This window comes from Thermobia domestica, chromosome 4 (assembly GCF_964235325.1).
Source record: "Thermobia domestica chromosome 4, izTheDome1.hap1.1, whole genome shotgun sequence".
NCBI classification, from domain to species: Eukaryota; Metazoa; Arthropoda; class Insecta; order Zygentoma; family Lepismatidae; genus Thermobia; species Thermobia domestica.
This window is the reverse complement of record NC_137457.1, coordinates 300,383,678-300,508,206: the sequence shown is the minus strand read 5'-3', so window position 1 is coordinate 300,508,206 and position 124,529 is coordinate 300,383,678. Positions and strand designations below refer to the sequence as shown.

Sequence of the window (124,529 nt, the reverse complement as noted above, 5' to 3'; positions counted from 1 at the left end):
TATTTGTATCTTTTTAAGAATCAAACTCATTATTTTCTCTTATGAGAGAGAAAGAGTAAAGATATTTTTAAAGCACACTGTACCAGTAGAAAATACAAGAAAATATTTTTTTTTTTAAATTTAAGATCATTGCTACATTTTAAGTCAGACTATGCAATAATGCTAATAATTCGTTAAGTATCTCTTCTTCTTAAGCTACAGTTTATAAGCGTGGGACGTTAAACAATGAGATTTTGCCTTTAGGTATCTTCTTAATGATATGACAAATAAAGAATATGTTATAACTACAACCGTAAATATGTTACGTCATGATTGCTGACTTCCGGAAGATACAACTGATTTCCTTGTTTTTCCTTCACAGATAATAGTCAATTTATACAGTGGAATGTTACCTTTTATTTACATCCTTATAATGCGACAACCCATTTTATCGTTACGATATGAATAATACGAAACTTTAACTGATAGAAGTGAATAATTTTATACAAGACGCGATCAAAAGTATGGCAAACGTAGGTGCACAGTGGCATCTATGGATGTTGTATCCATTTCAACTAGTACGCTCTGTATATTGAACTTTGGTACAGTCAGTGTCAAGTTTGAACGAGTTGTGACATGTTAGTTGGCTTCCAGAGGCAGAAGAGTAAGGACCTCTTGAGAGTGTATGTCGCATGCAACGTTAAATTTTGTTCTGAGCTGCAAAAAGGTGCCAAAGAAGCTTACAAAATCTTAAAATCAGTGTATGGCGATGAAGCGGTGGCGTTGAGGACTGTTTACAAGTGATACGAGCGATTTAAGAGCGGCAAGGAATCGGTTGTAAACGAACAACGGTCGAGACGTCCTTCGACGCCAAAAACAGATGAAAGCATGCAGAAAGTGGCACAAATTATTTGTTCAAACAGGCGAATGACTATTCGAGAGCTTTCCGAAGAACTAAACATCTCGTATGGGTCCGTGAAAAGTACTTTAACCGTCGATGAAATTGGCAAATTTCTTCCTTCTTCAACACGAAAACATACCAAACCACACCTTGCTTTTGATCCACGAGTTTCTGGCCTGAAAACGTGTTCCTGTCTGTCCATATCAGCTTACTCACCCAGATTTAGTACCACGCGACCTCTGGCTCTTCCCACAAGTTAAAACTGTGCTTAGAGGAAAACGTTTTGGCATTATTCCCCCATGCCGTAAACGTCACCAACACCTAGTGGCCCACTTGCCGGTAAATGTCGATCGTCGCTATAGCGACGCGTCAGAGGACTGCCGCTAGTGATCCACTGGCGGCAGGGTTTCGTTGAGTCGAAAGAGGTATCTAGAGTCGGGGTATTTAAGTTTCCACCGCGTAGCAGCGAAGACTTCATTTTGGTCCGCGCTTCTTCGATCGTCGCGAAGAATCGCTAAGGGACCAACACGAACTATCGACAGTCATGTGCATGATGTTATTGTTATATATTATTTTTCCTGACGAATTGTTTCTAAAGTGAGCTACGGGGGTCAAGAATAACCCCTGCCTTTACATCATAAACTGAAAAATCTTGAGATAAGTGTATATAATTGTATGAATTTAGATGACAACTGTAGCCGAACATTTGAAAGTGAATATGGAAGAATCATGAAATAAAGTAAATAGACGCGCGTCATTTTGTTGTAAAATTACATGGCGAACGGATTTTATCTAATCTCAAACGGTTATCGTAGAATATACACGATTACAGGAACACTCTGGTTAGCAAAATTAGAAATACCTCAGAGATTTATGCCTCTACAAGCGACGTTATTTCACCGCCTCCGTGTCCGAGTCGGAAGAGCACGCGTCTAGTAACCCAAAGATTGGTGGTTCGCGCCTACCTTGGGGCAAGTTTTTTTTTTTTTTTTTTTTACTTTTTAAAAAGTGTTTTCTAGACTCTCCTTAATGTAACAAATTACACATATAGGCGATTTAACATATTTTGGGGGAGTAATTTTTGTTCTTCATTGGAGTTCGTCGCGTCTTTGCCGCTGATGGTATAGTTTTTAAAACGGAAGTGGGACCACCACGGATCGTCGCTGCGAGGACGCCAATTTTTGGTGAGATATCTCTAGTTGTCCATCGGTGGTCCTCCGACGCCTACGGCTTGGGGTGCTTACATAGAGAGAGCCATGTCAGAGCAGCTGAACGACTTTCCAAAAGAAGCCTTCTGGAAATGCTTCCACTCATGGATTTAACGTTGTGATAAGTGTATTGCTAGCCAAGGACAGTACTTTGAAGGAAATTAAATCAAATTCTATTACTTTGTTTCTAATGAGTCACAGTACTTTTTGATCACACATTGTACAAATAAGAAAACTATACAGACACACGTGCAACGCATACAAATATATACACAAATAAACGAATGTTTTAATTATATATTGGCGATTGTCACATTTTTGAATACAAAATTTACTACTTTTATTGTCTTTCCAATGAAAATGTATTGATTATGAATCAATATCATAATAAATTATTTTACTTTTAGAGGCGCTGTTCATGTAATGAAAAATTTCATTTAAAATAATAATCCATCTTTCAAATTTTAATTGGAAAATGTGAGCGTCAGGAAGGATCAAACTGAATTCTTCTTTTCACTAGAGGTGAATCTTGTTTACGTTAAATGCACGATATTACCATGGGCGTCTCTCGCAGTTAAAATTTGGGAGGACGGAAACGACTACAATGCTACTAGACCCCAACTGAATTTACGACAAAATTACGAGTAAATGGTAATTTACTTAAATTATGAGCTAATTGGATCCTCACACTATTTTAACAATATAATTGATAGGTTAAGCATCACGTATTTCCGCCAGTATTCAGCTGGGTTCCAAAGTCGTGAGCTGCGTATGGAACTTGTGAACAATGATTATATTTTACATTACAAATATTATAATGAAGAACAGAATTGCATTTTTAAAGTTTCTGAAAGAGGAAACTTTAAACACCAAACAGATCAAAGATAAGTAAGAGAGGATACCCACCAGCCTCCATGAAAATAAAGTGGAATATCCATCAGCCTATGCTTTCTCTACGTCCCGGACGTATTGTTCGGAATCGAAACTGTAAGTTCTAGATCCTTGGACATATGCTTAGTGCAATAATGGTAAAATCATATAACTCATCTATTCACCATAATTTGCTTTCATTATTGCCATAAATTTAAGTTTACATTCGCCTTGACATAGGAATTACACTAAATTTCATATCCTCAATAAAATATTGGAAGGACACGTCTCCCCTCTCCCCCGCCATAGACGCCCGTGGATATCAGTACAAGATCATCCTATTTTTTTATTCTCACCGCTTATGGAGCAAGCTTTTCTTCGGCAGGAGTCGATATTGTGACCTCATGTTGAAAGCATGTTTGCAGTGCATGTTACTTAACAGAAACGTTTGGGGCCGCGGTGGCTCAGTGGTAGAGCGTTCACCTCTGGTGTATGGGGCCCCGGGTTCAAACCCTGCTCCCGCCAAGTGAACTTTGTGGTGGACAAACACCGTGTGCGTGGGTTTTCTCGGAGTTCTCCCGTTTCCTCCCATTTTCTTCATTCCACCATTTCATTCATTTCTCATAATCACCGTCTCCTTTAGCCTAACCGGCATAACAGTGGGACGTAAAACTCAAAGATTTCATTTCATTAATAGAAATGAAATTACCATTATTCATTATTCACATACAAATACCATTACCATTATTTACATACAAACATAATTCATGACATGGAAATTAGGCACCATTCGAACTGGGCCAATGAATTCCTATACCAAGACCGCATGTCAAAATTTGACCTTTAACTGTTGACAACCAAAATTGTGTTATGAATTCTCAATTTTTTTAGAGGTAAGGATACTTAGCCACTTTCGAAACATCTCTAAATGTTTGCTAATTAATCAGCCGAGATGAGACCAGTACCTGTGTAACGTCAGCAACGGAATTTGAGATGCACTTTACCGAAGTGTAAAAGTCCTCTACTTCGTTGCGTCTTCTCGCATCGTATGCACACACGGTCGCATCGTAAACCTGATTTATCATTTACGAATTCAATGCGCAATAAGACGAGTCAGATTAGTAAATTTAACTAAGGTTATTATGAATCCAAATATTAATAACAAATATTTATCTTGTATGGTATATCTTAAATAATAATATATTCAACTTTGTGTACTTTTTGTCAGTTTTTCCTACACTGAAAACTTACAATTTTGTATAATTTTTGCCAGTTTTGCTACACTCGAGACTTGTCACCCTGTGCAAATGAACGTGTTCCACAAACGGTAAAGCTGGCTCTTATTATGGGGTAGTTAAAGATATATTAATTTATGAAACATAAAGAAAATCGTTAGAATTGTTTTCGAGAAAATCTCATGTCTTCAATAAACTACTGTTACTTTTTAGGCAAGGCAAAATTTGAAAAATATCTTTAGGGAATCTCCTAAAAAAATATTCCGCCTTAAGCAGAGTCGTTTTGACGTATGATTAGCGTCATACTAAAGGCTTGACTACTGCAGGAAACATAGGTTAGTCGATCTTTTTAGTATGGCACTAATCACGCGTCAGAACGATCCTGCATAAGGCCCAATAAGTTTAAAATTTTGTTAGGATGCGTTAAACAGTATAGCCTCTAGGCGAATGTACATACGCGGAAGGATCAGAAAATAAGGTTTCAAGGTCGACATTTCTGAAGTTTCGTCTGTCATAGAGGACTGGGGCGTGTGCATGTAATTTTAATATATGAAGTTGACATCTGTGCAGAGTTTTAGCCCCCCTCCACTTCGACGCTAGTTGTAGGTAAGCACAAAATAGGACTCATTTTGAAAACTACTCTCGCATAGAAGTCCTATCAGTTATTCGATTTCTGTGTAGAAGACATGTATCCGCGGCTGAAATTCACCTGCAGCTGGTAGAGGTTTACGGAAAGACTGTAATGTCTCGTTAGCATGTCACATAAAGTTTTCGGCTGGTATGGAAAAGAGCCCATAAGACCACCACGCTGTTGAGGCAGTTTCACTGGGACATCATTGACCACCGTCCCTACAGCCCGGACCTCGCTCCAAGTGACTTTCACCTGTTCCCGCACTTGAAGAAGCACCTAGACGGCCGTCACCTCGCTTCAGACGAGTAGGTGAAACACTTCGTGACAACGTGGCTAAACACGCAAGGACAGGATTTTACCAGGAGGGAATCTTCAAAGTAATACTACGATGCGACGAATGCCCCAACCGATATAAAGACCATGTAGAAAAATAAACCTAATGCGTGCACTATCTGTTGACTTTATTGGTTGAATGAAATAATATATACATGTTTTACTGCAGGCTTTGTAACATTACTTTCTGATCATTCCTCGTACTTCAGGATGAACGGACAAAAAGGCAGACAAAAATCGAAAACGGAATATACAGACTATTAGACCTGTGAATCCTTCAAAAACACGAATTAGTATTTTTTGTGTGTGTGTGTGGTCAATATACTTTTTCCTAACGTTACACGAAATTAAAGCATCACTCACTTGTAACATCTTCAATAATAACAGCCCATTTTTTTTTACAATGATAAATATATATATATTAAAAAATAGCAATAATGCGTCCAACATAGTTTTCTAAAAATCCAGAAAGAGGATCCAAAACATACTACATATTGTAATACTGAAAAATCTGCACAACGTAAAACGTTATTTTTTCATTTCCTTTTTAAAATAATATTTAAATTGGTGCACATAATTATTTCATGTGGTTTCTATCAGCGTCCTATACCAATAGGCTTCCACCCAGTGCCGGATTTACGTGTAAGCTAAAAGAGCTATAGCTTTGGGCCCCAAGCTCTTGGGAGCCCGAAAAATTAAAGGAAAAGATTGAATGCATATTTCTAAAATATAAGAAAAACAATAAATAAAGTGAAATCTACATATAGCCACAGTGCTTCGTTTGTGTAAGTCCCTATGATACAAGTAATGGTGCCCCTTCTACTAGCCTGCCTCCTAAAATATCACTGGTTTAATCATTTCTGTATATATAGTGCAACATTTATCTGGACACATAAAGGGCCCCATTATCTTCAGTAGCTTAGGGCCCCACCAAATCTAAATCCAGCTGTGCTTCCTCCTCCACAAAGAAAAAATAAATTGTATAATTTGGTGCATTACTGTGGTCAGGATGTTATTGTAATTATGATTCTATTTAGAATAATTTCCGTCTAAAGCTGGATGAAACTATTCCACCAACTGATTTTAGTGTTTGGAGGAACAAAAAACCAGAATACTAAACATCAGGGGCCTTATGCAGAGTCGTTTTGACGTATGATTAGCGCCATACTAAAGGCCTGACTAGTGCAAAAAACAAATGTTAGTCAAACTATTTATTGTGTGTTTCAAATGACAAGCGGCATGGCCTTAAGTTGGCTTCACGCGGCGTCCAATTGGCTTTGAACTGTGTTGACAATTCGCGACAAGTAGTTCTGCACGCTGACTTCTCGCGCTACTGTGAACCTTGACAATAACAGAGGCGCTTATTAGAAATATTGTATTAGCACATCAACTGCTCACTTTACGAAGTAGAGAAAAAAATTATGAACACATACGTGAAAACTACATCTTTTTATGTGAACTTGACGTTATGATATACACTTTGAAAGTCTTCCATATAAAACAATTAGTAAAACGAGCGATGAGTCCCGCGTCTAATTTCAGTGGATTTTTCTTCAATTTAGAAATAGAACTCAACTTTTATTACAGGATAATCAGGGGTGTAACCAGCAGGTTGTTCTAGGGGAACATTACTTTCAGGGGGAGGAAATCTTTTCACACATTTAAAAGAGAACAAATGATCTCTTTCAGAATATGAAAGCATTTTAACTCACCATACATACTATAAACATGTTATATTTTCACGATGCTACCTTATCAAAAGACGGATCTTAACAGTACTGAAGTTGAAAACCGGATTGTAAGAGATAAATCAATAAGCTATTCATAAGAAAACAAATGCTGTTTATAGCAGTCTGTTTATCTGACTTTGTGTTTATGTGGGTTAAAATAGTAAAGGAAAAAACTCGAAAAAATATCAACTCAGATATTATTATGCAATAATATTGTAGAGCAGCGTTTTCTAACCTTTTTCAACTTGCGGCACACTACAGATATAACTTGAATTCTCGCGGCACACTTATGTAGATATTATTATTATTATTTGTAACTATAAAATACCGTGGTAATTTATTTCTTTGATTACTGATCTCCTCACAGAGAGGAAAGCTCGATGACTAGGTTTCGGTAAATCATTATGCTTATTTTTCACTCTAATTTAAAAACAGAAAACAATTGCAATGAGATATAAGACTCAGGTTTTTAAAAATACACTTTCTTTTTCGAAAACTGTATCCAACTTTTCACTAAGAAGGAAGATCACTAAATAACGAATAAACAAACAAATCTATTTTACTTTTAAAATACATTTGTATGCACGTTTGCTTTGTCGAAAAGACTGCAACAAAAAAACAGAAGCAATAATGGTCATAACAATGATAACAAATACTTTTTACAACCTTAAAAATGTACAGAAAAGTAACAGAGTACAATTTTTATGGAGGTAGTTCGATAGTACTTTATATCATAGGCCCGTAGTCAAATTCCCTCTATAAAAACTGTTGTGGAAGCACCTCAGGATTTTGAAACACGCATTTTTGGATAGGGCACATACTAGTTCCTAAGCGAAGTCTTGACCCGACCAAGGTAGGTCCCATAGTTTTGGAGCTATGAACCTTTGAAATTCATTTTTTCATGATTTCGGCAGCCTATAACATGTAAACGATGGGGTTTTTCGCCCTATGTTTATTGGAACTTTTTGTTTGTTTTACTCCCAGGAATTACTCCTCTACTGTTGTACAACGAACTTAGCACCATACTGTATATATATTCTTCCTTATTCGACAGAAGAAACGCAGTATGTTTTCTGTTTCTTTTTTCTTTTTCTTTCACGTTTTACTACCTAATTATGTGAGGACAGAAGAAACGCAGTATGTTTTCTGTTTCTTTTTTCTTGCTGTTTTACGTTTCACTACCTTATTATGTGCGACTTCTATTATCTCTTTTCTCCTCTACAAGGGATTCAAAAGCACCAGGCGTCTGAATGGTGTCATAAATTATCGTAACCCAAAACAAACTCGAGTATATCGAGTTGCTTAGAAATCAGAGGGATTGCTTTTGCGACACCTACACCAAGCCCAAGAGTGTTACTTGTTATGAAAACTGATAAGGAAACAAAGGGGCTAGTTGTGTAGGAACGTAACTTCTCTTCTAGCATTAACAGAATTCATCAGTGTCTGGATTGTTTTCTTTCGTGGTAATTCGTTTGTTCTCCAAAATTAGTTGACCATGTTTTTAAGCAAACCGAATACAAGTGCGGAGTTTTTTTTAATAAAAAAAGTGCTACGCACCCAGGCTCGAAGAATTATTTTTTTGTGTTTAGAATTTTTTTAGTCCATGATAACAGTTTACAAGACTCAGATTTAGACAATGACGAAATATTAACTGACATAGACGATAGTGGAAGTAGTGTTGAAGACGAGTGTTTAGCACATCCACTGGAAAAGTTAATAGGTAAGTAATTTAGTTGCTGTATATACTTCTAGGATGCACAGTCAAAATTCTTGAGTTTGCAGGAATAGTATATTTACATTGCGAATAATGTTGCCAATGTATGTGTCATAATCTCAACTGGAGGAAGAGCGAGAAGGGAAAGGGGAGTCCGTAATCTGGCAACACCGCGCGGAATATCGCGCACCATTGGCTACTGTCCGTGATGCTTTACATCTGAAACACACAGTAGAATGGCACTAATCACGTGTCAGAACGACTCTGCATAAGGCCTCACTGCAGTGGACCCAGTTTATGAGCCTCTCAGGAACCGATTTTTTTCTTAACCTACAAGGAATGTTTTGGGCTACGGACGCACATACACGTCTGTATTCACCACAGGGGTCCAAACTCACGAGCCCGACGCTCGCTATCTCGACACTCACTCTCAATAATTGAGCACGAGCCCAGTTATCTTATCAATTATCTTATCTTAATAATTAAGCCGAGCCATCTTATTTCGAACCCAATGAAATAAGAGCGCGAGCGCAGTTAAGATTATTGAGCACGAGTCAGAGTGAACGTGGGGTCAATTGAGAGAAGTGAGCACGAGTCAGAGTGAACGTGGGGTCAATTGAGAGAAGTGAGCACGAGTCCAGTTGAAACAACTAAGTGCGAACCCGAGTGAGCGGGAGCTCAGTTGAGAAAAGTGAGCGCGAGCCCAGCTGAAAGAACCGAGCGCAAGCGCGAGCGAGCTCAGTACAAGATAACCATCTATGGCACCCACAATCCCATCTGCCCAATAGTGCTTTAACGCCTTTTGTGCTTTTAGATCTCATACTGTTTTGTTCAATTTATTGTATTTTTATCTTTAAAAATGATAAATAATCTTTGATCTATATTCTTCATCATAAAAAATACCCAATAATATTTTAAATACATATATTACAATATTCCTTTGACTGTAAATGACTACTTGTATTTTTTTTAATACTTTCAATGGGAAAAATAATTTCGCTTAGTAACAGCGTGAGTGAACAGATTGATTTCGTAATCCAAGAATTCATTGCCATATATAAAAGAAAAAGTAGTGGTAGAATATGAATATGCAACGTCACAAATGTTATGACTAAACTATTCACAGTTAACTCAGGACTACGTTAAACTTTTTCTTATTCACCAACAAAACTGAATACACCACTGCCAAACGTTAAAAAAAACTCAAAATATGTAACGATTTAACTAGTTACAAAATGTCCTCAGTTTCCGTTATAACTAGGGGCCGGCAAAGGCGGATCCAGGGCGGGTGATCGGGGCAATCTCTCCCCCCAGAAGAGGAAACGTTCAATTTTATATGTAAATAAAACCCATCCCAGAGTTCGGAGCTCTTAAATGTAGCTGTAAGTAGCAGTATACCTCAGTCCAGCCCACCGCCCCCACAGAAGTCCATCCTGGATCCGCCCCTGGGTGCCGGATTTTTAGGCACTAAAAGTACAGAAAATATATACTTATAATTCAAACATTAATCAGTAACATCGGATCTAAAATCTAAATAAGCACTTATAATTAAAAAATAAGCACTAAAATAGACTTCAAAATCCAAATAGGAACTTCTAATTTCATAAATAAACACTTGCAATTAAAAAATAAGCACTAAAATAGACTTCAAAATCCAAATAGGAACTTCTAATTCCATAAATAAGCATTGTAATAAACTAAATTAAATATTTACTTGTAATCCTAAAACAAATAAAAAGTGAAATAGGCACTTAAATCTAAATAGACACTTACAATTCTAAATAAGGTAAAAAAGATACAAAGATTTAAATAGGAACCTTTAATTTCATAAATAAGCACTAAAATATACTGACTTCTAAACATTACTTATAACTCCAAAAATAAGCAGTAAAATAGGCACTAAAATCTAAATGGACACAATTTTAAAAATAAGCACTAAACTAGGCTCTAAAATCTAACTCGATGTCTCCACGTGCTACGGGATAATATTTTCCGGTCCTCCTTCTCCGTCTTCATATATAATTTCTACAAACTCGAACACCTCCAAAGGAATTAAGTACCTTGTACGGGAATTTAGTGAACTCTCCCCATTTCTTTTTCCCTCCTATATAGATCAAATTCCTGAAACACGTTTTTTTTAAAAAAAAAACCTTTTAAATGAACAGTCCAAATGTCAAATTTCGTGTCTGTAAATATTCGCCAGTGTATCTTACAATTGGAATGAGGTGCGGTGCGGTGCAAAGATTTGAATATTTTCTATTAGATGGCAACTACAGCATAGTTATCAAGAAACAGAAAACTGTGCCGTTGTATTGGGAATTGTTGTGCTGTACTGTTGTGTGCTATTGTGTGATTGTGATCGGGATACAGTAAGAATGGTGTACTCTTTGAAGCAACGTGTGTTTATCGTTAAAAGATTTTGGAAAACGAAATCTGTTGTTGGTACGCAAAGGGCGTTTAAAAACAAATTTGCCTCACGTTCTGCCCCAGACAAGAACACAATATTGTCCCTATTGAATAAATTTGAAGAAACAGGATCACTTCTGATTGAGACAGGGAAGCATCGGACCCCGCAGACGGGTGTCGTGGAAGATGTCAGTTATCGGCTCCTTAGTTGCCCAAGAAATCTCTGCGTCGTTTGTCACAAGAAACCGGCTATAGCTATTAAACATGTCAAAGGGCAGCTAAAATTGCAAAACTAAGGCCGTACAAAACTACAGTTGTTCAAGAATTAAAGTATCCAGATAAAGATAAACGTGTTGTTTACTATAACTGGTTTTTAATGCTCATTGTGCATAATCCTGATATTCTCAGAATAACGTGGTTTACTGATGCAGCCTGGTTTCATCTTTGTGGGTACATTAATCCGAAGAATACACGGTTATGGGCAATTGATAATTCACATAGCCTAATGGAAATTGCGTCGCATTCACTCAAAGTTGGGGTATGGTGTGCTGTCTCAGCATCACGTGTAGTGGGACAGAACTTCTTCAATCGAATAATGAACACAGAGAGGTACAGGGAAATTTTTATTGAATTTGTTGAAAATTTGGACGACATTGAAATCACACAGGCCTATTATCAACAGGAGGGAGCTACATGCCATACATCACATGACAGCATGGCCCTGATTGAAACTTTTTTTTTTTTTTTTTTTTGCCAATAGGGTGATTTCAAAAGGATTGTGGCTTCCGAGATCTCCGGACTTGACTACACCAGTCTTCTTTCTGTGGGGCTTCCTAAAGGGACGTGTGTACAAAAACCACCCTACATCCCTGGAAATGTTGAAGCAGAACATTATAACTGAAATTGTTAACATTAACCAGGAAGCATTACGTCTGACAACCCTTAACATGGAACGTGTTTGACTTTGTCTACAAGAAGGAGGCGGACATTTTTAGCATCTTCGCTAAAAGTAAGGTGTTATGTGTCTTCTTTGTGTCATTAATAACAATGTAACGTAACAATTTCTATGCTTATGAGTCTCGCCACTAACAGTTAATTTTTATTCTCACTAAAGTTAATTTGTATTCTGCAATTTTGCTTCAAAAATCCGAAAGCTCATTACAATTGAAAGATACACTGGTGAATATTTGCTGTTTTTCTTGAAGCGCGGCCGATATTACCCTCGAAGAATTCAAACTAATAAACATAGTCCCGTAAATCTCCTTTCTTTCCTTAATCATTTGCCGCAAACCACATGAAAATCGAACTTCAGTTAGAAATTCTAGACCCAAATGAAATCCGTGAGGTTTTTTAAAAAAATCGCCCTATATTATAATTGTATCTATGTTTCTGGTCGTTCTAGTAGTTAACACGATGCATCGACGAACGACAACGGGAAACATAATAGAAAGAACAGCAGCAGAAGCAAACAAGGATTGTGGTGCTCGATGTTGTCAATGACGGAAAAAAAACTACGAAAATCTGTTAATATTAGAGGTGTAAAGTTCCAAATATTAAGCAGGTAAGTCCAAGCTTTCAAGAGAAATGAGTCCAAACTTTCAAGAGAAATCAGGATACAACAATGAGTCCAAGCTTTCAAGAGAAATCAGTATACAACAATGAGTCCGAACTTTTAAGAGAAATCAGGATACAACAATGAGTCCAATCTTTCAAGAGAAATCAGGATACAACAATGAGTCCAAACTTTCGGGTTAATCACCGGACCAAGAAAAACAGCTTTGTTCGTGCATTATAAAGTGCTCAAAGCGATTGTACGGATATTCTTTGATAGAATCAAGACGCTTAACATTTCAACTAGTGTTGAGAATCAATCTGAGAGTACCACAATTGTGGAGGAAAGAACTAACCTCAGAGAGCTGAATAAAAATGTTTCGAAAAAGATATCCTATCTACCTTTAAGGACACTGGAAATAAATAGTTTAGGAAAAGCTACTGGTTTCAATAAACCTGCTGTAGAGTTATTTATTTATTTATTTATTTATTTATTTCATTTTCCGCCGTAAGAACTTAGCGTTCATGGCTTCGTCAAGAGATACAGTTACTATTACAAGTTATAATAATAATAATTGCAAGAGATACGCTACAATTAGTATTACAATTATTAAAAAAAATAATATATAATAATACAATATATAAAGTAATAATATAAAATATATACGTAACAATAAAACAAACTAAGTGTACTTTTAGAGAAAATATAAATTTACCTTGTTTTATATATTTTAAAATTCAAATAAATTTTGATATTTACATTATAAAGAAAGATCACAGTGAAGATATTCATCTAAACCATAGAAAAGATGTTTGAGTAACAGTAACTTGAGGTGTCTTTTAAACTGCAAGTTTGGCATTCGTTTGACACGATCTGGTAATTTATTATAAAGTTTTATTCCTATGTGGTGTAACGAATTTTGAGTTCTTGTTAGACGGAAATTTTGGATATGAATATGATTGGTTGTTCTTGTGTTGTATTCGTGTAGGTCCGAGTTGAGTTGAAAGTTTCTTTTATTCATATGTATAAATGATGTTGTTTCTAGAATGTATATACACGGCAATGGTAATATTTTAAGTTTCTGAAACAGTGGTCTACTTGGTGTATGAAACGGTACTGATAACATTATTCGTAACATTTTCTTCTGCATCGTAAACACTTTCTTTGCATAACAGGTATTACCCCAAAAAATGATTCCATACGATAGAATTGACTGAATCAATCCGAAATAAATTGTTTTCAATGTTTCTGTAGTTAGAATCTTACTAACTTTACGTATAAGATATATTTTTGCACTTAGTTTCCTCAACAAATCATTCACGTGATCGTCCCATGTTAACTTCGAGTCCAATTTTATCCCTAAAAATTTACAAGAGTCAGATACCTGTATGAGTTCCCCGTCTATACGTATTTGATGTATATTTAGAGAGTTCAGTTTTCCTTCATTGAAACTCATTATAGTTGTTTTCGCTGCATTTAAGTTAAGTTGGTTTGCTTTTATCCATTCTGTAATTTTATCTGTCGTGTTCTTAAATATGATTTCCTCGGAGCGAATGGAATTTCGTAATAATCTTTATGACGTCATGATCCGTGAGGCATTATCAGAAATGTTTCACGTGAGTTTAATCTGGATGAAACTGATGTTTCTTATGTCCAAATATGTTTGGAAATGTTGACTAAGAAAAGTGAGACGCAGGTTTGTAAAGCAACTAGCGAAGAGCGCGGAACAGTAGTCATTACTTGTATTGTGTGTGCCACAGGAAACAGTATCACCTTTTATTATTTTATGCAGAAGGGAGTGTAAACAATCTATGGTTATTGGTGGTGCGCAAAGCAGTAAAAAATTTGCGGCGAATTGTGGTTGGATGAACTCCGAACGTTTTATTGTACTTACTAATCATTTTAATAAATATTCTATAGGTTCGAGGGAAAATCCTGTTCTTCTTTTAATCGATAATCTCCAAATCCATTCAACAGTCGTCATTAGTTGTGTATAAAGAGAATAGTATCATAGTGTTGACACTTCCGTCTTATGCCATAAACGAATTTCAGCCTCTTGATGCTGGACAACTGAAATTTTCCCATATTCTTATGATGTTGCTATTGATTCTTGGATGATGTCTGAACCTGAAGAAAAGTTGACAACACACAATCTCGCATCTTGCGTGGGAATAGCATATCCACAAGTGAAGACTCCTTTCAACAAAGCGTTTGGTTTCAGGAAAGTTGGGATTTTTCTGTACGACAGACACATTTTCTGTGACAGTGTTCTTTCCTCAAGCACAGTCATACCTATGGAATGTAATTCAGAAAAGGACACAGAGCTTAGGCTTACTTATCTCCTGATTTATTTCCGTGCCTTCTATCAAATTCATCGTCAGTGTCAGATTCAAATAGTGAACATGTGTTTTATGCTGACCCACATTTATAAGATGATTGTGATTCCGTACTGCAAAGGTCATCATGAGTACAGCTTCCTATCTGTGAACTTCAAACATCAAAGAGTAATACATCAGTGAGATTAAAACTAAGATTCTCTCGAGTGATTGAACCTTATGCTAAATTATGTTGGAGAATAAAGAGTCAATTATGAAACTATTTGAATCAGCCGCACATTACTCAGTTCTGAAGCATTAAGGGCCTTCCCAGAGAGAAAAGAAGCAGGCAGTATGATGAAAATAGTTACAATTGGGACATGAATGGTTGCAATTGACACAACCGTAAAAGAAAAACTTACAAAGAGTACTGAAAAAAGAAAAGTTGTTGTTTGAGGAGGAAAAAGAGGAGATTGATCTCAAGCTCTTTCTTCAAGATTTCTTGTCAAATGATGATGCAAGTTTTTTTGGTCCTGAGTCAGATCTTTTTGGAGACTTCTAAGGAAATATAGAAGTAAATTATTAAGTTTCAGTTTAGTTCGTGTTGAGACAACGAAAGGAAACATTTACTGTTTTGGTTGAATTTGAAGTAACATTTCTACGAAAAGACATTATGTATTCCAGAAAATTCATACTTCTTACTACTGTAGACATTTCTATTGTTCAAAGAAATGACATGAAGCTTATTCTAACTAACCTAAAGAGTTGTTGGTAAACAATAAAGCAGGAGTTATTTTTCTGATCTTTTGTAAAGGTTGACTCTTTGAATGTTCATAATTTAGCGTTATGCAGACATTGTTCCGTTGGTAGTGAACAATTCTGATTTTTTTTATATGTATGTCTCTTTTATTATAATAAATGTTTTTCTTTTCGATGTTTAATTACTATGTCTGGGTAAATTATCTAAAAAATGAAATGGAATCTTTGAGTTTTACGTCTCACGGTTATGCCGGTTAGGGAGAACCCCGAGAAAACCCACGTACGCGGTGTTTGTACACCACAAAGTTCACTTGGCGGGGGCAGGGATCAAACCCGGAACCCCAAGCACCAGAGGTGAACGCTCTACCACTGAGCCACCGTGGCCCTGTATTATCTCAAGTCTCAGATCTAAAAAATATATATTTTTATTATTCTTACACACAGGTCATTAATTTTAGTACTGGAACAGTGAGATAATTTTTAAAATTATATACATATGGAAAATCCTACTAAACCTCTAACCAGTAGTGCTATTCAGCCGGTTCGCACTAGTTCGGTACAGCAGGTTGTTAAAGTATTTTAAGTTTGCAGAACCGTTTGTTATACCCAGATATAACAGTAAATTTTACCCAGGAACAGTAAATTTTAGTTTAACTACCTTTGTTTTTAGAACTTTCTTTAGCTACACGGTTAAACACATAATTTCTCAGGACAAGTAATAAGCATTTATTTCTTAATCTCAAGTGCTCAGATATCAAGAACGAGAACAGGGATCACATGAGTATAGTGGTGAGAGTTTTTTTATGTTTGAAACATATGGCATTATGAACAATAGTTGATCAATTGCCGGATTAGGTCTTTTTGAGAATTATCTATCTTTGGCCAAGTCAAATTAGGATTTTGGTTTTCAAAAATTAGGGAAAAGCTGGAAATGATTTTAATTCACTTGGGGCATCCTAAAGAAGAGAAAATTGAGTTTGCACCATTTTCTGAATGGAGCTTCCGACGCTATGGCCAAAAAACGGCCGAAAGTTTGGCTTTTCAAACATTTTCTTCAGATTTTTATTTACGTAACTACTGCTTCCACACTATGTGTCCGAATTTCATTTTTAGTACGTCATTCTCTTCAGAATAAGGCAGGCTTTCAGAAACAATAGAGAATCGGTCCGTATCACATGTGAAGAAAGGGAAATTGGGGAAAATTTGGGAAATTTCTCTGCAAAAATTCCTTTTTTTTTTTTTTTTTTTTTTGAAGTTTTGGGCCCTCTATCTGCTCTAGGTCAAAGTATGAAAACGTAAAATAGACTAAAAATATACTTAAATATTAGTAATGTTTTTGCCAAATATCACTCCAATACCTTATCTAGTAACCGGGAAAAATATTTCCAAATTTTGTCTCAAAGTAGTAACTATAAGAATAATAATAGAGATAACGAGGATAAAAAAATTAGGGACTGAGTAATATTCATACAAAAGGTTGAGTGACAAAAGGTTGAGAGAGTCGCCGAATTCAAAGGATAACAAGAAAAAGAAGCAAGGTATCCCAGCAGGGTTAGCTATAAACATAGAAGAAGACCGAAATAATAGTTCAATTTTCGAAAACGATGACGAAGATGGTAGAGATGATGAACAAAATAAAAAGAAGGAGGAAGATTTAATAAAAGAATACGAGGTGGCATTAAGCTTTGTAGAGCAAGTCGTAAAAAGGAGTAAAGCTAGTTCAGCTATAACTCGCAGCATAAACAAGCATCTGTTAGGATGGGTTATCAAACAGGCTAGAGCTGAAGAAGTAAACAATCAATTGAAAGTAGAAGTTAAGAAACTGAAGGAAGAAAATAAACAATTAAGAGTAGAATTAGACAAAGTAAAACAACAAAAAGAAAAAAAAAACGAAAGAGAAACCGCTGTACTCAACTATCGCAAGTAAAGATCAAACTGTACAGAAATAAATAACAAAACGTACACAAATAATAGAAAATACTAGAAACAAACAAGAACCAACATTGTTTCTCAAGGCTAAAAATAATGAGAACATTAAACAAGTCAGAGAAAACTTTTTAAATCAGTGAATCCATCAAAAGACAAAATTAAAATCACATCTCTGAAGGAAACGAAAAACACTCTGATTGTTGAAACCCCATCGATCACAGATATGGAAAAAATAATGAACAACCGGAAATTACATGAAAATGTGAAAGTAAAAAAACCAAACAAGAGAAAACCTTTGCTAATAATATACGATGTTCCAGCTGATTTTGAGAACGAAGAGATAGTTGAAACATTAATTGAGCAAAACTTCGAAGAACACTAAATAGAACAAGCCAAGCAAGATATAAAACCAAGATTTAGAACCGGCCCGAAGAATAAAGACAAATGCCATCTAGTGATTGAGACATCGGCCACAATGAGAAGGAAACTAATATCTGAAGGTAGAGTGTACCTTATGTATGAAGTTCATGGAGTCAAGGACTTCATCACAATACCAAAGTGTACTTTTTCCCTAGATTATTCACACGTAAGCAAACACTGCAAGGAAGAAGAAAAGATACTCATTGTTAAATTACGGAATAATTTTCTGGGGAGCCTCCTATTCCAGTGTTACTACTTTTCGTCTACAGAAAAAGGCAATAAGATCTATTTTTAATCTATCACCAAGGTCCTCATGCAAAAGGGTCTTTCAGTCAAATAAAATTTTAACTGTGCCTTGTCTGTACATATACAAAAGTATCATATATGTAAAGAGAAATGAAAGTAGTTTTCTTCATGTTGACGATGTACATTCATACAACACACGACAAAAGAATAACATATTCACAGCATACCAAAACTATGCGTGCACCAAAAGAAGTGTTCTTCCTATGTCCGCAAAGTTGTTTAATAAGCTCCCAAGTTATTTGAAGAATATCAAAAACATACGAAATTTCAAAAATGAACTATTTAATTTTTTGTGTAACAAAATGTATTATCATATTAATGAATACTTGGGTGATAGTTTGTAAAATAATGTAAATCAATTATATTGAATGTCTTATTATTATTTGACAAGTCCTATGTACTGGTCTCTGACCAATAATGTACGACATGGATGAATAAACAATGAATGAATGAATGAATGATATGCTCTCATTGCGGAAATAAAGGCCACGAACGTGCTATCTGTGAAGATAAAAATAAGAGCAAGGTATGCATACCATGTAGCAGAAGGAAAAAGAAGTGTGATGCAAAAAATGAGAAGGACTGCGCTACATATAAAATGTTTTACGAGCGGACCATTTCTAGGATAGAATTTTAATGGATAAGCATCCCGAAAGATTTTTCAATAATCAACAGGAAAATAATATGGAAAAAGAAACAAAGAAGAAAAGGAAAAGCCAGTCAAATATACTAAGGGATAAAGAAAGATCTGAAGCTAGAGGAAATCTGATCTCCAAAACAAAATTCGAAATTTGGTTGGAAAAATCAACACCAATACGTAGCATCGAAAAAGTTTTGACTATAGAGGAAGGTTTCATTGATTTAGAAGATAGAAATACATGCATAGTACACCTTATAAACCCAGATTTAGTGACATTTCCAAAAGGATTTGCTGAGAAAGTGGCCAAAACACATGAAAATTTTGACTTAAACAAAATGAACTACATAGATATAAAAGAAGCGAACAACGCGGTCAGAGTGTATTACTCCACAAATAAATATCAAGTAAAATGTTTGCATATAAAATCGAGAAAGCAAGAAGCTATGGAAGATTTGGAAATTGTACTAAAATATATACAAACGGTTACATTAAGTAAAGATAAAATTAGGAAAGAAATCACAGCTCCAGCACTGTCAATGGGTCTGTGGGGTAAACAACCGCAAGAAGTCATAAAAAGAATATATAAAGTAATAAGAAATTCCAAGAAACTAACCTTAAAAATGAAAATACCAGATAAACAACTCTTCAATACAGCAAAATTAACGTTAGAATACCATGAGAAAGAAAGTATTTATAGTGAAACGGTAGCTTACGAGGAAAGAAGGAAAAAACAGGATTTAGAGCATCCAGAAACCAAAATTAAGGAAGATAATATCAAAGAGATGGAGAAGAGAACAGAATGGAGAGAAGCTGACAAAATGGATAGGCTACTAACAAGAGCAAGAAAAAGTGAAAATACAGCCTCACAGGACCCTAAAAATTTATACAATAGCATAGAAACCCAAATGATCCTAGGAAGATTAGAGGAAACCAAGTTATTGACAACGGCTCTAAGACTCTTGGTTAGGCACCATATTGAGAAAGGAAAAACGATATCCTTCCCACAACTCGAAGACGTAGACGAAATCGAACTTGTAACGAACGGGATAACCTCAGACCCAGAACAACTGCTTGAACACGTGAAATCAGTTTACAAAAGGAGAAAGAAGACCCTCGACTTGGAGAAAGTATATAGGGAATTTGCCAAACTGTATGGACGTATTGTATTTGACCACAGAGCGGAGTGGCCACACACTCACGTTAAAATATATAACCCCTGACCACAAGCATGGATGAACCGAGGAAGGAGGAAAGAATAAAAATTATGCAGATAAACGCAGGTGGATCAATTACAGTAATGGACGAGATTAAAGAACTCGCTGAGAAGGAAGATATAGACATAATTTTAATACAAGAACCCTATACTAAAAACAAAAAACTAACGGTAATGGGAAAAACAGAAATAGTGTACGCATGAGAGAAACCTATAAACAACACAGGGGAAAAACAAAACACACGAGGAGGGAAGCCAAACTCAAACCACATTGGAGAGAAACCTATGGCAGTGATAGTAAACAGAAACAAAAACTACAAAATTCTAAACCTAACACAGTTTAGTGACCCATGGACAAATTGTATAGAACTTAAATCACAAAATGGAGATATTATGATATTAAACTGTTACTGTCAGTATTGTCTAGATATAGAACTTTTTTTAAATACTATGACAAAATTTTGTGACACTTACAAACACAAAGACATACTTATATGCGCCGACGCGAATGCTAAATCTCCAATTTGGCAGAGTAGATATACAGACGACAGAGGACAGAAAGTAGAAGAAATGATAGCAGAAAAGGATCTGGTAGTAATAAATGAGGAAGGTAATCCGCCCACGTATAGGAGTAGACAAGGGGGTGAATCAAACATAGACATAACACTAACAACATTGCAACTCAGCGACAGAATAATAAATTGGAGGGTACTAGACGCGGCTACCCTAAGTGATCATAACGCAATACTATTCGAGATAAGCAGCAAAACAAATTATAACAATCTAAATGAAAACGAAAAAACTGTACAAAAAGAATAAATTGGACTAAATTTTGGGAGACAATTAAATTGCCACAAATTGAAGACGATAGCGATGATGATGAAATAGCTGAAACATTGGAAACTGAAATAATTAAAGCAATTAAAAGTTCAACTAAAACACGAACATTAAATGGAAAATCAAATAAAAACAACTCCTTTTGGAATAATGAACTAAAAGACTTAAAACTAAAAACGAGAAGAGCTAGGAAATTATATCAAGCGACGTGGGAAATAGAATTGAAACAAATACGACTAAGAAAATACAGGGAGCAAACAGAAATATATGAAAACAAAATAAAAGAAATGAAAGTAAATAGTTGGAAGAACTACCTTAAAGAAAATACTAACCTAGACATTTGGGGTGAAGCATATAAAATAATTAGTCAGAAAATAAAGAAGCCAACAACTCTCTCAACCTTAAGAAAAGATGACGGAAGTTTTACTGAAGGATGGGAAAGCACCATAAAATTTTTAATGGAAAAACTTTTACCCAAGGACGAAAAAGAAGACGATGACGAGGTGCACAAACAAATGAGGGAAGAAATGAAAATTTTACCAATAAACGACGAAATTATGGAAGAAACAACCAATCAAGAAATACGTAATTACATAAAAGTGTTAAAAAAGAAGAAAGCAGCAGGTCCAGACATGATAAAGTCAGAAAATTTCCTGGAAAATGCAGATACATGGTCACCATATCTATCAAGACTCTACAATCTATGCCTCAAGACGGTGGCCCCGCGTAGCGTAGTCGCTAACGCTCTCGCCTTCGGTGCGAGCGGTCCCGGGTTCGATTCCCGGTGGGGGCACTCGGTCGAAAAAGTGTAACAGCTTTTTCAGGCCAGCCACCCTGAATGGTTTCCTGGGTTTTCCTCATTCACACCAGGCAAATGCCGGGGTGGTACCTAACTTATAGGTCCCAGGCCGCTTCCTTCCTTCCCAATCCTTTATTCCTTCCCTTTCCCCGGATTGTGTGCTCGCCGAGGGACGTCATCCCTCAAATCGTGAAGGGTTAAATGGCCTTAGATGCCGAAAGCCCAGAAATCCAAATCCTAAATCCTATGCCTCAAGACGAAAAGAATACCTAAAATATGGAAACACTCAAACTTAGTAATAATAAAAAAGAGCGAAGATAAAAGAAATGACGACCCTAAGGCGTATAGACCTATCTGTCTCTTAAATATAATAGGAAAAATATTCGAAAGGGTAATTACTAATAGACTTAGCAAATATCGAAACATAGAAAGAGATAAGCTACAGCATGGCTTTAGGAAGAAGAAAAGTACGGAGACAGCTATAAGGAGGCTTTTAGAATTAATAGAAAATGGAAAAATAGACAAGTACCAGGTAGTAATCTATGTTGATATCAGTGGAGCTTTTGACAATTTGTGGTGGCCATCACTCTTCAAACAATTTAAAAAATTAAAGTACCTAAATCACTATACCAACTAATGTTAGAATACTGCAACGAAAGACAGGTCACTTACAAGGCACCAAATAATAACATTACCACATATACAACAAAGGGATGTCCACAGGGATCCATATGCGGTCCAACGATGTGGGACATCGTTATCGAACCCTGCCTAAAAACACTGGAAATTACGGAAGACACGGAAGGAGTAGTCGGCTATGCAGATGATATCGCAATAGTCGTATCAGCACGATCAAAAGATGAAATTGAGAGGAAAGGGAACCAAGTCTTAAACACGCTTCAGAAATGGTGCGAAATAAATAAGCTGAAACTATCAGGAAATAAAACTAAATACACGATATTCGGCCAATCTATACAAAGAGATCCAATATTAAAGATTAACAACATAAAAAATGAACGAGTGAAAGAATTCAAGTACTTAGGAGTATGGATTGACGATAAACTGAACTATGCTAAACATGTTGAAAACGTAACTGATAGTGATGAGCGCAAGAGTCTTGGTCTTGCAGTTTTTGCAAGAGTCTTGCATGCAAGACCAAGACCAAGACCAAGACCAAGACCAGGAATCCCGATGCAAGACCAAGACCAAGACCAAGGGGTGCAAGACCAAGACCAAGACCAAGACCATACCTGCAAGACCAAGACCAAGACCAAGACTCTTGCGCAAGAGTCTTGCACAAGTATGGTACTACTTGATTTTTTATAGAATGTAAAAAGGAAGGGGGAAAATCATTACATCTTTTACGTGAACTTCTAGGCTCCAGTAAAAATACCGCCGGAGTGAATGTGTTCCCAGTAGTTTATGCAATCCATGTGAGTCGATCTGCTCCTGTAACATATAGCTACAGTATGTCGTTTTTTAAATCGGTTGTTCACGAGACGACCGACAGCATAATTCTATGAATTGTTACAAGCTATAATAACTTCAGTGTCTGATTCACTTTGGTCATCATTTGATCATTCACGACGGCCCATGATCGGATTTTGGGAAATCATACGAAGAATAGTTGTGTCCATAAGAAGTGGATAAGCAAAAATAAACTAGAGCATGTTATGGACACGGTAGCTCAGTGGCAGAACGTTCACCTCTGGTACATGGGGCTCTGGTTCGATCGCAGCTTGCGCTGTGTGAGCTTCTTTGGTGAACAAACACCCTGTGCGTGGGTTTTCCCGTTTCCTCGTACTTTCTTCATTCCACCATTTCTCATCATCACTGTTTCCCTTAGCCTCAGTGTAATAAACGTGGGACGTTAAAGTACATATTTCATTTCATTTCATTTCATTTCAAAACATATTAGTGGTGTTCTTCTTCCAAAACTTAAGAAATGTAGTATTGAACATCGGCAATTCCGTACACCATAGGTGCCGACTACATGGGTATGGCCTTGGCTCTGAGGTTCAAGCATCCATTGGAAATTTTTAATGTGTACTTATAAAATTAATATTGAAATAACATTTTCATGACATTGACAAAAACTTAGCGCATGCGACCGCAAGTTTGTTTTCATAGGTGGATGCTTATACGTTGAATAATTGTTTATCAATATAACTTATAGCCCCTTTAGGTATACGGCATATCTAGGATTCAACGATATAACATTATACAACAATAAATAATCTATATTCACAACTGAGAGTGATTTCGTACTTATTTCAAATAACTTGAAATTTGATGCCGTTATTATGTATTTCTAATGTAGGTCAAAAGTATTAGTAGTAGGGGTCCCCGTATATTGCGCCGAGTCAGCAAAAATTTTTGTGACGTCATAGGTCAAAGGTCAATGACCTTGGCCCGGGGTCAATGACCTAGGGGTACCTAGGACCACCCCTCTAAATTTTGGCAGGGGTACCATGGCCCACCCCCTAAATTTTGCCAGGGGTACATAGGACCACCCCCCTTAAATTTTGGAAATTGCCAAATCTAAAAATTGGGTGTGGTAGCCTAGGACCATAGTATGTACCTCTATCAGTATTGGGTGTCTATGTCGTTCCCTTTCATGGGTAAAAAATTGCCAAAAATTCAAATTTCGGGGTTTTTGACCTAATTTATCCCCTTTGATGAGGTATTATTACCCTATATAGTTATATGGGCGTATACAGGGGTCCATTACCTTTCATAAGACATGGGTATATTAATGCACCCCTTGAAAAATTTGGGAGGGGTACCTTGGCCCACCCCTTCATTTTTAGAAATTGCCCAATTTAAACATTTGGTATTATAGTATAGGACGCTAATATGGATCACTATAAATTTGGGTGGTCCACCTCGTCCCCTTTTAGGGGTACAAAATTGCCAAAATATAAACGTAAGCAATACGTTATACCACGTGTTTTGTTTCGACCTAAGTTATCTCTTTGATGAGGTCCTATTACCCTATATGGTTATAGGGGTCCATTCCCTTTCATAAGACATAGGTATATTAATGCACCCCTTGAAAAATTTGGGAGGTGTACCTTGGCCCACCCTTAAATTTTGGAAATTGCCAAATCTAAAAATTGGGTATGGTAGCCTAGGACCATAGTATGTACCTCTATCAGTATTGGGTGTCTATGTCGTTCCCTTTCATGGGTAAAAAATTGCCAAAAATTCAAATTTCGGGGTTTTTTGACCTAATTTATCCCCTTGGATGAGGTGTTATTACCTTATATAGTTATATGGGCGTATACAGGGGTCCATTACCTTTCATAAGATATGGGTATATTTGTGCACTCCTTTAAAAATTTGGGAGGGGTACCTTGGCCCACCCCTTAAATTTTGGAAATTGACCAATTTAAACATTGGGTATTATAGCACAGGACCCTAATATGTATCGTGATAAATTTGGGCGGTCCACCTCATTCCCTTCTAGGGTACAAAATTGTTATACCACGTGTTTGGTTTTTGGTCGATTTTATCCCCTTTGATGAGGTGTTATTATCCTATATAGTTATATGGTCATGTATAGGGGTCCATTACCTTTCATAAGATATGGGTATATTTGTGCACCCCGGAAGGGGTACTTTGGCCCACCCCTTAAATTTTGGAAATTGCCTAATTTAAACATTTGGTATTATAGTACCGGATCCTAACATGTATTATGATAAATTTGGATGGTCCACCTCGTTTCCTTCTAGGGGTACAAAATTGTCAAAATATAAACGTAAGCAATACGTTGTACCACGTGTTTGGTCTTTTGGCCCAATTTATCCTCTTGGATGAGGTTCTATTACCTTATATGGTTATATGGTTATGTATAGGGGTCTATTCCCTATCATAAGACATAGGTACATTTGTGCACTCCTTTAAAAATTTGGGAGGGGTACTTTGGCCCACCCCTTAAATTTTAGAAATTGCTCATTTTATATATTTGGTATTATAGTACTGGACCCTAACATGTATTATGATAAATTTGGGTGGTCCATCTCGTTCCCTTTTAGGGGTACAAATTGCCAAAATATAAACGTAAGCAATACGTTGTACCACGTGTTTGGTTTGACCTAAGTTATCCCCTTGGATGAGGTTCTATTACCTTATATGGTTATATGGTTATGTATAGGGGTCTATTCCCTATCATAAGACATAGGTACATTTGTGCACCCGGGAGGGGTACTTTGGCCCACTCCTTTAATTTTGGAAATTGCCCCTTTTACATGTTTGGTATTATAGTATAGAACCCTAATATATATTACTATAAATTTGGGTGGTTCACCACGTTTCCTTTGATGGGTACGAAATTGCCAAATTTTAGTACAACCACGTGTTTGGTTTTGGCTCAATTTATCCCCTTGGATGAGATCCTATTACCTTATATGGTTATATGATCATGTATAGGGGTCCATTCCATATCCCCTTAAATTTTGGAAATTTTCCAATTTAAGCATTCGGTATCATAGTACATGACCTCAACATGTATCATGATAAATTTGGGTGGTCCATCTTGTTCCCTTTCATGGGTAAAAATTACTAAAATATAAACATAAGCAATATGTTGTACCATGCGTTTGGTTTTTGGCCCAATTTCTTCCCTTTGATGGGGTTCTATTACCTTATATGGTTATATGGTCATGTATATAGGTTCATTTCCTATCATAAGACATGGGTACATTGATGCATCCTTTAAAAATTTGGGAGGGGTATCTTGGCTCATCCACTCGGTTTTAGAAATTGTTTTAATATAAGCATTTGGTATCATAGTACAGGACTTCAATATGTACCACTATAAATTTGGATGGTCCACATCGTTCCCTTTCATGGGTAAAGAACTACCAAAAATCGAATTTCGGAGGTTATTGACACCTATTTAGCACGTTATATGGTTTATTACCTTTTATATGTTTATGTTCCCTTTTAAATTTGGGAATTATCAAATAACAAAATTCGGTAAACGTTTTCTAGGACCCATTGGTGTTCCTCTTATGGCCAAATATTCAAAATTTAAATGTTATTGACCGGCTTTATTATTGAATAAGTACAGGATTTATTACTTTTTTCATAAGACACAGGTGTATTTGTGTACCAATCTTAAATTTTGGGAGGGGGTACATTTCTTATTGTCATATCAATAATTGGTAATTGTTCTTTGGGTAAATCATTGTGATCACGTGATCAGTTATTGATCTATGATGGGATTAGGAGTCCAGGACATTGGTACATTGAAACTTTGTAGGATAATTTGAGAATGCGTCATTGGTATTGATTATTACAGCCAAATATAAACGTAAGCAAGACGTTGTACCACGTGATTGTCCTTGATGAGGTAGTGTACAGGGATACATAGCTAACCTTATTGAAACTTATGACTCATAGTCTTAAGGGAATACATGCTACAACACTGGCAAAGTTATTGTTGATGCAATTTGATTGGCTGATCACTATCTTTCCTGCAATCTGATTGGTTGATCACTATCTTTCGTGCAATCTGATTGGTTGATGAGTTTTAAATCTTTGCTGTATTCAGTTTTTAAGTTTTGTTTTACATTTAAAAATCTTGTTTTCGTTCAACATTTTGCACTCAATGATAAATATGATCAAAACCGTTTATTTGTTAATCGAATAGTTAAAAACCGGATAAAGTTTGACGGTTAACCGTGAAACGTAAAAATTTTTTAGTTTGAAATTTTTTTTGCTTGAAACATTTTGTTTGAAAATTCTTGCTTTCAAATTTTTTGTTTGAATTTTTTGTTTCAGAATTTTGTTTGAAATTTTTTTGACAACTTTTGTTTCAAAATTTTTTGTTTAAAATTTTTTCGTTTGAAATTTTTTTCGTTTCAAAATTTTGTTTTAAATTTTTGTTTGAAATTTTTCGTTTCCAAATTTTTTGTTTGAAAAAATTTTTGTTTGAAATTTTTTTGTTTCAAAATTTTGTTTGAATTTCTTTCGTTTGAAATTTTTTGTTTGAATGTTTTTTCGTTTCAAAATTTTGTTTCAAAAATTTTTGTTTGAAATTTTTTGTTTCAAAGTTTGGTTTGACATTTTTAAAGTTTGTGCACTCATTAGTAAAGAACCGGAACTGTTTAGAACAAAAACCTCTGGCAACATTATGGTGCAATAGTACACGTCAGAACATGGTGCAATAGTACACGTCAGAACATGATAACGCAACGTCATCAGTTTTGCATCATATATAAGTATCGTTCGCGTTAGTATTCATAATAACGTCATCATGGCTACTTGTCTGCAGTTTCTAAACACACGTGATGTGATGAAATCATTTACCAAGATTACTGATTTACAACAGAATGTACCTTATAGAATCTTAGCTAGCCAAATGATCCCTACAAAGTTTGGATTAAGAATCGTAGTGAAGCTTGAAAATGATAAGAATATAATTTTACCAGCAAGATATTTTCCCATGGAGGCATCAAAACAAGAAGAACTGCTGCGTTTCTTAAATACTGGATCTGTATCTTTATGTTACAAAGGATTCTTGGGTCGAAGTCATCAATTTGAATTTAGTACACAGCCGGATTCGTCAGCAATTGTGATGAAATCATGAATTCAAACGTCAGCACATCAGACATAGTTGTATGAATTTGATTGGTCGGCATGACGTCAGGAACTGTGATGAAATCATGAATTCAAACGTCAGCACATTCCTTTCCAATGACGTCAGCCGTAGTTCTATAAATTAACCAATACACTGTCATCCCACGAAATCATTTGAGCAAGTGCTTTTCAGGAGGAAAGATGTGTACTTCTAACGATAAAGAATTCATCTTCGCAAGCTATTATCCAATAAATATATTTCAAACAAAACATGTGATGATTGGTATCAGTGCTAGAACATTTGAACCTGTGATTCGATTGGGCAAAGCAGAACAATTTGGTGTACAACTGACCTGTGAAGAATGGCAAATATTATGTTCACGAATCGACCAAATGAACGATTATTTTCATGATGAGCTAAATGTGACCATAGTCAAATCATTAGGCTCAAATCATGAAGTGCTGCTGCGTACAGTCCTCGAAGAGAAGATGGTGCTGTTACGTAAAAAGAGTACATTTCATGTCTCTCGCAATATGGTGTATCTAACAGAAACAGAATGGAACAAATTCATCAGCATATTTCAGTGTGTGAAACATGCAGTGGAAGTGTGCAACAAAACAAGTATATTCCTGAAAAAGTACTATTTTGAAAAATGTGTTATGCATATTGTACAACATGTATCTAGATATTGTGATGGTTGTCAACATCGTTCGTGGGTGCATACCTGTATTGATAAACAGTTTATTTGTGATCAAATGGACATTGAGTTTCCACCAATTGATATTGCATTAGACCTTAAAAGACTTCAACTGGAATTAAAATTATATGCTAAAGACAAACTAGTGCAAGAAGTTCAAAATACATTGTATCGACAATATCCAGAACCACTATCTGGTATGGATGTATGTGGAGTGTAATAAAATGATCCATTTCAATGAATTGTGTTTTTTCATTTCAAGAACAAACCACATGTTCTGACGTATACTATTGCACCATAATGTTGCCAGAGGTTTTTGTTCTAAACAGTTCCGGTTCTTTACTAATAAGCGCACAAACTTTTAAAAATGTCAAACCAAAATTTTGAAACAAAATTTTTTAAACGAAAAAATTTGGAAACGGAAAATTCAAACAAAATTTTAAAACGAAAAAAATTTTCAAACAAAATTTTGAAAAAACAAAATTCGAAACAAAAAAATTTGGAAACGAAAAAATTTTAAACAAAAAATTTTCAAACAAAATTTTGCAACAAAAAAATTAAAAATTTTCAAAAAAACTTTTCAAACAAAAAATTTTGAAACAAATTTCAAACAAAATTCTGGTATGGATGTATGTGGAGTGTAATAAAATGATCCGTTTCAATGAATTGTGTTTTTTTTCATTTCAAGTACAGCCCCATGTTCTGATGTGTACTATTGCACCACAATGTTGCCAGAGGTTTTTGTTCTAAACAGTTCCGGTTCTTTACTAATGAGTGCACAAACTTTAAAAATGTCAAACCAAACTTTGAAACAAAAAATTTCAAACAAAAATCTTTGAAACAAAATTTTGAAACGAAAAAACATTCAAACAAAAAATTTCAAACGAAAGAAATTCAAACAAAATTTTGAAACAAAAAAAATTTCAAACAAAAATTTTTTCAAACAAAAAATTTGGAAACGAAAAATTTCAAACAAATATTTTAAACAAAATTTTGAAACGAAAAAAATTTCAAACGAAAAAATTTTAAACAAAAAATTTTGAAACAAAAGTTGTCAAAAAAATTTCAAACAAAATTCTGAAACAAAAAATTCAAACAAAAAATTTGAAAGCAAGAATTTTCAAACAAAATGTTTCAAGCAAAAAAAATTTCAAACTAAAAAATTTTTACGTTTCACGGTTAACCGTCAAACTATATCCGGTTTTTAACTATTCGATTAACAAATAAACGGTTTTGATCATATTTATCATTGAGTGCAAAATGTTGAACGAAAACAAGATTTTTAAATGTAAAACAAAACTTAAAAACTGAATACAGCAAAGATTTAAAACTCATCAACCAATCAGATTGCACGAAAGATAGTGATCAACCAATCAGATTGCAGGAAAGATAGTGATCAGCCAATCAAATTGCATCAACAATAACTTTGCCAGTGTTGTAGCATGTATTCCCTTAAGACTATGAGTCATAAGTTTCAATAAGGTTAGCTATGTATCCCTGTACACTACCTCATCAAGGACAATCACGTGGTACAACGTCTTGCTTACGTTTATATTTGGCTGTAATAATCAATACCAATGACGCATTCTCAAATTATCCTACAAAGTTTCAATGTACCAATGTCCTGGACTCCTAATCCCATCATAGATCAATAACTGATCACGTGATCACAATGATTTACCCAAAGAACAATTACCAATTATTGATATGACAATAAGAAATGTACCCCCTCCCAAAATTTAAGATTGGTACACAAATACACCTGTGTCTTATGAAAAAAGTAATAAATCCTGTACTTATTCAATAATAAAGCCGGTCAATAACATTTAAATTTTGAATATTTGGCCATAAGAGGAACACCAATGGGTCCTAGAAAACGTTTACCGAATTTTGTTATTTGATAATTCCCAAATTTAAAAGGGAACATAAACATATAAAAGGTAATAAACCATATAACGTGCTAAATAGGTGTCAATAACCTCCGAAATTCGATTTTTGGTAGTTCTTTACCCATGAAAGGGAACGATGTGGACCATCCAAATTTATAGTGGTACATATTGAAGTCCTGTACTATGATACCAAATGCTTATATTAAAACAATTTCTAAAACCGAGTGGATGAGCCAAGATACCCCTCCCAAATTTTTAAAGGATGCATCAATGTACCCATGTCTTATGATAGGAAATGAACCTATATACATGACCATATAACCATATAAGGTAATAGAACCCCATCAAAGGGAAGAAATTGGGCCAAAAACCAAACGCATGGTACAACATATTGCTTATGTTTATATTTTAGTAATTTTTACCCATGAAAGGGAACAAGATGGACCACCCAAATTTATCATGATACATGTTGAGGTCATGTACTATGATACCGAATGCTTAAATTGGAAAATTTCCAAAATTTAAGGGGATATGGAATGGACCCCTATACATGATCATATAACCATATAAGGTAATAGGATCTCATCCAAGGGGATAAATTGAGCCAAAACCAAACACGTGGTTGTACTAAAATTTGGCAATTTCGTACCCATCAAAGGAAACGTGGTGAACCACCCAAATTTATAGTAATATATATTAGGGTTCTATACTATAATACCAAACATGTAAAAGGGGCAATTTCCAAAATTAAAGGAGTGGGCCAAAGTACCCCTCCCGGGTGCACAAATGTACCTATGTCTTATGATAGGGAATAGACCCCTATACATAACCATATAACCATATAAGGTAATAGAACCTCATCCAAGGGGATAACTTAGGTCAAACCAAACACGTGGTACAACGTATTGCTTACGTTTATATTTTGGCAATTTGTACCCCTAAAAGGGAACGAGATGGACCACCCAAATTTATCATAATACATGTTAGGGTCCAGTACTATAATACCAAATATATAAAATGAGCAATTTCTAAAATTTAAGGGGTGGGCCAAAGTACCCCTCCCAAATTTTTAAAGGAGTGCACAAATGTACCTATGTCTTATGATAGGGAATAGACCCCTATACATAACCATATAACCATATAAGGTAATAGAACCTCATCCAAGAGGATAAATTGGGCCAAAAGACCAAACACGTGGTACAACGTATTGCTTACGTTTATATTTTGACAATTTTGTACCCCTAGAAGGAAACGAGGTGGACCATCCAAATTTATCATAATACATGTTAGGATCCGGTACTATAATACCAAATGTTTAAATTGGGCAATTTCCAAAATTTAAGGGGTGGGCCAAAGTACCCCTTCCGGGGTGCACAAATATACCCATATCTTATGAAAGGTAATGGACCCCTATACATGACCATATAACTATATAGGATAATAACACCTCATCAAAGGGGATAAAATCGACCAAAAACCAAACACGTGGTATAACGTATTGCTTACGTTTATATTTTGGCAATTTTGTACCCTAGAAGGGAATGAGGTGGACCGCCCAAATTTATCACGATACATATTAGGGTCCTGTGCTATAATACCCAATGTTTAAATTGGTCAATTTCCAAAATTTAAGGGGTGGGCCAAGGTACCCCTCCCAAATTTTTAAAGGAGTGCACAAATATACCCATATCTTATGAAAGGTAATGGACCCCTGTATACGCCCATATAACTATATAAGGTAATAACACCTCATCCAAGGGGATAAATTAGGTCAAAAAACCCCGAAATTTGAATTTTTGGCAATTTTTTACCCATGAAAGGGAACGACATAGACACCCAATACTGATAGAGGTACATACTATGGTCCTAGGCTACCATACCCAATTTTTAGATTTGGCAATTTCCAAAATTTAAGGGTGGGCCAAGGTACACCTCCCAAATTTTTCAAGGGGTGCATTAATATACCTATGTCTTATGAAAGGGAATGGACCCGTATAACCATATAGGGTAATAGGACCTCATCAAAGAGATAACTTAGGTCGAAACAAAACACGTGGTATAACGTATTGCTTACGTTTATATTTTGGCAATTTTGTACCCCTAAAAGGGGACGAGGTGGACCACCCAAATTTATAGTGATCCATATTAGCGTCCTATACTATAATACCAAATGTTTAAATTGGGCAATTTCTAAAAATGAAGGGGTGGGCCAAGGTACCCCTCCCAAATTTTTAAAGGGGTGCATTAATATACCCATGTCTTATGAAAGGTAATGGACCCCTGTATACGCCCATATAACTATATAGGGTAATAATACCTCATCAAAGGGGATAAATTAGGTCAAAAACCCCGAAATTTGAATTTTTGGCAATTTTTTACCCATGAAAGGGAACGACATAGACACCCAATACTGATAGAGGTACATACTATGGTCCTAGGCTACCACACCCAATTTTTAGATTTGGCAATTTCCAAAATTTAAGGGGGGTGGTCCTATGTACCCCTGGCAAAATTTAGGGGGTGGGCCATGGTACCCCTGCCAAAATTTAGAGGGGGTGGTCCTAGGTACCCCTAGGTCATTGACCCCGGGCCAAGGTCATTGACCTTTGACCTATGACGTCACAAAAATTTTTGCTGACTCGGCGCAATATACGGGGACCCCTACTACTGTATTTGTATAAATTGAGTTTACACAAAATACATAAACAGTTGAGTCGTTTTCAGTTTTCACTCAAATTATTCTAAAATATTGGGGCCGCGGTGGCTCAGTGGTACAGCGTTCGATCCCAGCCTCGCCAAGTGAACTTTGTGGTAGACAAACACAGTGTGCGTGAGTTTCCTCGGGGTTCTCCCACTTTATTCTTTCCACCATTTTCATTCATTTTTCATCATCACCGTCTCCTTTAGCCCAGCCGGCATAATCGTTGGACGTAAAACTCACAAATTTAATTTCATTTCATATTCTAAAATATTTCATATTCTAAATTATTAATTATTATTTTATCGTCATAATAATAGCTATTCTGCCATCAGTGGCAGGTCACTTGCTGCAGCTGAGAAGCTTCGATGACTGTGGTCCTCTGCTAGTCTCTTCGTCTTAACGTAGCAATTTTCTGTCTTAATATCTTTCTTCAACTACAATCTCCTTCGCCCCCTCCCTCTAGCACGTCCCTCATAATACAGTTCCTCCTCAGCCAATGTCCTTCTCTTAATTACATCTAAAATTCTTCTTTTCTCCCCGACTGCTACTATTTCTAACTCCTCATTCGTTTTCCGTTCAACCCAGCTGATTCTCTCCTTTTTTTCTCCATGTCCACATTTCGAAAGTCTAATTGTTTCATCGTTTTTGCGTAATGTCTTTGTTTCTGCCCCATACAGTACATATTGGAATCAGTAAAACAAAATTTCAATATTTAATTGGGAGTTTGTTCAATACAAAGATGAGCTAATCGTGGTCGGATAGAAAAAAATCTGACGCCTTTAGAGTGTAAAAATAATTTTGCAATTTATGGTATTTCAGTAATCTGTGCCGTCTTGGTTTTCTTTCATGAGTCTCACTGTCAGGGGTAGCCTCCCCAGTTTGGGAACCAGTGGAGTATTGGATCTGTTAAAACATATAAAAATATTACGAAATGTTGTGATTTATCTTATAAGTAGTGAAGCGTGATCACCCATTGAAAAAAAAAGTAAAGGCCATCGAATATGTTGTACAGTATCATCACACTTACACGAAGGTAAAACATATTACAGTTAGAAACATACATTGTATTTCCCTCACTATTGACGCAATGTAGGATTTATTATGCCTTATATCCAGAGTAAAATTTATTTATGAAAATCATAGATTTCTTAAAAGCAAAACTTGCAAGACACTTGCAAGCAAGACCAAGACTGGGTGTGCAAGACCAAGACCAAGACCAAGACTAGGTGTGCAAGACCAAGACCAAGACCAAGACCGAGGGTTCCAGTGCAAGACCAAGACCAAGACCGCATGTGCAAGACCAAGACCAAGACCAAGACCACCCGGGTCTTGGTCTTGGTCTTGCATTTGCTCATCACTAGTAACTGACAAAGGAAAGAAAGTAGCACATAAAATACTCACAATTGCAAGAAAAGACTATAAGATACCCAAAAACACCCTACAAACGTACAACAATGCTGTAATAATGCCAACAGTAAAATACTGTGCCAGCATCTGGGCTCACAGAATATTTGCAAATAAAAAATTAAGGGAACAAATAAACAGAGTTCAGAGAGGAGTTATAATTAGAACAATAGGAATAATCAAAACACTACCGATAGAATCCAGTAGCGTAGCGTGGTATTCCGAAATGGGGATGCCAAAGTTAGTCACTTGTGCGATACAATAATACTAAAATCAACAATACATAGCTATACCGATGGGAAATATAGGGTTGTAAAAAATTTAGGGGGGAGGCCCCTAATTGGTGGCCTAGTGGGGCATACAGAAGAAAATGCGTGGATTACGTCAGAAGCCAATAAGCAATTGTCTCAGCTTCTTCTTACCACTACCGTGTGACAAGAAAACTCGGCCCCGCTGTTGTATGAACATTGTTTCCAGTATAGTTCCCTTTATTTCTTTCTCGTGGACAGCTTCTTTCTCCGCATACCATACTTCAATCTCGTTCTTTAAAAAGTCACCCCTAGAAATTTGTCATCTTGAGTCCGAAACTCAGACGCCCATTCGTGAATATAGGCCTGAGTGTATACGTATATCATTTGAAGATGTAAATAGAAAACACTTAAACCAGCTCTGGGGGCCTGTTTCTGAGTATGTATTTCGTTGTCAGATATCCAGATACTGAAGGCAGGGGCGCAAATCTGTCTTCAACGTTCGGGGAACGGGTAAGACCGTTCCCATTTTTTAAAGCGATGTTCAAAATATTTATGAAGTTGAAAAATAATGCTGTGGAGGATCAGAGTTGTCTTCAACATTTGGAGGAGGGCAGGTTTGAGGGAGGAGGGCATATTTGAGGCTTACTCTGGGGGAAGGGGTGATGAAACTCATATTACGGTAGATGAATCTGATTTCTGAGTTGAACCTGTTGTATATTATATACCAGGCGATGTAGATAAAATTGTGATACGTATCAAGTGTGAACACATTCTGAAATCTGAATGCATGCATATTTATAATTGATATGTTTCTATTTACGCCTCCACAATGATCCACATTAAAATTTTAGGATACTTGTTTAGTAATAATATAAGTAAACTTCCCCAAAACTATGAAAGAAAATCAACTATGTATGGCGCAACAATATTCTTATTTGAGCAAAATTGTGATGATCACAATAGCATTATAGGAATTAAACAAATAGTTGAAAATAGACTAACAATAATAAATGATAATGAAATATTAAAAAGCACGATTCTTTTTTAAAACTGAAACAAGTCAAGGGAAACAATTTCATCCCACTTTCCTTTGTGGCATTTGGATACAAATCATCACAATTTCAAATCATCACATTAGCACATGTCCCCCTCATTTCCTCGGGATATGTGCTAATGACTGAAGGGCCCAAGCAATCTTTGCGAGGGACGAGAATGCTGGCTCTCTTGGTCTACCAGATCGGTGACCGTGATTCTACAGAATGCTTTATATTTATGCTTGTGTGTGTGAGCTCCCTCAAAGAATTTCTGGCCACGCCACTGGACATACTATGTATTTATAATGAAGATTAATAGTTTGCCTTTAATTACGATTACAATTACGATGCATTTAATTACGATTAAAGTATAACTATTTTTTATATATACTATTATTTACATAACCGACATGCTTCAAAAAGGCATTGAACTAGCCATTTCTGTTTTGTTGTCTTTCCTTCACGTTAGCGCTCGTACATTCTGTACAGAAACTATAGCTTAGTTCAAAATAGATAGAGTTGGAAATACTTGAAGATATGCCAGCGTATATCTAAGGCAAAATGTAGAATTGCAAGGGGTGAAGGGAGTTATGAAAGCAAGTAGTTGCGCATGCGCACTCCACAGACAGCAGACGAAAACCCCGTTTCTTGCAGTAGGCTTGGATGCCCAAGGAACATAGCATACGACAAGAGGAAAGATAGAAAATGTGCATTTGAGTGACGCGCATGCGTAGATTCCGCTTATCAAAGTAAGGCGAGAGAGCACATCCAGGAGATTGCAGTGGAAATAATTGTTATAATTACAAGCAAACAATTTATATACAATGAAATACGTTTTTTTTTCTCTTATTAATAGGGGATGCCGGGCATACCGGTGTTCCCTTACGCTACGCCGCTGATAGAATCCTTACAAGTGCTTGCACTAGAAGAACCAATCCACTACCAAATACTAAGAGAAGCTATAAAACGATGGCAAACAAATAATGAAACTATAAAAACAATAGAGATTCTAGGTACAAATCCGAATAACGAAGACGAACTAAATATGTTGATAGAAAGAAAATGGCAGGAAGAATGGTACACCACAACAAAAGGAGAAAAGCTCAAAGAATACATACCAACTATCAAAGTAAGGAAAGAAATTGGTGAAATAAAGAAGGAAACTATGGAAGCGCTGTCGGGACATGGACCCTTCAAAACACATTTGAAAAGATTAAATATTGAAAATGACGAAATGTGTTCATGTGGAGAAATCCAAACACCTGAACACGTAATATGGAATTGTGAAAATTACGTAACTAGTGAAGAAATGAAAATGAAATGAAATTTTGAGTTTTACGTCCCACGATTATGCCGGTTAGGCTAAAGGAGACGGTGATTATGAGAAATGAATGAGATGGTGGAATGAAAAAGTGGGAGGAAACGGGAGAACTCCGAGAAAACCCACGCACACGGTGTTTGTCCACCACAAAGTTCACTTGGCGGGGACTGGGATCGAACCCGGGAACCCAAGCACCAGAGGTGAATGCTCTACCACTGATTTATCTTATGTACTAATCAATTATTTTCTTTCTTCTTTCAGGTTATTTTCTGCTTGTAAAAGGATAAATAAAGGAAAATAAAAAAAGAGAGAGAGAATAATATAAGGGCATGGTTTTAAATATTAGGTGCCATGCTGAAAAGAAATGTGCCTCACCTCAATCTGCTGAGGTTTGACAGCCGAAAAGACAGAAAGATAATAAAGAAACATCAAAGTATAAGAGAGAGAACAAAGGCAAGAGGCAGTTGCGTCTGCCATAAATAAGTCCGAAAGTAATCGGCCAAGGCAGGGGGAAGTGGAGGCTTAAAAAAAAAATCATATAAATTTGATGATTAGTACGTTATTCTCTTTAGAATAATGCAATTTTTTAAAATCCAATATTGTTCATGTCCCTATAACGTACCAATAAAAGGAAATTTGGACAAAAGTCGGGAAATTTCTGTGAAAAATATTTTGAGAGATTTAACCCTTTAATTGGCAAGCATTAATAGCGTTACCATTAAAATATTTAGTTCGCTTTTATGGTTGAACCATGCCTTCCTCATCATAATTTCGTACTTTTTAAAGTATTTTTTTTACTTTGGTTACAAAATACAGGGTGCTTATTTCAAAGCAACATGCCGTAAAATATGCCTTATGTGTAGCTACTGAACAGCATTGCCCTATTATTGTCAAATATCATAAGAATACTCTCAGTAATTAGCAAGAGTTTCGTTGAAATATTTTCCTACAGAGGAAGAAACCACAAACAAAAAATAAAAAAATAAAAATAAAAAAGGCTTTACGCGAAACCCAGGAGATAAAACTTCTACAATACTAAATTTGACTGTCCCCTGTTGACGAAGATTAGAAGTATCTAAAGAAGCGACCCGCAAATCATGTATATGAATATTGTGTGAAATCAATAATGGCAATTAAATGATAACTGAAGTTTTAATTCGTGCGGATAACGTAATAGAATGCAATGTTGCTTGAGAGCAACAATGCCAAATAAAGGGTTAAGGTGCTATGGAGCGGCCTCAAGTAAAGATATGCGCCTCTAATACAAATCAGAAATTAACGTCGGTAATATAGCTTAGGAGCTCCGGGCGTTGGTAATGTTTTTATCAAATCGTTCTAATATCTATATAATGTCGTCGTTGAAAAACATTCCAAATCGAAGAGTCTAGAAGAAAAATGACGAGGGTCCACCATTCGCAGCGTTTTGAAAAAGGCAAATAAACTTTCATGTATCCTATATTTACCATTGTAGACCTGTATCTTCTGTCGTGTTCATTGAAAAACTGCCATTGTTTTTACCCTGTTAGTATATGATATAGCAAAAGTGAAAGGCTGAGCTACCATTTGGCATAACATCTATATATATATATATATATATATATACAGGGTGGGCCATTTTAATTAATCCACGGAAATATCTGAAAAATGATAAAACATAGAAGAAATTTTTGAAGTACACGTTATATATTGCTAAGGGGGAAAACCAATTCCGCCAAAAGTACCACTCCCCGCCTCCCCTAAATGGGGGTAACGGGGGGTAACTTTGAAATGTCAAATGGGAACATGGGTCGAGTAATACCTCGTTCGAAAGGTCTTGGAAAACTAAGTAACGCTGTACCAAAAGATGTTTCATATTGTGCACCAGTTTCAAAATGGCCGCCATAATATGGTTCGGAAACTCCAGTACCCGTAGTGTGAAAACCATGGAAGGTAAATGAATGGAACAAAATTGAAATACGTAAATATCATAGGGCATATCGAATGATGTAATCCCTGTGATCCCAGTGGCCTCCCTAAAGGGGTCTTGTGGGCTAACATCAAAATTTCAATGTCCGACCGGACACGGTTCGGGCGTACGCTTGACCTACCCAATGCTGTTTGGAAGGCAGACTTCATGCATAGAGAATTGGTGCACTAAGTTAACGTGGATGGCCACAGTTACAGTTTGATTAACTATTAGCATTCATGTCATATTGTGAGCTTGAGGGACGAAATGGTGTGTACGTATATCCCCGAAATACTTTCTGAATAACCAGCACGCATTGCATAAAAGTTTCTCTTTTTTTAGTCACTACAGCGTCATCCTTACAAACAAATGTTTCAACCACACCATACCTATTTGTAAGGTTAGCCTTAATTTACGAATTAAAGTAGAGTTCTCGTTTGAAATTTCACTTTACTTTCCACCCCACTCACATACAGAGCGCAGGGAGAGATTATTTTGCAGGACTTGGATTTCTCTCTATACATTATGGCAATTTTACTCTAATATTTTTATCTCTGTTGTATTATTCTCGAGCCTTGGAACGCCTCCGTGGTTTTCCTATTTAATTTTCGTTATTTTCATTTATGTCTAACCGTATTCATACTATGGGCACTAGACGTTTTCTTAGACACAGTCACCATGTCTTTGCGATCATTTTGAAAACGGTGTCTCATGTCGAAAATTTTCTTACAGAAGCTGTTTGATATTAATTTGTCTATGTAACGTGATGTTACTCGCTTCAAGCTGCTATTTGAAATTTTCAAGTTGGCCCCGGATACCTTTCAGTTGACCCTTGGAGTCACCCCGACAACACCTCTCGATGTGCCTTACGTCAGTTAGCTACTCCAGTTTTTCTTTTGTTGATTTATCTCCAATCGCTTTCATACTACGGGTACTAAACCTTTTCTCTAACACGGATACTATGTTTCGGCGGCCTTTTGAGAACACTGCCATTTCACATCAATCATTTTCTCCTGCAATATGTTAGATTTTGCAAGATTTATCGAACGAGGTACCACTCGACTCATGTTACTATTTGAAATTTTGAAGTTAGCCCACAAGACCCCTTTAGGGAGGGAGGCCACTGGGATCACAGGGACCACACCGTTCGATATGCCCTATGATATTTACGTATTTCAATTTTGTTCCATTCATTTACCTTCCATGGTTTTCACACTACGGGTACTGGAGTTTCCGAACCATATTATGGCGGCCATTTTGAAACCGGTGCACAATATGGAACATCTTTTGGTACAGCGTTTCTTAGTTTTCCAAGACCTTTCGAACGAGGTATTACTCGACCCATGTTCCCATTTGACATTTCAAAGTTACCCCCCGTTACCCCCATTTAGGGGGGGCGGAGAGGAGTACTTTTGGTGGAATTGGTTTTCCCCCTTAGCAATATATAACGTGTACTTCAAAAATTTCTTCTATGTTTTATCATTTTTCAGATATTTCCGTGGATTAATTAAAATGGCCCACCCTGTATATATATATATATATATATATATATATATATAAATAACCAAAAAATTGAACCCTCATCGTTTTTCCTCTGAATATTTCGCTTCTGGTTGGAGTACATCATTTCATATTTTATAATGACTTTCTACTTATTAACGCTGACATCATTGACCACATTGTCGAAGTTGAGCGCTCTATTCTGCTACGCTCCGTCAAAATGCTTCTCACATGGTTTACTTTTCAGATGAACGCAGTAGCGTCATTTGAGATTTGGCTGGGGTGGGGGGCAAGAACCCTTGATATAAGTAACCAAGAACCCTTGCGTTTTTCACTGACTTACTACTATTCTATTCACAAAATCTATATAAATCTCAAACTCAAGGGGGGGGGGGCAAATGCCCCTTCCTGCCCCTCTAAATGACGCTCCTGGATGAACGAAGCTAGTAATCGTAAAATTGAAATAAATGTTTGCTAAAATGAAAAAGAAAATTTGTCTTCATTAAGAAAAAGCAGTCAAAATGACGCAAACATTTGTTTAAAGAATCATATAAAGAACGATAAATACAAGTATGTCAATACAAGAAGCAAGAGCAATCAAATAATTCAGTACATGAATGATCAATACAACGATTTTTCATTTTCTTCTTCGCTTGCAACAAGATGGACCGGGACTGTCCTCTTCCAAATTTTCGTGTGTTGTTTCGTTCCCTGCATCCAAGCCCTCGTCCAGGAAAGGATCAAAAGTCAATCGGTCTTCGATGTCGACATCCTCCTCGTAGGGGTATACTCGTCTTCAGATGAGGAATTGGTGCAAGTGTGTCGTTTGCACTGTGTGCAGATAACTGAGCATTTCATCCCTGCTTTGCGACCATAACAACTTTTCTGACAACCTTTTGTACAAGTGCAAGAAATCTTATTCATCAATTATTGGGGTGCTGCTGGTTGGTCTGTCGTAATCGGAAGGAGGCCATGTTTCGTAGTCTTCCAACCCCACTGTTCACAATTGAAGAAGTTGTTTTTCCACACTTGCACCTGAAAATACACTCTTAGAGAATGCTATCGAGCAGCTACCTTAGTTGGAGGCAAACATGCCAAATTGAAATCATTTTTTGATAATGCTTTGTGGAAGATTTTAAGGCGTGTCTCATTTAATTATTCGTTACTGCTACCAGTGTACACTGTTACAATAAACTTGACTTTTGTCTCAGCAACTTGATCAGGAGTGGTGTTAGGATTCATGAACGCTGCAACTGTTTTCTGCAGCCCGGTGTTTTTCTCAAACGTTTTGATGAATTTTGCTTTTCCTGTCTGAAAAATGCAGACGTGATATCGCAACCACTGAAGGCATGTAGGAATAAAAGATTCTTCTTTGCTCCTTCACACAACTTACAGTTACTTGAACTATACATCACAGAGTCTTGTTGCCCTTTTCCAGGTTGCCGTAGGATTCTGGCTGCTCCTAAACCGTCAGAAGAGCCGATAGATCGATGTCCTCCCCAACAATGAAAAGAGTTCCACCCTGTTCAGCGAGATCAATTGCGGTGCTGACAATCAATGGATCAGCATCTTCAATAGCCTGCTTGACATGCAAATGTTGAGCTCTCATTTTAGGAGTGAACATCTATAACAAACTCTTTTTATTCTGGTCATTTGATAGGAACTTTTCTTGAGACATGGTTACCGCCATAGTCTCGTCAAACATGACTGAAGTTGATGGCATCTTACAAGCTCTTCGCATTCGTTCTGCTGATTTGATGCTTCTATATGCCGGATCCTCAGGATAACCATCAAACACAATGGTAGCAATGGATCCATAATTATTATTTACGTAGTTCAGGTACTTGTGAATAATAGATGAAAATTACTCCTCAGTGTGCCACAGAACTTGGTGTAAGAGGAATCCTCCATCAATTACGTAATCTGCATTGCTTGTATCAGTCACGCTGACTGGAATGAACAAATTATACAGAGCTGATTTACGTGTTTTACGCATTCCACCGTCATCGAAAAGGCATAATGGATAAAGAGCTAATTTAAATGCGGAATATGACATCAGCTGTTCTTGTGATTTCATATGGAAAGGAATTCTTCGGAAAATCATATCTGGATTTACAGGGAGCTGTTCATCGTGGATATTGACAGCACAGTTCATGCCTAGCAGTGGCATTATTCGTTTTTTTCTTTTGAACTTCAGTTCCTTGAAATTACTACCTGTAATGGTAATCACATTAGATTTCCCAATTTCGTAAGGTTCGTGGCAGTTGATACTTTCATCCCCCAGCACTTCACTACTTATACACCTAATAGTATCTCCGAGAGGGAATGGATCATGAGCATGTAGCCAATCATAAAATTTCTTAACATCGGTATTGTCTCTCACTCTGCTAGGACTTGTATCAACGTACTGATCTGTCGCGTTAAAAGGCACACCAGAGAATTCCTATATCTGATTTGATACATCTACAGCAGTTTGGCATTGCTGTGATCCATCTTGCCAGAGTTCCGTCACTAATATTGAGATGTTCCAGTAAATTAGAAACATTTCCAGTTGTCCCCGAATTTTTCGAAACCAAAATCTTAATTTCACTGTCCTAAAATATTTTTCACATATATTTCCCGACTTTTGTCCAAATTTCCCTTTATTGGTACGTTATAGGGACATGACCAATATTGGATTTTAAAAAATTGCATCATTTTAAAGAGAATAACGTACTAATAATCAAATTTGTATGAATATTACTCGGTCCAGAAATTTTAGATCCTCGTTATCTCTATTACTATTCTTATAGTTACTACTTTGAGACAAATTTTGGTAATATTTTCCCGCTTACTATATAAGATATTGGAGTGATATTTGGCGTAAACATTACTAATAATTAAGCGTAACTAGTCTATTTTAGGTTTTTATACTTTGACCCAGGGCCGGTCCAGAGGGCTCCAACTTCAAAAAGGGAATTTTTGCAGAGAAATTTCCCAAATTTTCCTCAATTTCCGTTTTTTCACACATGATAGCACCATATTGTTTTTGAAAGCGTGCCTTATTCTGAAGAGAATCACGTACTAAAAATGAAATTCGGACACATACTGTGGAAGCAGTAGTTATGTAAATAAAAATCTGAAGAAAAGTTTGAAAAGCCAAAATTTTGGCCGTCTTTTGGCCATAATGTGGAAACCTCTACTCAGAAAATATTGCAAACTCAGTTTTCTCTTCTTTGGTGTGTCCCAAGTGAACTAGAACCATTTCCAGTTTTCCCCTAATTTTTGGAACGCACGGCCCTTTTTGTGCTAATTTGACTCGGCTACTTGGACAATTCGTTTCTAAGACATTCGGTGTGCTACCTAATTTCATCACACCATCTTGTACTAGTACTGGTATGCTGTGCAGGTCCTTTGTTATCACTTGTATCCAGTAAAATATTTGTTTTTGTCTATTTTGTTTAAGTTTTTTTCTATCTACTGTCTCTCTCTCTCTTTACACAAACACACACACACAAACATCCATATATATATATATATATATATATATATATATATATATATATATATATATATATATAGGGTGACAGTCCTTGGACACCAGCATAAGTTGGAAAATCGACGGGAAAAGTAAAAAGTGATTATGGGAACAGAGGTTTGATGAGGGGCCGCAACTTTTGGAGTATATGTCATTCATGGCCTCCATCTTAATATCCACCATTTTGGATTCAAGTCGATTTTTTAAAATGGGAAGGGGGATATGACACATCAAATAGCACTAGCTTGAACTCAGGAATTTAGTGGTGTAATTTGTTTTTTTTTTCTATCTTGTACAGTTTAGAAGTTATTAATGTTGAAATGTGGGAAATTAACTTGATACTAAACCAGTTCTCTCTCTGTTCGAGGTGATCTAAAATGGGTCTGACACGTGAAGAGAAGATCGAAACCATCCTTATATTAGGGATACGCAGCTATCGAACAATAGCAGCTGACTACAACAGACGGCACCCAGACAGAGAACCGGTATCGCACAGCACGGTGGCTCACGTGATCACCAAATTCCGGGAGACGGGCTCTGTTCAAGATAGGGCACCTAGTGGGTGACCAAAAGCTACCACCAATGAGGAAACTGCACGGCGGTTGTTGCGTCGTTTGTGTAAAGTCCTAAACGAAGTAACCGTCGTGTGCCCCTAGCATGTGCAATAAGCCAATCTTCCGTTGTCCGGATATTGCACGCCAATCAGTGGCATCCTTACAAGCTGCACATGCAACATGAACTGAACGAGGATGACTCTGATCGCCAGTTGGAGTTCTGCATGTGGGCTACTGAACAACACGAACTGGATCCTGCGTTTGCCAATTGCACACTGTTCAACAACGAGGCGTATTTCACTTTGAACGGGGAGGTTAATCGACATAATTTTCGATACTGGTGTGACGCAAATCTGAACTGGGTTAACCCGAGTCGAGAACATAGTCCAGCGAAGGAGGTGTGGTGTGGCATATGGGACACCCGCATCATTTGGCCATTTTTCATTTACAACATCTTAAGTACACCACAGTATCTGATGCTGCTGCAGAACCTTGTGTTCCTTGCCACACTGAACGCTGACGGCATTTTCCCATCTTATTTTCAGCACGATGGAACTCCTCCACACTATGGACTTGGTGTCCGTGAATGGTTGGATGAACAACTGCCAGGGAAGTGGATTGATCGCCGTGGTCCCATGGAGTGGCCGCCCAGATCCCCTGACTTAATGCCTCTTGATTTTTATCTATGGGGACAACTTAAGCAGATAGTGTATGATGAGACAATCCGTGATTTGAGACACCTGGAGGAATGAATCCAAGAAGCCTGTGACCAAATTTCAGGAGACATTCTCCGCCGTGTGCAGTCAGAGTGATTGCGGCGACTACAGTTGTGCATTGAACGGGATGGACAACACGTGGAACATGTGTTGTAGCATTCAGTATCAAGGTGATATCCCACCTTTGAACATTAATAACTTCTAAACTGTACAAGATAGAAAAAAAAAACAAATTAAACCACTAAATTCCTGAGATCAAGCTAGTGTTATTTGATGTGTTATATACCCCCTTCTCATTTCAAAAAAAATGACTTGAATCCAAAATGGCGGCAATGAATGACTTACACTGCAAAAGTTGCGGCCCCTCATCAAACCTCTGTTCCCATAATCACTTTTTACATTTCCCCTCGATTTTCAAACTCATGCAGGTATTCAAAGACTTTTGACCGACCCTATATATATATATATATATATATATATATATATATATATATATAAAACAATTTGTTTCATGATTGTCATCCAATGTTCTATTACTCTCATTAGTTGTCTTTCAATAACAAACTTTCTTAATGAAGATATAGCACCCAAAAAGAGTTCTGTCTCACTGTACCATTGATCGTCTATTTTGATTGGTAACGATTTTAATTTCATTATCAAGCCAATATTGCCACTTTATATCATTTATTATTTACTTCGATTGGTAGTAGAAGCGAAAGGTTGAAAGACTCAATTTACTACAATAAATTGATACTATTATCAATTATAATTGTTAGTCCTTTTTCTTCTAGCAGTGAAAGCAGCCATAACTAATTGTTGTATTACTTGCGTTAAAATCGGATCCACGATTTTGCGAAGTCCGTTATAGGACGTCATTTCATTTGAGCCACAGTCAGAAACTTTGCAAGGGTAAAAGAATGCCCTGCAAAGCAAAACATACAAAATTAATTGTAAGTGCCACTCTGATTGTCGGAAAATAAAACGGAGTTATTGAATGTTCAACTAAATTGTAGATGTAATTAAATAATTATATAAAACACACGTTCAACTAAATTGTAGATGTAATTAAATAATTATATAACACATACACTGAGGTTTCTTTACAGTCATTGTCCCTACAGTAAATCAATAACGAATTGATAAACTTTATTAGGAACCTTGAGTCCATCATTTAAATTCAAGCATTGTTCGAGGGGTTGGAAGTGTTGTTGTTGTTCACAGTAGTCTTAATAGATATTCTTTAATGTGAGGACTGTATTCCGATTTGAAGTTCAAAACTGTTGATAACTAAATACATTCATTATATATTAATGTTATTTTTAGTAATATTACATTTGTATCTACAATCATCACGTGGATATTGAATATGCGATAATTTACTATACCGGTAATATATGATAATTTTACAGGGTGTCTACTAGTCACGAATGTTACGAAAGATCACGAAATCAGAAAACGGTCATGAAAGTCACAAAAAAGTCACGAAATTTAGTTTTTGGGTCATGATTTTTTTTTTTACTGTGGAAACGTAAGTACAGATTGAAAAATTTTGTTCTATAAAACGTCAAAATTCACCACCAAAAATGTCAATGGTCGGCTTTAGACGCTACCAAATCGCAAGCAAAATACGTTTGAATCGCATGGATGAAGGAAAACCGTGTATATAAATTGTGTCAGATTGATAATAAACTTCCTCTGTTTTTCAAAAATATGACCTATGACCAATGTTTCCATTCTTGGTAAGACGTTATATAATCTATTCGCTGAAAAGTGCTATTACACCGTTAAAGAATATTTAAACGATTCATTAAGTAAAGAGTTGGTAACAGATACTCGTGAGTACATGCCTGGTGTGGTACAGTTACCTAATTACGATGTAAATTGTCATGTTTTTATACTTAATATATCCTATTATGTGGTTTTGTATTTTTAGAAAGATGCATGATGTATACCTCTGATACCTGTCAATATTGTATTTTTTTCTGACAATTGTAATGCTTACTTGAGAATTTCTCATGCTTTGTAAGCTAATGAAGCAAGCAAATAAATGAAATGAAATTCGGCCTAATTCAGACCCAAATTCGCTCTTGAAAATATTAGAAAATTTTATGATTTGGTAAAGAAAAGGCCACGAAAAAGTCACGAAAATTTATTTTGGAATTTTAATAGACACCCTGCGTTATAGATGGACATTGATAATTTAGTTATCTGCAGTGGCAACTCTGAGGTGAAGAAAGGAAAGGAAAGAAATGAAGAAAAAAAAACAAAGAACTTCATGAATTTTGGTGCAAAAAGAAAATGAAAAAAGTCAAATGAGAAAAGAGCAGTACTTTCTTTCACTTTTTTTTTCAGGAACCAAACTTCCGAAGAGAACAAAGTAAAATACCTTGAACCTGAACCTGAACCTGAAGGAAGGAAAATAGCTTGAACTTGAACCTGAACCTGAAGAGACGCTGCGTTCGTGTGTGCTTAATATTCCAGATGTTAGAATTGCAGCATATTGAATTATACTTCCTTTCCTTCCTTTTTCCATGTATTTATACTTGGATCAAATTGTGTGTTTGGTAATCAGAATTACCTCCCATGACTCAAGTTTTCAATAACATATTTTCACAGTAAAAAATTTCCATGCTGCCTCGTACGTATTAATAATAATCTCAGACCAGGGGCGGACTGGCAAACATAAGGCCCACCCTGCTAAACTGAAATGAGGGCCCACTGTATAAAAATGTAAAAAATGTACTTGGCATTCTTCATATGTATTACATATAAAAGTCCATCTTCGAACCCATAAATAGTATCCCATATATTCATACAAAAGCAAAACATTAATTACAAAAAATCTGAAGTAGGAACATTTTAATAGTAACTCATACAGTGTGTAATTGGCATTATCATTTTTTTATTGTACACACACACAATACCGGAATTGGTGCTTTCAGTTACTTATATTGTGCTATTGTTTTTTATGTAATGAAATTAAACCATTTATTTAAACATATGTAAACAATGTAACCCACATACACAAACTCGTCTAAATATTGCTGTATAATCTCGAGGAAGTACGCCCCGCTCTTACAAGGAACCCTAGGTATCTATCAGAGCCCGATTTTCATGAAACTTCGTATATAGAGAAAGTACCTCAGGAAACTCTCACAGCCAAAATTGTAGCTGCAGAGTCCAAGACGTTGTGATACTAGGGCTCGAGGAAGATCAAAAGTGGAACGTCAGTACATTATGGACATGGTGAGAAAATGCACTTTTTTCTTTAAAACTAATCATTGTAGCGACACGAAATCAGCATACATGGATACGAGATGGTCGATGTAATCTGTTAAAAGTTATAAAAAGAATATCCGCAATCTTGAAAGAGACCATGTTGAAACTGGTGTGATTGGTGTAAATGAGAAGAGGGTCATCCTATGCATTCATTTGAACGTAAATAGCCACAAAAACCTGTTGGTAAAGTCTGTTGTGGGGTTACGTTATTCCTGTGCTTCTGGTAGAGTGGTTTAGGTACAAGATGAGCAAAGTGTATCTTATGATACTCAAGCAGATGCAGATTATGTAGCGCTATGAGTGGGATCAGTGGAACTAGAAAACCGAGCGAAATATAATTTTAGCACTACATCATTTGTGTGAGAGTCAACATGTAATTATTGTGGATGTGCTGATATGACGGGTTCAATCTTCATAATAATGTCATGGTTGACATTAACTTGTATCTTTTTATTATACTTAAATTAATTCGAACAGAAATCAGAACGTCATATCAGTCCACCTATAGCGTTCCATACCTCCATCTGCTCGAGTGTCATGAGATACACTTTGCTTATCTTGTACCTAAACCACTCTACCAGGAGCACAGGAATAATGTAATCCCACAACAGACTTCACCAACAGGTTTTGTGGCTATTTACGTTCAAATGAATGCATCGGATGACCCTCTTCTCATTTACACCAATCACACCAGTTTCAACAAAAAAGAATGCGATTGAAGATAAAATTGCGATAGATTTCGAAACGCAAGATTTTCCTTGACATAAGTAAGTCATAATATCATATCTTCATGTCGCAAAAAGATTAGATATCGTCTATCGTCTAGTGTAGTCCGCCCATTCCTCGGTTTTCCCCAACTTCTCTTTTCATATGAATACCTACTTTGCACATCACAAATATTTTTTTCATTTTACTACACTTTTATTTTAAATTAACTTTAAATAACTAAAGGGAAGTTAACATTTACACGATATACACACTGATTTGACTGACAGCATAAGTGTTCAACACTTTTAGAAGTTACACCAACGCTTACTGAGCCCAGTGCCGGCAGCTAGTGCTCTCAAACGTGCCAGGTCGGGCTTCATCGGGTCAGGGCTCGAGTCGAACCTCCTTGGGTCACAGGTCAGGTCAGGGCTGCTCTAGCCACGGGACGGCTCGGGTCAACTTTCTTATGCGTCGTTTCGGCTAAAACCTATTCGGGTCATGGGTCGGGTCGACGTTCAACTCGACCCGAGAAGGATTTAGCCGAAACGGCGCATAAGAAAGTTGACCCGAGCCGACCCGTGGCTAGAGCAGCCCTGACCCTAGCGTAGGAGACCTGACCCGACCCGTGTCTCAAGCAGGCTTCACTCGACCCCTGACCCACGAAAGCCTGATCTGACCCGTTTAAAAGCACTACGCGGAAGCAAACACTTCAGTTAATTTCGTGTTCGCCTGTTAAAGTTGTGTAATTTCAAGTACAAATAGCCATGAAAGATAAGCTACAATTGACTGAAATCATCCAAAGACGTGGTGTATACATTATAATTTATAAACACCTTAGACAGAAAAACAAAGAAGTACCTGGCAACTGTCCTGCAGTACTCGAATGAGTCACATCATGCTCATTTGTTTTTTGGTGCTTCACAGATTCAAATAGCCTACGTTGTTTTGGGTCAGATGCAGCTTTTTGTAAATCACATCTTCGTTTGTGTTCTCGTTTTTTAGTACCACTTTTATATATTTTTTTTTCTTTACAGTAATCTTACAATCACTCCTACCATCCATACTGATACAACCACATCTGTCTTCCACGACAAAGGACACGTAACTGGTGTTCCAATAATTGAATTGCTGCAATCGGATTTGCTCTTCGATGTAATATACAAATAAAACACGAGCCGAGGGCAGCAACTTCATAGTAATTGTTTGAGGTTTGTATAAAACAATCGTTGATAGTGGCGACTAATTTCTTTTCGCTTTACCGCACTAAAAAAAAAAAAAAAAAAAAAAAAAAAAAAAAAAAAAAAAGCCTGATCCGATTTCTTTCTTCGAAGCTTGGTCTGAGGACAATGCAGTTCAAAAGCGTTCCGGCTCCACCTCCACTTTCCAGAATAACAATATCTGCGAAACTATTGTTTCTTTAAAACATCGCCACTCGCCGGCTTGTAAAAGGACCGGAGTAGGCACTGGTATACAAATCCAATAACAGCCTGAAATCTACTGTGTTTCTTATATTTAAAAAAGTAGTAGTTAACGTGCTCGTTTTTAACAGCTGCTGTATCACAAACCCCGCAAAGTTTCAGGGCCTGATTGTCTCATAGACGGAACCTTTTCAAGTCGATAAACTTGAAGAAGAATAAGGTCTGTTCATTAAAATTTAAATTTACGTCTTTTTTTATGCAAAACACAAGTTTGCGGGAGTTACCCTGCCATATTTTTGATGCTGGTAGGTTTAATTGAGCACATCTTTTTAAAATTGGTGGAGTGGGCCCACCTGTTTGGGGGGCCCACCCTGCATTTGCAGGGTAGCAGGGTGGGCCAGTCCGCCCCTGTCTCAGACAAATATCAACCCGTTTGATATAAGATACCAGTACGTTTACAACAGATTCTGACTTAATTTTGGCACACCATATTTTGGAAAGTTTGCAGGTAAAATTCAATACTTTGCATGAAGATATACATAGCTAGAACACATTTTTTGCATTCGACAGAAAAAAATAGGAAGGAATGCAGCCGTATTTTAGGTTTACAAGTGTGGGATTACTAGTGTAAAATCATTTCACGTGCTTAACTACGGGCAAGTAAGTACATATGAAAGATGACTACTAAAAACTATTTTCTACTTGAGGTGCATTGCTGCTCCCTGTGCAGAAGCTGTATTTTATGTTTAGAAATATAACATTACTAGTGTGATACCATGAAAAGTGCGATTGTATCTCGCATCGTCGGTAAAGTGTACTTGTTTTCATTACTCTCTCTTACACATACTCACCGTCGCTAATGCGCCTGCTCCTTCTGTACGCCCTACAGAGATATATCACGCCGGCCGTGCCCGTGACTCGGTTGGAAAGTATTTGTTCTGTTTTGCCGGTCACGTAGCACTTGATGGTTTGTGTGTGTGTGTGTGCTTTTTTTTTGTATTGTTTTATACTATTGATTGGGACACCGCATTTATACACAAATCGAATAAGAATGGTAATTTTTTAGAAATTAATTCTTGTGGCTCGTTCGAATCTTTTCTGTGCTAAACGGAGTAATGTCATGTCGCCCAGAACAAATATTTTGTAGAACATTACCAACGAAATTAGTGAAAGAATTACAATATTTCAACAATTATTTCCAAACCTCCACGCTACAACACACGGTTCGAAATGGTTTTCCAGTTTTAGATTATAATCTTCTGAGATCACCAATACCTGGTAATTAGATGAAAATCTAGTAATGTTACTCATATTTAAGTTGGATCGTTTTGGTGAGACACATTAAAAACTCTTATTTTTTTATTTTTATTTTATTTATTTATTTATTGTTATTATTATTATTTTTTTTTTGTATCGCTTAGTAATATTCCAACATTTTCTTTTCGGTACTTTCCTATTTTATGGGGATACATTTAAATTGATAAAATGTTGAATCCTATTAGCAGTAAGGACAGTCTTACTGACAAACTGTGTTTTTTAACTAAGGAATGTCATTGATTGTTGCAAATTGCCTTGAAAAGGCCTAAATATGAAAGCAGCATGTGGAGATAATGTCATAGAGACTGCAACGCGTAAAACACACGCCATCTTAAAGATCAACTTTTGCTAGTGACCCCAAAAGAGCACGAATCCTATGCAGTGTATTTATTGCAGTAACGCAAAAGGGAATTTATGCAGTGTTGCGGTAGAGGGTCCGTAGGGGCAGGCGCTTCAGCGACTGTTTGTTTACACACAAACAAGGATGATTAGAAAAACATATCATATAGCATAAAAACACATGTCTTGTGTGTGACAGCTTACTCTTCTTTCATCAGTTTCTGCACTGCCTTGAGACACCAGTTCGCTTCATCTTAGCTTCGTTATGAAGTAGTACGTAATGAAATGCACAAGGTTTATTTCGTTTTATTTCTGTCATCTTATTTATGTGAAAAGTAAGATCCCCATATATTTTGATTACTTGCACAATGGTTTGGGAAAGCAAGTAATCTGTTTCTTCTGTAGATTTCACAAATTTATTTTCTCCCCTAAATAGGATAAGACCTGTCTTTTGTTCATTGTAATACTTCCCTTTGTAGGCAGAAGAAGTAGAAGGTTTCTGATGTTTTAAAAGTAACGTGAATAGTTCCACGTATGTTTTTATTGGAAGTAATATGTTGAACTACGTTACTTGAATAGTTGATTATATATATTTCACTAGTGAAACAGCTAAAAATTGAAGTATTAAATTGATACGTCTTATAAATTTATATGCGAATTTTGAAATGTCATCCACTTCATAAAATTATTTTACATACCTTTCTGCTGTAAATAATATTCTAATGAGTAACTTTATACATGAATGCCAACTCGTTACTACAAGCAAGAAATGTATTTTGTCCCCTTCAGGGTAGGTCAGAACAGGTTGGGTGCATCAAGGAAGCAAAACCGGAGTGACAGTAGCTATGTGCGTAAATGAAGATCCACTTTAATTATCTGCCTGCAAACTGAGGCCATATAAACGATCATTTATGTGCTACACGGTTTCTAAAAGCTAGAATTATATGTCTCCATGTGGAACAAAGTTGTAAGGCCATAAGAAAACGTCCGTAATGTCCAGGCGCGAAGCAGCTTTTCGATGTGCCTTTAAAGAAAGATTTTTATTGAAACTACTTATAAAACCTAACCGTATTTATACACTGGAACAAATTTGAATTAAGTTGCTTAAATTTGGGAATTTTAAAATCCGGGTGGTGTAATAAACTTTTCCATTTATTTAAGTCTGATAATTGTGATTTTATGGTAACGAAACATTATTTTCGATTTGTTCACGTCGTCGATTAATGCTTCTTTTTTCATCCGTGTATTCTGTGTACATTTGGTTTCACTGCTTTCATGTCCGAATAAGATATAACTTAAGCTTTGTGATGGCAGCTACGTTTACAACTGATTTGGAAAGCGTTATTCGTTGTGGCTGTTCAGATAGCGACCACGTAACTAGTGTCTTCAGTTTCGAGATTTCACTTTGTGTCCCCAGGAATCGCAGTACATCTCATATTTAAGATCTCCACGACTGCACTGATCTAGCGCATGGAGGTGTAAACAGAGTATATCAAGTCAGGATTTTACGGTTAACGGAGCTAGGTGGAAAGATATCATTGAGAAATGAAAATATTATAGTTGTTTCTTTCCTGTAATTTGTTAGGCTATAAGGGTATCAGGGTTCTACGCTTGTCCGTCCCTGGTCTGAGTAGCCAGATATAAGGGTATTTGTGGGTTCATGTTCCTGCGGATCTCTGTTTGAGTAAACGATTTAAAGGTTTGTGGTTTCAGTGTTGGGTAAGTTACTTGTAGAAATGTAACGCTTTACAAGTTACTTTACTTTCCCTTGAAATGTAACTCGTCGCTATCGCGTTACTTATCCCCAAAAGTAACTGTTACCTTACTTCAAAAGTAACGAGTTACTTTTTGGTCCAAAAATTTGAATATGTGAAAAAAAATCGTATTCAATTTTCGGTACTACCACTACTACCACGATAATAATAATAATAATAATAATAATTTTTCTTCTTGTTCTTCCTATTATTATTATTGCACGTCCTGAATCTCCTTATGTAGATACAAGAAAAAATTCTTACTTAACAGCTATATGAACATTTTCATATAATCTAGCACTGACTAAAGTGTCATACTTCGTTACTTGATTTCGAGCAATTTTTGTTTGTAACTCGACTCGACTCGTGACAGACATCTTTGAGCTCGACTCGAAAACTCGACTCAAAAAATTTCCTCCAAGACGACTCGAAATTGGGTCGAGTTTCGAGTCGAGTCGAGCCAAATCCTGTGTGTAGTTTCAAGTACTCTCTTCAGGTATCCTATATAGACAATATGATTATTATCAATAATACTACTACAACTTAGCATTATTATTATTATTTATTTATTTATTTAACAAAACTTTGTGTAAGGTCTAAGGACGAAGATGTCATCGTTCCTTTGTAATGTGTTATTGTCCAACTTCGACCTAATTGCAATCTGTGAAACTTGGCCTGAAAAAGAACACTGATTCAATGATTCTTGACGATCGCTATTATGTGTATAGGACAGACAGAGATAACAAAAGAGCAGGGAAAGCCAAGGGAGGGGGAGTACTGTTAGCGGTCTTAAAATAGAATAAAGTAGTAATAATTGATAGCTTATCAAATGAAAATGTAGAATATCTGTTGGTTAAATTGCAATGCGAAAAGTAACTATATTCTGTTAGTATATTTAGTACCGGAGTTACCTGCTGAAAAAATGAGGAAGTGTTCGACATAATTGGTTCAAAATGTCCCATCAGGTTGTACTCTTCTCATACTTGGTGACCTCAATTTACCGGGCGGAAATTTCAATGACTACAATAGTTATCTCAAAATTCCGGCCAAACTACAATGGATTAAAAATTTCATGTCATTAACAATTTAGTCATTTAATAATGTACATAAATTCAGTAAAACTCTTGATCTAGTTCTGAGTAATTTAGACCACGTAAAGGTTAGCGAAGAACCTTATCCCTTTGTCAAAGAAGATTAACATCACCCTACTCTGAACGTTGAAATATAATTGGGTCGTCTAAGACAAGTAAACGTGAAGCGTAATGTAACGGGATATAATTTTAGAAAGGCAGACTTCAAAAGGTTTTACACTGAACTTGGGCGGTAAACTGGGACCACCTTACATGATACAGTGATGTAGGCGAAGCTGTTAAATGCTTTTACGACACTATATGTAGCATATTTGACCATTGTGTTCCAAATAAAACAAATGCCTCGCAAAACTATCCTACGTGGTTTACTCTGGATATAATTAAGAAAATTAATCAAAACACATCATCGTAGGAAAATAAAAAAAAGGGAAGGGAGTAAAAGTTTCCATCAACAAGAATTCAATATATTACGGAGAAAAATTAAAAATGAGGTACGGATTGCATATAAGAATTTTGTATTTATGTCGGAGGCATCCTAAGAACAAAATCCATCCGAATTATAGAATTTTGTAAAAAGTAAGACACGGTATTTAAATGCCGAATTCTTGTCTAATAATAGTAAAGAAATAAACAACGACGACGAAATCGCTAAGGACTTTGCGGATTACTTTCAGTCTGTATACAGTAAAAATAAAGACAATACAACAGAAGAGTGAGTGCGGGTAGATAACGGTCTTAATATACTGCGTATATCATTAATAGAAATGCAGGAAATTTCTAATATAATAAAAAAGATGAAATCCAAAGAGCAGTAGGTCCCGATGGAATCCCAAGCTATACTGTAAAGGGTTGTATAGATCACTTCCTAACACCTGTAAAAATCATATTTAACCTGTCAATTAAATCCGGAAAATTTCCTAATGAGTGGAAAACAACAAGAGTTTCACCTATCTCGAAATCGAATAAATAATAAGAGAGAAATTAAAAACCATGACCCATCTCAATCTTAAGCACCTTTGCTAAAATTTGTCAAACAGTTTTATACCAGCGGATAATAGCACACGGGCGGCTATCTATATCGGAATCACAACATGGCTTTCTTACAGGCAGGACAGCGGTCACAAATCTTAATCTAATATCCACGTTTATAAGTAAAACACTAGACTTTGGGGGGACTAGTAGATGTAATATACATAGATTTCGCGAAAGCTTTCGATAGCGAAAACCATAATAGATTGCTCAGCAAGCTTAAGCAGTTTAGTTTCAGCAGCGAACATATTGATCTATTTAAGTCTTACTTGAAAAACAGAAAACAGTTCGTCATGTACAAAGGTTGTAAGTCTCAGGAGTATGTACAACTATCAGGGGTCAAATTTAGGGCCATTGCTGTTTCTGCTATTTATCAATAGAAACATTAAATGACTGTAAAATGCTTCAAAATGATTTGAATGAACTGATGGTATGGTCCAAAAAGAACATCATAAACGTGAACACTAACAAATGCTATGTAATGTCCTTTACAAACCGCAAAAACCCTCAGAAATTTTCGTATAAGATGTACGACATCACTTTACCAACCTCGGATACTGTCAAGGACTTAGGGGTGGCATATGACGGAAATTTAACATTTAGTTATCACATAAATCACATGATTTACCAGGCGTACAGAAACCTTAGATCCATCGTCAAGATCAGTAAGGAGTTTACTAGTATTATCACTTTCCGAAAGCTATATGAACACTACGTGCGTATAAAACTCGAATACGCAGCCACTATATGGAACCCTTATTACACAAAAACAAATTTAAATAATATAGAAAAGGTTCAGAATAAATATCTAAGGTACTTGATATATAAGGAGACACAAGTATATCCGAAAATATATAATAGTCAAGCTAAATTTACACTTTAATACAGTAAGTCTAGAACAGCGACAAATAATGACCACATGTTGTTTCTATATAAGTTATTTAATAATAAAATTGACTGCACCAATTTACTGCAAGAATTTAAAATACGCACTCCTACAAATGTAACTCGTCTTGAAAATTTCAATTTATTTTATTGCGACAGATTAAACACGAATGCAAACAAGTGGTCAGCAGTATGGAGATTGAGTACAACCTACAATAGTTTAACAAAATACACAATGGATTTGGATATTAATAGTAACAGCGTAATTCAGTTCAAGGAATTTTTTGTAATGTAATTAGAAATAATTTTAGACGAAAGAACATCAATGATATTGCAAGCCCATTATAACTATAAGTGTATTATAATATGAATGTGTTATAGTCCCTTAATACATGTAACGGACACTGTAATTGGGTTATGTGGCCTGTTGTGTCTAGAAATAAATAAATAAATAAACACTAAATGTTCGAGCTCGAGCGAAACATTGTTAAAAGTTATAGAGCGCTGACCACATACGTTCAAAACTGCTCGGCCCGGGTTTAGAATTGTCAACAACTCGAGCAGATTGGCTCACAGCTCATTCACTATCGAGCCGAACCGAGAAGTGAGCCAAGCCAAAAGCTCACTCAACCGAGCCGGCTAGCGCCCTCGATCACTTGAGCCGAACCGAACAGATAGCTAATCCCAACCAACCCGGCTCGAGCCGATGGTTCACCCCAAACGAGTCGGCTCGTGCAATCGGCTTAGTTCAGCCGAGCCGAACTGAGCTCGTTATAAAAATATCTTGTAGTCTAGTTATCGAGACGAGACGAAATACGAGCTGTGTCCCCTCTCGTGAGCAACACTAAAAGTATTAATATTACTGCCTACATTCCTTATGGCTTTCGCTTCCGAGTATAATCAGGCCATGATTTCGAAACAAGTTAGAACGAGCAGAACGAGCGAGCCGTTTATGAAACTCAACTCGTCTCGAAACTCGACGTTAGAAGCAGTGAATCGGCTAGAAACTCGAGTCGAGTCGAGTTTTAGCTGGACTTGTGCCCATTTCTATGCGTTCGAAAAAATGATTGCTTATTAATCTGTTAAACTAATTATATAATAATAACAATGTTGTTATGTAAAATAAAAGCACAGAATATAGAAAAGCAATAAGCTACAACTAGTAAAATGATAACACGGGAACTGGGGATGAATCAACACTTGCCAGTAAGTGTAAAATCGATACATGCTTGTTAAGGCTAGTTGTTCCAAACTCGATAATCAGCGGGACTCTAGGATACGCAAACTGATTTGAAAGAACTCCAATATTACATACCATCGGTGATAAAGTCGGTCTGCTCACCAGAACAGTTTATTCATATTAACCCCATTATCATCGATTATGGCACCGTAGTTGCTTATAAATACTTCCCGCCGGGGCACTCAGAGAGCTTTAAATTCTGTCCACCATCATCCTCACTTTTCAAATGTTCGAACGGTAAAAAATTTTCGTTGTCCACTTTAAAAAAAAAATAAAAGTAAAATAGACTACCGATATCATTGCACTTGCAGTTCACTTACTGAATGTATTGATTTGTAGCTGTCAACATCTATGACAAAATCTTTCAGGTGCTTGCAATCAGTACACGTGATTTCCCTCAGGCTGTCCTCATCTTCCAAAAACAGCAAGTGGCACAATGATCTTATCTGTTTTTATGTATGTCGGTGACTGTCTGTCATTGACATACGTAGTTCGTGCTCCATTGTTCTATTTTGAGAAATTCACTTACAAGGAAGAAACATTTGTTCCCGAAAAAATATACATATATTGTGGTTACATATCCGAAAAGTAATGCAAACTATTTACGTTACTTAAAAATTTGTAACGCGTTACCGTTACAGTTAGCTTTGGAAAAATGTAACGCGTTACTAGGAAAAGTTACTTCCGTCACGTTACTTCCGAAGACTGTCCGGTTTGAACCCTGACTGTCCTTTACTGATCCATGAAAGAAAACAGAATACTGGACTGGACAATACGTACCCACAAGTACACATATTAGCCAACTAAGTACAAAAATGGTGAAAGTCGGGATTCGAACGATAGATTATTGGCATTAAGTTTATAGCTTGTTCGTGGTATTTCCCTGTGTTCACCTCAGATGAAACAGCTGATTGTTCTCAATAGTGGTTTCCCAATCTTAGATCCGGAAGTTCGGGGAACGTTGGGTGTCTTATTTATTCCTACCATATATGCCGTGAAGGAAGATACCAACCGATAACACTGCAAAAGCTATAAACATAATAAAACATATGCATGCACAGTACTTATTCTCTAACACAAGATAATATGGTATAAAATGCACTCTTTCAAATTTTTATTGTGATTACTTGAAGTAATAATTAAAAATCACTGAATATATATTTAGTATATATATTTGAATCTAAACTATCACAACACACATTATAATAACACAAATAAATTTTTGTGGATAAACTGATTTGGCACCTTTTGTATGTATCCGCGACGGAGACATGAAACCTTCTACGCGCGATTACGATTACGAGAGTTAATTGACCGAAAAACGTAAGTATAAATCACTGGAGATGAGGAACTTAATGAACTATTTGTTCAAATCATTTCACTTTTCTCACGTTTTTGTTCCACAATTCGTTTTAATTAACGTAGATTACTGTATTCCATCCTTTCATATAATTTTATTCACAATTGGAATTTTCCATAGTATTTTAATAATAAAAATATTTTCATAGGCCATTATTTATATATTGAAACTAGGGATGACGTGAATTCATGTGTTATGTTGAGAATTTCCATGTCACTATAACCACTAGAAAATAAAATTAAGTGGGAAGTAGTCTGAAGTGATCTATTCTGGCTTGCTGTCGTAATCCCACTCCTCGCACCTTGTGTGAGTGCTACTCTTTTTCACACAGTGGACGCGTATGGATACAATTTTATAACAAAAAATACTTTCTACAAAACATTTAGTTTTTAAGTAAGTGCTCCTCTCATAGGAACTGATTAGTTAATTATTGCGTTGTTATCAGTATATTGATCACACTTAAACGGAGAATGACATAAATAACTACGGATTACTGTGAATATGCAAATTATATCATATAGTCCACTGCTTCGCTGTTCACCTTGGACTGAGGTAGGGAGAGAGCCAAGCTATGAGGAATTCTTCTTCCAAATTATACTATGCGAAGAGAGAAGTGGGCGACTAACCACACAAAAAACATAGAAACACTTGTAAGAACAAACTTCGCAGTTTTTAATTTCCAAGAATTTTGTCTCGGTGCGTGCTGATTCTAAGAAATCCTCTTGTTTATACGACGGTTATTTAAAAGGAGTATAATGATTACGTTACAAGACATAAAGTTGCTGCCATTGTAGAGGGTAGAATAATGTCCAGATGGCAACCACTGACCTTAATATTTCAAATTCTAAGCACACGTTTGTGCACTACATTCATCTACTGTGGACGGAAAAGTGTTAGGTATTAATTACAAACGTTCAAATTCCGTAAAAAATGTTTGCAATAGCATAGAATCATGTCTAAAGGAGGCATGTACCTTGTATATTCTCCTATCACGTGATACTAACAAAAGGAAGCAATAATGTAAACGGTATAGTTTGTAAATTTAGCCAAGTGAAAGAAAATGAATCACAAACGATGGAAAAATAAAGTCAGCCTACAAGTAAAATCGTAATTTGCGACGACAGCATGTTAAAAACAAGTCAAATTAATTCATTATCTCGCTTCTGATTTCAATAATGACCTACGTAAGCATGGGTACCTACTTGTAACACATGATTTCTCGTTGCTTTGTCTGACATGTTAAAAAGTCATAAACTTCCTCCATATCTCTTCCGAGTCGATTTGCTTAAATGGTGAGGATAATTTAGCCGCATCCACTCGATATTTTACATAAGGCTAAAAGTCATTTACTTTTAGTAACCTATTACATTTATTTAGTACCAACGAAAAATGAAACATGCTTGCGTCTCTATACATGAGAGTGGGCTGCATCTTTCTGCACCATTTCATGTGAATTCACCGTGCACTTGTACGTATGCAAATGATGTATATTATAACTAGACAAAATAACAATACACATTTTAACATGGCAGAGGTTGCGTCTTGTGTCTTTTAGTATGTTCCATCTTACTAAATATTCCAGCCACATGCACGAGGACCCCGATAGATTTTTCATGTTGTTTGATCACATGGCAACTGTGCAGTCGTGGTCGTCAGCGAAGAAAAATTGAATTATACCGATATATTTACATGTTACAGCATTAGACCTAGTATTGCAACATAAGAAACAGAAGTAATTTAACCTATGAAAAATTAAAAGCTAAATTAATTACATTAAGCAGACCGAAGGTGCTGTCATATAAGGCGGAACAGGAATTAGTTCAGCACGGAACCTATAGATTCATACTTCTTGCGTAAACTTCCTGCAATTAGACAATTCCCGACACGTCAGTGGATAAGGAGACCACCACTTATCCCTAGGACTTCAACGAGACTTTCTCAATAATATTGCATTAGAAGGATTGGAAACGGTTCGCGATTTACAAAGTTACCTTACAATCCGCCAATGATCTTTTACCGAAACGAGGTAATGGAGAATTATCGCAGATACTAAATACGTTATATGGCCAAAACCCTATACCTAATCTTCAGGGTCCATTATATGTGATAGCTAACGAACCAAAGATGATATATCCTATTCAACAACCTTGTCGTTATAGTTTTCGTGTACAAACGCAACCTGCCTTGCATCCAATGCACAGTTATATTTCTGTTCCTCCACAACAACCTAACAGCTATCAATCAAGCCTATCTTTAAAATCATCTCAACCATTAACGCCTAACTCGCAAGAACATATTAAAGTTAGTCAAGAAAAGAAGAACGTTCTCACCAGGAGCAACATCCTCCTCAACCTGATTTTTCCACTTTGGCCAATAAAATGGCAGATTTATCAGTAGGAATAGCACAATCAGGGTATAGAAGTCAACAAGGATTTAGAAAGAGGAAAATAAAGGGAGAAGGAAACAGGGATCGTACCAGAACAATCAACAAGCCACACCTACGGAGAACCAAATATTAATTTGTTTCGTATGTTGGAAGGGCAGATATTGAGCTTCTACATGGTTTAGGCCGACAGTCAAAATTATTCAGATTTCAAAGAAGAAGATGTAGGAATTAGCATTTATAATTCAAACGACACAAATTACGATACTCCTGCTTCAGTCAATTTCGTAGGTCGGCGTGAAAACATGACCTAAAAGACGAAAATAATAGATCAAATCTAGTAATCAATACCAAATTAGGACCACAAAATCGGTACAGGAGGCAAAATTTCAATCTAGCCCTTGCAGAGTGTGACATTTTGATGAACTCTGAGGACAAAATCCATTTTTCCAAGTTATTAATATACATATAACTGCTAGTTATTCCAATAATAAAATAACCAGTTTGTCAAAACAATATTTGTTTCCAATTGTGTTATTTAATCTAGCCCATAGATAAGCTCAAACTTGTCGGAACACCTGCTCAGTGGTTTCACACTGTGCGTTCGAAAATCTGTGCGCGACTTCGGTTGTCCAGTGTGGATCACACGAGTCGTATAACAGCGAAAGGAAAGTGGGCATGTATTGGTGATCATATTACGTCTGTTCTGAATTGTAGTGTTTCGTTTCAAATCAGTTTGTTAGTTCTGAAAAAAGGTACGGAAAACTTTAAGTGTTAAACTCACAATTATAATGAAATGTAAAAAAGAGCTTTGAGTTTTAGTATATTATTCCGCATTATTCCAGTGTTAAATTGTATGTAAGTTATTGCTGAGAATTCAGACTTTTCAAAAGTGAAAAGAGTTGTTGCGCAAATTTGCGCACTTAAAGAATTTAGGTTTTTAATAACAATGGCGCTACAAATTCTCTATCACACTTTATTTGAGATATGGGTACAGAATTCAAGTTCGACGACATTTAATGCCTTACTGACGCATGTTGAGCGATCAGTTGGCTACACCCCATTATCTGATTATGATTTATCATCTATTAAGGCGCAACTTAGTACTTTTAGTCACAAACTTGAAGAAAAGTTGAAAAGAGCTTCAAGACACCTCGAACGTTTTCTGCAAAATAATTCCTTCTGGCTTGAAGGAAGTCTTCAATTCCCTAACCTCATGACATTGCAGCCTAGTACATGCCAAGATCATGTTGGAAGGCAGCACAAATTCTTCAGTGACTGCAGCCGAAAGTCAAAGAAACGTAGAGTGAAGATTCTCATTGAAGAAACGATCCATGAGGAACTGTCGTTGGCCATTTAACTAAAAGGTAGACAAAAAGGAAAGAGGAATTCTGCTTCAATTGTGAGTGAACTTTCAAGTGCCTCTCCCCAGAGAGGAACTAGCATGGAGAAGTCTCGTCTTGTATACTTCCTATTGGCGAGCTTTCGGAGGAAGAACAAGAGACCAGAAATAAGCACCACAGGTAATACAGAGAGCAATACATCAAGAACTAACACAAATAACGATCTCCTCCACAGACTTCTCATCATCTCTTATCTAGTCATTAGAGGTTACCGATTTCCTCCAAAAACAAAACACAGACATATCAACGGAGAGGTACTTGATTTATTGGATGAACCTTTGCACATTTCCAGCGAACATCGATCTTCATCAGATGACCCATCGGCCAACTAACTCAGCAGTATCGGTTCAGAGGGTGATATGTGAAGATTTTATAAGTCAACATAATGTTTAACTGTCCAAATAGTTTTATAGTCCAAATTATGTTATATTTTGTATTATATGTATATAAAGTGGAATATATGACAAATGAAAACACAGGAGAGAAACAATTAATAAATACTGAACAAAAATGATGAGAAACAGGAAATCAAAAAGTAGTCAGCACACTAAATTTTTTGTTTGTTTCTTTGTTCTTTTCTCAGCCTACTTCTTTTTTATTTTCAATTATGCGAGTCCACTTTGTATGGCGAACTTTGTGTTTTTCTTTTTCTTTTGTAATAGAAATAATAAATTATAAATTAATAAAATGAGAAAATAAATAACACGGCTTAAACTAATAAGGTATCATGCAGAAAAAGAACAGCAGTCTCGCCTCATCCTATTGAGCTTTCAAAACAAGAAAAGAAGAAGCAAAGAAACAGAATAAAAGAAGAAGTAGCAGAGTGAAAACAGATTGGTAAGAGGCAGTTGCGTCTGCCATGAATAAGAGCAAAAGAACTTGGCTACAGCAGGGAAAGTAGAGGCTAAAAAAATAATAATGTTTCCATGCTTCGTTTCAACACCTAATGGTCTGTACTGTTTTTTACAATCAACTTTCCTCTCGTTGTCTTTTTTCTTTATGTGAACAACCCTTTCTTCCTTTTTATTAAACGTGTGTTTACGAAAGTTATTATTGTTGCCGTGGATTTGTTACTACTACTATTTTTTTAATATAGGGTTCAATAGCATGGGCTGAATTATTTCTACTACTGTACCCCAGAAACGTACCTTACGTCACTTTAATGTGACAGATTCTTGGTATAATAATTTTGTCTTCCTAGATTGGCAAAATGTCACACTGTGCCTTGGATACTATATCACATGGAACGGATTTTTCTTCATTCCAAACGGTAGTAAAAGGAATGTCAGGAAGAAACATTTATTTGAAATAAATAGCACTTATAACATTCAAAATAGGACAAACAACATTTATCCACTATTTTTCGATAGTAGATAGGACAATGCCAATCATTTTTGGAATTGATTTTCTCCAACATACTTATGCCACCATAGATTTAAAAAATATATATAGTTTCTTTCTTTAAATCCACGGAAGCGAACACTACCAGCTGAGAAGACGGAAGATGAATTGTCATCTCTTACAACATGAGTCATAATGCAACCTCAGCAAAATTGTTTTTACCTCAGTAAGAACATAACACTTCCTCCAAGTTCACATACATTCATTCCAGTTGTAACAAAGAAAAAGTAGATGACACAAAATCCTTGTATGTGTAATTGCTTTCTGGAATATTTGAAAGATATAGATTGCGTGCTCTCGACCAGAAAATTGACGTCAACAAAATGAAAATTTTAACCTCGAATCCCAACAGCCATACCATTACTATAAAGAGAAACACAGCAGTGAAGGTTCTTGAGGAAAGTTACAAAATTTCTGTTAACGCTCTAGAAACACAAATTTCTTTAGAAAAAACATACCTATTCACAACAAAAGAGGAGATTGAGGAACGACTAAAATAAACATTTTGTTTTGGAGTAAGAGCTCTTTGACCTCAACCCTAACTTAAATAAGACTAAAAAACAGGCCGTTTATGACTTATTGTACAATTATGGGGACGTTTTTACATATGCTCCTGATGATGTTGGATATTTTAGAGGATTCGTTCACAAGATTAAAATTTCAAGGTAAGCGGTGTATCGTGATCCTTCACCGCCCATTCCTCATCATATACGAGACCGAATAGGTAAACAAATTTAAGAACTCAATGCAAAGATCATTAGACCCACAGACAATAGTAACTTCAGTTCTCCACTTTTGGTTCTTCGTAAGCCAGGTACACAATAATTTCTGATTATCCTCAATTTGCAAAAATGTAATAGTTACACCAATTATTTATATGTTCCTTTCCAGGCTACAGAAGATGTTTTAAGCTCTCTTTTAAAAGGAAAACTTTCATAAGTACTTTAGAGTTATCGGCCAACTGTTTCCAAATTTTGCTTCATTCTAAAAGCCGACATTGTATGATTTTGGACGGATCACTCAATAAGATTTCTAGTTTCGCTGATAATATGTGCAGCATCTAAGGCTTCCAGCAGCAGTTACAGGATTTAGAACTCTATTCAAGAAACTTAGAAGACACGAGATTTGCTTCTCTTATGAAAACACACTTGTGTTATGACAAGCTTAATTTATTTTGATACATCTTCAGCGGAGAATCCATCAAATTACCACCAAAAATAGCTGGGAAGGTAAGAAACTTTAAAAGGCCAACTACAAAAGTAATTCTCAACAGTTTCATTAGGTTATGCTCGCATCTTAGAGCACATAATAAAGATTTTGCGACAACAATTGAACCTTTTCAAAAATTGACAACAGCTAATTCTAAATTTAAATGGAGAAAAGAACATGACGCTCTCTGAAGAATTGAAGGAGGACATACTTCTAGACTCCCTTTTTCTCATTTTCACGATTCCTTAGAAATCAGGCTATATACAGATAGTTGCCAGATCCAGGCAGGGGTATACTCGCCTGTTATAACCCAGAAAATGACACAGAGGATAGTGGGGTATTGCAGCAGAAAATTGACAAAATCTGAACACAAGGTTAGTATTTGGCAAAATGAATTATATGCTCTTATATATACCTTACAAAAATTTTGTTACTTTCTACTCAATAGAAAATTTAATCTTTATGCGGACGCCAAATGCTTTGCTACACTAAATAGACAATCAGATAAGGCTGAAAAATATACCATGTATAAATTCTTTTTAGCCGACTATGACTTTAACATATAATATTTACCAGGGTTTTAAACACCCAACTGACATCACTAGTAGACTTGAGCAAACAAAATACATCTTAAATAAAGAGGAGAATAAAGACAACAGTGGAGAAAAAAGGGAAAATTGTCATGCATTTGGATCCGATAGCCTTCAAGTTAATATTTTACAAACAGAAAGTAACGATCTTTTACCTAATATAGCAAAGAAACAACGTAAAGACGATAATTTTAAAGATATTATTTCTGTCAGAATAAAAAGAACCGGACAGAATTTCCACAGTTACGTCGGCAAGATTTTTTCTCTTAAAGACAGCACACTTCAGAGAAATCAAAATGAAGAAGGTTAGGGACTATTACGTCTTTTATGTATACCGAAATCTTTAGTCAGTATGTGGTTTATAACGTTTCACAAAGAACCTACCGGTCCGGACTTTGGATTTACAAAATCTTATAAAACCGCTGTAAGGAAATTCTATATGCCGCATCTTGATAATTATCTTGCTCATAAGATACGTACGTGCCTAGAATGTGAGAAATTAAAAAGACTACCGCAGAAAAAACAGACTGATCTGTTGCATCATCCTGTAGGAGATATGCGGCAACGTGGGCTTACGATGAACATGGACCATTCCCAAGTGAAGGAGGACGAATTAAATATAAGTAGCAATGGAATTAGGCACGCGTTACGTAGTCGCAAGGACAGTGGACTCAATAACAGCCCAAAGCATGGAAACACTTTTCGAACATGAAATCGCTTTAAAAATCGGAGCATTTACATTATTCTTGGACCAACATCCAGTACACAGAGTTACTCATTTACAGTATCTTGCACAGAGGTACAGCTGCCCCTACATATACTCCCCAGCATAAATTCACGCTTCAATTGGATTGGTAGGAGGAGTGGATAAAATTAGTGTTGTAAAAAAACGGTTTTTTTTCTGTGAAGTTTTTTTTCAATAAAAAACATCGTTCTTTTTCATGTTTTTTTTTCAAAAGTTTGTTTTTTTTCTGGCAACTATTATTTATTGATTTATGTTGCAGATTATCGAAATAATCAACAGAACTTGAGTCGAAGCCCTCGTAACTTACAAATCTTTCGTTTCTTTCTGCCTATATACTAGCAAAATTGTGTGATTATTCCTTTCGGCCCCAGGTCATTTTTCGCGTTTTCCTACATTTCCAGCTAGTGACTTATTGCTCAAAAACTATTCATTCGATTGATATGGTTAAGGCCTTGTTTTTTAGAAAATGGATGTGGCTATTTTGTGGTGTAAGTTGCATTGCAGTGTTGCCAATGGGTGGGAAATTATTGAGGGAAATGTAGGGGTGAAAATTTGCAAAAATTCCCTGACCGAATTTCAAAATTTTTTGTATCTAGCACCACTCCCGCTATATGGCTTCAAGTCATCTAAACAAATCTTTGGTGTGTTGACAAGGTACAGTGAAATCCTGAAGTCGCTGGCTTCCATTCAAAGAGGGAAAGAAAAAATTCTGTTGTACACATGAAATTTTGACACTTTTTACGCCTCAGAAGCAAAAATCAAATATGCCAGGCTACAGCTTCTCTAATTATCCTATTGAAACTTTTTATGGTGCGTTCTGTAGGGCAAAGAGGAAGCTTTCAGGTAGTGGTACGTTTGTTTCAATGTAGCCAGTAAGAGGGTAATAATAGAGGGAAAAAGGGAAATTTTCCGAATTTTTCTCCTAATAGCGGGAATTAATTGTTTTGGGTGGAAACGCTGTCATCAGACAGACGAAAACTATCTGAAAATAAACCGTAGTACTCCAATAATATATCCTACAAGTATCATGGCGATATATAACAAAGTAAGCATGAAATTTTAAAAAAAATCTCATTCTACCTCAGAAATTCACCATTTTCTTATCATTTCCAGAACATAGTTTATTATAAACCTCAACTGTACTTCCCCTAATTATTCTAGTGAAACTTTTTATGGTGCGCTGTGTAGGCTAAGAATGAGGCTCTTAGACACTGGTACGTTTGTTCGAATGTAGCGAACAAAAAGGAAATAATAGAAATAAAAAATTGAATTTTTTCCAAAATTTGCCCCTAAAATCTGGAATTAAAATTTTCTGTAGCTGGCAACACTACTATCAGACACACACAAACTGTCTTAAAATAAGCTTTGGTATCTCTCTAATATACTCTACAAGTATTGTGACGATATCTAATAAAGTAAGCATGTCAATAAAAAACATCTCATTCTACCTTTAAAAAAATCACAGTTATCTTTCCAATTAGAGAACAAACCTCTACTGAGAGAGTACTCAGAGAGTACTGTAAATCTCAACACTACTTCCCCTAATTATCCTATTGAAACTTTCTATAGTGCGTTGTGTAGAGCAAAGACGAGACTTTCAGATACTGGTACGTTAGTTCCGATATAGCCAACAAGAGGGAAATAATAGAGATAAAACATATTTTTTCCAAAATTTCCCCCTAAAATCTGGAATTAAAATTTTCTGTAGCTGGCAACACTCCTACTAGACAGACGCAAACTATCTTGAATTAAACATTGGTACACCACTAATATATTCTACAAGTATTATGGCGATATTTAAGGAATAAAGTTTCTACTTACCAAAAATATATTACGGTAAACAGAAAAGTAGGAAAAAACTAGAAAAATCAAGGGTTAGAACCTAAATACGAATTTTACGTGCGCCCCCTAATTACCCCATTGTAACGATCTGTACTTGCGTTTAAGTAAGGACAAATGTTCGATTGGCGTAAGTTGACTTGCACTCGGACTTATAGGTACGGATTTGTAAACAAAAATTTCTGATTTTTTGCCCAAATATAGGAGAATTTTAATTTCCCTAATTGGCAACACTGCGCGCAGGCCCGTCCAATTGATGTCAACAATTAGGTATCCATCCTAGGTATCTACCTGACAAGTCTTAAGGATGTCTTTCTACAACGAAGGAAGCTATAGAGAAAAAAGAAGTAAAGGAAATTCGAAATTAGAGAATTCTCGAATTTTTGACGGGGGTGAAATTTGAGAATTAAATTCGACACCAGAAGAAAAAGAAATTAATATGATAAACTATGGTCCAACCATATTTGGCAAGAATAATATCCCGATATCCTAATTAGTGTCCACACAGGAGCGTATTTAAAAAGTGACACACCCGTGTGTGCCACTTTGGCCTCCTGGGCCACCGAGTGTACATTTGATTACATTTTTTTGACTACTAACTCGTGTTGTTGTTGTACTTATAGTCTCGACTAATAATAATATCGTTGTAAACGATCTTTATAAGGAAAATTTTCTCTCCTTTTTACATCTTAGTTCCAACACTGTTGGTGGGAAAGGCAGAGTGTTTCAAAATGAATATCGAGATTTAAGTCTTTGTAGTACTTATTACATTTACGTACAATGATAAGCAATGCATCAAGTAAAAGAGCACCTCAAACAGTCTTTGCTACAAGTGTTCAATGTGAGATTCATTCGTTACACGGCACACATCTAGTCGATAGGCGAGAAAGGCCCATAAACTTCCCGCCATATGGCACAAAATACATTCAATTTAGGGGAGTCTCATTCCAACTGTACCATCTCCTGAGGATTTGCTGACGGCCAGATGCAAACATTATGAGTGTTCACATTAGCTCTTAGGTAAAAGGTCAATTTATCACTAAAGACGACACAATACAGAAAATCTTCATTGTTATGCAGGAATATTTCACTTGCGAAATTGGCACGTAAACCGTAGTCTGTAGGCTTTAGACCTGTAGCAACTGCAAACGATAAAGACGTAGTTGCAAGCGTCTCCTTCATATTCTTCACACAGACGGTTGCACTGTACAGATTCAGTCTTTATTAAAACACAAAAAGCTTTCTCCTCTATAGTCTGCATCTTTGCTACTTGCTCTTTCTAACGGCAGACAGAAGAAACAATGCATGTACATGCGTGCGTACAAAACAGAGTTGCTCTTTCATTTGATATAATATTTATAATTGTAAGTTAATTGTAATAGATACTACAAGGTTTCAAAACCCTAATATTAATTTTGAAACACCCTGCATTACTTCAAATTGAGTCATCCTATATTCATGTCTTTTATATACATATCATCAGGGCCTGCTCTAGTCAATTTGTCGCCTCGTGCAATGGCATAATTTGCCGCCTCCCCCTTTGTCCAGTAAAAACAAATCTTAAAAAAGTCATGATTTTAAGTATGCTACTCCAGTATGAACAACAAAGGTGAGGGTAAGTGCAGTTGCACTCAGAAAGGCTTAAATACTTACTAAAAATGCAATCCCGTTGTGTCTTTTTTTCTTTAAATATTAATCTATTATGTTAGTGAAAGATAAAGCAAACACACCTGCAGAGGAAAGTTGGTAATCCTTTTTATAGAATTCACTATCGAGCTTCAATCTCAATGTATCAGTTTGCAATTCCAGTGCAACTAGCTCTTTTACCTTTATTTCTTGATATTTCTTCTACATCTAACATTTTTTTTAAAAAAAACTTGTTTCTATCTTCAATGATAAGGAACTTGTTTCTGACAAAAACAAGACTAGTTTCATATCAAAACTGTGATAACTTACTAAATGGAACAGATATTCACTACTATTCGAGAATTGAATTCTTGCATTTGACAACAATCAAGCAATTTGTGCTCGGATTTATTCGACTATTTGTTTTAGCATTGTCCATGTGGCCTTAAACTAATGCAACCTAAACATAATTTATGAATGTAGTATTCAATTAGAAGGCCAGTTTAGTAAATGTAACTACCATCATCATGAAGTCTGTTTCCAACAAGAAATATTTAATTTAAATAATATACTTATGACAGAGTTTGCCAGACCATCCAAGCTTGCCACTCTATGCAAATGCATGTGTTGCATATATGGTAGAGCCGGCTTTGCATATCATATATATATCTAGTCGACAAATTATTTATATATGACATTTAGAAAAATACTATTAGGCAAATTAGTGTTAGTTTTTACCTTTAGACAAGTTATTGGAATTTTATACTGTTCGTGACATTATTTTCGTACTTATTAAAGGCCTGCTTTCACGAAAGAACAAAATTTCATTTCTACTTTTATTTCTTAGTTGATATTGATGAAAACTGCTGAAACCCGAATTGTTAATAGGTATGGTATTCATGTAAATTGTAAAATATTTGTAGCGTATCAGTATCTAGCATTTAGTTTATGTTGCATTTTACGGTGATTACACATACATAAAAATATTTCATACTTAAATAGACGTAAGATGCATTACAAATGACTATTTGAAAAAAAACGAAATTTAGAAAAAAAACGAGAGGCAATGTTTTTTTCTAAAAAAAACGTACATTTCTGAAAAAATACGAACCGTTTTTTTTCTATTTACAACACTAGATAAAATTATACAAAATTGTCTCAAATATTTCGTACAAGAGCATCACACTGATGGGGAGAAATGGCTACCGCATGTTATTTTCGTTATTAACACATTTAAGGTGGGATCAATTTCTCATCTAGCTCTCTTATTATTTGGATATGAGTTTAGAATTCCATTGGAATGCACATTTGCTTCTAAACAAAACAGAAAAATTGACGGCAATTAGGAAAAAGATGCAAACCAATCTGAAACAACAGATGAGATTTTATGAAAAACGCACAAACCAGTATTCTAGAAACTAGAAGACCTCGTTCTAGTGTACATTCCTTCAAAATACGTGATATCCTTGAAAATTTCACAAATCAATACGAAGCGCCGGCGAAAGTAAAACAACAACTTAATCCAAATTTGTACCAAGTCGAGTTACCTTCCAAATCAGATACAGAATACAGGATATTTCGATAGATAATCTGAAATCATTCTACGCTGAATCAACGTCTTAATTTTGCCAGCACGGACTTCTACATGGGCACATATAGAAGAGCAGTATTGCAAAATTACAAGGATTTACCACCAGCACAATACACCGCAGAAGCAGAAAAAAACTGAAGAGATGCACCACCTCTGATAAAACGGCATTTCTTTGTTTCACCTATAGAATTCGTCTCATTCGGTTATTTAAGTTCGCTCCATCAGTATTTCGGTTCAGCCGGCAATCTGCAAACTCAACACTTTTTTCTCCTTTTTTTCCGTTCCAAATATCATTTATCCATGCAAGGTCGAAATACAATACTTTGTCGCTTCTAACATCGCTTCTTCAATGGGAATGACATGATTGCATATTACGTCATTTTTCGTTTTCTTATACCGAGTGTTCATGAAAACAGGCTTCTGGCAACCTTATACATTGTGATCAAAAATTCACGTTTTCTATTTCTTATTTAAAGAAAAGTTTCAGTATTCTGATTCCATTTATTCTTATTTCCTGAATTCTTACAATGATGGTAATAATTTATTTGTTCCTCATCCTTAATAAGCCTTTTTTTTTAGAGGCAAAAGCTTAACAAATCCTGTAGACATCTCATTACCATTGCAAAGACTTAACTTATCGGCGCTTGCAGGCCAAATTAATAATCATACTGTTCAGACAAAAAACACCGAGTGTAACATTAACATTGATACCGATTTTAGTGAACAAAAAACTCAACCAATGTCCACAATTAATAAACTAGTGTACGTTTATTAACTACAGTTACACACTTTCTACCCGCTTTCAGGAAGTGATAAGGACAATTTGGTTCTGCTTAGCTGAAAGAGGAGTATAATTCTATTACTACTTTTATTGTATGTATTTCAAAGCAATTGTTTTTAGTGATTTTATAGTATTTTACAGTATCTTTAACAGTGCTTACAGTATAATGACTTTTCAAGTGTATCAGTGTTTTTGTGAAACTTCATTTCAGTTCATTCCAAATGTTTTTTTTTTAATAATTTTGTAGATTTTTTCCTGTGTGGGTGGGCGTAAATTTCTCTACATCAGAACATGAGCACATGTTTATGGACGACACGTGCAGACGTGCAGAAACAAGCAGACGGTACACACGGAGACATGAAGGATAACGAAAGAGGACGAGCTACCTGAAGAGGGCCTGCAAAAGAAGAACCACAGAGGAAGGGAGTATCAGTTGACCACTGATCACCTACCCACAAAAGCTCTGAAGATGCACTGCACTAAGGGACTGTAACTAACTAACTAACTCTATTGCCTATGGAACCTGGAGGTTCAATGCCGCGTTCACAAAAGTTCTCCACTGACTTCTATTCTTAGCTAACTGCATCCAGTTTCTACTTTGTATACCAATCTCTGCGAGATCCATCTTAATATTGTCCTCCAATCTGAGCCTAGGTCTTCCTAATGTTTTTTTTTCTATTGGTCTTCCAGTCAAGATTTTGAAAGCGTTTCTACTTTCTTCCATTCTAGCTACATGACCTGCCCACTTAAGCCTCCTATATTTGACGACCCTAACAATTTTGGTTAAACCGTATAAATTATGTAGTTCCTCGTTATAAATTTTCCCCCATTCTCGTTCTTCTTGGGTCCGAATATTTTTCTCAGGATCTTGTTCTCAAATAATTTCACTCTATGTTCTTCCCTCAGAGTAAGCGACCATGTTTCGCAACCATACAGAACAACAGGCATGATTATCGTTTTGTATATTTTATGCTTCGAATTCCTCGACAGAATTCGCGACAAGAGATTTTGAACCGAATAGTAACAAGAATTCCCTGCTTTTAGTCGACATTTAATTTCTTCGTGAATATGATTTTCCTCTGTTAATATTGATCCTAGATATTTGAAACTATCCACTTTATCAAAAGTATTATTTAATATTTTAACGCATCCATAATTTGCCGTATTACGGTCCCAACGCACTTTCATGTATTTAGTTTTCTCTGCATTTATTTCTAAACCCATGTCCCTGCAACCGTTTAATAAGATCTCTGCATTTCTTTCTATTGTTTTCCTATCATCCCCTATTAAATTTACATCATCAGCATATGCCATAACCTGGTGAATACCGTTCAGCTGTACGCCCTGGTTGCTATCTTTGATTTTCCTTATAGCGTATTCCAGAACAAAGTTAAATAAAAATGGCGACAACGCATCTGCTTGTTTCAGGCCATTTTCGAAGTGAAAGCTCGTGGACAAAAATTTTCCCACCGGGACTTTACTTTGGGATTCATTTAAACATATTTTAATTAATCTAATTAGCTTTCTCGGCATTCCAAGTTCTGTAAGAACGTTGTATAATGTTTCTTTCCTAACCGAATCGTACGCGTTTCTAAAATCAATAAATAGTTGATGTACCGGGGTATTGTATTCCCATTTTTTTCGAGTATTTTTTCGTATTTGGCGAGTCATAAATATTTGGTCTAAATCGTCTAAATCCACACTGATAATCTCCAGTAATTACATCTGCGTATGGGGTCGATCTTGCAAATAGAGTATTTGAAAGTATTTTATAAGATGTTGACAGAACAGAAATGCCTCGGTAATTATTACAGTCAGTCTTGTCGCCTATCTTGTGAATTTTAACAATGATTGATTCTTTCCACTCTTGTGGCAATTGTTCCTTGTTCCAGATAAGGAGAATGAGTTTGTGTATCTTGTTCCCAATTTTTCGCCTCCGGCTAAAATTAACTCAGCCAGAATTTCATCTACACGCGGAGATTTGTGTTTCTTTAATTTCTTTATAGCGGTTTCTACTTCTATTCGTTTGGGTTCTGGAATATGCGGTTCTGCTGTGTGTATCTCCTCTTCTCCACGCACACTAGTTTTTGATTGCGTGTTAAGCAAATCGTCAAAGAAATCTTTCCATCTATTTAAGATGCTATCCGTATCAGTGAGAACTGTTCCGTTAGGTTTCTTTAATGTATAAGCACAAGGTTGATAGCCTTCCTTAAATTCGCTGATCCCCTTATACATGTCCCGGATGTTTTTACTTTTACTATTATCTTCAAGTTCCTTTATTTTAGCTGTCACAGGATTGCGTTTCTTTGTTCTAAAAGTTTTGGAAGTTTTCTGCCTGATATCAGCGAAATTTTGTGTAGTTATTTCATTCGGATTTTGTAGCCAACGTAATTTTGCCTGTTTTCTCTTCTCTGCTATTTTAATGCATTCCTGTTCGACCCATGGTTTGTTCCTACTTATTTCCGCGTGTTCCAATTTTTCTTTTGCTGAAATTTTAATACTATCTCTAATTTCAATCCAGGTATTCTCAACACTAGTGCACTCCGAATCTTCTAAAGCCGAGAATTTATTCGAAACTTTAATCTGGTATTCCTCTCCTACCTGGCTCTCTTCTAATTTCTTTAAATTGAATCTCCGTTTTCGGATAATGGATATTACCTTTATTCAATTATCATCTCTCTCGTATTATGGCTGCTACCAGGTAGTGATCAGTGTCACAATCAGCCCCTGTAAACGATCAAACATCAATTATGCTAGATTGCCTTCTTCTACCTACTAAAACGTGATCAATTTGATTATGTGATTTTCCGTCTGGTGATGTCCAAGTGTATTTATTTACGTCGCGATGTGGGAATTTTGTACTCTTCACGATTAGGTTTTTGGATGTTGCAAAGTTCACGAGTCTAAAACCGTTGTCATTACTTTCCTTACGCAGACTTTCGTTCCCTATAATCGGTTTGAAGATATCTTCTGGTCCTATCTTCTCATTGAAATCTCCTAATAGAATTTTCATATGATATCGCAGGATTTGGTCAAATGTCCGTTCCATTTCTTCGTAAAAACTGTCTTTTACATCATCATCCTTATCTTCAGTTGGAGCATGTACATTGAAGACAATAATATCAAACCACCGTTCCTTAAGAGTAATAAAAGAAAGTCTGTCAGTAACAAATTCAACCCGTTTAATTGCTGGTAATATTCGTTTCTGAACGAAGAACCCGATTCCTATCTGGCGATTTTTATTTCCTTCTCCGTAAAAGAACGTAAAATTTCCGGAATTCACAGATCCATTTCCTTCCCACGTAACTTCCTGAATTCCTACTTGGTCCATCCTGTATTTCTCTAACTCACTTGTCACGGATTTTAACGCGCCTGCCCTATAAAGACTTCTAATATTCCATGTTCCAAATATCATGCCCATTTTTTTTCTGAGGTCGTGCCAAGTTATTAGTCCTTGTCCGATGCTTTTGTGAATATTTCTGAACAAGTGCTTTATTTTGCAGGATGTGGTAGTTAGCCTTACTCAAACCCCCAAGCTGGAGGACCACTCCTAGTCGTCTGTCCGCGACTGCTTATGCAGTATATTCGCTGCTAACCTCTATATCTAGAGGCCTTCTCCTCGATCCGCAACCTGAGGACCCGCCATGCCGTGGTGACAGGAACCATGTCCTGGACTAAGGGGCTCTACCTATTCTAATACCCTGGAGGCTACTCTGAAGCAAATGGGATTCCTCAACACAAACCGTACCTCACGAGGCTGCCATGAGCCCAGGACGTTTCTTAGCACCTTAACCTTAAGTCGCTACAAGACACTAGGGTGCTCCCATGAGCGAAGGGCTTCCCGAATGAAACGTTACTTCCTTCACCCTTCGTCTTAAGCGAGATTTTGATATATTGACTTTGCGAAAGACAAAGATTGTATTGAACTTTTATAAATAAATCGGTGAAGGACCGTTATTGACTCTATTTACACAAAATGTTGCAGTATACATTCCATGAGGTAGCATCACTTTGATGGAAGTTTGGGGTTCCCAAATAAATGAAATTAACGTCTTTTTATTTCACCAGCACAGGAACGAAGTCTGTCAAGAATATAACAAGACGTGTTTTCATTTAGTGTGGATTTTAATGCTATTTCTATTCGAAAAATTACTTGCGTTTAAAATCAATACAATTCATAAAAAGCTAAGTCGGAAGGCGTTTATTTTCAAGTTTCGCAGAAGAAATGCTAGTTTACAAGATTTTTTTCTTCCAAATAAGTGATTCAAATTTCCCTTATAATGAAACGAGAGTTTCCATACTAATTTTCTATGTTTACGTAACGTTGGTTGCCGAAGTGGCTAATATTTCACGGAATTTAACTTTCATTTAAAACTGGTAATTTATATTCAGAATAATCGGCCTATTTCCCGCAGGTAAAAAAATAACTGCTAAAATATTAAACATATTTAAACTAATACTCTTTGATGTTTCTAACGTCAGTGGAGAATTCAAGCGCTTTTTAAGTAATGGGTTGGGATGGAATTGTTCTATGGGGACGTCCGCGAAGTTTTACTTTACTTGAAAGCAGTTCTACTTGTTTTTGTTAACATCCTGAGATTGTGTGGGATCAGATACCTTACATTGTTCACTGGATTATCATGTGACTACTTGATTTCATGCTCATATTCCCTGATGAGACCAATATCCATGTTGAACCACGAGAACTCATTTTGCAACGTTCGTATGAACTCGTAGAACGTTTCGTTATTTTCTGCAGGAAGATAAGGATTGACAGCAATTCGTCTAGAATTACACATGTTTGTTGATTCTTCCAATTTCTCTGATGTTGGGGTGTACTCCTCGAATATAGAGTAGATAATCTCCTGTTTTCATCCAGGAACCGTTTCAAGATCAAATTCTTCAGCTTTCCCTAGAGCATTTCCAACTAGCAGCTTTACTGTTGAGATTCGTAATATGCACCACTGGAGATTTGCGACATTAGAGTATTCACTACCGCTTGTGGGGTTAAAACTCTCCACGAATCTTTCGTACGCTGAGAAGGTAACAAAAGCTTGTGTCCAGTAGTGTCCCAGCATGGCCATAAGCGCACCAACGTTTGGAAACGATGTAGTCATACTATATTGCTTAATGCGCGGAAAGTACTCTGTTAACTAGTTAGTCTTTTTCGTGAGGCCTTCTGACACGTGAACTTCAATATTTTGAAACGTTAATCTTTTCCTGGAAGACGCCCAAACCACTGAAGGATCAAACTATTATTGTTGTAATCAATAAGGGCAATGAGATTTTTCCTAGAAAATAAAACTAAATAAATAGAAATAGCCCCGAGTAAAGGAGCTTGTACAAAATGTGCGGAATATCTGCTAAAAACTTTCGCCACTATTGGTAAACTTCAATGTTGCTATTTCAGAAACCTGTATATGATTCCATGTAACCCCTTCAGTCCTCGTGATATGTCTCTCCCTTCTCTAGTAGAACCAAATTAACAGCAAGGCAACTATTTTGACTATCACCATTTAATTATGTTTCCGACTGCCTATTGAAGCGAAACCCGTATATCAGGAACTCATCCTCGTTAAAGAAAGGGACCTTAACGAAACGAGAGCAAGTAGCACTATTCCCTCTGAGTACTCTGGTATTCATTGTAAATTGATTCTACAATAACGAGATATGTAATTTGGCTTTTACAACGAAAACAACTAATAGTACCGTTCCGAGTTATTCTATAATTTTTGAGATACCTTTGATGTTCGAGGAGTGTCTTGTGTGGGAGGTTAGTCGTCAACGTAATTTTCATTGTATTGACGGGAATTACATTGCTGATTATTCAGATTATTAGTGTTTTGCTTCTTACGTGAACGTCTTATTAACATTATTACGACCTTCCGTAATAGCGGAAATTTTGAGCTTCAATAGGTGATGCAAGATATTCAGCTGATCGTTTCATCAAGAATTCTGCTATCTAACGCTAGCAAAAATACGTCAGAATACGTGAACAGACTGTAACATCAAGTAGTATGAGTATTATGTCTCTCATAGTAACATCAAGTATTACATCTCTCATAGATATAAATGAGGGTTACAGGCTCCACGTTTAAATAACTAAATATGTGTTGGATCGTACTTGAGATGTGAATGTTAAGAAATGTTTGTATTTGTTATTTTTATATATTTTTTGGCTTAAATGTAAAGAGACGTCACTTGGGGACTACTTTAAAGAGATGCCATGAAAATTATGTATTTACTTGTGCTACCAACTGTAATAAATAATTATTGTTTTATTAATTTATCCTGGTTTAGTGCTACGTATCTAGTTATGTGTGTATGGAGTTTAATGCCAACGAGAGTTGACTACGATCAAAAATACTTAACGAATGTAGTTCAAGTTGTTATAGACTAGTTACATGAAGTTTTGAAAGGAGACAGAATGATAATTGTAAATTGGCATGGGTAGTATTAGAATGATACAAGTAGTTTATTTTTAATCGATCCTTACTTTAGTTATCTTGATTCCATTAATGAAAAACTTTAAGGTATCGAAGGCTCTTCGATGTTGTTGTTTTGTTTCGTACAATATATTTGTGTAACGATGAATTATAATAAACTTATATATAATGTTTTCAGGATTTTCCACACCTCTGTTATGCTGAACAATAAAAATCTGAAGTCTCCAACGACAGCAATCCTTGGGTTACGCAAATGGCTTTCGATTGTTTCAGCATTCGTCCGATCAAAGTAGAAACGAAAATAGAAAAGAAATCTGTTGAAGATCTTGAATATAAATTATATAACAAGGATAATAATGAATTGGAATACAAGGATCCTCTTAATCTATCAGTACAAAGTGAATCGGAACAATATATGGACGTTAAACGGTCCATCTTAAAAGAACCTTTGGTGTCTGAATGCAAAATAGATATAGAAGGTAATAATAATATCGTAACCGCAGATGCGAAACTAAATTCAAAAGCAATATGTTTGATCAATCGTTTATCAATGTCTGATTTACCTGTAAATGCTAACTCCCTACAAAGTAATAATGAAGTTTTGGGAACAAAATTAAATGATAATAAATTTAAAGACACAAATAGCCATATGATTGGCATTAATGAAGACAAGCTCGAAAAGAACAGTGAGGATAACGATTGTCGACCATTAGGTGACCAGGAAGATAGGTACGTTTCAATTTCTTCTCCTTATCTGAGTTTCGTTAATTATTTTTGAAAATTTTTTTTTAGTAGTATTTCAATAGTTATCAATATTTTTTCTTTACTTTCAATTAAGCTAAAAGAACCACGATCAATAAAGCAGAACGAAAACGAAAACAGAGTTGAGTACTTAGTTTTTGATGCATATTTAATTGCATATCTTTCGTTTACTGTGGTACGTCGTAAATAGTGAGGTCATTTGCGAGAGGTACGAAAGAACAATTGACTTCTACGTTTTACCATATATTTTGAAATAAGTTTGGATGGATGGACGAATGAAAAAGTTCTATCTTTAATTTTCAACGAAAATTCATTCTATTTAAAAGTTGTTAACGAATATTCAATTATTAGCTTATGACGTTTCCTTGGTTTCTATTCCTGGATAGGCAGTTTGTCACTATTTACTAAAAACAGTTCAACAGGCGAGTAGTTAACCAAGATAATATTCATTTACAATATATGCTGTACAAGTTTTTATACAAAAGGCCTAAAATTCTTTCCGGAATACGTTTTGAAACTATTTTAAATTTTATAGTGGGTTCGTAGGATGTAGCAGTAAATAAGAGTTTTGTATGTAGACAAGGTAGTTATAGCAGTGATAAAAAGTTTATATAAGAAACAAACAGAAGACGCAGTTTGGTGAGCGGTAAAGCGTTTACCTGTGGAGTGTATTTCCTGATTCAGTGCTCAACGAAGTAAGTTTGCTATGAAGAACATTGTGTCACTGAGTTTTTTCAGGGTACCTCCATTTCATTCCACATTCTCATTCCAGCAATTCTTGCTTGATCAATCATTTGCCTTAATGATTGCCTTCCTTAATCCAAAGAGCATAATCCTTGGGCGTAAACTGAAATACTTCATTTTATACAAAGCAAATATCGGAAAACCAGGTCTAAAAATTTTCATGCACATTTATTTATATATACTTTGACCTGCTAATTTCCAGAGTATCAAAAAACAAATTTCTGTTTCATATCTACGTTTTTTTGTTTTTTGTGAATAGTTTTGTCTAGTTGTAATATGTACTTCTTATACATATATAATTACGATTTCCTAGTAAGTAAATTATGGCATGGTCAAATAAAGTTCTAAAATCTATTTCCCTGCTTCTTAGTTCTACGCGTTTTGTAGTAAGAAAATATATCTGTTCGAGTACTTCTATACTTTCTAAAACCAGAGTCACATTTGATATGTGATATATTACATTTGCTAAAAATTAAATCGCTATACAGCATTCTGTGAACTAATTTTGAGAAAACAGGTAATTGTGTAATTGGTGGTAATTTAATTGTCACAAAAATTAATGCAGAAACGAAAAACTTAGACGCAGGTCGAATTTGATAGAGTGTTACAGTGATGCAGACAAATAAATATATAAGTATAGAAATTCAAATGGAAGGAAAGTGTACAATATTTCAGCATTATAAGTGAAGAAAGTTACAACAAAGTAGTATAGGAAAGAATATTTGTCACATTTATGCAGCCATAGAAAAGTCATCAGATTTACATACTAAAATCGTGTTTATTAAGAACCTGGAAAACGCTACAAATAATATGTGGTGACGAGAGAGACGAAAGTCATGTAGATGAATGCAGGGCTCATAGCGAGTCAGTCTTTTTTTTTTTTTTTTACTAAAAGTTATTTGTTCTCAAGTTGTTCACAAAAAGTTACTTTTTTTTTCAAATCTGTCACTAAAAGTTTCTTTTTTGGGAGGTAAAGTAACTTTTTCGTGTAATTTTTGTTTTGCATTGGCAGTTTTAAAAGAAAAATGTAGAAAAATGGAAAAAAGGCAGAAACTTGTTCTCATTACTCTTCGGAAAGTTTCAGTACTTGCTGCCACAAGTGAAACAGTCAGCTTTATTGTCAGTTCATGTTTCGTTCTTTCTAGAGCACAGTGTATGGTTGCAGCATGCTGAAATTCTCAAGGTGGTGTTGAGAATCTAATGAGTCTATTCTTTGTTCTATCATTATAGTATTTTAGTTTTTTCTCGTATTAGTTAACGCTCCGCTCAACGTTGTGTGCGTGCGTTTGTCTGGTTCGTCATGTTCATCTTGTGTTATTCTTCTTGTGTGTTCTTGAGTAGGTGATGAATTTGAACATTTCATGGCTTTGAGAACTCACAATACTAGGTTAAATATAATATCTGGGATGATAAAATTCAGAAATAGGCCAGAACTGGTTGCACCTACTCAGAAGCTTTTTACACCTGCTAAGTCTGCTTTCCGTAAATAGAAAGCATACTTAGAAAACCGATGAAGGGAGGAAACACAAAAAGAAGTAAAGAAAAGATGAAACAAAACAACAAAGAGAGAGATGCTGGAGAAATTGACGAAGGAAAAAAGAGACACGATGAGGTTTTGGTTACTTTTTGGTCACTTTTTCGTATGCTTTTTGTCACTTTTTCGTGTGTTTTTGCTGAGTTATCAGCTATTTACAAGAGACCAGAACACCATGAGCCCTGTAAATGTAGTAAAGGGAAGTTTATTAGAAATACGGAAAACGGTTTGTTAATAAGTGGCGATGAAAGAAACATACGAAGCGAAGAAATATAAAACATTATTAACTTGAAAGAAGAAAATAAGCAGATAATGAACAAAGAAAGAAAACTATGAAATGCGAGAAGAGTTATGAGGTGAAAGATAAATTGAATTCAGTGTACTTTTGACAAAACAATTCTTAAAAGAACAATTTACTCAAAAGACCTAGAGCTTAAATTAGAGGAGATAACAGAAATAGAAAATAGGTAAAATAAAAAGAGCTAATGAATAAAACTGATTGATTATGAAATATATGCTGCAGTTTACAAATGGAAGTACTGAACAATCCAGTGATATCGAGAAACAAAGTGCAGGTCATTCGCATATGATTTAAACGGCATGAAATATACTCCAGAGGTGTTATTAATATGTAAAGAGTTAAGAGTGAGATGAAGTATTATAAAGAAATGTAAAAAAGTAGTTAATAAAAAAGTGAGGGAACTAAGTTTTACGCCCGATATAAAATAAAAAGATCTAAACGCAAAATATACATTGATTTAAAAAAATACTAGCAATAAGTTACAACGTATATCAAAAGCGAAGCACCTAATTAAAGTTGACGTGGGGCAAAGTATTACCCATTTTGATATTAAAGTTTCAAAAGTGATACCTTGAAAGTTTTAAGTGTAAGTTTGGTAAGATAGTGACAATTTTTTATATAAATTGAGATAAATATATGACTGAATGTTTCTAAGAAACGCCCTCTTCATACTTTCTAGGCTATTTAAGATTTTCCATTGTATACGTCGTAAACTCGTAAACTGTAACAAAAATGTAATGCTTCTATCGGGCAGATTTTGGCGTTTTGTCTAAAAATACATCGGCACACGCATCATCAAAAGTAACTTCGCTCTGAGATGCAATAGCAGCTTTGTTAGTGTTATTATAGTTTTTCTATATTATTGTTTCCGAAATGTTAATGAACTCCTAGTATTAGTGTATTTTCGATTATTGACCCATTAATTTTTATTTGGAATTACAGGCTGCAAAAATATAAGCTTGTATCAAGACCAAACGTGCATATTATACAAAGAAGATTAATTAATGATGTAAATAACGAAAGTCGATTTTGCAAGGGATGTGGTAAGCAGTTACGGCAAAAATCAAATTTCAAAATCTGCATGCTAAAATATACAGGAGAGAAATCTAAGTATTGTCAGAAATGTAAAATTATGAATGCAGTTTCCTCTTTGACATATGTACATACGGAACATTCTTGTGAGATATGTTCCAAAATTTTTTCAACGAAGTATGCTTTGAAATCGCATATGTTATGCCACACAGATGAAAAACCTCATTGCTGTGCAGTATGTGGTAAAGGGTTTGGTCTAAAATGTAATTTGAATAAACATGTCTTACTCCACTCTGGTACACATTATCGCTATTGTGAAGAATGTGGCAAAAGATTCAGCAATCTGCCTACTCTTAAAGCTCACATGTTACTACATACAGGTGAAAGGCCTTTCAATTGCGAAGTGTGCTCCAAAACATTTACTACAAAACAGTACCTGAGAGAACATATATTAATTCATATAGATGAGAAACGTTATTGTTGTCCAGAATGTGGCAGAGGGTTTAATAGAAAACAAAACATGAGAACCCACAGGTTGACGCACAGAAAAGACAAACGCCTCTTCTGTGAGGAGTGTGGTAAAGGATTCGATCACAAGTGTAGACTGAGAGTGCATTTGTTAAGGCATATGGATGTGAAATCATATTTTTGTCAGGTATGTGCAAGAGGATTCAGCCATAAATCTAGTTTTAACGCTCACATGTTTACACATTCAGGTGAAAAAAATTTCTGGTGCAACGAATGTGGAAAAGGGTTCGGTCTCAAATGTCGTTTCATACGACACACACTAAGCCATAAGTCTAAGAAACTTCGGTCCGATGAATGCACTTACGGTTTCAGTCGAAAAAATCATCTTGATGATGACTTAGCACCTCAACATAAAAGGCGTCATTTTTGCACATTGTGCGACAAAGTATTTCCTACGCCGTGTGAACTGCAAAGGCACTTGAGATCTCATACTGGAGAGAAACCTTACTCTTGCTGGCAGTGTGGTCGATGCTTCGCACTTAAATCAAACTTGGCTTCACACGTCTTAACTCACTTTCCTGAGAAATTATATATTTGCGATAAGTGTGGTAAACGGTTCTCTCAGAAAAGTAAAGTAAAGGCCCACATATTAAATCACACAGATGATAAACGTTTGTGTTGGAAGTGTGTGGTAAACAGATAAAAGGGAAAGGAAATTTACAGCGCCATTTACTGGCACATACGGCAAGAAATGATCAAGGTGTGTGGAAAGGCGTCTGTAGATAAATCGAATTCGCGAATGCATGTATTAACACATTCAAGCGAGAAACTATTTTACTGGCATCCGTTTGAAATTAGTTACTTGAGGAAATCCTACTTCGAAAAGCATATTCTATCCCATATTGGATAACCTACCTATAATCACAGATGTCGAAAGTAATTTAACTATCACAATTGGAGGTTCTTATGATATAGGGAAGTAGTACTTTATTCATATATATGTATATGTTTTTTTGCTATTTTATTTTATTATTCATGCTAATACTTAAGGAAGTCTTATAATCATGTTTATTCTTAAAGAACTCCTATAATTAATGTTAGTATTTAGGGAAGTCTCATTTGGAAAAGCATATTCTATCACATATTAGGCAATCTACCTCTAATCAGAGGTATCGAAAGTAATTTAATTACAAACCACAACTGACGGTTCTTATGATAAAGGTAAGTACCACTTTGTTTATATATGTATGCGTTCCTTTGCTATTTTATTTTATGATTCATGTTTAGTTAAAAATCAATCTTAAAACCCTAATGTACAGAATTTACTGTTGTTTCTCTTGGGTAATTTACAGAAGTAAAATAATATGCTGCAATTGCGTGGAGGAAAACCCGCTTAAAAATAATCTGTTTGGTTAAGACATAGTTTACTTTGATGAGTATTGCTAAAAAATGATAATTCACTAGTATTGTTTGTGAAGTACAGTTTTTGATCTTCTGCAATCAAATTAGAATTTCTAATGTTCAACTTTGTCAAATTCAAGAAAAAACTTCTTCGACGTTATGGCCTTGACATGTAATTGAAGATTAGTTTGAAGGCACTTATATTTTACTATTGGGAGCACTTATATTTTACTATACATAGCATATTTTACTATTGGGAGTTCTGAAAGTAAACGCAGTGATGTGTAATAGACAATGATATTACCTTTATGAGTTTATCTGCTGATATCTATAGGTATTCTACCTAACGTCTTTTACCATGTCGACAAGACATACTTACTAGTAACAGGGTTTCCTTGCAGCAGAAATGATTAAAGTGTTGATACTAATTAAGATTATGTTTTTATGCTTACAAATTCAAGGTAAAATGTGTTATAATAGTAAAGGGAAATTATTAGTAACCTACTGGAGACTTTGTGTTACATGTAACTAAAGTAGTACACCAAAAATATATTCCACTATATTTCATCCTTGCAATCTAGCAACACTCGGCTTACATACATCTGATAAACTGAAACCTTTTAATTTCGATCTGCATTTTGAAAGCTTTCATTGGTTTAACAGTAATGCTGAAAAGAAAACACGGCTCTCATTTGGTAAATTTTCAAAATTTTGTTGAAATTCAAATGCAAGGAACTTGGCATAAAATTTTCATAGTAGTATTTTCCTTAAATCTTTTTTATTTTAAGTGAACAATATTACGAACGCACCTCACTCTTTTTGATTATCCCTTAAGTGCGATATTATAGATGAGTTCAGTATATCTTCACGATCTTCCATTACATTTGTTGATATTACATTCAATGATAATCCATTTACGTGCTGTTTTGTAATTTGGTGCAACAGTTGGAAGAATCAAGAAATCGCTACCTGTGAAAGAGCTTTATTAGCTGCTAAAACATTTAACATTTATTTGTTTGTTAATTTTTGTACAATACAACAACATTCTAACTTGTTGTTGAACTCAAGTACATACTATAATGGCCTGTATTAATTTCTCTGAATTGTTTTATTTAGTTATTTTCTAATGTTGGTTTAGTTCCTTACATATAGTAATGCGATCTTCACTATATCTGAGATAGTTATATTGCAGTTTGTAGTGTCTCTTTCAGCACTGAGACAACCTGAGTCGTGAACACAGTATAATGTACGACCCAAACTCCGGCTATGCGTTCAAATTTTTCAAGCCTCTACTACGGGCGCGGTCGAGGCATTAGACTAGTAAGGGGCTTTCAATACTTTTGTACTTTATTGGTCTGATGCACATAAATTTTTCTCATAACTTTGAAGATATGGTTTCTATTTAGAAGGTATTGTATTGGTTTCATATTTCCATTTAATGTTTATTACTAGTTGTTGTATCTAGAAGGTAATATATTTATTTTGTTTTCTTGTATCATCGTAGCATTTGTATTTTCCTTTTGAAATCATTTTTATACACACTTGTTATCCACTTAACTCTTTTATTTTATTACGATTTGTTCTAACAAAATTTAATAACAAACATGATGTAGTATAAGTATTTCTGTTAGTTTAACATGTTATGTGTATTTGTAAGAGTAAGGAAGATGGTGAAAAAAATGAAAGAAGTGGAATGAAGAAAGTGAAAGAAAACGGAAGAATCGCACAAAACCCACAAAAACAGTACTTTCGACAACAAACCTCAGCGAAATTGAGATCGAACCATGGTACCTACGCAGCAGAGGTGAGCACTGTACCATTGAGTCAATACGGGAGTTAGCATAATGCAGTTCAATAAGAAGGTTAGTTTTTGTTGCTCCAATGTGTTTCAATTTTCAGAATGGCGTGATTCTTTAATTTTTTTGCGTGTATAATTCATGACTGATCTCCTGCAATCTCTATTTTTGTAGTGTGTTTCCATAATTATGGCGTTATGATTCGAAAAGATGCATTTACTTTCAGAGTTGATATTATCTACAAGAATATATGTTACTATCTTACTGACAGTTGTGTTAGAGTGTGGCATTTCTTAATACCTTCTTGATGCGATAACTCACTTTAAAAATTATAAACGAGAGTAATTTTCCTTTTTCGGTTTGCTGAGAGCCGACGTTGGGAAACCGTAACTCAAAATGCTTCACGACAATTGTATCTATTTTGTGTTGTGATGCTAAGTTGTCATATGATGTTAGATATCACATATCCTTACTATCCTACTAAAAATACTACTTACTTAACATAATAGTATTCCAATTGTCGTTAGTGTACCAGTGCTGATGCAACACTTCGAGTTCCTTATTATTTTAACTAATACTTGTTGTGTACTTTTGAAGTAATTTTCTGCACTGCGTTGATCATTTTCTTATGGTATGACAGCTTCAAATTCCAACTATCTCATAATTTTATACCCTTTTTATATCACAAAGAAAAAATTATAATTCAAATAAAGGAAGGGAACATTATTCAAAATATAAAGGCCTATTTAGTTGTAGTGTTACAATTTCAAATTCGAATTTTCACTAACTCAGAATTTTGTACTATTTATATACCTTTTATTACCACCAAGCTAAAAGTTTGTACCGTTCAAATAAACGAAAAAGATTATATCAAAATGTGATGAGTCCACCTAGTTGTAGCACGACATCCTCTAATTAGACGTTTACCTGCTCAAAATTTTGTGCTTATTACTACATATAAATTACATAAAGATTTTTAATAGGAAAGGAAATTTAATCGTTCTCTTTATTTCAAATAGAAACTTGCACTTGACATAATAGCAAATAACAAAGAATTATCGCAAAAAAACTACAGCAACCATGTTGAACACTTCTGTTTTTGGTGATACGGATGTAAGTAAGAGATGCGAAGTCCAACAGCACACTGTACAAACCTGTGCGAACACTGCACATCTTCGCTTCTTATCTTTGTTTTTTACTACTTCATGGCCTTTCCCATCAAACCATAGACATTCTGAAGCGTGTGTAGATTTTGGTTTGATTGCTTGTCTTCCTCCAGCTTCAGAAGGTTTTCCATATGATTTTAGATAGTATGTTGCAATGTCTCTCTTGAAGTCCAGTTGGGGCATTTTGTTCTCATTTCGTGTCATGCTGTGAAGATACCAGGCATTGCCTATTGCAACATCTAGACACCAAGTAAAGACAGACCAACCCATTTCTTCCCTCGAATACCAACACGATAACGATTTGTTTTAATCTATCAAGTTTGTTGCCCAATTAAACTTATTGCATTCACCAATAATACAAGGGCGTATCACAGAAACCATCATTCTTTTCGACTTTGAATATCTCCTTACATTTGATTAGTTGACTGAATGTTCAGTAGATGCAACAGTAACCGTTGAGTTTCCTTGCCACCGAGCTATCAAAATACTGTCATCACAGACTTTGTAATTTTAAAAAAACCTTCGTTTTTTATCCCCTTTGTAGAAATGACTTTGAGGTCTTTAGTACGCTATTTTCTCTTATACTCTCGGTAGAAGAATATTCACATTTTTTAAAGGTATGATAATATATTAGTGCTAGTCAACAGATTGTGAAAATACAAATGATAAGGGAGCTTCTTCTCATTGGGTAATTGCTTCAACATACGAGCTATGCTTAGCTAAAAACGTGCCAAATATTTTGTAATAGTCATCAGTCTGGTTTCATTTACTTTGATATATATCAAAATTGACCAGGTAACTATTGAATGTATTCAGACAAAGTGATTTGAATCCAAATGTAATTGGCTCTCTAATAGACTGTTTACAGGAATGTCAGCCTTAATAGGCCATCACTGATTCATCAAAATGAAGCTGCTGAACAGAAACAAAATGCTTCATAAAGTTCTTTTGTGGTTTACTTATAAGTGGACGCAGCTTATATATTTTATCTGAAATATCAATCTTGTTATCTGTCAAATGCAGAAAACGCATTGTTTGCCGGAAACTATTGCTCCTCATAGAATCATATACACATTTATTTCACATATCTAAGCCTAATTCCCAGTCAAAGCGAAATCCAGGAAATGGATTATACGCAGACACCACAAGAATCCATAAGATACATTTGAATTACTCTTTTGAAATATTTGGATCAGGGCAAATTTTTAGTTCAGCTTAACGACGACCCTTTTCTACAATCAAATCAAACAGTTCATTGCTGAAAAAAGCTCGAACAGTTCAACTAGTAAGAAACCTGAGTACTTTGAAAAATTTCTTCCTGGAGAGATCATTTGTTTTTACTAGGCCCATCGGCGAGAACTATCTGATGGTAAATGTAACGTGTTGTTATTTGTGTTAGTACAGAAACGCTTTTGCCCGCTTGGAATTTGTGAAACTGTCCCCACTTTACTCTGACCTACTGTCGGGTCCGCGTAAAGACGGGCACATCTTGATGGCAGCGCAATGCTACCATCAAAATTACACTTTTGGCATTGAGGAGAATCGAACTCTGAACTTTATTTATGTCTTCAGGTAGGTAATCCATCATAATATTTGATTCGCACTCACTTCCTAATCTTGAGTTATTCGTAAATAATACCGAAGCACCTGCAGAAAGTTGGCGCGAGCTAAGATTTCCCAGCAAGCCCCCATCTTCATCTTCGGAAAATACATCGGAAAGAATATGAGACTCTGGCGGCTCTATATTCTCTATAATTGGTAAAGGCTCAAATCTTAAAAATTCAATCCTCTGCAAGAACAAGAGGGAAATGAACGAAATCAATTACATAGCCTTAGTTGGTAATAAAACTAAACCTAAAGAGCAAGATAAAGAGAAGTGAGGAAAGTTGAAACTAAAATCACATTATTATTATTATTATTATTATTATTATTATTATTATTATTATTATTATTATTTGTAGGATAACAATGTGGAATTTACATAATTCATATAAAATATTTTAAATTACGTTCTATCTACGCTGTAAAATTATTTTTAAAACACGCCACTTTGCTCTTGTTGATGCTGTAAAAGCCCAGCGTTACCAAATAAAAACACACAAAAACAATCGAATACAGAGATCACAGAAATGAAATTGATTAATCGTGGTACCATTACCTAATTTAGTGATCTATTATGAATCAAAACGTGCAGGAAAAATGAAAGAAACAAGGCGTAACAGAAAACAATAAGCAAACTTACCTCTCTAGGAATTTAATTTTTGAATTCTCGAAAAGACCAACAAAGTAGACGTAGCTCACTCACACAAGTATAAATTTGATACTCTCTTTTCTGCACCACTACTTTTCTTGTCATCCTACACCACAACGCAAGACGCACTTCTCCAGCGTTGCAAACCTATTAGTTTTTAAAAATTAAAAACGATGTACATATTTTGTTACGAAATGGTAACGCTGGATTAAAATAGGTTAGTGTTAGGGAGTCTAAGTGGCCATTCTCGCATATTTAAGCACCTTTGAACTAAGTTTGTTTGGGGTTTGGAGATCACACAGGAATAAAATACAGAATAGCAGGTGTCATGTACAAAAAGGCCGATGATTTATGGTTGAGTTCTCAGCACTGAAATCAGTTAATTTACAGTGTCTTGAATATCTTAATGTAGGCAGAATATGGGGCCTATAATCTTGCAAGTTGAAAAACGGATTTAATACGGAGAACGTTCTCATCACGTGATCTGGCATCTTTTGGCCTAATCCTCGTTTCGCCTAACCAATTATCTCACTTTTATGACATAAATGATAAGATTTGTGTCTGCCATTTTAGGCGAAAGAAGAATCCTCGTTTTACCTAAAATAGTGGATGAGGCGGGAATGAATGGCAAAATCTCAAATGAGAACCCTACTTTTACTTGCAATACGAATAGTTTGTCTGAAACACTTGGGTGTACAAGTGACTGGTAGTGTAATGAACCAATATTGTACAGACGGCTTTTAAGCAAAACCATCGTTTGTATACATTGTTCTAAAATTGCATTGTTCGACAAATTGGTTTCACATTGCAGTTGTTTCATTTTAAGACACATCATTGTCTGTAATCAAAATGGAAAGTACAATTTAACAAGAATTTTACCTACTTTTTTCCATTACAGGTATCTATCTCTTATAAAAGCACATTTCAGATAATTTTGTTGTGTAGATACAATTTGAGAAAACTAAGGTTTTCGTGTGCAGTTTCACCGTTCCTTCCCGTCTCGCTTCACCCACTTACGTAGGACGTTGGAACGATGATTTTCTGGAAATTAGATTTCCTCCTTTGCACTATGCGCGTTTACTCTAATCATCATCTCTTCTGTTGCAACATTTTCGAGGCATGCAATGATAAAAACCCTCTGTGATTTCTCATAGGAGTTTTATTCCGTTTATTCGTTATTATCTTCAACCGTTTTAATATTAGCAGTACTGGACGTTTTATCTGATACAAGCACCATGTCTTGGCAGCCATTTTGAAAACGGTGACCCATATGAAAAATCTTTTTCCACAAGGCTGTTGAGTGTATGAAGATCAATCGAACGAGGTGTCACTTGACCCATATTTTCGTTTATAATTTCTAAGTTGGGTTTTTGTTACTTCTATTTTCGATGATGTATTTTCAACTCAAGTGTTGTTATAATATTGTGCCTGTATATATAAGTTTAAAGCGCCTTTTTTCGCTCTATTTATTCGTTGTATTGGTTTTGTTTTAAAATACTTTTTTTTTTCACTTTTTTCAGGACTTCAAATAGCATAAACAAGAGGCAAACTCGAACGATTTTCTTGTCCCAGTTCAAGCTAGGCCGAAAAGCTGCCCAGACAGCTCGTGATATCAACAAATTATTTGGCTCAAGAACCACTAACGAACGTACGGCACAATGGTGATTCAAGAAATTCCACAGCGGTGACGAGAGCCTGAAAGATGACTAGCGCATTGGCCGAACATCCGCTGTTGACAACGACCAACTGAGAGCCTGAGTTAAAGCCAATCCACGCCCAACTGTTCGAGAGCTTCGTGTAACACCTATCACAATTTCCAGCCACCTGCTAGAGATTGGGAAGTCAAAAGCACACGATAAATGGGTGCCGCACGAATTGACCGAAAATCGCCGAAATCACCGTTTTGAGGTGTAGTCTTTTCTTCTTCTGTGGAACAAGAACGACCAGTTTCTCGACACAATTGTGACGTGTGATGAGAAATGGATCCTTTACCACAATCGGCGACATTCGGCGCAGTGGTTGGACGTCGGCGAAGCTCCTCATCAGTTCACGAAGACGAAACTCCACCCACAAAAGATCATGGTGACTGTTTAATGGTCTGCAGCCGGTCTTATCAATCACAGCTTCCTCAATCTGGGCGAAACGATTACGGCGGAGAAGTACTGCCAATAAATCGACGAAATGCACCAGAAGCTTCGACGTATGTGCCCGGCATTGGTCAACAGAAAGAAACCAATCATGCTCCACGACAACGCTCGTCCGCATGTTGCACAACAGACGCTGCAAAAGTTGAACGCATTGGGCTTCGGATCTCTGCCTCATCCACCATGCTCGCCGGACCTCTCGCCCATCGACTACCACTTTTCCAAAGCATCTCGACAACTTCCTCCGCGAGAGATACTTCAAAAGCTGAGACGATGCCGAAGTGACGTTCAACGACTTCGTCGCGTCCAAAACTCCAGAATTCTATGCTACTGGCATTAACTACTTGTTTCTCGTTGGAGAAAGTGTATGGATTGTCATGGTTTTTATTTCGATTAATAAAGATTTGTTTGAACTGAGATATGTTCTTTTGAAATCGACGGTTGAAAACGCAAGAACTTTCTTTACAACTTGATATATATATCCTGATACCGATGGAACGACCATACATTGGCGATTTGCATTCCATCAGGCGACACTATATGGTCCTCCAGTGGGAAACCATAGATGGTCTCCTCTCGCCACCACTAATGCGTAGAAATCAACTTTGAAAATTGACGTTGGTGGTCCCAACGGTGCTGAGATAACTTTTTTTCTATAACTGCAGTTCAGGGTTTCATCGGCAGGTGCGGAACAGTCGCGAGCGTATAGCTTGTTGAGCGTATAGTTCTATATACATCAAGGCGCGTTGGACCACCGAAAGTTCTCATTTCGCAGGTGACAGCTGTGCTCACCATTGGCACGTGCATGCACTTTGTTCTGTTTGCAGATAGAGAGATTTCTCACGGTTTCCGAAGCTAGAAGAAAACATGAATGAAGGAATCAAACAATGATTAAAAATAACTGAAAAAGTATCAATGTTTTTTAGCTTGTACACAGAATACATGTGACTATCTACAAATAATTATTTTAATACGTTGTTTCAACTATTATCATACATATTAATCGTGTGGGATGTCAAATACTTTTATACGCAGTGTGGGCGTCTTTGGGCCACTTTCACATAATAAAAGCCGAAAGTTACTGGCAGAAGTTTAAATATGTTTTATATCCATTTATAAGAAAATTGTGAATCGTTTTATACTAGTTTCCTTAAATCTCGGATCCGTTTCCCGCAGAGCCGTAGCTAGAAGGGGACTCGCGGGGCGGTCGTCCCGGGCGCTGATGGCTAGAAAGCGCCGAACGAGCAAAAAGAAAGAAAAAGTGCTAGTAATGATTTAAAAAGCATTGACTCCCTATTAAATCAATGTTGTTGTCGGTTTTGATACAATTTGATACACCTGTAACACTCCGATTTTGATAAAATTGGAAGTTAGATACTACACATAAAATACACGAATACGTTTTTTTTTTAATTTTCTGCGGAGAAACAATTATTGGGGATCAAAGCCCCTACCCAATATTTCGAAAGTTGACGCCCGAACGCAGTATGAAGTGGAACGAAGTGAATGAAATTGTGCACAGATATTGTACCTATTAGATGTACAATGAGGGAATACTTGTTTCGTATTTTCCTGAAACAAAGAAATAAATGGGTAGGCAAAGACTCTTCCAAATATTTGATTACGAAATATGAAAAGTGCTAATAAGTATACTTTCGAAGTGCCTAAATTACATAGAGAATCGCAACGAAAGTATTTAAGAAACGATACACAAAAATAAGCTAACCCGTGTTTTGTAGTTTGTACGGAAGAACTGTGTGGATGCCAAGGTCCTCTCCTAAAAAGTACATAATAAAGCAGAAGCGCACGAAGGAGTGGACCGAAGCGAATGAAATTATACATAGATCTTGTATGTGTAAAATAAGGCATTACGTGTTTCGCAAGTAGCTAGGGGGGGGGGTTAACTTCACTCTTTGAACTTGAACTTTTGAGGGCAGAAACACGAAACACTCGAAATTCACTGTATTGATTCCTACTTTTAGGTCATCTATCTATTGGTAAAATTTCACTATTTTCTACATATAGCGTATTTTATAGTATTTCGGGGTGCGACTTTAACACTTACAGTGTTTTCGCATAAATAAAAATACGTATCGATTTATTTGCTGTTTACTGTTGATGTGCAAATTTGAAGCAAATCAGTGCGAGACACTTGGTAAACACGAATTGCTTTATTTTAAATATACAATATCTACACACAATTTCATTCGCTTCGGTCCACTCCTTGCGCTTCTGCTGTGATATTTACTTTCTTCAAAGGGGCCTTGGCCCCAACACTATTTTTCCGCAGAAACTAAAAACACGTGTTCGCTTATTTTCTGCCTATTGTCCCTACACAAAGTGTTGTAGTGTCCTTATCCTTTAGGCACTTCTAATATATACTTATTCGCAATTTTGATATTTCGTAATCAAAGGTGGAAAGGTTTGTGCCGCGCCCACATGTTTTATGTTTTTTTTTAAAGAAAATACGAAATATGTATTCCTTCGTTTTAATTCTACGGTATCTATGCATAATTTCATTTACTTTGGTCCACTTCTTCTTGCCTTTCGAGCGCCAACTTTCAAAATTTAAGTTGGGGCTTCTGCACACTAAAGCTGTTTTTCCGTAAAAAGAAAATACGTATTCATTTATTTCATGTGTAATATCTACCTGCCAAATTTTAAAAAATCGGAGTGTTGCTCTTGGGAAGTGTTACATGTTAGTACTTAAAGCAGGGGTGCCCACAAGGGGGGGCTATGACGCAAACTGCGTCATTGAAATTTTGAGGGGGGGTTAAAAATCTATATAAATATGTTTGATGGGGGGGGGGTAAAATTAATCGAAAAGAAGATTTTTTTCATGGAAGAACACCTACGGATAGACAATTGGGGGGGGTGCGTCATGGACATAAGGGGGGGGTGGGCACCACTGCTTAAAGAACATTATTGCTGTATATGATTTTTAATGACGATGTGATATATATAAGGTGCTAAGTAATGATTTATAATGTACTCAAGAGCATTTTCAAAATCAGAAACAGTCAAAGTCTGAGTCTGAAATACGTTGACGGTGATGGGTTTGATTACTTAATCATGCTTTTCTATCCAATGGGATTAATATTTCTTACAAAAATGAAAGGAATGAAGACACACGAGAGAACATGCAAGTTGCTGTTTGCGCGGGAATATTAAAAGTGTAGGTAAACAAAAGGAATAATAACACTTTCGAACTTCAAGCAGTTGTAAAAAAGGAGTCAGCGAATTTCCTCTTTTTCAAAGACTGATCACTACCAGTGTATTTTTTTTATTCCTTTGATAGGCTATATGAAATGCTTCCATTTGAAGGAATTTGTTGGAATCATTTCTCCGTCAGCCACTTGTATCGCCAGGATATTTTCTTTTGTGCATACGTATCTAGTTTCGTGGTTTTTCTATCAGCATACATACCAAACGTATACACATATAATATATATATATATGTGTGTGTGTGTTAGTGTATTTTTAATGTTAATTAATAATAAGCAACCTTAAATTCAGAACTTCTATTCATTAAGAGATTAAGTAATTACTATATTTCAAAATGTTGTAGCGAACTATATTTTGGATTTGAAATACAACATTAAACATATTCTTTAGCTCCATAGATCAATATTGAGAAATTCGCAAAAAAGGCTGCTTCTAAATGTGCATTACATTTCACAAAATATTTTTTTACCGTAAAAGATTTGAAATTAAAATCCTACTTACCTACAGAATAAAATTAGAAAAGTTTACAATTATTACTGGAAATGAATGCTATAATTCATTTCGAACATTTTAAAAGCTCATAGTTTCTAATGTACTGAAATTTCATTTCTTATCGATAGTATGAAATATTGCAAATAGTTGTACTGTAAGTTTCCATAACTGTTCTCCAAGTGGATTTGTATAGAACCAAAGGAGGTTTTGTCAAGTTTAACAAAAACTCTAAAATAGACCTTTTGAAATCAGCTCTTATTTGTAAAAGAATACATAATGATCGCTTTTGGCTGTTGTAATGCTCTTTTATGCAGCCTAATAAAAATTCAGTGTAGCATAATAACAAAAGCTACTTTTCTTATGTAAAAGAAAAGAAAAGATAAAGAAAGCTTGGTAAGGTGTCTGTACTGGATGCCGAATTCTACTTCACCCCGGGCGCCGAAATCTCTAGTTACGGCTCTGGTTGACGGTATTTAAAAAAAAAAAACTCTCTTGACATGTAAAAATTTCGAACGGAGTGCCTACGAAACGGAATACCGAGCTCTTTCATGGTGTATGGCATGCTTTAACAATGAGAAAGGCAAATAACTTTAAAACGTCGGCACAATCAAGCCCTTAAATGAGCTATAAACCTCCTTTTCTGAACATTTGTAATCTCTAGGTTGAAATTGGTAAGGGTAATTTTAATTTTTCATTGTTGGGTAAGGAAAGGAAGATTGTGCTGATATATTTACTGGTACAGTCAACTGCTTTCGAGCTTATTTAAAAGTACGAGTAATTTCATGCGTTTAGGTACAACTCTTCCTCGTTGTTCAATCACTTATTTTCCTCCTTAATTATTCTTTGTTTTTGGCTGGGGTTAAAATAGTTGAAGTAAATTATGTAAGTTGGTTCTCAAAATAATTTAGTGCAAACATTACTACATAATTATTGGTCAAGTAATTAAGTTCTATTACTGACGGTTTTATTCAAAGTAACTTATAATATTTCATACTGTGTGTAAATTGAAAAAAACTTTTTCCAATAAGAAAGTAATTTATCAATACTTGTATTTTCCCTTCGAGTATGTCTTTGTGATAATGTTTGTGACATTTTACATGTTACAAGCTTTGCTTACTTAATATACATTAATATCATCACTGAGCAAATCAGAATGTTTTAATTTAGAAAGTTGAACATTCACATTCAACTTGATAAACTAGTACTATTTTACCCCGACCAAAGAAGAAGAGAGTTGTTCCGTTGACAGCTCTCATGACTTATTTATACTTTTCTCGAGTAATCTTGATGAGTACCAAATTTTAATTATGTTGTCGTCACTACGCAAATTCAATGAAAATTCTTGTGATTACTGTATCTTGTTTTCTGGTTTGTTTAAGTGATGTCTTAATCTCAATCAGCCTTCACATTTTTGAAGACTTGGACTATGATGACTTTTTTTTTCCAAGGAAAGTCCCCAAAGGATGTAATGTCTGCACCAGAGATGAAATAGGTCAGTGGGTCAAGATTTGTGAGTGGGTCAGTGGGTCGTGGTCAGCAGGACGTGACCCAATGCTACATACCACTCACCGTGACCCACTCTGACTCACCGAAACACTCAGACCGACTGACTCACTCTATTCAATCCATAGTAGACAGCACTGCCGAATGTGCCTGTGTTTCACTTTCAAGGCCTCCATTTTATTTCTTTTTCATTTTTTCTGTCTTCTTATCTGAGATGAGTATACCGGTATCTAAGTGAAAAAAGAACTTAAGGTATTTTGGATATTGATATTTGTAACTGTTGTAACAACAATAGGACTTACTACATGGCTTTCGAGATACAGCCTGTGAGTTTTTAGAGGAGATAACTACTGAAAAAAACACATTTTTGAATCACCTGTAATACATGAATTATTACATAAAAACGAATGTAACTATGTGTGAGTGATGATCACGGACAAATGGGAAAGCCAAATGAAATTAATTTTGGTAGACAGTTAGACCCTAATCCCAGCTAGAATGTTATTATATCACTTTTATTATAATACATGTACTAAAGGGGCAGAGGAGGTCCAAGGTTTTACAAAAAATTGCGTATCTCACAAGTCATTCAACTTAGGGAGTGAAATTCAGTATATTAACTCTTTATTAAAAATAAACAGAACGTGTTCTAGCAGTTTTTAAATTTCTCTTCTATGGCGCAAACTCTATATATGGGAAATTGATAGTGGGTTGATTTGTAAAACTAATAAAAAACGATCGATATTAGTTGAGAAAAATTAAGAAACAATTATTAATTGAGACACAAAATAAGTCTCAATTAATTAGAAAGCAGTGGTATCATATATTCACTACTTTCTAATATAATAATTTTTGAATCTTATGTTTATTATATGGAGCCTTCTCAGCACAAGGCACTGAAGTTATAAGGTTGCGAGAAATATTATATACAAAACTTGTACTGTAAGTTCAATTACATGGAAGTCTTAAATTTCACTGTATACTTAATTATATGCAAAACTTTACATCTTTTTTCACATTTACTTTGGTCCACTATGCCTTGATTTGAGACTTTCAAATTTCATCCTATTTTTCACTGAAAAGTATCTGTAATTCAGCAAGGAAATAATTATATATAATACTTCAAATTCATCGTAATTTTACCCACGACAAACACTTTACCATTTTATATTGTAAAGGTCACATCCACCTTATTGTAACAGAGCGGTGCTTGAGCGATTGACCGTAGAAATTCAAACTCCGATTAGTGATAATTTCACAACCTTGTTTTATTACAAGTGTAAACTCTTTAGTCAGTGGACAGGAGGACGTGGATCATGGGTTAAAGTTGATTACGATGGGTTTTGATGGGTAGTGGGTCAGAGTGCGTCACGTTAGGTAGTGGGACATATTGGGTCACGGTTTATCGAAGTGGGTCATGATGGATGGTGGATCACAGTGGGTCATGGTCACGATGGGTGGTGGGTCAATGGGTTGTGGGTCAATATTTCATTGACCTACATCATCTGAACAGTGATAAGAAATAACGAATTGAAGCAAGCATCATTCCTTCTGATCACTGTTCTAACATTTTCTCCTTTATATATTTTCCTTGGAACAACGTAAACATGATAGTCTAAACTAATATTTGAAGGCTTTGAAGGTTGCTTGACATTCCGCCAACACTTTTTCAAGCTTGACGTATTATAAGAAAAGTAACAATGCACTGTAGTGTCTTTCTTTGCTAAACAAACGCATGTTTAATTAGATGCGTAACTGCGGTCTCAATTAATGCGGATAATCAACACTATTGCATTTGCTGTCACTACAGGAAGTAAGATTTCTTTATAGATTAATTGGTATTATAGGCTGTAAGACTTTTACTTGCCTCCTGATGTGACACTCGTCAATGAGCACGTAAGGTTGTAATGAAAAATGAGACTGAATTAAATTATTCATTACGAAGCAACAGCCCGAAAGAGATTTGATTTAAAGAGAGTGTGTGTCAAAAAGAAAAAAAAAAGTAGATTTTGTTGCGGAGGATGATAGATACATATAAAAGTTCGTAGTAAAGCTATACGTATAAGGGTAAAATTTCTAAAGTAATGACAATAGTTTCAAGAAGCAAAGAAATATGAAGTTTGTTTACAGGGTGTCCAAAAAGTCCCGTATCATAGATGAGAGCACATTTGTTCAATGTGCCATCTGTTGAATTCTACCCATGTTTTGAAGCGGAATGTTAAAGGATGAAAATACGAGTGAAGGGACAATTTGGGCAAATTGCTTCCCTTATATATCCTTTGTTTTCGTGCAAAGATGAGCCCCGTCGCGATACATTGCATTACAACAGAGATTAACCGTACTCCCAGAAAGCGTAGTTCATTGAACTCAAAGTAAGCCTCGAGCTCCTTGACGATCAATACACTTTGCCTGAAATCTAGTGTTCAAGTAGTTTAGTATGGGCAAGACGTAGTGTGCTAGGGCACCATCTTGCATGAACCATGCTTTCTTTATATGTTCTAATAACAAAGTGCAATATTCTTATCCATGTTCAGGAAATGACCACACAATACTAGTTTGTATTCACGATCGTGGGGAAGGAAAAGTCGCAGCTCAAATGGATGTAGTTTTCTTTGGGATATCGTAAATGGCTGAGCGTCTTGTCTTATCCTCCTGTCCTCCCTTCATTTTCAAATACCGTATTTACGCAATCCTAAAACGCACATTTTTAACTATTTTCAGCCCCAAAATCGCGGCGTGTCTTACATTCGAGTTTGCAAGTTTAAGCCTACATTTTGCACTGTCAGTAAGACCGAATTTACAGCAGAAAACGAGGAGATAGCTCATCTCGTTGGTCATGATTCTGTGAAAAATGTGTACGAGGAATACCCACATTTTCCGAAAAATGGGAAATTGTTTTATTCGGAAATTGGAAAATGAAAATGGAAGACGAAAAATTTTCATTGTGTTTTCACTTGTTTATTTATCGTTTTCATTCTTAAAAGTCAATGCCGAGTAGTCATTTTTTTGTCTCACAGTTGAAAGCGTTTTAGACTCGCGTAAATACGGTATCTAAAATTGTCCTGCAACCAGAGCCGTAGCTAAGGGGGGGCCAGCGGGGCGCCCGCCTCGGACGCTGATAGCAAGGGGGCGCCGAATGAGCAAGGAGAAAGAAAAAGTGGTGTTGGACATGAGTAAAAGACGAGTCGCCCCCAGAAAGTATTGGCGCCCAATTGGATCAATATTGCTGTCGGTTATCAATGAAATACGTAGATTTCTGAAAATTTTTTTTGCTCGCTTCGCTCGCAATACGAGAGTTTCAATAAGTCAAAACAAGTTTTTACGTATTACTTAGAGAGTTATTATACCTAGGTAGATGATTTCTTCATGACATGTGGCATACAAGGTGCCGAGTAATGACTTATAGTGTACGCAGGAACATTTTCAAAATCAAAAACCAGTTGAGAATGCTCCAAGAGCATTGTCAGAACGAACTTAAAAAGAATGGAGAGATGATATCACGGGAACGGTAAGCCTTCTCTTTCTCGCAAAAATTAACAAAACATCATCTCTCTATGACCTACAGTTCTCGAGATATTGTTGCTTAAATATCTAGAAATTCGGAAAGTTTGGCCAATATCTGGGAACAGTGACCAGTTGGCCAATAGAGAGTTAATCAGTGGCCACCGGTTACTATTTGGTACCAAAATGTTCACCATTCTCTTAGATATTGATCAACTCCAATATGATCTCTGTGTGACTTATGGTTCCCAAGATTTGGCTCCTTAAATCTCCTGAAATCGGAACTATCCTTTGGCAAATCATAGAGAGATGATATCACGGGAACGGTAAGTCATAGAGAGATGATATTGGTGTCAATCAATCCCTAATAGAATGTTAAACATTTTCGTACCGATATTAAATGATGGCCACTATCCAACTAGCCACTGGCCATGGCCACCAGTTAATATTTGGTACCAAAATATTTACCATCCTCTTAGATATTGATCAACATCAATATCATCTCTCTACAACTTGTGGTTCCCGAGCTACGGCTCCTTAAATATCTAGAAATTGGCCATTTTTTTTCAATATCACGGGAACGGCAAGTCATAGAGAAATTATATTGGTGATAATCCATCTCTAAGAGTATGGTAAACATTTAGGTAACGATAATAATTGGTGGCCACTGGCCAAACCAGTGGCCAGTTGGACAGTGACCACCAATTACTATTTGGTACCAAACTATTTACCATCCTTTCAGATATTGATCAACACCAATATAATCTCTCTATGCAGATTGGTGAATGTCAGAGAAGTATGATGTTGGAAACAAGATGGGTCCTGGGGGCGAAGCCCCCAACGAGGTCTGGGGGCAAAATTCCCAGAATAGACCTATATTCAACTTTGTTACTGCGTGCATGGGAGTAGTATGGGCCCCACTTGAGGAAAATTTGGACTTTGACCCCGACCTTTGTGACGTCATAGGTCAAAGGTCAATGACCTTGGCCCGGGGTCAATGACCTAGGGGTACCTAGGACCACCCCCTCTAAATTTCGGTAGGGGTACCTTGGCCCACCCCCTAAATTTTGGCAGGGGTACATAGGACCACTCCCCTTAAATTTTGGAAATTGCCAAATCTAAAAATTTGGTATGGTAGCCTAGGACCATAGTATGTACCTCTATCAGTATTGGGTGTCTATGTCGTTCCCTTTCATGGATAAAAAATTGCCAAAAAGTCAAATTTCGGGGGTTTTTGACCTAATTTATCCCCTTTGATGAGGTATTATTACCCTATATGGTTATATGGACGTATACAGGGGTTCATTACCTATCATAAGACATGGGTATATTAATGCACCCCTTGAAAAATTTGGGAGGGGTACCTTGGCCCACCCCTTAAATTTTGGAAATTGTCCAATTTAAACATTTGGTATTATAGTATAGGACCCTAATATGTATTATGATAAATTTGGGTGGTCCACCTCGTTCCCTTTTAGGGGTACAAAATTGCCAAAAATATAAACGTAAGCAATACGTTGTACCACGTGTTTGGTTTTTGGTCCATTTTATCCCCCTTTGATGAGGTCCTATTACCTTATATAGTTATATGGTCATGTATAGGGGTCCATTACCTATCATAAGACATGGGTACATTGGTGCACTCCGGGAGGAGTACCTTGGCCCACCCCTTAAATTTTGGAAATTGCCCAATTTAAACATTTGGTATTATAGCACAGGACCTCAATATGTATCATGATAAATTTGGATGGTCCACCTCGTTCCTTTTAGGGGTACAAAATTGCCAAAAATATAAATGTAAGAAATATGTTGTACCACGTGTTTGGTTTTTTGGTCCATTTTATCCCCTTGGATGAGATCCTATTACCTTATATGATTACAGGGATCTATTTCCTATCATAAGACATGGGTATATTGTTGCACCCTTCTTAAAATTTGGCAAGGGGTACACTGAAATTGTCCAATTTAAGCATAGTACAGGACTTCAATATGTTTCGGTGGTCCTATTGCCAAATTTTTTTAGTACAACCACGTGTTTGGTTATTGACTCAATGTATCCTATTTGATAAGGTATGGACGGGTATCCCCTTTCAATTTGGTATAACCCCTCGGGTGTAGTACGGTCACGTGATCGATGATTTGGTTTTGATGCGCGACGAGGTCCCTGGTCAATGTTCTCTAGGAATTAGGTGGAAACTTTGATAGGAAAGATTCATGGCATTTAAATATTTTTTGCAACTTTCAAACAAAAAAAATCAAACCAAAGTTTTTCAAAACAAAAATTGAAACGAAAACTTTTAAACGAAAATCTTGAAACTAAAAAATTTTCAAAACAAAAATTTGAAACGAAATTTTTCAAAAATTTTCAAACAAAAAAATTTCAAACTAAAAGTTTTCAAACAAAAATTTTGAAACGAAAAATTTTTCAACCAAAAATTTTGAAACGAAAATTTTTTTTCAAACTAAAGAATTTTGAAAACAAAAAAAAGTTTGAAGCAATATTTTTTTTTGAAACGAAAAAATTTTCAAACTAAAAATTTGAAACAAAAATTTTGAAACAAAAAATTTTCAAACAAAATTTTTGAAACGAAAATTTCAAAACAAATTTCAAACGAAAAATTTTCAATTAGAATTTAAATCAAACAATGATCAACTTTCACGGTTAACCGTTAAACTTTATCCGGTTTTTAACTATTCGATTAACAAATAAACGGTTTTCAACTATTCGATTAACAAATAAACGGTTTTCAACTATTCAATAAAGAGATGAACGGATTTTTCTTTTTCACACCAGTGAGTGCAAGAATTGTTGTACTCGCTTTAAATACGCATCATTTTTGAAACAATGTGTTAGTGTTCATCATGGATACACAGTGGAAACATCCATTTACCTGTATTCTCGCAGGGCCTAGTGGGTGTGGAAAAACGTATTTTGTGAAGCGATTACTGTCACATCTCCCAACCATGATCAATGCAAAATTTCGTAAGATATATTGGTATTATGCAGAATGGCAAGACGTGTATGCAACAATGCCGGTTCCAGTAGAATTTCACGAAGGACTTCCACGAATGAAAGATTTTCAGCCTCAAGATGGACCACATTTGATTATTATTGATGACCATATGCGAGAAGTGAATAGTGATATTGTTGATATGTTCACAAAAGGATCACATCATCGAAATATTAGTGTGATTTTTATAACACAAAATGTATTTCATCAAAGTAAAGCAAATAGAAATATGAGTTTAAATTGTTCGTATTTGGTGTTGTTTAAAAATCCACGTGACAAATCACAAATCAAGCATATGAGTTATCAAATCATGCCTGAGCATCCACTGTTTCTACAAGAAAGTTATGCAGACGCAACAAGAAATCCACATGGCTATTTACTGATGGATCTTAAACAAGATACACCCGATGAAATGCGATTTCGTACAAATATTTTTCCCGACGATTTGCATCATTATGTTTACGTACCAACAAAACATGTTTAAATTATTGTGCATGTGAAAAGAATTACTTAGTCTGTCACGATGTCTCCTACAGTGAAACACGCTGATCTGCTACGTGCTCTGCACAAAGCTAAACCAAGATTGCGTAAAGCTATTATTGCCAATGCAGACGCTTCATTAATTCATAGTATTTGTGAATGTTGTTATAATGTCTTAAAAGGCAATGTTCCACTGACAAGTGCGCAGAAGTCAAGATTAAAGCGTTACAAGAACACGCTCCGCTATCTCGTAGACAATACAAAATCATTGGATAAAAAGAAGAAACATTTAGCCGTACAACAAGGAGGATTCTTACCTGCATTACTTGCACCTATTGTAGGAAGTGTGTTATCCAGTATTTTGTTTAAACAATAATCATCATGGAACATAGCAAGAAGATGGTTTTAGTGCCACCAGAAATGCTTCAACGAATGCATGCATCATCATCCCGTGTGAGTGAAAATCGAGAATCTAATTTCGATCGTGAAATGCATTCTATATTGAATACATCGTATCCAAGTGATGAAGAAAAATGGAATCAGTACAATAGAATATTACAGAAATATCTTTATGTGATACGTAAACAAGAAGAACCAATACCACTTACAATTACATCAATGAAACCTGATAGTGACGTTCCGAATGTTGACGATAGCACAAAACAAGAAATTTTAGCCGCAATACCACAAATGTATCGTAAGAAAGCCGAACTACTATTCCGTCGTTTAAAACAAGATGACGCAATTACATGGGATCATAAAGGAACAGTGTACATCAACGACAATAAACTACATGGATCCAATATTGTAGATTTAATGTGTGATGTGACTCGACCGAGGAAACATTCTAATCCTCAAGGCTGGGAATTGTTTTGCAACTACCTTGCATCGTCAAACACACCTCAAGAATTGATTGGTAATCCACGAAGATTAAACTATATTGTCAAGCATAATAGTACAACAGCATCTGAAGGATCTGCACCACCAAAACCGGCACCTGAATTATTTTCTTCCGGAGAAGAAGAAGAAGAAGAAGATGATGATGATGTTTTAGAAGTCCGACCAAAAAGAAAACGTATCATTCCACAATGGTCAACGTACAAACCATGAACAAAAAGTTGAAATCCATTTATTACAATCCAGCACACCCGGCATCATTTTCTACTGCAAAGAAATTATGGCAAGCCACAGGAAAATCTATACCTCTAGCCAAAATAAAACTTTGGTTAAACAAACAACCTACCTACACGTTACATCGTCCTGTGCGTCGTCGTTTCCGTAGAGATTTTTATCTTGTCAACAATATTGATGATCAATGGGAATGTGATTTAAATGATTTACAATCACTTCAAAACTATAATGACAATTACCGCTATATTCTTACAGTGATTGATGTGTTTAGTCGGTACGGGTGGGCTGTACCACTAAAATCAAAAAGTGCCGAGGATATAGTGAATGCATTTGAAATGATTTTCCAGGAAAGGAAACCAATTGTGCTACGTAGTGATCAAGGAACTGAATTTACCAACAAGACAGTACAAAAGTTTTTCAGGAAACACAACGTGCAACATGTTACAACAAAGGATCCAGATATTAAAGCCAGCATCGCAGAAAGATTTAATCAGACATTGAAACATCGTATGTGGAAATACTTTACCAAATATCAAACATACAATTACATCAAAGTATTGCCTTTACTTGTAAAAGCATACAATGAAAGTCGGCATTCCAGTATTAAAATGGCACCTGCAAACGTTTCTCAGGACAATTTACTGGAGGTGTGGCATAACTTATACGACAAAAAGCTACAACGTTCAAAACAAGATACGGATTTATCTGTTGGTGATACTGTTCGTATAAGTAAAACAAAACGTATCTTTGACAAGGGTTACCTCGAGAACTGGACTTGGGAAATATTCAGAGTAAAAGCCATTGTACCAAGAAACCCACCAGTGTATCGACTAGAGGATTTAAATCATCAACTCATCGATGGTGTTTTCTACAGAGAAGAATTACAACCAGTGCCGCTCCCTTCGACGTTCCTCATCGATAAAATATTACGTACAAGAACAAAAGGTCGCAGAAAGGAGTATCTCGTCCAGTGGAAAGGATATCCTTCCTCATTCAATTCGTGGATCCCTGCAACTTCATTGAAGAAGAAGAAGGTTGGAACCTGATCAAGATTTTTACGTTACACTTCCCAGTAATAGTTCCATGGATTATTTTCCAGAAAATACATTGACTTCATATATTACGAAATTACAACGACGTGTAGAGTTTCGCCAGAAATGGGATGTGGCAATTGTAGAGATTCATTATCCACATTCTTTGCTGAACATTAACAGTGAAAACAATAAAATATATTACAAATCATCAAGTAGTAATGATCAGGAACCGTGGAAGGTTGTAACGATCCCTGTTCGCTATTATAACAATATACGGGATCTTATTCATGCAATTAATATACATCATAAAGAAACCAATTTATTTATATCCCATGATGCAACTAATAATATATGCCTCATAAGACATCCCAATAAGGAAATCCATACTTCTGTACAAATCTCACCAAGTGTTAGTTTAATGCTTGGATTTGAACCAAAAAGTGATTTAAAAGATATGCAAAAGGGACAATATACACCGGATGTACGATTAGGTTTACCATCACAAATGTACGTCTACTGTGACATTATTGAATCTGTCATTGTTGGAGATACAATGGTACCCTTGCTACGAATTGTCAACATGGATCCTGTGAATCATACTTTTGGAAGTCATGCAGTACAAATATTTAATCCTGCACATTATGTTCCGGTGGAAAAAATGAATTTTGAGCAAATACAAATCGATATAAGGGATAGCACAGGTCATCGTATGCCATTCACCTTTGGAACAGTGTGTACAAAACTACATTTCCGTCGTCGTCGTCATGACTGATCCGTATTTGCAATACTACCAAAAACAAGCGTTATCCGGTATCGGCAACGTCTATGTGGGAAGTCCCTATCAAGCAGGACATGGCATTGGAAGTTTCCTTGGTGGCTTATTTCGTTCAGTGTTACCACTTGTGAAGCAAGGAGCTAAAACTGTGGGAAAAGAATTATTAAAATCAGGTGCCAATATGATTAATGATGTTGTGATCTCCAATCAACCGCTGGAAGAATCGTTTCATCAACGTATGCAAGAGGCAAAATCAAATTTACAAGAAAAAGCTAAAAATAAGTTGAAAACTATGCTGGGAAGTGGATATCATAAACGAAAATGGGATGACTGCTCTCAGTTTGAGGTTGACCTTCCAACGATCAACAACACCATCAATCCTACGAAGAGACGTAAATTATCACATAAGAAGAAGAAGAGATCATTGGCATCGTCACCAGATATTTTTGATTAATTCAACGATGGCTTTCTTACATCATCAATCCTGTGAATGTGTAAAAAGTGAATTGGACATTTTTTCAACATTACCCACGCAAACCAGTGTTCTGGACAATCGTATTATTGGCTACAAACCAATTAGTTCAATAGCTGAAAATTCACCAATAGAATTTGTAGTGAGTGGTAGCAGTGATGAATATATTGATTTGCCACAAACCTTATTGTACATCCAAGCACAAATTGTGAAACCAGATGGTTCCCCCTTCACCGAAACGGATAAAGCAATAATTGCACCTGTCAATGATTTTCTAAATGCTATGTTTAGTGAAGTACAAATCTACTTGAACAATAAACTGATCTCATTTCCGTCACATAATCATCCATATCGTTCGTACCTGGAAAAACTGCTCAATTATAGTGATGGAGCTAAAAATACACATTTACAAACAGCAATGTGGTTTCAAGATACGGCTGGTCATATGAACGCAACCACCAGGGAGAACAAAGGATTTCAACAACGCTATGAACTGACAAAACAAAGTATGAAATTCGATATGATTGGACATCTTCATTGTGACATTTTTAATCAAGATAAATTTTTAATTCATGGAGTGGAATTACGTGTGAAACTTATTCCTGCAAAACCAAACTTTTGTCTCATGGCCGGTGAAAGTGGTGTCAGTGCAAAAATCAATATTCTAGATGCATCGTTGCAGGTGAAAAAAGTCAACATTAGCCCTAGTGTCAAATTGGCACACAATAAAATTTTACAATCTACACCGGCAAAGTATCCTCTGACAAGGGTTCAAATGAAATCATTTACCATCCCGAAGGATATACAATCCAAAACTATTGATAACCTGTTTATGGGAACATTGCCAAATCGTATTATTGTAGGATTTACATCGAATGAAGCATCCAGTGGAACTATTACCAGCAATCCATTTGAATTTCAACATCTAAACATTAATTTCTTTACATTGTATGTGGATGGAAAAGCTGTACCTTCAAAACCGTTGCAACCCAACTTTGAAGAAAATCTCTACATTTCATCGTACCACACATTGTTCTCAGGTTCTGGCATACATTTTACCAATACTGGAAATACAATTTCAAGAGCCGACTACAAGAATGGATATACACTGTTTGTATTTGATCTAACTCCCGATTCTTCTGCTGGAGATTGTCACTATTGGAATTTACAACGACATGGAGCCATCCGATTGGAAGTTCATTTCCAAGAGAAATTAGCAGCATCTGCAAACTGTATTGTGTATGGAGAGTTTTCCTCACTCCTAGAGATCGACCACCAGCGCAACATTATCCTGGACTTTTAAATTACAAGGTACGTATACGTTATGTATCATTTCCATTCACGATGTTGAATACATTACAATTAGCTAGTGCTTTAAACGGTAGTCCATTATTCAGAAATCATTTTACCGGGGTATTTGCAAGCGATGAGTTACCCTCACGGTTTTCTCTTCCTCTGGCAATCATTGTAAATACAGATCCATCTACTAAACTAGGAAGCCATTGGATTGCAATTTATATTGATAATCGCGGTGTTGGAGAATATTTTGACAGCTATGGCCTTCCTCCTTATGTACCACAACATGTTGCATTCTTAAAACTTCATTGTATATACTATAAATATAATAATAGCCAAATGCAAAGTCTTGGTTCATCTGTATGTGGCTATTATGCTTATTTTTATTTGTGCTGTAAAGCCCAAGGAAAATCTCTGCGTGAAATTCAATATTTGTTCACAACAGTACCCACGGTTAATGATCGTAGACTGCTGCAATATACCTTCCAGGTAATTTTATCATATTTATCATTGCAAATGTATATTTTAATCATCATCTATTTCTATACTAATCATCTTTTTCCTCGTTCTTTTTACAGAATTCACAACACGAAGTTTTGCAAACGGGTGCTTTGCTGCAAAACATGGAAACAAATCATCACAATCAAGAAGAGGAGGCAGTCTAATGAAGAAACCCAGCTCAATATACAAACATTGTCAATACCTTAGTGTAACAAGAAAGAAAAAGAAGAAACCAGAAATAGAAATAAAATACAATTTATGCTGACCTATGTGTTTTTATTGTTCATTCCACATACAACGTTATCAGATTCTCCTAAAGAACTGTGCGATATAAGACGAGAACCCTGTGCAAAGTTTCCACCTAATTCCTAGAGAACATTGACCAGGGACCTCGTCGCGCATCAAAACCAAATCATCGATCACGTGACCGTACTACACCCGAGGGGTTATACCAAATTGAAAGGGGATACCCGTCCATACCTTATCAAATAGGATACATTGAGTCAATAACCAAACACGTGGTTGTACTAAAAAAATTTGGCAATAGGACCACCGAAACATATTGAAGTCCTGTACTATGCTTAAATTGGACAATTTCAGTGTACCCCTTGCCAAATTTTAAGAAGGGTGCAACAATATACCCATGTCTTATGATAGGAAATAGATCCCTGTAATCATATAAGGTAATAGGATCTCATCCAAGGGGATAAAATGGACCAAAAAACCAAACACGTGGTACAACATATTTCTTACATTTATATTTTTGGCAATTTTGTACCCCTAAAAGGAACGAGGTGGACCATCCAAATTTATCATGATACATATTGAGGTCCTGTGCTATAATACCAAATGTTTAAATTGGGCAATTTCCAAAATTTAAGGGGTGGGCCAAGGTACTCCTCCCGGAGTGCACCAATGTACCCATGTCTTATGATAGGTAATGGACCCCTATACATGACCATATAACTATATAAGGTAATAGGACCTCATCAAAGGGGGATAAAATGGACCAAAAACCAAACACGTGGTACAACGTATTGCTTACGTTTATATTTTTGGCAATTTTGTACCCCTAAAAGGGAACGAGGTGGACCACCCAAATTTATCATAATACATATTAGGGTCCTATACTATAATACCAAATGTTTAAATTGGACAATTTCCAAAATTTAAGGGGTGGGCCAAGGTACCCCTCCCAAATTTTTCAAGGGGTGCATTAATATACCCATGTCTTATGATAGGTAATGAACCCCTGTATACGTCCATATAACCATATAGGGTAATAATACCTCATCAAAGGGGATAAATTAGGTCAAAAACCCCCGAAATTTGACTTTTTGGCAATTTTTTATCCATGAAAGGGAACGACATAGACACCCAATACTGATAGAGGTACATACTATGGTCCTAGGCTACCATACCAAATTTTTAGATTTGGCAATTTCCAAAATTTAAGGGGAGTGGTCCTATGTACCCCTGCCAAAATTTAGGGGGTGGGCCAAGGTACCCCTACCGAAATTTAGAGGGGGTGGTCCTAGGTACCCCTAGGTCATTGACCCCGGGCCAAGGTCATTGACCTTTGACCTATGACGTCACAAAGGTCGGGGTCAAAGTCCAAATTTTCCTCAAGTGGGGCCCATACTACTATGGGGATCATAACCTAACACTTGCTCTCACATTCATCCCAGCTCAATTCAAAAGCAGCATTGCATCCAGAATGCGGTTTTCCTATAACATTTTCATGCGCTATATTTCTCAAAAGTGCCAATATGTGCAGGTTTTCTCTTTGCATACAGTAAGAGCAATGCTTCCGCTACGACATATTAAAAAATCACAGATATATTATGCCATATTTTCTACTAAAATGCCATTCTATCGTTTGACCATAGTTTATATGCTTTCAGTACCACAGCATTTTCCAAATATGATATTAAGTAGGGGATTATCGTACAGATATGATAATGATATTAGCATCATTCCAAATATGATTATTGACTACATCATATCAACATTCTAAATATACAAAACGATACATACATGTCGGTCGTCTCACCATGTTTACCAGCCACTGAATATCTACACGCAATGTAGGAATAGTCGCATTCAAAATCAATTTCCTATCTTCTGTCACTAAGCAGCGCCTCTCCAGCTTCGGCGGATAACCAAATTTACACGTCCCATGAATTCATTGTAAACTGCTATCACTTCTTTTCCAGTACACTATCTTATGTGTACACTATTAACGTTTTATTATAACAAATTATATCGAGTCAATCTTTTGCTTCATTTGTCGAATTTTTGCTAAGAATTGCCTGTTTGGCCCCAGTGTGCGACGGTGAGAATGAAGGTATGAAAGTGAGAAGAGTGAAGAGACACATTCAAGCTGCTGTTTGCGCGGAAATATTAAAACTAAATGGAAACGAGGAGAACAATAACATTTTCGAACTTCAAGCAGTTGTAGAATAGGGGCTTAAGGGATCAGAACTTAGCCCAACGAAATTCGACTTTTTCAGACACTAATCATTACCAATGATTTACTTTTAAATTCCATTGACTTATCAAATGCTTCCAATTAGGAGGAATTTATTGGGGTCATTTTTCATCAACATTTTGTATCGCCGGCATATTATTTTGTGCATACGTGTCTAGTTGTGTGATGTTTTTATCTATCTACATACATACAAAATATAAGTACACACACTCTTTATATATGTACGTGTTAGTGTATTTTAATGTGTTAATTAATAATAAGTACCTTAAATTCGGAACTTTCATTCATTAAGAAATTAAGTAATTACTGTAATTTCAGACATATTTAGTAGCCAAAGTATATTTTGGATTTTAAGTACAAAAATTGAACATATTCTTCACCTCCATCGATCAATACTTAGAAATTCACAAAGAAGGATCCTTCTGAATTTCCATTACATTTCACAAAATATTTCTTACCGTAAAAAGATCGAAATTAAAATGCTATTGATGTGGTCACATACAGAATAAAATTAAAAACTTTACAATTATTACTGGACATTAATACTGTCACCCATTTCGAACAATTTAAAAGCGCATAGTTTTTAATGTATTGAAATTTCATTTCTTTTCTATAGTATGAAACGCTGTAAATAGTACTAACTTTCCATAACTGTTCTCTTACTGTATACAACCAAAGGTAGTTTTGTCAAGTTTAACAAAAAGCCCAAAATGATACTCTGGAAAACAGCTCTTATTTGAAAAACGATACATAATGATCGTTTTTGGTTGTTGCAATGGTCTTTCCAAGAAGATTAATAAAAATTCAAAGTAGCATAACAACAAAAGTTGCTTTATTATATATATATATATGTGTGTAGGGGGCGCCGAATTCTACTTCGCCCCGGGCGCCGAAATCTCTAGCTACGGCTCTGCCTGCAACCCGCTTTAATTGAAACCTACGCTTGAAACTGCTAAACTTCTGTTCTTGTGAACTTTTATAGTTGAGGTGCATATTCAACATTTTTTCCTATGGCCACGGACTTTCACCCCAACGAAACTATGTTGGGAACCTCAGGAACACTTAATATATACAGAAGTGAACATAATGTTTAAAATTGTAAAAAATTTGTTCTCACACATTTTCACCGCAAATTCAGTTTTACCAATTTCTTGTATATTACAGCACTTTTGAAGTATTCTGTAGATATATAAATGAAACTCAACGCTTGACTTTTACATAACAGAAAATTACATTTGAAGAAAAAAACGCCATACAGTTTACCTCAGTTGCATATTCACCCATTTAAAGGAAAGTAAACGTTTTATTTTAAAAGAACTGAACACTGAAACTTAAAGAAATGTTCTCAAACCTCAAATGTTATTTCACTTAACCTATTTCAGGAATTTTGCAGAACTTTTAAAGTAACATGTATACAGGGTGTATCAAATAACCCGTCCCGGGCTTTTTTTTTCTGCTCGTAGTGCACGTATACACTTCAAACAACAAATGGTGATGCTTTCATATTTGGTTCCTGAACTAAGTCAAACTAGCTTCAGGTATTCTTATTATGATAATGCCATTAAGCGATCAGCTAACTGCTTCACATGGCATTTGACACATAGATTTGGTATCCCAAATACTTCTCTGCAACACAGACTATCACAGCGAAAGCAAGGAATGAAATTACCTGTTGCGCGTAAGTTAGGAGTTGTGAAAATACTTTCCCCGATATGTATGGAAAAGAGCTGAAATGCCATGTGAAACAGTTAGCTGATCGTTTAATGTCATTATCACGGTAAGAATACCTGAAGCTAGTTTGACTTAGCTGAAGAACTAAATATCAATGACAGGTTCAACAAAGATGAACAGAGTGCTGTGAAAGGTTTTTATACGAGTTTAAGAAGTGACTTCCCAATTTATTTGTTAGAACACCTGTGTCTACAAGTATATTGAAATCTTTGAGTTTTATTTCCCACGCTTATTTCGGCTAGGCTAATGAAGACGGCAATGATGAGAAATGAATGAAATGGTGCAATCAAGAAAGTAGGAGAAAACGGAAGAACCTGGAGGAAACCCACACACACGTTGTTTGTCCACCACAAAGGTCACTTGGCGGAGCTGTGATCAAACCAAAAACTCTATGCAGCAGAGGTGAACGCTCTACCAGTGAGCCACCGCGGCCCGTAAGTATATCGTGAACAACTTTCAATAAGGAACAAATTGCAAAGTTCTATACAAATTAGTGCACACTGATGATGAAATGTTCTCTTCCACCATCACGAATACTGGGCGCTCATGAGATTGATGTATCGTGTGTTCATGTTAATCCCAAAGTGATATGTGAAAAACGGAAACGAGTTCTGGGCAAGTTGACGTCCGGCTAGGGTTGCCAGGCGTGCCGGTTTTCAATGAAAGAATTAACTGTTCCGAAAAAGGCTTTCAGGACGCCTGTTTTCACTCTTCAGATTGAAAAAAAAATCATCCCGCAAGAACTAGTATGTCTCACCTGAAAACGGAAGGTACTATTTATGAGTCAAATGATGACGCAATAAAGAAAAGAGAATCTCTTCAATCATAAATGGAAGAGTTTGTCGTAATTGGCACAATATTTAGGGCCTGTTAAACACAAATGCTCGGAATTCGGAATAAGGGACACCAGGCAGCTCTCCACATTTTTATACATCCTTTGTGGGGCTTCATTTGTGCTAACTGTATATAAAAAGAATGAACTGGAAAATTGTAAGTAGCTACTAATCTGGAAAAAGGCAGATATAATCGATTCTTACCAAATGAGTAGGAACCGTGATCTTAATGGCTATATAGCGTGAGATTGGTGTCCCGGTTTTTCGCTTACAAACTCTGGCAATCCTACGTCGGGCGAAAGAGGTCGGAATATAACATTAATATTGTTGAAGTGAAAAGAATAAATTGATGGTCTGGCAACACTAGTTCACAGAGGACAAATGGCGGAGTTACAAGAGAAACATAGTTTGTGTTGCTGTTAATGCTTCTTGTGTTCCATAGGCTATAACATTTTGTAGAGGTTTTCTTTATAGCATATATTACGTAAAATATATTGAACTTCATCCGGTCTATTGTTGAACTTGCCAGATCAATGTGTAGCGGATTGAGTAAAATGCTATGGGCCCAAGCTTGTGATCCGGCTGTTTACTTGTTGAATTACACAGGTTCAACACCTATCGCAGGTAAATCACCAAGTGAGTTATGGAATAATACTAAGTTACATAGCTTGAAACATCTAAAACTATTCGGAACAAAATGTTTTGTTCACATTCCGAAACAATTTCGTAAGAAATTTGACCATAAAGTGTCTTTGGTTATATGGTCGGATACTTGAACCGGTACGATGGATATCAAGTGTATATGCCTTCTTTAAATAAAGTGATAAAATCACATGACGTGTTGTTTAAAACAGAGCAGCTGAGTGATGTAGAACGCGTGGGGAAAGAAACACAACACGCTAACTTACCGTGTGTACAGATGCCACTTGAGGAGGAAGACGAAGAGAAGCCAATCTCCAGTGCGAGTGACCTTGAAGGCGAAGTTGTACGACAGCAACGTGTGTACACATAGTGAAGGCCAGGCAAATGAATCAACAGACAATACGTCATACCAGCGAATTCAAAGACAAAAGAAACAGCCCAGCTGGATGATTTTTTTATTGGTGTTGCATATTATGCATTAAGTACCGCTGATGATCCTGTTATTTACGAGCAAGCGATTAATTCGGAAAATAAATCTGAATGGATTTCAGCTATGAAAGAAGAGATAGATGCCCTTAATGAAAATAAAACATGGGATTTAGTTAAACGTCCTAACAATGTGAAAATAATTTATAATCGGTGGGTTTTTCGCACAAAGCTAAATGATGATGGGACAGTAGCTCGTTTTCGAGCAAGACTTGTTGCAAGGGATCATGTTCAAGAAAAAGGTATTGATTTCGATGAAACATTTAGTCCAGTGTTGCGTTATTAAACTGTAATAACTCTCTTCGCGGTTGCAGCTAAAGAACATTTGCTTGTTTACAATTTTGATGTAAGGACTGCGTTCTTATATGGTGACATTGAAGACGAGGTTTACATGTCGCAGCCAAAAGGTTTTGAAGACGGTACTGACAAAGTGTGTAAACTAAATCGTAGCTTGTACGGTTTAAAACAGGCCCCAAGATGCTGGAATAAGAAATTTACGGATTTTTTTTAAGGAAACAAGGATTATTAGTGAGCACATCTGACCCGTGTTTGTTTATTCGAAACAAAAGTGGTCAAAAGTTATTTGTTACTTTGTTCGTAGATGGACTAATTGTAGGTTCAGATAAAGAAGAAATTGAAACATTTCTAAACGAATTACAGAAGAATTTTAAAATCACAGCCGGTATTCCAAACTCCTATTTAGGAATACAAATCGAAAGAAGAGATGAAGAAATTTTTATTCACCAATCAGCGTACATAAGAAGAATTCTCTAACGTTTCAAGATGGAAGAAGCAAGTCCCGTTGGTATACCGTGTGATCGCAATCAAGCTAGTGTAAGTAAACTTTTGGTAAACCCAACCAAATATAGAGAAGTTAGGTTCTCTAATGCATTTGATGATGACTACCCGACCTGATATAGCATTTTCAATTTCGAAATCTGCTAGAGTGATGCAAAAACCCAGCGAAGCGGATTGGAAAGCAATAAAGAAGATTTTACGAATCTAAAGGGAACATTGAACTATGGCATTTTATACAAAAGAAGCAATGAGAAAGATACAACTCTGCATGGATACAGTGACGCTGATTACGCAGGTGATGTTAAAAGCAGAAGATCTACCAGTGGCGTACTGATTATTTTTGCTGGTGCAGCAATTTCGTGGAAAAGCAAGCTTCAATCAACTGTAGCACTATCAACAACTGAAGCCGAATTTGTAGCCTCATCAGAGACAGCAAAAGAAATTTTGTGGTTATCAAGATTATTAAGTGAGTTAAGAGCAATCAGAAAAGATGATAAACCTGTAATTAGAGTGGATAACGTTAGTGTCATAAAACTCGCAAAAAATCCCGGATTTCATAAGCGAAGGAAGCACATTGAAATCAAACAGTGTTTTGTGCGTCAGGGTTGTGAAGAACAGAAAGTACAAGTGTTATATATTGAATCTGAAGAGCAGATTGCTGATATATTAACAAAACTGCTTGAAAAGTCCAGATTTATCATACTCCGTCAAAGTATGGGTGTTTGTACGTAAAAAAAAAAAAAAAAAGTCAATTTATTCTTTTGGAGGAAGTGTTGAAGTGAAAAGAGTAAATTGATGGTTGGTCTGGCAACACTAGTTCACAGAGGACAAATGGCGGAGTTACAAGAGAAACATAGTTTATGTTGCTGTTAATGCTTCTTGTGTTCCATAGGCTATAACATTTTGTAGAGGTTTTCTTTATAGCATATATTACGTAAAATATATTGAACTTCATCCATTGCTATTTTTTCACTGCATCAAACACGCTCTGCGATCTTAAATGGTATAAAAGATATTCTGCGTGAGTGCCAATGGCGGCGTAAGGCAAACTGGGGCAAGTGAAGTAGATCGGGGTCCCTTTCCGAACAATCGTGATTTACACACTTCTATTTTTGACATTCATTTATATATTCATTCTTTGTGCTTCCTCCTCCCCCTTTCCCGTTGGTGTGTGTGTTTAGATCATTTTAACCCCTTTCTGCATGATTTTCTTTATTTTAGCAACAACAAAAAAAAATCAGTATTGGGAATCCTCATATGGGAACTTGAAAAATGAATTAAAACTTGAATTTTAGATTTCTCACTTAATTCCGACGAGAGATAAGTAAGTGCCATATATGACGCACTTACAACTCATAAAGAGCATGCCAGATGACACCAAAATCTCTGATTCATACACGTCAATATCTCACACAGCAGACAAAACAGTCATTTGATGCCTTTGATAAATCACAAAAAAGCTAAGGTGAGAAAAGGGTATGTGGCATACATGGCACGCAGGCACGTAGCCAAGGGAGAGGGGTTTCACTTGTAATACATGGTGGCGAGGTGAGCGAGATATCCTGGAGGAGTCAGGGAATTTGAAATTTCTAGAAAAGTTGCGGAATTCTCAGAATTTCTGCTACTAATTAGGGAGGTTTCAAGCTTCCGAAGTGCCGTTGAGTAACAGCGTGGACATTTTTTTATCATAATTTTTCGTCATCGCATCCTTGCAGAATCAAACATGTTATTTCAAAAACAATTTTCTACTACTCCTTTAAGCTGTCATTTGGAACCGACAGTAATTGAAGGAATAATAAAAACCAAAATTTATATGGAAAAGGATTTATATTAGCATTTGATTCAACAGAAAAAGGAAGGCAGATATTGTAAAATATTTTACAAGACATTATTAAGTATGTACTTCTTATAATAGTGAATATATACTTTTCATAATAGTTCAGATCATAATGAAAGGAATATTGTTATATTTGAATGAACTAAGAAAGAAACGTAAATATTGTAAAATCTTTTTCAATACTTTTTATTCTTTTATTACTCGAAATTTCTTCATATTTTGTTATTAAAATACTTACCAACATATCCTCATTTTATTGTCCTAACAAACCAATATATGTTGATAGTAAATTCACATAGCACACTACGTCCCTGGGATGTCCCATTTTGATCCCAATCATCCCATTCGGTTCCCGGGATTATCGGGACAATGAGAAGACATCCCATGGACGTCCAGCATGGGACGTCCTGAAGGATTCCCATGTAGGATGTCCACGGGACGTCCCAGATGACACAGGAGCTCCAAGGGAAAACAAATAGACATCCCTTCGTGGTCCCGTTGAATATCCCGTATCCCGGGATATTAGCGGACATCTGGATCTTACGCGGAAATCGTGTGGATGTCCCGGGAGCACATTTGGATATCCCGGGATGTCCCATTGTCCGTTGTGGGCTCAGTCTCGGACATCCCGTGGACATCCGTGTGGGTAAGTAGTTTACATTGATCAAGCTCCTGAGCCTTCAGAATTTCCTATCACTCCCCACTTCCCATTACGAAATCCTGGTTAATCGAACCAATATATGTTCCAGTAAAATAGTTTAGAATGATCGAGCCCCTGGTGTGATGATCACAATATTTCATGTCACGGACCCCCCTTCAAGAAATCCTGGTAACATGCCTGTGACACGGCATGTGGTAAGGCGTTAACCTGCGATATATTAAATAAATAGGGGTGACATTCAGCATCCCTGTCTGCTTTTTAATGCTTAGAACCGCCTTCAGGCTGGCATCTAAAATAAAACTGGACCAGGACTATCATTGCATAGTTTGTCTTTTTCATTTTCAGACAAAGGACACGATAGAAAAAGGATTAGGGATGCAAATGTAAAGGGAACTACATCCCACAACAGAAATAGAATAATCTGAAGAACAAATAAAACGTAACAACAAAGAATCCAGAATTTATCCTACACCTATACTATCCTAGTATCAACGGATACTGTAATTAGATGGAATAGTGGAAGTAATCCTCTTAATAATACATTTAGAGACAAATTTACATACACAACTTAACAATGAGCTGATATTGAAAAAAATGCAAATAATAATATAACCCATGCGATTTCTAAATGTAAGCTCCAAGTTTTCTAGAATTTTCTTGTTTGGTTCTCCCCTTTGGTGTTTCTCTTGTGCAATTTCTCATATGGTTAAGTTTATTCATAGTTTCTCCCTGTCTCAATTTACGCTACATGGGTTTTATTTGATTAGATTTTTCTTCTACAATTAGTCCCATTCACTTTAACATTCGGTTTTTCTCCAGTGATCATACACAATACTTAAACACTTTTTTTTTAAAAAAATCGAACTATCAGTAAATAATGGCTAGAAATAGATTTCTCCCCTGCGTGTCTTCTTTATTATCTTTTACTAGCTTTCTCTCCAGTGATAATGTACGATGTATTTAGTCCCACTGCTTTTGCCGAAGTATCAATGAATAGTTAGGCACTAGAATATTTCCCTTCTGCTTGTCTTTTTAATATCGTTTCCAGATTTCACATTTGTTTTATGATTATATTATTTTGTATTTAATAATTCAGTCATGTTTATATTCTGTCACTTATGGTTATTTCCATTACCACTTACTAACATACTTAGTATTAGAATATATTATAACAAAAAATCCTGAATATATTGAATAATTGGGGAGATTAAATATGTGAGCACAGAATTCTACTACGGGTTATACCATCCTACTTTTCCTTACCATCTATCATCAGTCAACTGACAAATCTTGACGGTTTTTTATTACTCTTTTAGTATTTTTGTATTTTTATTGCCTTTATTTCAAACATGAAACTACTTTCGACAGTAGTTCCACTAGCATATTAGCCTATGTTCCACCAAAATTCAGAATAATACCTTCCTTGCTTTGGTAGCAGCGAAAGTCTCAACTATATTATCAGATTCCAATGGATGCTATTTCATTTTCGATAGAAAGGATGGCCAGATCCGTGAATCTTTCTTGACTCATTGTGGAACGCAAGTACGATTTTATCAATTTCATTTTGCTGAAAGACCTTTCACATGCTGCGACAGATACGGGCAGTGCTACCAAAATCTGAAGAGCGGTTGTCAAACTTGACCAAAAATTCAAACCTCATTGAAGAGACATATTTCAGGATGCCTTGTGGGGGAAAAGTCACGTTGTTCCTTAGATTTCTGAGCACACCTTAGTGAACGTATTCTTACAATCATGAAATAATTCTAAGTCATCCAGGTCATTCGGGTAGAACAAAGCCAGATCTAGCAACATGCTTTTAGCGTTTCCTCGCTCTCATCATCTAGCTGCTGCACAAAGTTGGCCATAGAACACAGGAATTCAAATCTGCCGTTCAAGTCATGTATCTGAGTAAACTGATCATACATTTGTTGTCTCATCTCATCTAGAATTTCATTGATAGCGCGGTTCACTTCAGCCTGTGCAGTCAAGGGTTCATTCTTTGCTTCTCCACGCATGCATCTCCTTCTTCTACTGTGTGCACCCACAGTTATGTTAAATGCCCTGCAACTTCCTTCAGCTGCGGACATGATTTCCTTGCCCAGTTCAAGTCTTCAGATATCAATGCTGTCAACCAGGCCCTGTAACTGAATAAGAGTTTTATTGAAACTCATATCCTGAGATTGAAGGCATTTTTGTATCTGAGAGATCTGCAGACCAGAAATATAGTAAAGCGATGAACTTAAATGACTGGATGCATGCAAGAAGAAGACCAGCATCTCCTCTAGTATCAAGCGTTTCAGTCGAAGTGTCACGCAAATCTTCCAACAGATCAATTACTTGCTTCTACTCCTGAACTCCATCTAGCCTCACTCTCCCGTTTCACAACAATCTTTACGTGATTTTGCAGCACATTCCATCGGTGAGTAGATCTAGAGAAGAATACCAACAAACGTTCCATTGCTCTAAACAAAGTGACCTCCGGAACGTTAATGTGCGCAGCATGTAAGCCACGAGGTTCAATGAATTATTGTTACAAGGAACGAAAATGGTCAAAGGACTTATATTCCGTATCAAAGTTTGAACTCCAGAATATTTACCGGCCATTGCAGCCTGATTATCACAAGACTGGACTCTGCAATCTTAATATCAAGCCTATCACGTTGAAGTTTCTTCAGTATTTCAGCAGAAATACTCTCAGAAGTCTTTCCTTCGACAGAGATGAAATCAATAAATGCTTCCCGTACTTGAATAGAATTACGTCGTATATCAACAAATTGAATGATCTGTGACAACTGTTCCACATGAGAACAATCAGCAGTTGAATTAAATATAATGCTGAAGTATTTTGAATATTTAAAAATTTCTTTTCTTATTGAACATTTTCTTCACTTTGAATTTGTGGATTGAAATGTAAATTCACGCCAAAAGAACAAGAGCAGAAATGAGGAAACCAGCTAAGCAAAAGGGTTTCTCTCGCTGAAAATTCGACTTGTAAAGGAAAAAGAAAACAGACATAAGGAAAACAAGTGAATCAGCTATTATAGCGTCTGCACCAAAGAGCTTTTAGTTAGCAACATAATATTAGTACCCTAGTGAAGCATTATATACGTTGATCCCTTCTTTCTTCCCTTCTCTTGAACTGGTATATGAATAAATAAATAAATAAATAAATAAATAAATAAATAAATAAATAAATAGTGATATTTTAGGAAGCAGGGTAGCAGACGCGGCCCCATTACTTGCATCATAAGACCTTAAAATGTAAACAACACAATATACTTCGACTCTCTTTTATTAAATTTTAATCTACGTTCAGCTTTTTCCTTTAAATTTCTCTGAGGTTATTGAGTGAAACTTATTTATTTGATTCATATTTTAATTCCCATACATTTTTTCTTTAAATTTCTTTGGGGCCCCAAGATTGTAAAACTTATTTTATATATTTTTTTTACCTACGTCCAACTTTTTTCTTTAAATTTCTTTGTGGTTCCCCAAGAGAGTGAGGCCCGAAGCTATAGCTTGTTTAGCTTATACGGAAGTCCGGTACTGATTAGCTATATTAGGCATATTCTATTTCTGTCATTTCATCCGTTATTTGGTTTAATATGATAGACAATTAATTTCGTTTACTTTTAGGGAAGGTGTGGATTATAAACCTTGACAGCCTTATACGGTTCATACTAACAAGGTTCCTTAGTAGTTTT

At 36.0% G+C, this 124,529-nt stretch overlaps 1 protein-coding gene and 1 non-coding gene across 6 annotated transcripts; both read left to right on the top strand.

The window, feature by feature from the left end:
• Positions 1-21,697: 21,697 nt before the first annotated feature.
• TRNAR-UCG (transfer RNA arginine (anticodon UCG)) lies at positions 21,698-21,771 on the top strand. Its single transcript has one exon. It is a non-coding gene; the product is annotated as a tRNA-Arg (tRNA).
• A 28,934-nt stretch (positions 21,772-50,705) lies between these two features.
• On the top strand, positions 50,706-94,999 carry LOC145684245 (uncharacterized). Of its 5 annotated transcripts, none has more exons than XM_081756359.1 (4): positions 50,706-51,805; positions 80,505-81,055; positions 84,610-85,354; positions 93,302-94,995. In XM_081756359.1, the coding sequence occupies exons 2-4, from the start codon at positions 80,580-80,582 to the stop codon at positions 93,311-93,313; spliced, it is 1,233 nt and encodes a 410-aa protein (XP_081612485.1). In that variant the 5' UTR covers positions 50,706-51,805; positions 80,505-80,579; the 3' UTR covers positions 93,314-94,995. The 5 variants fall into 5 exon arrangements, 3 of the variants coding, with proteins under 3 accessions (XP_081612485.1, XP_081612484.1, XP_081612483.1); XR_014131259.1 differs by having other exon boundaries at positions 50,710-51,805; positions 84,610-88,430; positions 93,302-94,994; XR_014131260.1 differs by having other exon boundaries at positions 50,710-51,805; positions 84,610-85,927; positions 93,302-94,993.
• The last annotated feature ends 29,530 nt before the right edge of the window (positions 95,000-124,529 follow it).

Excerpts from the sequence above, each read along its gene's own strand:
- LOC145684245 (XM_081756358.1), top strand. The coding sequence starts at position 80,580 with ATGGCTTTCGATTGTTTCAGCATTCGTCCGATCAAAGTAGAAACGAAA. Across the intron at positions 81,056-84,609 it reads TTAGGTGACCAGGAAGATAG|GCTGCAAAAATATAAGCTTG; the intron begins GTACGTTTCAAT and ends TTGGAATTACAG.